The 113,860-nt window shown below is 59.8% G+C and overlaps 6 protein-coding genes across 9 annotated transcripts; 4 read left to right on the top strand and 2 right to left on the bottom strand.

Moving 5' to 3' along the window:
* Positions 1-795: 795 nt before the first annotated feature.
* LOC120763521 (GRAM domain-containing protein 2A-like) lies at positions 796-3,984 on the top strand. Its single transcript, XM_040086937.1, has 12 exons — positions 796-892; positions 1,264-1,388; positions 1,473-1,548; positions 1,751-1,924; positions 2,016-2,114; positions 2,240-2,311; positions 2,387-2,446; positions 2,707-2,770; positions 3,020-3,130; positions 3,234-3,336; positions 3,546-3,653; positions 3,724-3,984. Exons 2-12 carry the CDS (start codon positions 1,282-1,284, stop codon positions 3,737-3,739), a joined length of 990 nt encoding a protein of 329 aa, XP_039942871.1. The 5' UTR covers positions 796-892; positions 1,264-1,281; the 3' UTR covers positions 3,740-3,984.
* A 1,360-nt stretch (positions 3,985-5,344) lies between these two features.
* FZR1 (fizzy and cell division cycle 20 related 1) lies at positions 5,345-29,441 on the bottom strand. Its single transcript, XM_040086927.2, has 14 exons — positions 29,335-29,441; positions 17,739-17,880; positions 17,256-17,381; positions 16,968-17,031; positions 16,093-16,220; positions 15,594-15,676; positions 14,974-15,157; positions 14,712-14,777; positions 14,217-14,319; positions 12,769-12,953; positions 11,234-11,467; positions 10,518-10,622; positions 9,314-9,406; positions 5,345-8,251 (listed from the first exon to the last, which is right to left on the bottom strand). Exons 2-14 carry the CDS (start codon positions 17,805-17,807, stop codon positions 8,210-8,212), a joined length of 1,482 nt encoding a protein of 493 aa, XP_039942861.1. The 5' UTR covers positions 17,808-17,880; positions 29,335-29,441; the 3' UTR covers positions 5,345-8,209.
* A 2,730-nt stretch (positions 29,442-32,171) lies between these two features.
* On the top strand, positions 32,172-34,973 carry LOC120763320 (uncharacterized). The gene is made up of 2 exons (XM_040086500.2): positions 32,172-32,456; positions 33,673-34,973. Exons 1-2 carry the CDS (start codon positions 32,172-32,174, stop codon positions 34,789-34,791), a joined length of 1,404 nt encoding a protein of 467 aa, XP_039942434.1. The 3' UTR covers positions 34,792-34,973.
* A 637-nt stretch (positions 34,974-35,610) lies between these two features.
* DOHH (deoxyhypusine hydroxylase) lies at positions 35,611-39,022 on the top strand. The gene is made up of 5 exons (XM_040086942.2): positions 35,611-35,652; positions 35,951-36,280; positions 36,667-36,743; positions 36,923-37,160; positions 37,945-39,022. Exons 2-5 carry the CDS (start codon positions 36,007-36,009, stop codon positions 38,259-38,261), a joined length of 906 nt encoding a protein of 301 aa, XP_039942876.1. The 5' UTR covers positions 35,611-35,652; positions 35,951-36,006; the 3' UTR covers positions 38,262-39,022.
* A 144-nt stretch (positions 39,023-39,166) lies between these two features.
* On the top strand, positions 39,167-41,623 carry SMIM44 (small integral membrane protein 44). Its single transcript, XM_058423624.1, has 2 exons — positions 39,167-41,126; positions 41,252-41,623. The coding sequence occupies exons 1-2, from the start codon at positions 40,886-40,888 to the stop codon at positions 41,464-41,466; spliced, it is 456 nt and encodes a 151-aa protein (XP_058279607.1). The 5' UTR covers positions 39,167-40,885; the 3' UTR covers positions 41,467-41,623.
* Positions 41,624-50,870: 9,247 nt separating this feature from the next.
* On the bottom strand, positions 50,871-89,971 carry NFIC (nuclear factor I C). Of its 4 annotated transcripts, none has more exons than XM_040086921.2 (11): positions 89,663-89,971; positions 70,693-71,224; positions 60,730-60,801; positions 60,145-60,219; positions 59,924-60,047; positions 59,296-59,420; positions 57,557-57,685; positions 57,259-57,443; positions 55,035-55,194; positions 53,331-53,416; positions 50,871-51,193 (listed from the first exon to the last, which is right to left on the bottom strand). In XM_040086921.2, the coding sequence occupies exons 1-11, from the start codon at positions 89,663-89,665 to the stop codon at positions 51,176-51,178; spliced, it is 1,509 nt and encodes a 502-aa protein (XP_039942855.1). In that variant the 5' UTR covers positions 89,666-89,971; the 3' UTR covers positions 50,871-51,175. The 4 variants fall into 4 exon arrangements, with proteins under 4 accessions (XP_039942855.1, XP_039942854.1, XP_039942856.1 ...); XM_040086920.2 differs by lacking the exon at positions 89,663-89,971 and adding an exon at positions 87,416-87,648; XM_040086922.2 differs by lacking the exons at positions 55,035-55,194; positions 89,663-89,971 and adding an exon at positions 87,416-87,645.
* Between the last annotated feature and the right edge of the window lie 23,889 nt (positions 89,972-113,860).

Raw genomic sequence — 113,860 nt, 5'->3', positions numbered from 1 at the left:
AGGGGGCCGGGGTGTGTGACAGAATGTGGCCAAGGGCAGGTAGTGACACCCCGAGTCTGCCCGGTGTGGGGGAATGGAGCGGGATCCAGGCGGATGGCGTGGGAGCCCGAGTGCGGTGGGCGTTCGGAGCGCAGCCCCCTCGGGCCGCGCCGCGTCCCACCCGGGGCCGGCCCGGGTTTTGGCCGTTCCTCGCTGCGGGAAGGGCGTTATCGGCCTCGGTCCAGAGAGCAGGGGCTGAACCGGGCTGGGTCCGCGGCCTTCGCACTTGCCCCAGGGCCCGCGGGGGGGGCGCGGTCTCGGCACTGCCCAAAGCCCCCGGCCCGTCCGCGCCCCCTCCCCAATTCCCTCTGGGGGTCCCCGTCCCACGGCGGAAACCCCGAGGCGAGGGGCGGACGTGCCCCCAGCAGTGCCTGGCGTTGGGGGGCCAGGGCAGGAGGGAGGGGAGCGGGCACCGGGCGGACGCTGCCGTGCGGTGTCCCGGCACCGCGGAACGCCCCGGGTTTGCGGAACGCCCGTGGGGTGCGGGGTGCCCGTAGAACGGCGAAACGCCACAGGATGGCACAGCGCCGCGGGACTGGCTGCGCCGCTCCGGTTCTCGGCGCTGCTGGGGCTGGAGCGCACTTGCAGCTGTTTTGCAGGGAGCTGGCTGGTCCGGCGTTCCCCCGGGGGCCGGGCTGGGGTTCACCCCACGCAGCCCCCGTGCGTCCTGGGCTGGGGTTGCCCCGGCCGCTCCCTGCGAATCTGCCGCGGCCGCCCGGCCCCGCCCGCTGCCCTTTCTCGGGAGGAGGAGGAAGAGGAGGAGGAGGTAACAGCGGAGCAGGAACGGCGCTGGAAGGAGTGAGAGCGGGACAGCTTCGATGGGACCGGGGGTCCCGGCTGTGCCCCCCAGCAGGTACCTCGCGGGGAGGGCGGGACCTGCCCGGGACGGGGTTCTGGGGCCGCGCGTGGGTCCGGGACAGCAGCCGCGTTCCCGTCCCCTCCGGAGCCAGACCGGCCACGCACTCCCGGACCTAGCACCGGCCGTCACTCGGGCCGGCATCCCCCGGCCCCGGGATCACTTTCCCCCTCACCACTTCCCCCATCACCCCAGCCCCTGCTGCCCACGGCGGGGTCGTAGCCAGCACAGGATACCATGGGACAGACCAAGGGGTCATGAGACAGTCCCGGCGTAGCCTGAGCGCCGTCCCCATGCCCTCCCCGGTGGAAGGATAGGTTGGTGACACTGGGATCTGCTGTCCCCACAACCTGTCCCCTCTCCCTCAGCTGTCGGACTCATCCTTCATGTCGGGGAAACTGAGGCATAGCAGGCAGGAGATGCTGGGGGAGAAGCAGTGGCGGAGCCTGGAGGAGAGGGGAAGTGTCCATCTGAGGCAGCCCAAGCTCACCAGGTGGGTGCTGCATCTCATGGGGACGCATCCCGCACCCCAGCCCCACATACCCCTCGAGTCACCCCCTCCAATGCCTCCTTCCAGATCCAGGACCTATGAGTCCTCCTGCAAGGAGACAGAGCAGGCAGCCACGGGCAGGCAGGGACCCCCATCTCCCTCGGTGAGTCTGGGGGTACCGGAGCTGAGGAGCAGGACCCCAGCACCAGCCCCAGTTCCAGTCCCATGGTCTTGGCTGGACACACTCTTGGGGCAAGGGAGGGCTTGTCCTGGTTGCGTGGCAGACGTGGTGATGGAGCAAGGGGCTGCAGGATGGCCACGGTGCCAGGGCTGGCCCCGAGCACCATCCCCCCGACCTCCCGCAGCTGAGCAAGCAGGACAGCAGCTACCGCCGGGCCTTCAGGGAGCTCGCCGAGCAGGACGTGCTGCTGGGCTGCTTCTCATGCGCCTGGCAGAGAGAGGTGCCCTACCACGGCCGCCTCTACGTGTCCTCCAGCCACATCTGCTTCCACTCCAACCTCCTGCTCAAGGACATCAAGGTGGGCTGGAGTGGGCATGGGGCCGGTGGCACAGGCCAGGGCACAGGTGGCAGCTGGGAACACGGTGACACAGCCTGTCCCCCCGGCACAGGCCGTGGTCCCTGTCGCCTCCATCTCAGCCCTTAAAAAGACCAACACGGCGCTGCTGGTGCCCAACGCAGTCAGCATCCGCACGGCCAAGGGGGAGAAGGTGAGACCGGGGACGGTGCTGGGGGACAGCCTCAGGGGCTGTTTGGAGTGTCCTGGTCCCTGTGGGCTCTGGGCCCTGCCCAAGGAGACAGCTCGGGCACAAATCTCCTTCCTGCTCCCTGGCAGTTCCTCTTTGTGTCCCTGCGCCAGCGAGAGGCCACATACCAGCTCCTGAGGTCGGTCTGCAAACACCTGCAGGTATGCAGGGACTGGATGGGGAGGGGGGCTCCATCATCCATTGCAGGGCACCTCCCTTCATCTCTTCTTGCCCAGGACAGCAGCCAGAGCCCTCGAGACTCCGTGAGCAATGAGGAAACCCGAAGGAAGTCTCAGGTAAGGCCAGGGAACGGAGGGCAGGAGGTTACAGCAGGAGGAGGAGTGGTCCCAGACCCCTGGATGGGGTGGGGTGGGCTGGGTGCAGTGGCCAGATGTGGTGGGGAAACATGAAGAGCCCCAGCCTGAGGCAGTGCAGACCCCAGGACCCTTCCTTCTTGTCTGTGACAAAGGTCCTATCAGACCCCACCCATGTCCCCATGGCAGAGGGGCAGGTGCCTTGAGGACACACATCATGACCGGGGCTTGTCCTCTTCCAGATCCCGAGCCAGTCAGACCTGGAACAGATCACCCCAGCGCCCAACAGCCTCCATGAATCCCGGGGTGAGCGGCCACACTGGTGCACCCCTCGCATGCTCACAGCCCTGCTCGTGTCCCTGCCCACATTCGTGTCCCCACTGGCAGCTCTGGGCTCTGCTCCTCTCCCCAGACACCCATGGTCTGGGAGGGACCACACGGCCCTCACCCCCCACCCCCGACCAGCATCTCCCACAGCTCCAGGGAGTGCAGGATCGGCTCTCTGTGGCCCTGCGTGCTCCCGGGACACCTAGATCCCTCCTGTGTCACCTGCAGATAAGGCAAACCCGCGATCAAGGCAAGCGGAGGACGAGGATGACGGCGTGGCCCTGCTAGTTCCCAGCAGCAGCCAAAGGGTGCCCTCAGCAGAGACACGTAGCCGCTGGGGTGGGTCAGGGTGCTCGGGATGGGGGGATGATCCTGGGGGTTTGCACCCTGGCCAAGCTGGGCGCAGACTCCCAGTGCCACTAACACTGCCTTGTCCTGGCAGGGGGACCCCACACCCTGCTCTGGGCCTGGGCCACTGCATTTTGGTCCCGGATAAACCCCCAGCTGAGCCCTCTCAACATCATCATCATCATCTACCTGCTGCTGTGAGTCCCCAGGAACTGCTCACACCCCCAGTCCCCATCCCTCCTGTGCCTCGACACAGCCTGTCCAGGGTGGCACCGGCAGGCCGGGGTTCCCGCATTTCCCCTCGGCCACCCATCCCCAGGGGCGAACGCACGGGGGCCTGGACGTGGCACTGCTCCTGCCACGTGTCACCACCCTGTGCCCCCGGCTGACGCTGGCCTCTCCTCAGCATGGTGGCCTTGCTGCTGTCCTCGGGGTACATTGGTCTGCGCATTGCGGAGCTGGAGCAGCAGCTGGCCTTCGTGGGGGCTTGGCCAGACCTCAACCTGTCACAGCAGTGAGTGGTGGGGTGTGGGGGGGGCTCTCTCCCCAGCAGAGACTCCCCCTCACCCTGCCTCCCCCCCCAGGTACAAAAAAACGTGAGGCCACTGAGGACCATCACCAGAGGTGCAGCTGGGGGTCAGGGGCTGCTCTGAGCCCTTCCCTGGCCTCTCAGGAGGGGCTCTGTCACCAAATGCCTTCCAGCCCCCACCATGCCTGGGAGCCCACGTGGGCTGTGAGGCTCCATCTCACTGCCCGTCTGCCCACCCTGTGCAGCAGCAGAAGAGACCCAGGGAGCTCTCGGCGGGGCACAGAGCAGGGAAGCGGGGCTGGAGTCAGCACCAACCCCCACCCAGCCCTCCCTGCCAAGGAGGGGGCAGGCAGAGGGGGTCAAGTCCCAGGCAAGGCAGGGACACAGAGAACAGATTATTCTATTAATAAAATCAATAAAATCTGTGTTATATTAATACTTACTATTTGCTGGGCCAGGTGCCACAGGATGAGCATGAACCAGTCCCCCTTCATGCACCCCCTGCTCCCCAGAACAGACCAGGACACGGCAGACAGGGGTTTTGACTGACTGGTGTGGGGAGGCAGCTCTGGGTGTTGATGTCCCAGGAGTCCAGGGAGCAGCAGAAGACCCTGAGCAGTCCCCCAGGGAGCTGAGTGCTGGTGACAATGGGGGACAGAGGGGAAGGGGGCAGTGGGGGTGCACTAGGGAGCCCCAGGGCCCCACAGCTGCCCAGACCCTGGCTCTTACCCTGCTCCTTCCCTAGGACAGGGCTCACCTCCCAAAGGGCGGGCTTCCAGCAGGTGCAGGGTCACAGGTCTACTGTGGGGACACTGGGTTCCCCCAGGTTCTGAGCATAAGCTGGGGGGGGGGAAGCACAGCTGGAGGCACAGCAGAACCTGCACCCCCACAAAGGATCCACCCAGCCCAAAGCCCTGGAGCTTAATCCCATTCTGGGGCTTCCCCCAAGCACCAAGGTGGGGAAACTGACAGCTCCTTTCTCTGTGCCATTTCCTGGGCCAACCCTTCCCCAGACCAGCAGCTCAGCTCTGTGCCTGGGGCAGCAGCAGTGGGTGAAGCCAAGATCAGGGATCCTCCCCCTCCTCATCCTGCTGCTCAGCCCCACGGACCAGCTCTGCCCCATACTACCCAGCCCAGGGCAGTCTTCCAGCAACAGGTCTGGTCCCCACAGCGTAAGACACTAGGCACTCAGGGGAGGGAGCTGCCAGGGTTCCATGTCCCTCCCGAGGGCTGGAACAAAGCACAGCTGTGGTGGCACAGGGCTGTACTCCACAGGGCTCCAGTGCCCAGGGAGGGGGTGCCCCTCCATGTGAGGGTCCCGCCTGCATGGGGACAGCAGGACTCTTGACTCGAGGGTCTGCAGGACTGAGGACCCCCAGCCTCACTGCAGCCATCCCTTGGCAACTGCCCCACACCAAGCAGGGGCTGTGCCCGGCTAGGGGCCCCTTTTCCGCCTTCTTGCCCTGCAGAGGGGCATGGGGCAGGGCAGGGAGGGGAGCTGTGCCCTTTCACCAGCAACAAGAAAGCAAACAGAAGCGGGAAGCTGCGAGCAATAAACCTCAGGTGAGAGCTGTGCCAAGAAAGTTGGTACCTGCAGAGATGGGGTGGGGACCCCGGGGACTTGCTGCGCCCTTCGCTGTGGAGAAGCAAAGCAGAGCCATGGAGACCAATCCCAATAAATTCACAACCTGTTTAATGCCAGTTCAATTGCTTTACATGAAAAAGTTACAGCGTGCTCCATGTTTGTTTTCCATCACATGACACCTGGGATACAACGATGCCGCAGACTCTGTCACCCAGCTCTAGGAGGACCCTGTACCCGAGCCAGTGCCCACAGATCACATGCACTGACACATCACCTCAGCTCTGCCCTTTTCCCTCTTGAGCAGCTGGTGACAGTGACAGTATCACCCTGAGACACTTGCACACACCCACTTCCACACAGACACAACTGGGAGCTCCTGCCTGGCAGCTGAGAGCGGGGCAGAGGTGGCTGGACTGGGCTCTGCCAGCCAGGCCAGGGTGAGCAGCCTGTTCTTGCCATGCTGTCAACAATGTGTGTGGCCACAGAACAGCCCTGGCCTGGGAATCGCCAGCCTCCCTGCCAAGTGCAATAACAGAAGCCATCACAATCTAACCTGCCCCAAGGCAGACAGAAAAGCGAGATGTAGACACAAGATGTAATTTGGGAAAGTCCTTGGCAATCAGAACAACGGTGGGGGATAGAGCAATGAGGAGCTATCCCTGCTCTGCAGCTGGGAGCACTGAGCAGTGGCTGCAGTGCCCACCTGGCACTGCCCACCCCACAGCACTGCCACTCCCCCCCAGCAGCTTCAGGGACTCCTTGATGAAGTTCCCCCGTCACAGAGTGAGAGGCAAATCCACTCCTGTGGGGAGCCCAATCATCACCACACACACCCTGCACTCCAGCTGGGTGCCTGGCTCCCTCCTGCCCCAGAATGGGCTGAGACCTCCTGTGTGCCCCCAACCCAAGCACCTACACCTTCCCAGAGGAAAAAGCAGTGTGTCCTGGGGGTCTGCACAGTGCTATTTAGCAGGAGGCGACCCACAACAGGAAAATCCAGCACAGCCACCAGCCTCCCCAGCCCCCTGAATAGCCCTTTCCACAGGTGATGACACCCACAACAGACCAGGTGACCCTTTGCTTCAAACCCATTCCCCAGCTTAATGATCCAACTAAATTTAACACCTCCTGGGTGCTTCAACCAGCAGTGATGTAAATAGTGCCCACAAGTGGAACAAACAACACACAACGGGCCCGGGGGCAACTTCAAACCATGCCTTGTGTCCCACGGCCAGAGCTACACTAAAGCAGTTGCAGTCAAACAGTGTTTCAGAAACTCCATGGAAATTCCATTTTGGTGGCAAGTGAGACTGTGAGACGACAAAGTGGCCTGTGGGCCTGGGAGACTTGGAGCTGCCAGGGGGCTGCCAGCACACCAGCTCCTCACCAGTGACTCCCAGTATGTGCAACACAGGCACAGCACCACCAGCCTGATCCAGGCACTGGTGTGATGGCACATGTGGTCAAGGCTGTACTGGCCTTCTCACACCTTGGCTCACCCTAAGGATACTGGTGGTACTGGGGACAGACAATCGTATTTTTACCATCTGGTTTTAGGGAAAAAAGGGAGAGAAGACAAAACAACAAAGAAAAAAAAAAGAAAAGAAAGAGGAAGCATTACCTATGCAATCCACAGAGAGAGAACAAATCTAAATACACAGGCAGGGAATTCCACATGAGAACAGGAAGCGATGCTGGGAGAGGGCAGGAGGCAGGCAGAGCCTGGGCAGGGCAGGCACAGGTCAGATGGCACAGGCTGTGCAGCCTCACAGCTTCTCTTAAATTAAAAGCACCACACATACACACAGAGCATTTGTGCTACACCCCATGGGCTCCAAGTCAGAACTCTCGTTCCACACAACCTAAAAACCCCAAACCACACACCAAACCTCAACAGCAGGGCCCTGTCTGGGACTTAGAAATAATGAAAAAGCAACCCCTGCAGCCCTGCTTCAGGAGAACCTTTCTTCCAGACAGAAGAAGCCCTGCTCACCCCAAAAATCAGATCTTCAGGATTTGATTTTGCTCACAAACACATCCCAACTGTTTTTGGCCTCAGGGAGACTCCAGAGCAAGGCACCCACCTGGTGGCACTGAAGGAAGCTCCACGTGCAGAGGTGGTGGGGTGGGTTTCTTTTTTTGTAAAGTCCTTGCTTCTCCTCTCTGGTAACTCCCAGGATCAGCCCAGAATATGAAACAGCAACTACAGAACTTCCCAAACCTGCTCCCTTAGATATGAAGCTTCTTCAAATCTCCTCCAAAGTTTAGAGCCCCACAGTGTATTTGTTCAGAGGCAGCTGTCAAGCATGCCAAAAAAATCAAGCTGTCTTATGGAATGATCATGTCAAGTACTACAGTACCTGTCTGGGGGGAAAAACATAGAAAAAAAACAGAAAACAGGCAGTTCTCCAGTTTCTTCCTGGAATGGGGATGCCAGGCTATGAATAAAGCCCTTAGATGCCCAGCCTGGAGCTGTGCCCCTTGCACCAGCTGTACCGGACCAGTCTGGCTGGCTCCTGCCTCCAGAGATGTCACTCTAGGACACACACCAGCACGTCAAACCCCTTCCCACAGCAGCAAGGACATGCTCCTCTCTCACAGGAGGCACATCATGGCAGTGGGGATGGCCTCGCTCCAGTCTCAATGGTCCATGTCACACGAGTCCTCCCCAGTACCATCCTGACGGCTGGAGGATGCTGGGTTAACATTTCTCTTGTACCCACTTCCTTTTATGAAGGATGAATCCAATAACCTTTGGCAGTTCCCTCCCCTCCCCACCCCATCCCAAATACTGCCCAGTCCTCTGGGTCACAAGCACATATTTAATGAGCTGGGTCCTTCTCCAGTCCCACAGCTCTCCCTCCCCTTGGCTGGGCTCTGGGGGTCCATGCATGCCAAGGGAGTGGTCTGATCCTGGAATGTCAGGCTGTAGGTTCCCGGGGCGCAGGGAGGGGGTTTATCGTATCCTGGTGAAGAGGTTGAGCACAGATACAGACTCCTGACAAGAGAAGACAAAGCAGGGGGTAAATATCTGTTTACTCCACGCGCTTCTGGGTTGGTTTGTTTTTAATCTGGTATCTCTAGCTCAGGGCATGATCCCAGCTCATAAATCAAAGTCCAACACCATAAATATTCCCATGGGTTTCTTCTAAATGGTAACAAGTGTGCAGCTGGCCAGAGTGCCATTCCCAGAGCTCTGCAGGCAGCTGTACCAAGATGGCAAGAACTAGGGAACCCCCAGGAGCAATGCCAGCTCACCCCAGACCCCTCCTCCAAATCCCACTGCCAGACACCCAAGAAAGCTCTCAGAACATCAGGCACAATCTGCTTTTGGTGATGGTGAGCTGTCACTGGCAGAATCCATGATCCCATTTTCATCCAAACCCCCATTTCAAGCAGTTTTGTAAAGAGGTGGGGGATAATCATGGAATCACAGAATGGTTTGGGCTTCAAGGGACCTTGAAGTTAATTTCCTTCCACCCCCTGCCATAGGTTGCTCCAAGCCCTGTCCAGCCTGGTCTTGGACACATCCAGGGATCCAGGGGCAGCCACAGCTGCTCTGGGCACCCTGTGCCAGGACCTCCCCACCCTCACAGGCAAGAATCCCTTCCCGATATCCCATCCATCCCTGTCCTCTGGCAGTGGGAAGCCATTTCCTCTTGTCCTGTCCCTCCAGGCCCTGGTCCAAAGTCCCTCTCCAGTTCTCCTGGAGCCTCTTTAAGCACTAGAAGGGGCTGTAAGGTCTCCCTGCAGCTTTCTCATCTCCAGCTGGACACCCTCAGCTCTCCTAGCCTGCTGTCACCCGAGGGCTCAGCTTGGTGAGGCCCCTGAAATGCTGCTCTGCTCTGCCCAGCAGCCTTGGACCAGCCTGGAGAGGGATGTTGTGTCACACCTGCCTTGGGCACACAGGGCGACCTTTTACCTAAATCTCAGCAAAGTTGAATCCTTCACTGCCCGAGCCCTTGATCTGCAGGAAGGGATTAGAGAGGAGGAAGCAGAGCAGAGCAGAGCTAACGTGGCCTGAGCTCCCCCAGGCAGCTGGCCCCATGCCTGGCATTACCTTTGTCGAGCGAGTTTTACTGAAGACATTCCAGAAGCGCAAGGTTTCGTCTCCAGCTCCTGTGACAATGGCCTCCCCATCAGGGGACATTGCCTAAGGACAAGACAACAACCTTTAGCACCTGTCACATTTCTGAGGCTGAAAACAAGTCTCTGTTGGAATGCAGGAGGAATTTAACTCTCCTTCCTACCCAGTGGTGAGAAGCAAGCTACCTCTGTTTCCAGGTGCCTCATGCAGCCTCAGGTGCAATTTGGGCACTTGCACCTTACAGTGCACATATGGAACACGTGGGGGGAGTGTTGTGGAAGTGTTAAGAAATCCAAGCCATGTGTAACTGAGACTGTTCCTCCCAGGATTATCAATATGCCTGAAGGCAGGAAGATGAAATGACTGGATTTTCTGGCTGTATTGGTTGCTTACATTGGGATCTACCTCCCAAAACATTATCAGCATTTGTCAGCTCTGTCATGAACTGCCAACACCCCCACATAATGGTAACAGCAGATATGAAATGGATCAGGATTACTCACAACAAATGTTTAATTCTTTGGGCAACAGTCATCAGTGACAGTCTTCTGGGAGCAAGGAGAGAAGCTTGTGTTTCATAAAATCACAGAATCCCTCAATGTTTTGGGTTGGAAGGGACCTTAAGGCTCATCTCATTCCACTCCCTTCCACTATCCCAGGTTGCTCCAAGGACCAGCCAACCTGGCCTTGGACACTTCCAGGCATCCAGGGGCAGCCACAGCTGCTCTGGGCAACTGGTGCTGGGGCCTCATCACCCTTACAGGAAGAATTTCTTCCCAATTTTCTATCCAACCCTGCCCTGTGGGAGCTTGAAGACATTCCCCCTTGTACTGTTATTCCAGATCCTTTTCCAAAGTCCCTCTACAGCCCTCCTGAAGCCTCTTTAGGCACTGGAAGGTCTCCCTGGAGCCTTCTCTTCTCCAGGCTTAGAAGTGTTTTCTTAGGAGAAAACTCAGATGTTTCCTCAGGAGAGTTTGGCAAGTTTTGTTATCATTAACAAAGCCTCACATTTCCATAGCAGTAAATCAAAGTGTCCCTTGCAGGTACAGAAATGTGACAGTTTTTCATTGCTCATAGGGAGTATTCACATTCCCATGCACTGGCACTGCTGCTTTGGGTCCCACCTGAGCACACTTATAGCCAGGTGAGCAGCTACAGAGCCATGGCCATCACTCACCAGATACAGGACTCGGTAAGAGTGCCCTGTGAGCTTTGCTACTTGAGTTAATGAGGGGTATTTCCAGACGAGGATCTGGTTCTGGGAGTATCCGTGGGTGCTCACCTGAAAGGGGAGAGGGGAACATGCATCACAGAATCATGGAATTGTTAAGTCTGGAAAAGACCTCCAAGATCATCAAGTGTAACACTCTACAGACTACACCACTGGCCTGGGCAGCCTGTTTCTTCATGACCACCATGAAGAAATTTACCCAATATCTAATCTAAACCTCCCCTGGTGCAACTTCAGGCTGTTTCTTATGTGCTATTGCTTGTTACCTGGAAGAAGAGCTTGAACTTCACATGGGTTCACACTCCTGTCAGAGGGAGTGAAGGTCCCCCCTGAGCCTCCTTTTTCCCAGGCTGGAGCCCCTCAGCTGCTCCTGAACAGACTTACGATCCAGCCCCTACCCCAGCTCTGTTCCCTTCTCCAGACACACTCCAGCCCCTCACTTTCTTCTTGTGAGGGGCCCAAAACTGACCGCAGCAGCTGAGGTGCCTCAGCAGTGCCCAGAACGGGGGGCAGTCACTGCCCTGGTCCTGCTGGCAACACCCTTGCTGGTACAAGCCAGGATGCCCTGGGCCCCCTTGCCCATCTGGACACGCTCGGCTCACGCTCAGCCACGCTTCCCAGCGCAGGGCAGCTCGGCAGCAGCTGCACAGGGAAGGACTCACCAGCTCGTTGGCGTGCTTGGACCAGGCCAGGTTGCACACCTGGGAGCCGGTGTCGATGCACTGCAGGGGCTGCCCCGTGAGCGTGTTCCAGAAGCGGATGCAGCGGTCGGCTGTGCCCCCACCCGAGGCCAGGAGCCCGTGCTGGTGTGGGGACCAGGCGATGGCTTTGACTGCTGCCAGGTGCTCTGTGTATTGTTGGACGGGACTCAGGCTGGAGTGATTCCAGACAAGGAGCTGGCAGAGAGAAGAGATGTGATCAAAATTGTGCCTCAGTCATGTGTCCACTACATCCACGAGCCACAATGGGCGGTTAGGCAACAAGCTGATTTCTCACAGCTCTGCCCAGACATGCACAGCTCCCCTCTGCACTTCATGGAATCATGGAATGGTTTGGTTAAAGCTCATTCAGTTCAAATCCCTGCCACGGGCAGGGACACCTTTTACTAAACCAGGTTGCTACACTCAGCTGAGGAGCTGTCCTACCCCCAAGGCCACATGGCAGGAACAGACCCTAAGCTAAGGGAATAAATCTAAAGAAACAGCATCACTGAAGGGGGCCTCAGATCCTTCTGTTGCCTTTCTGACTGTATCATTCTAGAACACATCTAGAAATCAGCTCAGTTCATCAGGAGTTATTCTCAGCAGGAGGAACTTGGTCCAACCATGCTGTCACACAGGCACTGGGCACATTCCCTACCTAGCAACCCACTCCAAAGGGCTTGGAACACTGCTTTTTTGTGACAGATGCCTCTCCCATATGGTGCTCAGTGAGCTGCAAGCCTGCATTACAGGTATGGGAATTCACAGAGCTCTACCTCAGGTTCCTGCTGCACACAAACATTACAGCAACAAACCTGACCATACAATACCCAAACAAAGCCAGGAAGGGCAGCTGAGCAGTGGCTTTGTTAAACTCAACCCCCAGAGTCAAGCTAGAGATTTAATTAGCCAAATACAGAAGCAAAATTAAATTTGCCTTTTTCATTTTATTAGGAAGGCTGAGTAGAAACTTAGCATGATTTATGTTTGGTCATAGTCCAACAACCAAAACAAGAGTCCTTTTCAGAGAGGCCAAACATCCTTAAAAAATCACTGAACCATTAAGATTGTAGAACACCTTTAAGATCAAGTCCAACCTTTGACCTAATCCCAGTAAACCATACTACAAAGCGCCCTAGCCACTTGTTTTTTTAACACTTCCAGGAATGGCAACTCCCACACTGCCCTGGGCAGCCTGTTCCAATGCTTAACCACGCTTTCAGGGAAGAAAATTTTCCCTAATCATAGAATCATACAATGGTTTGGGTTGGAGGGGACATCAAAGCCCATCTAGTTTCATCCCCTGCAATGGGCAGGGACACCCTCCACTAGACCAGGTTGCTGCAAATCCTGTCCTGCCTGGCCTTGAACACCTCCAGTGATATAATAACATCCAACCTGAACCGCACCTGGTGCAACTTGACAACATTTCCCCTTGCCCTAGAAAGAAAGAAAGGGGGTCTGACGTTTCCCGTGGCCCCTCGGAAGGAAGGTACCTTATTATCGTTCCCTCCAGAGGCCAGGAGCTGGTGGTCCGTGGACCATTTGAGCCCACAGACCTCCTGCCTGTGTCCCTGGAGCCGCCGCTCAGACTGCAGGGGTGGGGTGCGGATGTCCCGCTGCAGGATCATCCTGTCCCGGCTCCCGGACGACAGCTGGTCTGCGTTCCATGCCAAGGCACCTGCAACAGGGGCACAGTTTCAGAGGGTGCTGTAGGAGTCATGCAATCCAAGAATCACTGAGGCTGCAAAAGACCTCTAAGGTCACCAAGTCCAACCGTCAACTCAGAACCACCACCACGTTCACCACCAAACCTTGTCCTCAAGTGCCACATCCACATGTCTTTTAAACACTTTTCAGGCATAGTGACTCCACCACTGCCCTAGGCAGCTTGTTCCAATGATTTATAACCCTTCCTATGAAGAAATTTTCCCAATAACCAATGTAAACCTCCTCTAGCACAGCCTGAGGGCATGCCCTTTCATCCTGCCCCTTGCTCCCTGGGAGAAGAGCTCAATCCCCACCTGGCTCTACCCTTCTGTCAGAGAGTTGTAGAAAGCCTGAATGTCCCCCCCCTGAGCCTACTTTTCTCCAGACTGAGCCCCTCCAGCTCCCTCAGTTGCTTCTCATGCTTCAGCCCCTTCCCCAGCTCTGTTCCCTTCTCTGGACACGCTCCAGCCCCTCAAAGTCTTTCTCGTTGTGAGAGATCTAAAACTGACTCCAGGATCTGAGATGGGACCTCAGCAGTGCTCAGCACAGAGGGATGGTCACTGCCCTGGTCTAGCTGGCCCCACTGTCAAGCCCAGCCCTTCCAGTCCTGCAGCAGTTGATATGCAAAATGCAGCCATCACAGCTGCCAGGGCTTAAAAAAAAAAAAAAAGAAAAAAAAAAAAGCCCTAATAAACCTCAAACCACACTTCTTACAGACCTCCCTTACATCCACTCTCTGGAGTCCTAGATCAGGGCACAAATAGAGGTCCCCCTGAACAAACTGACTGCAGGCATTACCAACCCCACTTCACAGTGCAGTAAAATACAGGAATGGATCTTGGAAGGTGCATGGATTTCCCAGATCTCATCCCAGAGTTTAGATTCACAACATCTCTGAGAAAAAAACAGCCCCCCCAAAAAAAGGGAACTGGAAATCTCAGTGTGAAGCTGCCAGTAGGGCTGAGATCAGAAGCCAGAAGCAGTAAAGAGATGTTGTAATCAAACCAAAAAGCCTCAAGCAAGGAGGAAACACCTGCTGCAACACCCAACCACCATCACACCCAGATCAGAACAGCAGAGTTATGAGATGATAATATTTTGAACCTGCTCAAGACATAGCAGAGGATAAATATCAATCCTGGTACTCAGTTCTCTATTTCCAGCAGATCCCTGGCTAACAAAGTTCAATCAGGAAGGAGAGACCCCTGTGAACCCCTGCTCCCCCACTCCTTACCAACTCTGGCTGTGTGTCCCTCCAGCATGGAGAGCTTCTTTCCTGCAGCTGCATCCCAGATCTGTACAAAGCCCTTGTGTGTACCAACGGCCACCAAGTTTCCCTGGACAAACAGAGAGCTGGGATCAGTACATGCAGAAAACTGCAAGTTGTGGAAAAGACTTGACATAAATCCCACGAGATGGAAAGCATCCAGAGCTCTTTCTTCGTATGTATTTTTTCCCTACAGAAAGGGAAAAAATGAGAGGCCCAAGCAGCCTGTCTGGAATATATTTATTGTAGCATTTTACTGTCAAGAGCTGAAGAAGCAAACCAGCTCCTTCTCCCTCCCACACCTCCTAACAATGCCTTGAGAACCTCAAGATACAAGAGGCTGCTCTCTTTCCCCTCTCTTTTAGCAGCCAAAAAAACAGCTCAAGGAGTTAACTACAGCTATGATGACAGTGACTAAGTGACCCATGTCTCAGCTGTCCTTGCTGACAGCGTCGTACTGACCCGCTCTGACCAGCCCACGGATGTCACAGAATCGCCTTCCACAGAGAGGTCACACAGCCGGGTTACCTTCAGAGAGAAAAATGGGGTAAGAAATGTGTTTTTGTCACACAGCACTACTGGCTGTCTCACAAACCAATGCTGTGTTTGGGATAGAGCGTGACAAGTGCTGAAGCCCTCACACAGCACATTCCACAGCTCTGGAAGGCTGGAAAACCCCTACATCAATGGACAATTCAATCTTCAGACGCTCATGACCATTTACCTGACTTGTACAAGCACTCCACAGGTAAACACAAGTCCCAAGGCCAACGCTGAGGACATTAAGAGAGGACCAGTCCACCAGGTTCAGGTAGAAGTCGTCCTGCAGCTCTGGGGCATCTAGCACTTTGAAAGGAATCTTGGAGATTTTCCGAGTCGGTTTTCGAGGTGATCTTAGCAGCTTCTGACTGTTTACAAAAACAGATTAAAAAAACAACTACAGGAATCTGCACACCACAGCAGATGGGAGGCACAAGTGTAGCCACACTTTACAGATTCTTTCCAGAGCACTCTCAAGTTTCTATAGAAATGTAGAGACAAAAAGGCTGCACAACCGTTTTTCAGCAGCAAGAGTGGAAGGAATTAGGTTCTGCTTCTACAAAGGAGCTATGAAGTAGAAAGGTAAACTGATTATTACTGACAGCTGACCAAGACATTACAAGCACACAGGCAGGTTGGGCACCTGAAGAAATTCTTGGAACTTGACTGTTTTATTTATTATCTCTCCAGATTTCCAAACCCAATTCAAATTGCAATTTTAGAGCTTTAGACAGAAGTCCTAGAGAACCTCACTGAACCCTCCCAGCCCTTCCCTTCTTTTAGTTTGCTGAGGATCAGCGTTACCTTTTGTTGCTGACAGGAGACAGAGAATAGGGTGAGACCTCATTGCCATCATCCGGGCTGGAGCGTTTTGTGCTGAGCGAGTACTGCATAAAGAAACACACCTTGTGAGGACCCTGGCATGCCTGAGGCCTGGGGCATCACTCCCAATGTGCACTGGTGCCAAGCTAATTCCAACACCCAGTCTCTCCTTTTCCAGGTGCTCCAAAACCATATAAAACCCCTCAGCAACGCTCACGTCCAAAAGCCTGATTTGGCCACTCACTACACTGTCCAAAAAGCCTGGCTCCACCCAGCTTTCCTGCCCAGTACAAACACAGGAAGCACATTGCTTGCTGCACACTCAGGTTCCCTTTGCAGGCCACCGCATTTGTTATCAACAGCTTATCTCAGCCAAGACCCAACACCAACTCACTGCATGAGCAGCCTGGCAGAGCCCTGTGCTTTGTTCCTGTGACACACACACAACCTCCGTTGGTGTTAATGCAAGTAAGCAGCTTACAGTGAAGAGAGATTTCTTCTCTGGCGTGGATGGCTGCAGCCTCCTGTCCTCTGTTTGGGGGTCCTGCACCTTCTCGATCCCTGCTCCCAGGAGTTCGTTCTTCAGCAAGGCAGAGTAGGCAAGGCCATCTGTAAAGCCAAACAGGCACTGAGCAGAGAGCTCAAAGCAGCAACAGCAGGGAGTGTCAGGATCACGTGTGCATGACCTGGAGAAGGGAAGGCTCCAGGGAGACCTTACAGCTCCTTCCAGGGCCTAAAGGGGCTCCAGGAGAGCTGGAGAAAGACTTGGGACAAAGAGCCTGGAGGGATGGGACATAGCGAATGGCTTCCCACTGCCAGAGGACAGGGTTAGATGGGATAATTGGGAAGGAATTGTTCCCTGTGAGGGTGGGCAGGCCCTGGCACAGGGTGCCCAGAGCAGCTGTAGCTGTCCCTGGGATCCCTGGCAGTGTCCAAGGCCAGGCTGGATGGGGCTTGGAGCAGCCTGGGACAGTGGAAATTGTCCCTGCCCATGGCAGGGGTGGAAGAAGATGGGCTTTAAGGTCCCTTCCAACCCAAACCAGTCTGGGATTCTACAGAGTCTCTTAATAAGCCTGGGACCTCCATTTAGAACAGAGATTAATAGCAAGTTTCCCCTCCTTCCACATCATCAGGAAAGTGCTTCCATGGCACAATAAATCCAGGGATAGAGATAGCCTCTTGTGTCCAGACACTCATCAAAAGCAGTGACCTGGCAGTCACTCATGATGTGGGCATTTCCCAAAACACCAGCATGAGTTTTGGCATAAGCATGAAAGTGCCAACATGGCCTTAACTCCCCCAGCCACTCACAGTAAGAAGTCTGGACATTGCCAAGCAGTAGAAGGGTGGTCTCACCTTTGCCAGTGTCTGATGTAGCATCCTTTGCTTTTCTGTTTTGGCTTGGTGATTTTTCATTTTCCTGAAATGGAGAAGCATGCCATCATCATACAGAAACCCCAGGGTATATGGTGAAATAGCAAATGCAGGGAGCATAGGGTTTGAGGACACACATTCAATAAAACTCTTCTGGGCAGGAGAAGTGCATGGTGCAGAAGATAAGCAGAGCAATCATGCCAGCCAAAACAAAAGGTACAACTTCCTCAGTTCCAAGGCTGAGCTATAGGAGAAGGGAGCAAAACTTACATTTATTCTGTGGAAGTTGATGCTCCAGTTGGCCCCAGCTCTTGAGGGAATGAATCTGTCACCATGTTTACTAGGCGAAGACATTGGAGAATTGGATGGTGTCAAGGTTCTTCTCATCTCTGCTACCTGAATTAAAGAATAACAATCACGGAACTTACCCTTTTGGTTGGTTTGTTAGCCCTCAGTTTTTTATGTTAATGTGTAGTTGCTGAGATTATGTATTAAAAAAGTATTACTGAACTCCACAAAAATATCTTCACCCCTTTTTGCAACATGAACTGAGGTTAGATAGTCAAAAGCTCTCTTAAAGTCAAACTATTTGGGTATTCAGAGAACAACTGAGGAGCTCACGTCTGCTCAAAACCCAACAAAAGACTGTCGTTTGCTTCGAGGAGGTCCCAGGTTTTCCAAAAGCTCAAGGAAAACAGTCACAAGTGAGACAGACAACAACATAACAGTGAGCCTGAGCCCATCTGTACTCACACAAGGCATTGTGTTCTCATTCTGTATGTTTATCTGCCGTAGGAGACGTCTCTCGTAGTCCTGATCCATAGTGGGAAGCTGGCTGGAGAGATCAGCAGGCTCAGGAATTTATGTTTGTGAAGTTCAAGCAGTAACTAGTGTGCTGCAACAGAAAGGGAAAGAACAACAAAATGTTACACTCTTCCATGTTGAAACAGTCCCTTCAAAGTCTCCCAAGCCTATTCTTTGAACTTGGGACCACTTTTCCTATCCAGAGCATTGGTACCAAAGTGTGTGACACTGAAGAATGCAGGTAGCCAGTATTTTGTGCCTGACAGGACTTCAGCCGGTCCCCACCACACCTGGAGCAGGGACTGACCCCAGGGCAGCAGCAGCAGAGTTTGGCAATCCTTCAGGACATGGGCAAGAAAAATCCAGGCATCTGCAGCCTGTCCTGGCCAGCCCCTGGCACCAATTGCACAGAGAGGTGTGGCTGCCCCCTTCATGAAAATGTTCAAGGCCAGGTTGGTGTTGAAACAACCTAGTGTACTGAAGATGTCCTTGCCCATGGCAGGGGATGGAATGAGATGGGCTTTAAAGTAATTTCCAACCCAAATCATTGTGGGATTCTGTGATCCCATTACAGCCTGTCCACTGCTCAGGTCAGGGGCACAGGAGCAGTGCTGAAGGTGGGATGCTTATAGCCATGTCAGGAGTACTGCAGACTTTTAACACCACCCACTGGAGAAACATACTAGGGATCTAGTAGTCCCCACTGAACATACCATGTCTGATGCCTGCACTGTCCCAAATACTCCTCCTGGCTGGCACAAAGCTTACTCACTCATATAGCTATACAATCTATAAGCAATGTTAACATCATTTAAGCACATATTTTAAGCATATATTTTAGGACAGGGCTGCTTCACAGCTGAGATTTGCCTGGTAAATTAACATGTACATCAGTAAAAAATAAATGAGCTGACAGTTGCGTGAGAATACAGTCACAGCCCCTGCCAGAGAGCAGCACCCCCAGGGTCCAACCTTCCCCATCACACACCTTGTGCACCTTGTCCACAGCTGACGTGAGCACAAAAACACCAGCGCCAGAGGAAACATCAAGTTGGTTTTCAACCCAAGATAAACATGTCCAAAGGCAAAGGCACAATTAACACATAAGCAAATCCCCACAACACACAGGCATCTGGAGGCTGTGCAGAATGGAAAGGGATCTTCATTCCTGTTATTGCATAAACGTTTATGGCACCTGGCCAGAGTCCCAGTTGCATAAATGGAGTTGCCTCAAGATACAAACCTGTGGTAAAATCCAGAAGGCCACTTCACACAAAGGCTGTGCTGGGAGGAGGCTGCCCGGGGAGCAGCTGCACAGTGCCACACTCAGGGACAGCCCTGCACTGCCTCCCACCGGGAAGTGGCTGCCTCCAGGAACCACAGACCTGCCCAGGCTCTTACGGTTAAAAACTCGGGTCAAGCTACCAAGCTAAAAGGGGTCCAGCAGTATGTGCTGCAATTCAGTAAGATGCGATGAAGTTTTACAATATTCTATGAAATAAGCTTGAAAACAAGGTAAAGCACACAAGCACACAGAAACAGCACTGCAGAGCTGATGGCCTTGCACCTCAGAAAGTTACAGGAAATGGGGAGACATCAAGGAGGTGACCACTGGGGTTCCACAGGGCTCCAACTTAGGGCCAGTTCTGTCAAATGTCTTTGTAAATGACAGGTCTGGACTCGAAGGTCCTGAGTGGGTTTGCTGAGGCCACTCACTTGGGAGGAACTGCTGACATGCTCAAGGACAGAGAGGCCCCACTGAGAGACCCTGACAAATGGGAGGATTGGGAAATCCCCAACCATGTGACAAGTGACACGGGCAGGTGTCACACCCTGCCCCTTTGATGGGGCAGCCCTGGATGCAGGGACAGGCTGGGAATGAGAGGGTGCAGAGCAGCGCTGGGGGAAGGGACCTGGGGGTCCTGGTCCATGGCAAGTTGGATCTGAGTCACTGCTGAGTCCTGGCAGCCCAAAGGGCCACCGTGTCCTGGGGGCACCAGGCCCAGGGAGGGATTGTCCTGCTCTGCTCTGCTCTGCACTGGGGCAGCCTCACCTCCAGTGCTGGGGGCACTTTGGGCACCCCAAGATCAGAAGGATCCATAGCTGTTGGAGAGTGCCCAAAGGAGGGACACGGAGCTGGGGAAGGGTCTGAGATGGGGCTGAGGGCACTTGGCTCATTCAGCTGGAGCAGAGGAGACTAAGGGGAGGCTCCTCGGGGGCTGCAGCTCCTCCCGAGGGGAGGCGGAGGGGCAGGGGCTGAGCTCTGCTCTGGGACAGGGACAGGAGCCCAGCAAGGGCTGGAGCTGTGCCAGGCCTTGGGATGGAGCTCAGGGAAAGGTTCTTCCCCCCGAGGGTGCTGGGCACTGCCCAGGCTCCCCAGGGAATGGTCCCAGCCCCGAGGCTGCCAGAGCTGCAGGAGCGTTTGGACAGCGCTCTCAGGGGTGCTCAGGGTGGGATTGTTGGGGTGTCTGTGCAGGGACAGGACTGGGATTCAGTGATCCTTGTGGGTCCCCTTCAGCTCAGGAGATCCTGTGGTTCTTTGAGCTATGCCATATTTCAGTACAAAAACTTGGACTTCTTACAAATACTGAAATGCTTTTCTTCCTTAACATTAAGCATGCCAACACTTTTACAGCAGCATCCCAGAAATAGACAGTGCCAAGCTGGTTCTGATCACACCTGCTTACCTCCACCTCCTCCCCCAAGCTCTTCTCTTTTTTAATTTAACACATTACTCCCATATGTTCTTTCAGCAGCAAAACTGGAGAAAGCTCCCAAATTTAACAGAGATCATCTTCCACCAAATGAAGCAAAGAGTCAGAGACTATATAATTGCAGTGAAAAGTTAGAAAAGTCCATGATGCTATTAATAAAAGAGATTTAAAAAATATGTGCATGCCATATCAAACACACTCCCTCATTTTGAAGTTTACTTACCACCACCCTTACCGACCCACAATCTACCCAAATGTGTGTCTCAAACTAAACAGTTCAACAAAATGTGCCCTCCCCCCTTTTCTTTTTTTGGGTTGTTGTTGTTTTAACACCATGAGTAAGAGAGCTCAGCCTGCAGAACCCACACGAGGAGCGTGATCAGCCAGGGAACACCACACATTTGAAGTGTCCTCCCAAAATGGCTCAGCACAATATTCGTGAAAGATCCAGATCCAGTTACACGGCAAAGAGACATTTTAAATTCTGCATCTGAAACACATTTGACTATCAAGATTTTCAGTTCCCATCTGCCCAAATTTCACCAACAACTTTCACTCAGAAACACAGCACAGATTGCTCAACAGAGAGACTGCAGAGGCAGAACACAGCAGAGAATGTTCAGCACCTGAATAGTGATATGTTTTCACCCTAAGACTTGTGCCACTAACACTGGCCCAGGGAGCAAGCAGCAACTCAGGTTTGTGGTATGCTCTTGCTGTCTCTAAATTTGTGGGATGTGAGTGGAAGTGAGTCTATGTCCCCCAAAGCAAGTAAAAAAGGCTTTGCCAGAAGGACTTGGGGGTGCTGGTGACAGCAGCTGAACATGAACTGGTGTGTGCCCAGATGGGCAAGAAGGCCAATGGTATGTGGCTGCTATCAGCCAGAGCGTGGCCAGCAGGACCAGGGCAGTGACTGTCCCCATGTGCTGGGCACTGCTGAGGCCGCACCTCGAAGCCTGGTGACAGTTCTGAGCCTCTCACAAGAGGGGTGGAGCATGTCTGGAGAACAGAATGGAGCTGGAGCACCCAGAACAGCTGAGGGGAAGCTCAGCCTGAAGAAAGAGATTCAGGGGACACGTTCTCGCTCTCCATGACTCCCTGACAGGAGAGTGCAGCTGGGTGGGGGTCCAGCTCTGCTCCCAGGGAACAAGGGACAGGAAACAGCCTCAAGCTGTGCTAGGGGAGGTTTAGGTGGGGCATCAGAAGGAATTTCTTCATGGAAAGCATGATCCAACACTGGCACAGGCTGCCCAGGGCAGTAGTGGAATCCCCATCCCTGCAGGATTTAACAGCCTTGTGGAAGTGGCACTTGGGGACACAGCTTAGTGGTAACCTTGGGCAGTGCTGGGGGAATGGTTTGATTTGATGGTGGAGGCTTTTCCAGACTGAATGATTCTGTGATTCTATGATATGTAGGCTTCAGGTCCCCTTTAAGTTGAAGAAATAAAAGATCTTGAGGAGCTACACGTGTTACATATTTTTCAGACACTATTTTGTCACTAATTATGCAGTTTACGCTTGAAGAAGAAAGGTGGGATTCAGTGGAAGGGTTTGGATTCCTTGAGAAGAATTTGTATTCTGACTTTATGTTCTTCATGCACCTTCTGTCCTGTCTCTGAATTGGCTGGATTCTCTCACAGCTCATTACCTTCAGAACAATACTTACAGGCACAGTTACGGTGCTGAACAAGTGCCTTTTGTTATTTTTATTAACTCAATCTTCATGTATTCAAACAAAAAAGTGTTTTTTCTTAGTATGGATGTGTTTTTCATAAGCCAGCATGCAGAATGCCAGGCCTGGCAGGGAAACAAGGGCAGTAATTTTGCAAAATGATTTCTGTGGTTTGAGGCAGGCTGTACCTGTTCAGATTCCCTGGCACACACTGAAGGAGGGGTAAGACATGCAAGTTGGTATTGTCAGATCAGACATACTCCATTCAAGCAGTTCAAGAGCTGGATTATTCCTGACGCTTTTTTATTCCAGAGATTGTTGATGTACCTTCTCTTCTGGAAGGTATTTGGGTGGGTGTTTAACATGAGAGGTGCTGACGAAAGTGAGAGACTTGGAATACCAAAGACAGGATGTAAACGTAAAGCTGAATATATTTCCTAATTTACACAAGGCCAAAGGGGAGTAAAGGATGCCTTGGTAACTTAAATACCATTAATGTTATGTTGATGCTTCAAAATGAAGTCTGAGAAAGGTTGCCTGGAGCTTTTCTTACTAGTAAGTCCTCCAAATTTATAGTCAGCAAGAACCTACCCACACCCAGAGATGCTGCCTGCTCTTTGGGCCTGTATTAAATGGCACAGGCTTTAAGACAAAAATATGTCACTATTCAGGTGTTGAATATTTCAAAGCTCTTTGCAATAGCCCCATCACTTGCTAAGGGGGAAAAGTACACAAGTACTTAGTCCTCCAAATCATGACCAGCAGGGTTTGAAATCAAACCTAGATGTCCTGCTTCCTCAAACCCAAAGTTTTGGTCTTCTTTTGATTTGACTAAACCCAATCACAACACCTGCATATCAATAAGGCAAAGCCCTCAGCTGGCAGAAGAAGTGGCAGTTCCTCTGTCCCTAGCAGCTGCAGTGTCCTGCCCCTCCTCATGCCAGCTCCAGGTACTGACCACGTCACACAAAAGCCTAACTCAGCCCCAAGGGGCTGATGGTTTTTGGCTGGTTTAGTAAGCATCATCTCCTTCTCAGCCTGGAGTACTGCAATAATATTACCAGTTACAGATTCTTTTACAGGCTCTTGAACAAACTGTAAGGGAAAAGAGGAAAAAAAAAAAAAATCACACTGACAAAAAAAGCTAAGCCATAGCTTTTAGCTGTGTAATAGTCAAGACTATTAGGAATGCATTCAGAATGCCAAGGCTTCACAGGGCAGTCACTGGGAATGAGCAAGATACTCTGTGCTTGGCCAAGCTCAAGCAGAACTTGTCCACATTTAACCAAACAAGGAACATCACAACAAACAAGCAAACCTTTTCAGGAACTGGGCTCCTTTCAATAGCACAGAAAGTTAGAGTTGTGTGTTTTACTCATATTTATCTTTTTAAAGCTACAAGAATATAATTTGTTACCCAGCAATTTACTAGGGTATAGTGTGAGAAGCTTTTATAAAATCAGCCATTTACCCCTATGCAATAGGAGCGGTTAAAACTTTATTTCAAAACAAACTACAACCTATGCTCATCAGAGAAGCATGCTCACAGCTTTGTAGAACAGAGATCACACTAATGACAACAAAAAAAGTACTCCAGTGTTATGGTGTCAGATGGGATCTTCAACATTAGTACGCACACTCCTGAAGGTTACTCCACCAAAATCCAAGATGCTGGACCATGGCAAGAGCCATCATGCCACAGCAGTGTACTTCAGAGTGTAGGCAACTGCTCTTCACTGAAGGACCTGCAAAATTCCACGTTTTTCTGCCTTTCCAAAGCATCTTGCCAAGCAGCTCCTGCCTTGGGCACTCAGAAACACCGTTATGCACTCACTGCCATCAGCCTTACAATGCCCCTGTTCCAAATGTGCCAACTTTTCGTGGCCAGTAATACACACAAACCAAACTCCAGTTTCATTTGAAGGTAGAGTGGTTCAAGGGCAGAGCCAAAACACTGATTGCATCTCCTGCCTGCACTCAGCTGTCCAATCTGGAACAGGAATACAGAAGCTGGAGATATAAGGGAAATGCACAGTGATCCGTGTCTTCCCTCACTTCCCGTGGCAGAAAACATCTCTCCTTCATCACAGGCAGAAAATATCCCCCTTTCCTCACAGGCAAAGGCCTAACCTGCAATCCAGATTAGAGATGACAAACATTTGAGCTTCTGTACTTCCACCTGCACTCACAGACAAGCTTCAAGACCTCCCACAGCCCTCCATGACTTTACCTGAGCTTCAGCAGCTCAGGTAAAGCTTCACATCCACCATCTCAAAGTGATGCACAATCCTACCACGATGACAGAGAAACGCTGACCAGCAAACCACAAATATTTAGGGCACTCTGATGACGGAGGCTGCAGGAAGCCTGCAGGAGCCAAGGACATAATGCTCATGACACAGAGCTCTGTTTGTGGCCTGGACTATCACGAGGCAGCAGAAACTCAGGGTTGTAAGACCTTCAGGAAACAGCAAAATCACTGCTTTTAGAAGGGCCTTTACCAAAGATAAACACTGCCACCACTAAACACAGAATCCCAAAATGGTTTGGGCTTGAAGGCACCTTAAAGCTCGTCTTGTTTCACCCCCTGCCATGAGCAGGGACACCTTTCACTAGTCCAGGTTGCTCCAAACCCCAGCCAACCTGACCTTGGACACTTCCAGGGATCCAGGGGCAGCCACAGCTGCTCTGGGCACCCTGTGCCAGGGCCTCAACACCCTCACAGGCAGGAATTCCTTCCTAATGTCTAATAAATCTCAGTGCATCATTACAAGCCCAGAACGTTTTCACCAGGATTTTTGTATACACAACAGTTGCTCTTAAATACAAGTGCTCCTCGAAGAGGACACTCCAGGAAGCCTACCAGGAACATCACTCTTGCTGCCTCTCACATAGATGATGCTCAGGTATCACCACTGCTTTCAACATAGATGTTTTTCTTAAATCTCTTTTTTCTCCACAACTAAAGGGAAAAAAAGGGAAGATGACAGTCAAGCTTGTACTCCAAAGACCAGGCTATTTCCAACTGTTCAACTGAAACTCAAATACAAGTGACGGGCAACTACAGAGATCAGAACCAGCAGCCACCCCACCACTGCAGCCACACAGCAGCCAGGCCCCTTGCTGAGGGGTTCCAAATTTGCCTCAGTCAGTTTTTAATAAGTCAGGGGAATTGTAGGGTTGTTATTTTACCTTCAGAGATGATGTTTTCATTCAATACACATCCCACTGCAGCGTACCATTGTCTCTTGGCAGTGCAGAGCTTATCCAAGCAGACAGGACAACCACGCACTCAGCAGGAGATTTCTCAGAAAATCACCACTATTAAGCCCCTTTTTTATTGCTTGTAGGTGGTGATTATTTCACCTTTTCACCACGATGCTCCATAAATAAGAGGGACACACTTGTTCCCAGGGAACACAAAATACGGCACGAAGTCCTCGGCAGCACAGGAAGCCTTGCACTGGGAGCCAAACACAGCACGTGAGGTCACTTTGATGGCACCGCTTGCCCACAGACCAAAGACGCCCCAAATTAACAGGAAGTCTTCTTAAAGAGATCTGTTACAAAAGCAAAACCAACGAGGCAGCAGCAGGAACACTTGAGTTTCAGAGATGCAGTAATCGGCCAAGGCACCTGGGGAAGCAGCACCTGCCCCCCTGGGCTGTGCCGGCTGTCACCTGGCTCACGGACACTCCAAGGGCTGGGGTGAAGAGCAGGTTCAGCTCCAGCAGGTCTTGACTGAGAAACACCAAGTGCTGAGCAAGTTCTGCTGCTCCCATTAGCCAATGGAAGAGGCTCCCTCTGGTCCCCTGTGCTCAGGCAGAACAACAAAGAACCCCATCCCTTCTGCAGCTGCTGGAGGCTGATTCCTGCATTGGGGAAGGCGCTGGGTATGATTTCCCCCAGGTACTTCTTGGCCAGGAGGGGACATGCACTAACCTTGCAACGTTCTGCTTTGAGATTTCATCTCAGTCTGGGACATTACCAGTGCCAAACACACGTGCCTCTCAGGAGGCAGGGCCCAAACAAACCCCACACTTCTCTCCACACTGCCTGGCCTCCAGAACTCCCCTTGGATACAGGAGCTGAGCTCTGGGTAGTCACTGGCCTCCACAGAGGGCAGGTTACAGACACAGCACCTCTGTTCCCACTGTCACCTGGTGGCACCTGTTTCCCTACACAAACACATTTTGTGCAAGTCACTGGACAGACAGGAGAAACAAAGGTTCTGCTTTCAAGCAGCACATGATGGCACCTATTTTGGTAATCACCTAGAAGATATTTACTTGTTTAATTATTCTGTGTAGAATCAAATAATCATTTAGTTTGGAAAAGCCCTCTTAAGATCAGAGTCCATCTGTTCCCCCAGCACTGTCAAGGGCACCACTAACCATGCCCCAGGTGTCAGATCCACATGTCTGTTAAATCCCTGCAGGGATGGGGACTCAACCATTGCCCTGCATATTCCAGTGTTCTTCCTCATGTTCGGGTGGAACTTCCTGGGTATCAGTTCCTGCCCCTTCCTCTTGTCCCATTGCTAGGCCCCATGGAGCAGAGCCAGGTCTCTGCTCTGAGCCTTCCCTACACACACTGAGGGAGGATGAGGGCTGAGGTCGCCTCTCAGCTGCGTCTCCTCTCAAGGCTGAACAGACACAGCTCGGTGAGAGAGAGATGTTCCAGTCCCTTCAGCATCTCCACAGCATCCACTGGACCCACTCCAAGAGCTCCATGTCCCTCCTGTCCAGAACTGGATACAGCACTCCAGATTTACCTCACCAGGGCCAAGCAGAGGAGCAGGATCACTTCCCTCAACCTGCAGGCAATGTTCTTCCTAATGCACACCAGGATCTCACAGGCCCCTTGGAACAGGTCAGGAACAGTCTGTTGTTCACCAGGACACCCAGGGCCCTCTGCAGCTGCTTTCCAGCAGGTCAGCCCCAGGACTCCCCAGGTGGAGGATCCTACCCTTGCTGACAGTTCTTTCCTGCCCACCTCTCCAGCCTGATGAGGCCCTTCTGCAGGGCTGCACAGCCCTGGGGGGGAATCAGCCACTGCTCCTGCTCTGTGTCAGCAGCTGAGGAGGCACCAACCCCTTCATCCAACCACTGATGGATGAATTAAACCACACGGGGCACAGGATTGAACCTGGGGAGTGAATAAAAAGGAAGTGGGGATAGACAGAGTGATGTACTTGGATCTTAGGGACACAGGGTCCTTAGCAGTTTTTTTATAAGTTGTTACATGTTGGTCACTCTAGACTCAAAGAAGATTGACTTAGGAGCAGAAAAAAGGACAGGAAAAGGCTACAGTCTGCATTTTATGACAACTTACAGAACCTTCAGGGCTTTTTGTTTGTTTCTTTTTAGTAGTTTCTATTATCTGAGCACATTTTTTATACGGCTACTGAGTTTAATAATATTCAGCTTCTCTTCAAAAAATCCACAGGAGATGGTTGTCCAATTATCTTGTATTTCCAAGTGTGTAAAGACAGCTAAAAGCACCAGCCTTGTAGATAAATGCTCTGGTAAGGCTTTCAGTAAAGGGGAAGTCAGTGCACTAAAAGCAAAGATTAAAAATTCACCAGCAGCCCTGTCCTCAGAGCTTTACTGAAAGGTCAGGCACCCAAAACTCTGCTTCATCATAACACTTAAGGTCCTGAAGATGCAATGGTGCCCCTGGACAAACTACAAAAGTAAACCATAGAACTCACGAAACATGATAGCCTCAGTCATCAACCCCAGAAAACCCTGCTTCTGTGTGAATTATAATAATCAAAAACCAAAATCAGACTAATACAAGATCATAGAATCCCACAACGGTTTGGGCTTGAAGGCATCTTTAAAGCTCATCTCATTCTACCCCCTGCCACAGCAGGGACACCTTCCACTAGCCCAGGTTACTCCAAGCCCTGTCCAGCCTGGCCTTGGACACTTCCAGGGATCCAGGGGCAGCCACAGCTGCTCTGGGCACCCTGTGCCAGGACCTGCCCACCCTCACAGCCAACAATTCCTTCCCAATATCCCATCTAACCCTGCTTTCTCTAAGTGGGAAGCTATTCCCTCTTCTCCTGTCCCTCCAGATTCTTGTACATAGCCTCTCCATCTCTTTCGTAGGCTTCTTCAGATTCTAGAAGGCTGCAACGAAGTTTTGTTGCTCACAGTAGATCTGCTCTTTGAAGAGCCTTCAGCACAAAATACCGGTGTTATTAAATACATGCAGGAAGAATCAGCACCTCACAAGAAAATGGGCACAAAGCCTTCAAGAAAGCTACAAATCAAGAGAAGACAATCCTCTATGCCACGAATCCAACACCACCTTCCCGAAGTGACTCCAGTGTGACTTGACACACCTCCCCATCCCAGCAGAACCTTCTCACCACCTGGAGGACCTTCAGCTCAGGCTGATCCTGCACACAAATCCCGCGTGCAAAATATCAACAACAGGTTAAAAACACCCTGATGAAACACACAGCGATAACGAGTTCCCTCAGACCCATCGGGTGGGCACAGGCACATCCACCTGTGTTCTATGTAAACAACACACTGCTGGCCAAAGTTTCTGATGCTGGCTGGCAGATCCCTTTAGGAATAAGATCCACACCACTAAAATCTCTGTCACCGTTTGTGTTATCAACTTGATCAAGAACCAAGAGTTGATTCAGGCTCTGCTCTTTGTATCTTTCCCCAGTGGGCGAGGGCACAGGGGCCAAGCGAAGGGGTTGCACCGCTAGCTTCCAGCTGCTCTGCACAGCCCCGGCCCCGGGCGCAGGTGTGGGATGCCCGTTACCAAACACACCGGAGCGTTGGGGCTCACGGGCCGTGCCATGACGGGGCACAGCCCGCCTGGGCCCGCAGGAACCAGCAGAGACTGGGCCCATCCTGCCGGGCCTGACAAGGCACTGCAACGGGCGGGGAGGGAGACGTGGGGCTGCTCGGTGACCGGCTGCCGAGAGAGAGAGGGAGGAAGAAAGGGACTAAAGGAGGCAAGGCAGCCCCAGCCCCGCCCGGCCCGGCCCCTCCGCAACAGCCCGGCCCGGCCCACAGACCCGTGCCCCCCAGGGAAAGTGCGGGGCCCAAGCCTGCCGCAGGCCCCCCGCCTCACCGCGCCGTGTCGTATCGTGCTCCGCACCGTGCCCCGAGCGCTGCCCCGGCCGTACCTGCTCCGGTGCCGGTGCCACCAGCCGGCCCGGCCCGGCCCAGCTCCGCCTCCTCCGTCAGCACCCGCCGGCCCCGCCGCTCCACAACATGGCGGCCGCCCCCGCCCCCGCGCGGGGCACGACGGGAGCGCGCCCCGCCCGCCGCTTCGAACACACACAGGAAACGGCGGCGCGCGGCGCCATGGCAACGGCCGCGTGACGTCACAGCCGGGACATGACGTCATGGCGCGGCTCCGGTGTCTGTGTGTCCCTCCCGGGAGGGCACCGGGGACTGCTGGGTCTCTGGGTCCTTAAGGAGGTCCTTGGGTCCTCCAGAGGGTTCTTTTGGTGCTTGGGGCGGGGCAGAGGGAATTATTGTGTCCTTGCAGAGTTCTTTTGGTCGCTGGGGGGGGAAGTTGGGTGTGTTCTTGGGTCCTTAAGTGAATTATCTTGGTCCTTGAGGGGTTCTTAGGAGGGCGTCTTGATCCCTGGAAGGGACTCATCCCTGAGGAGCTCCCTGAGTCCTTAAGGGGGTCCTTGTGTCTTTGGCGTCTCCTTAGTGGGAGTTTCTTGGTCGCTGTAGGGGTTCTTTGGTCTCTGGGGGAGGTTCTTGGTCCTTTAAGGGTCCTCGGGGTTCTCTTGGGTTCTGGGAGTTGGTCCTGGCCTTTCCAGGAGGGTGTGGGATTCCTGTGCCCCCCACAGAGATGGTCTGTGATTCAGTGCGGGACTCCCACGACCCTGCAGAGTGTCTGTGTCTCCCCCATTCCTGGTCTCTCATCCCCACTACTCTTCCCAGGCAGTTGTAGGGTGGGTGGGGAGAAGCCAGTTTTGTGTCCACCCCCTCTTGGGAGGGCACTGGGCCGGGGGCTGCTGTTCCCACAGAGCTCAACCCCACACGGCCCAGGAGGAGCCAGAGGCAGGTGCTGCAGGAGGACTCGCAGCCCCGTGCCCTTCTCAGTGCTCGTGTGTGCTGGAACCCCCCAGTTCCTGCCCATGCCCACAGAGGGGCTGGTGCAGGGGGCCCGGGGTGCTCATTGCAGGGCAGAGGGGTGCCCGTCTGCAGACTGTCCTTCTGCAATGCTCTGGTCACCCCAGACAGCCATCTCACAGTTAACCTGCCCGGCACAACCACCCATTTGGTCCTAGTGCAGCAATGCAGCAAGCTGCATGCAATTCCCTGATAATAATCTCGGACTCCCTGGTTATCGATCATGCAGCTCAGCCTCACATAATAATCAGATCTCTCTTTAAGGCTCCCTTGTATGTTATTTTCAACAAGAAACAGCTGATAACTACAGTCCTGAGAAGGAACAGAATTATTCATAGATTGCTGGAATATCCTGAGTGGGAAGGAACCCTCAGGGATCATCAGTCCAGCCGCTGTCCCTGCACAGACACCCCAACAATCCCACCCTGAGCATCCCTGAGAGCAGTGTCCAAAGCAGCTCTGGCAGCCTCGGGGCTGGGACCATTCCCTGGGGAGCCTGGGCAGTGCCCAGCACCCTCGGGGGGAAGAACCTTGCCCTGAGCTCCATCCCAAGGTCTGGCACAGCTCCAGCCCTTGCTGGGCTCCTGTCCCTGTCCCAGAGCAGAGCTCAGCCCCTGCCCCTCCGCCTCCCCTTGGGAGGAGCTGCAGCCCCCGAGGAGCCTCCCCTCAGTCTCCTCTGCTCCAGCTGAACGAGCCAAGTGCCCTCAGACCCTCCTCAGACCCTCCCCCAGCTCCGTGTCCCTCCTTTGGACACTCTCCAACAGCTTTGGATCCTTCTGATCCAAAGTGTGTGGAGCTCAAAGTGCCTCCAGAACTTAAGATGATTCCCTCCCACAGATCCTGGGCTCAGGCCATGAGGAACCCAGTAACTTCCCTGCAGGCATCCCGACATTCTTCAGCATCTTAGGAGGCCTATGGGATCTGCCCTGCAATGGCATGTCTGGAAACCCAACACGCTTTGGGAGAGTGGGCACCACTTTTGGGGTACCATCCAGGTCCTGGCATAGCTCCCAACTGTGTGGAAAAAGTCACGATACCAGAGGTTTATGTACAAAAAAGAGACAGAGGAGTCCCGTAACTTTATTCATGAACAAAGAGAGAGGCCATGGCATTTCCCATGTGATCTCTCAAATTTTTGGGGGACACAGCCTCCTTTTTATCCTAATTTTTATGGCCACATCACCCTCTCCCTTTCTCCGCTGGCTGAGGTACTTGGAAGGTGCAAACTTCCTGAATTGCCTACTGTATGTGCCCCTCTAATATGCATCCCCCCTTTGTTTAACATATGATATTCATAGTTCTATTGCCTTTGTTCTTATTCTCCAAGTTCAGGAACTGAGCAGGACCTTGGCTGAGCAGCAGTCCATGTGAATTAATACTTTCTGAAACTGATGGTTTCTCCTGTTACTTCCTTATCTACAAGTCCCTGGCCCTATCTACAAGCAGATTCACACAGTCTGTTTGTAAAGAGAATTTCCTCTATTTCCTTTCACCGGGCAGCATCAGGGCACTGGCACTGCCTGTCTGTGGCTGGGCCTTTTGTCACTCTGGTGCCAGTCCTTGCCCAAGCAGAACCCAGCAAGTTTTGTCCAGCCTTTTCAAGCCTTCCTGCGAATCCAAGGCAGATTTTGGATTTTGTTGTTTTGTTTTTCCTTGTTTCTGTAGTGCCAGTCCTTGCCACAGCGGAGCCCAGTGACCCTTTTCCAGCCCAGCCTGGAGGCGGGAAGGGAGTGGGTTGCGATGGGCATGGTGGTGAGGATGGGGATGATGGGACGGTGTGGTTCGGTGAAAGTTGGGGATGGAAATGGCAGAGCTGTGCAGAACGGAGATGCGGGGATGGGGATGACGGTGCGGTGATCCGCAGGCAGGGATGGGGATATCGGCACCGCCTGAGCGGCACCGCCCCGTCCCGCCCCCCGGTGCCACCGTGACCCCGCCGCCGATCACTTCCAGGGCGGCCCCGGCTCCCGATTTGAAAATGCGGGAGCGGCTGCTGGTGCTCCTGTGCGCGCTGGCGCGGCGGCGGCGGCGGCGCGCTGGGGCCATGGCCGGGAACGGCAGCGGCAGCGGAGCCGGCGCCGGGGGCTGGGACGGGCCGCAGCGGCGCGCCTGGCTCCGGCACTACTACAGCCAGCGGCAGAAGCGGCTCATGACGGTGACCGGGGCGGGGCCGCCATGGGAGGGGACTGGACGGGACGCGGAGACGACGGCGTGCGGGGTCACGGGGGGACGGGGGGTGCGGGGATGAGGGGGACACGTGGAAGTCGCGGAGACACAAAGGATGAGGGCGGTCACGGGGAATGCACTGAAGGCGCGGGGACACAAAGGGTGGAGGATACGGGAGACGCGCGGAGGTCACGGCGATGTGGAGGATGGGGAGATGTGGGGACAGATCACGGGGACACAGGATGGGGGACGTGAGACGGAACGCATGGACGTGGGGGATTTGGGGCACGGGCTACGCGGGTCACAGGGACACAAGAAGTGGACAGTGGGGTTCTAGGATGCAAAGGACAGGGTTGGGAAGGATGGGGAGCACGGGGAAATCACAGGGGGGACATAAAGGGTGGGGGATATGTGAGACCCAAAACACATTGAGGCTGAGAACGAGATGTGGGACTGGAAGGACACATGGACACAGAGATCACAAAGGACAGGGAACGTGGGGGTTCTGTGGGTTGCAAAGACAGGGACACAAAGAATGGGACTTGAAGGACATGGGATGTGATCCTGGACACAAAGGACGGTGGATGCAGAGGACATGGGGATGTGAAGGAGGGGGTGACATCAAAGGTGGGGGGTGCAATGGGAGATACAAGGGATCCCTGGCAGTAAGGATAAGCTGGGGGGGAACATGAGCAACCTGCTGGCCTGGGCAGTGGCTGAACGTGACTAAAGCTTCTTTTTAGTTTAAAGATGCATTGTAGAATTTAATAACAGAAAAACAATTCCCGTGGAGAGGCCAGGAGCTTCTCCTTCTAAATCATGATTCCCACCTTTGAGGGGTGCTTTCTCCCCCATCCAAATCAGGACTTAGCCCACAGTTTCCTCGGCAGCTGGAAATCCAGTAGTGCTCATTAAAATACAAACCCCCAGAGCAAGTGCCCCCCCCCAAAAAGGGGCTTTTCCAGAAAACTCTTATCTGCAACACCTGGGCATCTTGTCTGAAGTCACACTTACTGCCTGGTGGGTTTGCAGTGAGTTTTCCCAGGAACAGGAAGATTTGACCAGTGTTAGATCAGCTGGCACCTGGCACTGGCCATCCTCCTGCCTTGAGCAAGTCTCTCGAGCTGGGTGGTCTTCAGAAGAGGGTCCCAGGGAAGTGCAGGGAAGTGCTGTCTCACACTGCTGCTCTCTCCCCCCCACTGCAGCTCCTCATCGCTCACCGGAGGAGAACCAGCTGCTGCTTCTATCCCCGCGCCTGGCCCAGCTTCAGGAGCACGGACTGGTGGGAGCAGGTGGTCCTGAAGGAGTTTGGGCCCCAGGACTGGTTGGAGAAGTTTCGGATGTCCAAGGAGACTTTCTTCTACATCTGCAACCAGCTGCGGCCCGGGCTGGCCCCGCACAGTGCCCACTTCCACCCCACCCTGCCCCTGGAGAAGAGGGTGGCTGTGGCCCTGTGGCACTTGGCCACCAACGTGGAGTACCAGACTCTGAGCCCGCTCTTTGGCGTGGGGCCCTCCACTGTGCAGAGCTGTGTCCGGGAGGTGAGCTACGCTATCGTCTTGCTGCTGAAGCCGCTTTACCTCCGTCTGCCTGACGAGAAGGAGCTGGAGAACATGGTGCGCATCTTCTGCACACGCTGGGGCTTCCCGCATTGCATCGGGGCACTGGACAGCCTGCACATCCCCATCCACCCCCCCCTGCGCCTCACCGCCGACTACTGCAACGGCCAGGGCTGGCACTCCATCCTCACGCAGGCCACCGTGGATGGGCTGGGGCAGTTCTGGGATGTGTCCACCGCCTTTCCAGGCAGCATGGAAAACAGCGCGGTCCTGGAGAGCTCCAGCCTGTGGGTGCTGGCCAAGGAGGGCCGGCTGTGCCCCAACCCTCCCAAGCATTTCATGGGGAAGGCACAGAAGTACGTGCTGCTGGGCGATGCCACGTACCCCCTGCAAGACTGGATCCTCAAGCCCTACCAGGAGGACGAGAAACTCACCCAGCGCCAGCTGCAGTTCAACTACCGCCTGAAGCGGGCCCACAGCGTGATCGAGAATGCCTTCCTGCGCCTCAAGGCGCGCTGGCAGATCCTCCTCAAGTGTGATGACTGCAGCCTGGAGCTGCTACCCACCCTTGTCCTTGCCTGCTGCATCCTGCACAACGTCTGCGAGGCCCACGACAACCCCTTCAACGAGGAGTGGCTGGAGGGCACTGAGCCCACCGAGCTGCCCAAGCCATCCCAGCCTGCGCCGGCCGCCATGGAGGACAACCGGGCAGAGCAAGTGCGTGAGCTGATGTGCCAGTACTTTGAGAGCTGTGGGGAGGGCTGATGGACCTGGAGAGCAGCTGCCTTGCACATCCCTGCTTGCAGACTCACCGTGGACTCTGGCAAACTGGCCCAGTGCTTCCAGCTGTACCAGGCAGACCCAGGGCAGGGAGGGGCGGCCGTGTCACGCTCGTGCTGGGTTTGCTGTGGAGGTTTCAGGCAGTGGAATGTATTTTGTGCCCATTCTCTCTCCCAGTATCTAAACTGTTTGTTGGTGTGTTGTGTGCTGCGAAAGTACAGTGGGGATTAGGGCTGGGAGGGGGAGGCTGCTGGGATATCCCTTTCCTCTTGTCTCAAAGCCTCTCCATTAGGTCAAAATCAGCAGGAACCTTGAAATAAGGCGGAACTCCTTTGAAGGTTTGAAACTTGCCATGTAAACACACATGGGAAGGAGAGGGAAGGAAGAGGCGGAGCAGTGACTTGCAAAGGCTGACGCCAGCCTGAAATTAAACTGCATCCACAAACTCTGGGATGTGTTGCCCTGAGGGTTTGTCCAGCCCGGCACCTGTCAGCCCCTCTCCAGAGAGGTTTGCTCAGCCTGGCGCCCGTGGCTCTTCTCCAGTGGGATTTTCCCCAGCCTGGCATCCCTGACCCCTCTCCGAAGGGGTCTATGGCTCAGCTCCCGGGTCCCTGTGCCCCTGCCCGGCTCTTGGAGCCCTGAGCGGGCCCGGCTGGGGCCGAACCTGCCCCGGCCATGGCGGGCAGCGGCCCTGCCCCTCCCGCAGCGCCCCCTGGCGGGCGGGAGCAGCAGCGCCCTCAGGCGGAGGGGAGGCAGCGCCCCCTCGTGGGCGGCTCCGCCCGTACGTATTGCGCAGGCGCCGCCGCCGGGCGGTCACGTGGCGGAGCAGCAAGATGGCGGCGCGCGGTGAGTGCGGCGCCGGCACTGCCGGGCCCTCCCCGACCCCCCCCTGCTCTCCCCCGGCCCGGGCAGCTCCTCTCGGGCCCCGTCTTCCGCTGGCCCGCCGGCTCCGTCTGGCGCGGTCGCGGCAGGGAGTCTGTGTCCGTCCCGGGTATCCGGTGTAACCGATTACGGACACGCGCTGTGGGGTCGGCCCCGGGCTCCGGTTCTCGGGCACAGGATGGGTCGCGGCCCTTCCCACCCGCCCTGCCCCCGGCAGCGGGACCCGCTGGCGGCTCACCTTGACTCCCTTCCCCGGACGCAGGAGTGTGACCGAGGAGCCCCCCCAGAGTCCCCAGTGTGCCCGGACCCGCCCGCGCCATGGTAACGGAGCAGGAGGTGGAGGCCATCGGCCGCACGCTGGTGGACGCGGCGCAGCCCCTGCCCGCCCGGTTCCGGGCTCTCTTCACCCTGCGGAACTTGGGCGGCCGCGCGGCCGTGGAGTGGATCAGCCGCGCGTTTGGGGACGGCTCGGCGCTGCTGAAGCACGAGCTGGCCTTTTGCCTGGGTCAGATGCAGGACGAGGCGGCCATTCCGGTGCTCATCCGCGTGCTGGAGGACACGGCCCAGGAGCCCATGGTCAGGCATGAGGCAGGTACGGCAGCAGCTCCTGCGGCTCCGGGGACAGGGCAAGGGGCTGGCTGGCACGTGCGGCTTGGGGGTGCTTCCCTCACTGTACAGAGCAGCTCATGGGGGCCTGATCCGGCTTGGGTGTCAAACCCTGAGTCATATAGCATCTCACCACCTACCCTGGCCAGACCTGACAGGACAGGTTGGCCAGGCCCTGCAGTTCCTGCTGGCCAGGCTTCTCCTGTCGTGTTTGTCCTGTTTGGAATCGGTCAGTCCAACCTGTGTCCACGTTTGCCCCATTTGAGATCAATCAGTTAGGCCTGTGTTCATGCTTTAGGGCAAGGCATTGCCAGAGGACACAGCAGGGTTTTTCTCATAGACACCCTGATAACATCCTGATACATCCTTCAGGTGAGGCCCTGGGCGCTATCGGGAACCCTGACGTGCTGGATATCCTGAAACGCTATTCCCAGGATCCTGTGGTCGAGGTGAGGTTCCTGAGGGGTCATTTCTTCTGGGGTGCTGCACTGCTGGTCTCTGTGGGTGAGGCAGGTCCCACCTGGGCAGGTGGGTGGGGACATCACAGTGACATCCTGCTGCATTCTGGGCTTCTCCTGGCGCTATCCAGTGCTGCTCTGCAGCCAGGGCCATGTCCCTGTACCCACAGGTGGCAGAGACGTGTCAGCTGGCCGTGAGGAGGCTGGAGTGGCTGCAGAACAACAAGGAGAACTCAGGCACCAGCCCGTACCTCTCTGTAGATCCTGCTCCCCCTGCTGAGGAGACGGATGTTGCCAAGCTCCGAGAGATCCTCCTGGATGAGTCCCAGGAACTGTTTGACCGCTACCGGGCCATGTTTGCCCTGCGGAACGTGGGGAGCCAGGCTGCTGTGCTGGCACTGGCAGAAGGTGAGGGCCTGTCCTTGCTGTGGGTCTGTCTAGGCTAATCTGGGATGAACCCTTCCCAGATCCAGGACTGCCAGAGCTACTCTCATGTGTTTGTGTCTAGGGTTGCTGTTCTCTGCCACATTACAGGGTGCTGGGTGGCCTCTGGTGTTCCAGAGCTCTCTTGCCACCCTCCAGACCCTCTTCCCTGAGGGAGGGAGGGCACTGGGTGTGATGGTGATCTGTGACCAGCTGGTCTGACCCATTGTCAGACCTGGCCCAGGGTTTTTGGGGTCCTGCTCTCCTGGCCTGGAAAGTCAGGGACTGCTCATGTTTGGGAGTAGTTCTAGAGAGGGGAATGTCCCCTCAGTGGGAAGGGGGCAGACCACAGGAGCTGTGTGGACCCACCCCCAGCCCGAGGGAAGTGGATCAGGCTCTCCAGCCTTCTGGGACTGTTGAGGTCCATAAGACGGGATCTGTCAGCTCCTGCTCCAGCTGCTTGGTCCTGGATAGCTGGAGTCCCTGGCCACGCTGCCATCCCCTGGAACATCGTGTGGTGGGGCAGAACGTGGGCAGGTGCGGGGCAGCAGCTCTGCTCGGGGCGGGTGCTGCCATCACAGGAGGCACTGGGACGGGGCTGGGATCAGGGAGCAGGATGGGAGCAGGGTGGGACGCGTACATGGGGCTGGAGCGGTGACCCATGGCATCCCCAGCTTTCAGACTGGACCTCCATCCAGGCGTCCCAGTGTATTTTGGGCCATCCTGGTACATTTTGGGGCGTCCCAGCTCACTGTCCCCCCTCCCGCAGGGCTGCGCTGCGGCAGCGCGCTGTTCCGCCACGAGATCGGGTACGTGCTGGGGCAGCTGCAGGACGAGGTGTGCGTCCCTCAGCTGACGGCCGCGCTGCGCAGCCGCGCCGAGAGCCCCATGGTGCGGCACGAGTGCGCTGAGGCGCTGGGCTCCATCGCCCGGCCCTCCTGCCTGCAGGCCCTGCGCGCCTTCGCCGGCGACGAGGAGCGTGTGGTGCGCGAGAGCTGCCAGGTGGCCCTGGACATGTACGAGTACGAGAACGGCGCCCAGTTCCAGTACGCCGACGGGCTCTGCAAGCTGCAGGCCTCCTCCTGAGCCTGGACTGGGAACACCTCTGTTGGCGTGGATCCGTGCCTTGCCACGCAGAGCTGGAGGAGGGACTGGGTTTGCTCTCTGGCACAGTTACAACCACCTTTTCCCTCCAAATCCAGGCTGAGCTGCTACTTGCCTCCCCATCACTCCTTGCCAGCTACCGTTTCCTGGATCTGCCCCTTTTCCCTGCCAGGATCAGCACTGCCTGCCCGCAGCGTGGCTTGGGGCTTGGACCAGGTGGGCTCTGCTTGGCACGTCAGAGCCTGCTGCTGCTCTGCAGGGCTTGGGCCTGCCCTGCGTTGGTGCTGCCACGTCGGCAGCTCCGTTCTCCCCAGCTGAGCTTCGCTGGGGGCTAGGATGGGCTTTGGGCACCCGCTCTTGTGGGCTATGGTGTTGGGATGCTTTGAAATTGCTCTCAGTGCTGGTGCTGAGCTGGGGCCCTCCTCGCCCCCGCAGTGGGTTTGGCTTTTCCTGTTGGGACAGGCTGGAGCTGAGCCTGTGGCAGCCTCTGCCCCAGGATGGAGGTTGTTTCATGGCAGAGTTGGGAAGATGTGGCTGGGGTTTTTTCTGGAGGGAAGAAAAAAAGGGTTTTTTTCTGCTGCCATTAGGGTGGGCAGGGTGAGGTAGAGCCTGCGTGGGCTTTTCCCTGTGTTTAACCAGGCCCAGGAGGGCTGAGGCTGCTGCTGGCACCCAAGTCCCTCAGCCAGCCCAGCCTGGGCACTGGGGTTTGGGGTTTGGCAGGGAATAAAGCACTGGCACGGGAAGCTGCTGTGAGTCAAGCTGTGATTTACCTGTGCCCAGGTGTGGAGTGAACCCAGCGACGTGGGGTCAAGCCCTGGGAGGGAGCCTGGGGGCTGCCAAAATGATGTCATAGAACCATTGAGGTTAGAAAGGACCTTTACAATCGAGTCCAGCCACGCTGGGAGGAGGAGGGAGTGGGGTCCCTGATGGCACAAGGCAAAAACCCCAGCCCTGGGGAGCAGGATGAATCGTCCAAGGTGTCCTGGTAGGTCCCACTGCCCTGCAGGGCCTGGGATCCTGCTGGGCATACCTTTTCCCCTTGTCCTCCCCGTGAGTCACTCCCAGGCTCAATCCTCTTAGTCCCTGAAGCCAGTTCAGCATCCCCAGGGCTCTGGTGCTCAGGGACACAGCCAAGGGGCAGCCCTGGCCATGGCCTAGTCTGACCCAGTTCAGGACCCCATGGAAAGGGATCTTAGTCAAGATGGCACCAGTTTTGTTCAGCTGTACACACTGAGAGTGAGTGACATGTGCCCGAGTGCTGTGGGTAGGGTCACCTTGTGTGTGATGTGCAGGGTGAGGGGCTCCAGACCGCAGTTCCCCAGCGCTGGGGACAAACATCTGACATTTTCTGACACTGTTTGGAGTCAGCAGCTGTTATGGGTTGCTTGTCCCAGTTCCCTCACCCCCTGTAGCCCCTGGGTGATGGGCAGGAGCCAGTTGGCACTTCAGGCTCTGGTGAGTCCCTGTGTCCATATCCATCCCCAGGGCAGTGAGATGGGTGATTTCCCCCAGGTCCTGTTATCACTTCCACTGGTGCCTTCTTGGCATGTGGGCTCCAGCACCCTGGAGTTTGCCAGGCTGTTTGTCCCCATTATCACATCAGCTGCACCTTTGTTCACCACACGTGACTCACTCAGACCTTGCAGGGTTGTTTCCCAATCATTCTGTGCCAACATTTGTCTCTGCTCCCCCAAACACCTTTTAAGACAAAATTAGGATAAAATGCATTTCTGAGGCTGGGATCTGGGCAGGGCTGACCTGGGCAGAGCTGGGAGGTGCTGGAGTGGAGCAGGGCTGAGCCTTGAGCTTTGACTTGACACTGAACCTCACCAGCCCGTTCACCCCTCCCAGTCTAGCCTGTGCTGGGAAGGCTTCGGGGTTTCTCCCAAGCTGCTGCTGGTCTGGGCTAAACCCTGCACCCTTGGTGTAGGGGGGGTTGCTTTTGGGGGAAGCATGGACTCTGCACCCCTCTGCAGTCTGCTCTGCCTTGGGGGGTTGATACTTGGGGTGACACGTGGAAACCATTGGGACACTCTTGCCACGGGCTGCTTCACTGTACAGCAGAGGGGGCCCCGTGGGAGCCCCCAGGGCTGAGGCTGCATCCCCATCCCCTCTGCCCATTGCCTTCAGCTCCAAGGGTGCTGTGTCCTCTGCCACCTCAGCCATCTGCTCCAGGGATCTGGGGCCTGCTGAGGGATTTAACCCAGCCCAGGGGAGGGAGGGAAGACCTCGGGCATCTCTCCCCGTCCCTGTCTTTGGGGGTTCTCCAGCTGCAGGTGACTCCCCACTCCTGGGGGTGCAGGGGTACCAGTGGTACTCCCAGAGGGACAGGATTTGGGGATCCTGACCCACATCAGAGCCCACTGGTCACCCCCCATGCTGAGGCAGCTGGGCTGTGCCTGGATTAGCAGGTGCTAAGCTCCTTCTCAGCAACACAGCTCTGTCCCTGGGTGAGTGGCACTGCCACCAGCCATGGGGACACCACTGTCCCTGTGATCTGCCAGCACTGAGGAACCTTGTGGACCCTGATGCCACTTCCCCCTCCGCAGTCCCCTGCGTGGCAGAGGCTTCGGTGGCTTGGGGTGGGTGTGCAGGGATAGCTGGCCATGGCCCTGGCGGGGCGAGTACCCCTCCCTGGCACCGAGGGGGCCTGGGGACCACGGCACTTGCTGCAGTCCCCCCCCGAGGAGGATGGGGTGCTGTATGTGGACTACAAGCCCCCTGCCCTGGACAGCATCCGCCTGCCCCGCTATGTCCTGTACCTGATGATGGCAGCAACCCTGGTGCTGTTGGTGGCATATGCCATCGTGGGGCACCTCATCAAGGACCTGGTGCATGACTTTGCCGGTGAGTGCTACCCACGAGCAGGGTCGGGCTTTGGGGTGGGCAGGGGGCCGGGGGGATCCCCCCCACCTGAGGCTGTGCTGTGGCGGGGCTGGTGCTGCTGACAGCTCCCATCTCTGCCCCTGCAGACTGGGCATTTGGGCCCAAGCCGGAGGAGAAGGAAGGGATGGCTGAGGGCATCGTGCTGGAGGCAGAGTGGCTGGAGAAGGACGAGGTGCTGGAGGAGCAGAAGGCGGAGGATGAAGGCACCAGCATCCTCCCTGGCACGGACATCCCGCTGGGGCTGCTCGCTCCACGCAGCTCCGTCTCCTTTGCTGACTCCCCTGAGAAGAGGTTCTTCTAGGGCCAGGGGACACCCCTGGCACCAGCAGGACCCTGCAGCCCTGCCTGACCAGCGTGGCCCTGGCCATAGGCACTACCCCGCACAAATAAAACCACCTCCCCCAGCCCTGCGAGCCCCTCGGCCCAGCACAGCACGGGGGGTGGTGGGGCTGGGACATCCCAACCTTTGCCTGGGGCAACAGCACCCCTTGGCACAGCTGTGCCCCCTGGCCATGGGCATGGGGGTGTTTAAAGGTGGGTGCTTGGGGGTGCAGACCCATGGTGTGGGTGCACAGCCAGTGGTGGCAGGGGTCACGGGCACACACATGCACACGGAAACACGGATACACCTCTGGATGGGCCAGGCCAGCATGGACACATGGGTAGGCACAGACGGATGGACAGCTGGATGCAGAGCCTGGCTATGCCCCCACCACCCCCTCAGTGCCTTGGCACTGCCAGACCACGCTCAGTGGCACCCACAGGTGGCCCCAACCAGTCCTGGGAGACAAAGCACCCCAAAGCCTCACTTGGGTTCTGAGTGGGCACTGGGGATGGGGGCTGGTGTATGGACCTGCATCCTCAGCCCAGGCTGAGGCTGGATCACTGCACCACCCGTCTCCTTCTTCACCTTGAGGAATTGCCACAGGCAGGGTGGCCCTGCCAAAGTCCACTGTCCCTCCCTGGGGTGCTGCTGGCTACCCTCTGCCTCAGTTTTCCTTGTGCCCTGGTGGGTGGGCACCCTGCCATGGTCTCCCTGAGCTAACCCTGTCAGTACTTCACTCTGGACAGTATGCAGGCACTCACCCCGAGGACCTGATGGGGTCCCACCTGGGCTTGTCTGGGGGCAGCTGGCTTGTGCCCAGGGGAGGGCAGGGGTGGCCTGGCATTGCCCACCCCTCTGTACTGCCCCATCCCCATGGGATCGGCCCCAGCCCTTGCCAGCAGGGCTGGGTGGAACCAGGCAGGGTGGGTACTTCTCCACCCTATCACCCATCTGTTCTTCCACCTGTGCACCTACCCACCCACCTGTCTGTCTCTCCCTCCATCCACCTGCCTCCCCTGGGGGTGGTCCCCAGTCCTGGGCACGGGGACATGCCTGTTCTTTGCCACTGTGGGCCCTGAGGTGGTGACCACTGGGTGCTCTGGGGTGCTGGTGCCTGAGCCAAGGGTGACAGGAGCCACGTTGTCATGGTGCTTGGTGCCATTTTGTCCTCTTGGGGCCAATAAAAACACCCGTTGTCCTGGGTGCAGAGTGCAGGCATAATAACAGCAGGGGACAGAAGCTCACCTTCAGGAGCAGGATCCAGACGTGCCCCAGCCCTCTATCCAAAAATGCCAAAACCCTTGCAGCCTCTCTCACTCCTGGTCCTGCTCGTCCTCGCTGCCACCGCCCAGGGACAAGCTGGTAGGTGCCCCCATGACCCTCAGTACCACCTGTGTGCCCTGGGGAGGTGGCCAGACCTCCCCCAGGTATCAGATCGGCTCCAGGGAGGCCTTTTCAGTGGGGCCAGTCTGTCTCAGTGCTCCAACAGTAACTTTTGGGGGCAGAGCAGAAAGATCTGGAGACACCCACCCCAGTGCTCCCCACTGTGCTGGGGACAGGTGAGCTGTGTTGGGGGTGGCTGCCTTGGTACGTAAGGGACAGTGGGAAAGGGGAACAGTGAGTGTGTGCCAATGTCCCATCCCCTGAAGGACGGAGCTCCCCTGAAGCTGTCCCCATCCCCATCTTTTGCTTTCCCTGCCCCTGGCCATGCAGCCACGGGCCCCAAGGTGCTACAGCCGTGGCTCGTTGGCCTCACGGCCGTCGTCGTCTTCCTCTTCATCATCTTTGTGATGCTGCTCATTAACCGGTTCTGGAATCTCAGGAAGCACAGGTTGGATTGGTGCGGGGGTCAGGGGAAAACTGCGTGGAAAGTTGCCATGGGCTGGGAGCGGGGTTGTCCCCGGGACCATTCAGCCTCTCTCCCCTTGCAGGAAGGCGAACGACAACCCGGAGACTCTGGAGGCTGACAGGTACCACAGCCCGGGTGCCGCGGGGCGCCACCGGGACCGCCCCCCTCTCCCCGCCCGGGGCTTGGATTCCTTCGAGCGTGGCCACGTTCTGGCTGTGCCACGGTGGCTGCGTGCCCTTGGCATGGCCGGAGGCGGCCGTACCGCGGTGCCCTTCGTGCCCCCGGCACGGCCTCGGGGCCGCTGCGGTGCCCGGCTGACCGACGTTCCCTCCCTCCCGCAGGGTGGGGCGCTCCGGCCACGTCAACGCGGCGGCCGAGCTGGGCGACGACAAGCAGGAGAGCAAGGCCACGTCCCTCTGAGTCCCCCCGCGCCCCTCTGCCCGCGCCGGAGCAGCTCCGCCGGGCGCCGCACCCTTACCCCGTCCGCGGAGGGGAATCCGCGCCGGGTTTCGGCGACAGCCGTGGCCACCGTGGCACCTCTCACCCCGCGGCCGTCCCGGCTGTGACCAAGACCCGGCGCGGATCAGCCGCTCGCCGGAGCGGAGCGGGGAGGGGGGCGGCCGGGGACGGCAGCGGGGCCACCCCGTGTCCCACAGCCCTGGGCCGGCGGGGGGTCCCGGCCCGGGGGACGAGGACAGACCCCTCCCCAGACGTGCTCAGTAAAGGTTTCCTCAGCCTGCCCGGCGTTAAGCGTCTTGTGTCACCGTGCTGGAGAGGGGCTGTCCGGCACCACCGGGTGCCACTGGGGCAGGGGACAATGACAAGTTCCAAGCTGCCAGACCCCAGCGATCTCGGCAGGGCGAGAGCCGGTGTCCAGCGACATCGCTGCCCGACCCCCCCGGACCGAGGGGTTGGCACCGAGGGGGGGTGGGGCCCTCGCCTCCATGGCTGTGCTCGGGGACAGGGACCGTGGGGACCGCGGGGATGAAGTGCAGCTTCGGCCAATGCCGACCTACGGGTTAGGACCGTGACGTCATACCGCCAGGCGATGACGTCACGCTCACGGGGTGGTGACGTCCCGTGGCCAAGGTCTGGAAACAGAGGACGTGGCAGCGGCTCTGAACCCCCGCGTGAAGCACGGCTGTCCCCACCCGTGTCCCGGTGCCACTTGTCCTCTCCCTGCGGCTGGGGGCGCACGCTGCGGGGTCCCAGCTCGGTCACCCTCCTCCTCCGGGCCAAGAGCAGTCATGGGTGGGGGTCCCTCCTCTGGGGTGATGGGTGCCCACTGCCTGGCAGGGCTCTGCTCTCCCCGGTGCCCCCCCAGTGCCCCCCTTCTCCGCTGGGACCCCCGCGTTCTCCCGGGTTGGGCGCCGTGCCTCAGTTTCCCGCGAAGCAGCGAAGGAAAGGCGGAGGCGAGCTGGAGTTGAAGCATAGCTTGTTTAATTTTTATACATTTTTTTTTTGTCTTTTTTTTTTTTTCCTTTTCATTTTTTAATCTTTTTTTTGTGTGTCAGTTTTTTCTTTTTTGTTTTTTTCTTCTTTTTTGTCTCTTTTTTTCTCTTTTTTGCATAGGGGAGGGGGGGAAGAACAACAACAACAACAACAAAAAAAAAAAAAAAAGAGGAGGGGGGGAAAGAAACAGAACAAAACAAAAAACCCCAAAAATCCGTATCAGGGTCAGTAAGTGTATGTAGGCAGGAGCGCTATGGGTAATGGCTGCGTACAATGGTATAATCAAATATCGTGAAGCACCAGGGAGGCGAGCGGGGGCTCGGGGGGGTCATGCGGGGCGCGGGGGGGCACAGCGGGGGGGGCCCGGCCCCGGCTCGCCGCCCTGGTGCGTTCGCGGTGTGTATCGGCTGCGGCAAAGCGAAAGCGAGAATCCGGCGAACGAGTAAAATATAACTGCGGGAGGGGGCGGCCCCGGCGCCCCAGGGGGAGCGGGGACCCCCCGAAAAGGCGGGCGGGGCAGCCGGCGGCGCGGAGGCACTGCGGAGGGATTTTTGGTTTGGGTAAGAGGCGCGGTCCGGCCGGCTGCCGCCTCGGCGCCTTTTTGGGGCGGTTTCTCTCCTTTTGCCGCTCTTTGCCCAAGGTTGGGATTTTTCCCCCAGCCCGGCTCTGCCTCCCGCCTGCCCCCGGGCATCGCACGGGCCCAGCGGGGCACGGAGGGGCCTAGAGCGGCACCCATGGACCGGGGCACCCGTGGGCATCGCTCGGGGCACCCTGCGGGGCACAGCGTGAGCGCCACTCGGGGTACCCGGAGAGGCCCTGGTGGGCATCACCTGGAGCATCCACAGGAGCACCCAGAGGGGCACCCATGGGCATCACCTGGGGGGCCCAAGGGACGCCCAGAGAGGCGCCCAGAGGGACCCCATGGGCACCCGCTGGGGCACCCGCGGGTATCGCCTGGAGCACCCACAGTGACACCCACGGGCACCGCACAGGGGACCCAGAGGGTCACCCATGGGCCTCTCCCGGGGCACCCATCCCAGCCGGTGGCGGGATCCCCGGGGGGGGGGGGGGCAGAAAGCAGCAAATTCCAAACTCCGAGTACAAAAATAAACAATCAAAACAAACAAACAAAAACGAGGAAAAAAAAAAACAACCCACCCCAAAACAAAACAAAACAAAAAACCCAAACCCCACGAAACAAGACATACATATATATATATATATGTATATGTGTGTGTATATATATATATATATGAGATTTTATATATATATATATTCCTTTGCGATTTAAAGTACCTTAACTGTGTGGGGGCCCGCGCCCCCCCTCCGGCCCTGCAGCCCCATATATATATATGTGGATATATATATATATATATATATATATGTACAGGTTATTTGTTTTATTTATAGGTCACAAGGACTATTTTTAATTCATTTTTTAAGCCGACGAGCCCGACTAAAAACCCTCTAGGAGAGACTGTAGTGCATGAAACCCCCGCGGTGATTGTCGAGCGGAGTCCCCTCGTATCCCCATCCTGCAGGGGACCCCCCCGGAGCTTCCCCAGGGATGGGGTGTCCTCCACCCCGGCTTTGCGCTCACCCCGACCGTGGCCATCGAAGCCGCCAGAAGTTTAAAAAGAAAAAAAAAAGAAAAAAAAAGAAAAAAAAAAGAAGGGAGAATGGTTAAAAAAATAGAAATAATAAAAATGAGTGGTGCCCCCCCCCCACCCCGGGGAGGGTGTTGCATATTCCCTTTGGGCAGAGCCGGGGTGCGGCCCCGGGGAGTGTCGGGGGAGCAGTGCAAAGACCCCGCGGGCACGGGGGGCTCCCCGGCCCCGCAAGGGGAAGCCCCCGGCACGCCCCCCGCCCCGAATGCCGCCCTACGGGCTGGGGGGCGTCGAGTCGATTCTTTTTTTTTTGCTTTTTATGAATTTGGTTTAAGGTGCTTTTCTTGCCGAGGGCGGGTTTTGGGGGGCTGCGGCCGCAGCCCGGCCGGACTTGCTGCCGGCCCGGGGGGTGGGGAGGCAGCAAAGAGGGGGCAGGGGACGATCCCGGGGGGTCCCCGCGGGGAGAGGGGGTTCCGGGGCTTCCTCGGGGCGGGGGGGTCCAGGCCCGAGGGGCGCCAGCGCCCCTCGCCTCCGCGGGGCTGGCCGAAGGGGCTGCCCCGGTGCCCCCCGCTCTCTCCCTCAACTGCCACTGTCACCGTTTAAAAACTTTTTTTTTTTTTCTTTTTTTTTAGTTTAATATTTTTTTGCTTTGAGCTGATCCTTTTCCAGCCTCACCCACCCTTCTTTTTTTATTTTCTACTAAAAAAAAATCCCCTGTTTTTTTTTTTTTTTTTTTGATTTTGTCTTTTCTTCCCCCCGCCCCCCCCTTTTTTTTTTTTTAATTCTATTTTTTCATTTCTCCCGCCGGCCGAACACCGACTCCCGTTCCCTCCTTGCATTGTCCTTGCAGAAATCAATACTGCACCTTGCATAAAGAAGCGTCTCCCAGGGCTCCTCCCAAGGGCCTGGGACCCTCAAATCAGCCTGAACTGTGGGCGAAACCCGGCGGGACGCGACCATCCCGTCATTCCCCCACTAATACTTTTGGACACCAAAAAACCCCGAACAAACAAAACAAGCCCCCCCTCCCCCAAACATAAAAAAATCACAAAAAACAAAAAAAACCCAACCAAACTTAAAAAAACCCAAAAAACACCAAACACCCAAAAAACCAACCAACCAAAAATGAAAAACTGTTGACGACGACATTTCTTCATGCCCGAGCAGCAGCGATGCCGGTGCCACAACCCGCGCCAGTACCCAGCCTCAGGGAGCTTGGGGGGTCTCTCCAGCCGGCGGAACGCTGGGGTTTTAAGGCAAATTCTGGGTTTTTAGGGGGTGTCGGGCCCCTACTCGGCAGCGGGCGCAGCAGGGAGAGGCGGCACGAAGGCACCTGCTGCCATTCCCGGCTGCGCCAGCCGCACCCCGGGGGTGAAGCCGATGGGGTGGAGGTTGGGGGGGAAAAGGCTGCGACCCCCCAGACGCCGGCCCGGGGGAGCGCACAGCTACATTCACACGGTTCCATTCCTGTCACGAGAGCAGCTGGGCTCAGCCCTCCTGGCCCCCACTGAACATCAATTTAAAAGCGGGAGTTCCCGAAGGGAGGAGGGCGGGATGCTGCGGCCCCCGCGCGGATCGGCCCTGCGGGTCTCCGTGCCCGCTCCTCCCCGCACGGACCCCAGCACATCCCGCTCGGTTTTGCCGCGCCGGACACCGGGACCCCCCCCGAGTCTAGGGGGGGGTCTCTGGCCCGGGGGTCCCTGCCGCCTCCCGCCTCGCTGCCTTTGGTTGCTGGAAGCAGAAAAAAAAAATAAACACGACCAAAAAACAAAAAAAAAAAAAACAAATCAAAGCCCCCCCAAAAGGGAAAAAAAAACCAAAGAAAAGAGAGGCAAAGCAAAGGGGTGGCCGCCCCCCCGGCCGGCCCCCGCAACAGCTATTGCATATTCCGGTGTGTTGGCGCAGAGGATGCATCGGTATTACCAACTGGAAGACGTTTCTGAGGGGGAAAATCGGTTTGAAAAGAAGAATAGAGAGAAAAAGGGACTTTTCCGGCCGAGAAGAAGCCATGCAGGAGGCGAGGGGGGGGCAGCGGCCCCCGGCCCCCCCGGCCCCCCGGGAGCCCCGGGCATGCAGCGACTCCCTCGCACTGATATCGGGTCCAGTAATACTTAGGCTTCGAAGGCAAGGCACATCATGTGGTATAAAATTTCGTGCAAATTAGGAAAACATGGATTTTTTTTTTTTTCTTGTGTGTTTTTTTTACGGCTTTTTTTTTTTTTAATATATATACAGAATTTTTTTTTTTGTTGGTTTTTTTTCGTCTTTTTTTTTTCTCTTTTGCTGAAGGGGAAGGTAGAGCCGGTTAATAAGAGTCTGCCATGCACAGCATCAGCCAGCCGCGGCTGGGTTGAGCCAGGTCACCAGATCCTGTTAAAGCACCATGCATTTTTTTTTTCTTTTTTTTTTTTTTTTTTTTTTTTTGTCTTTTTTTGTCTTTTTTTTCATGTGTTTCTTTTCTCAGATCTTTTTTTTAAAAAAACAGGTTTTCCTCTCCGCCAAGCGCTTTTCTTGTTGCGTTCTCTCTCTCTTTTTTTTTTTTTTTTTTTAATTTTTTTTTGTGTGTGTGTGTGTGTGTGTTTTCTCCTTTTCTCGTCCTTTTTGATTATTTTTCTGTCTCCCGGGATTTCCTGCGTCAGCCCTTTCCCGGTGCCTCGTTGTGCCGTCCCGGGGGGTGGGAAGCGGGGGGAAGCGGGGCAAGCGGGGGTCACTGGGATGGGGGATGCGATGCCGGTGGTCCTCGAGGCGGCTCTGGGTGCCAGGGAGGGGGCCAGGCGGGTGGCGACGGTGGCCTCGGTGACATTCCCAGCTCCTGGACATCCCACGGTGGCTCCTCTCCATCAACCACCCTCGGGGTGTCCTCTGGGCCGGAGATCCTTTGGGGAGCAGTCTCCTCATCTCGCTGGGGACAACGGGCACCTTCGTCCTCTTCCTCCTCCTCGCCTCGGCCGTCGCGGGGGTCCCTCTGCTCTAAGGCACTGCCACGTCCCTGCGTCCCCTTCCCGGCCACGCTGTCACTGCACGGGACGGGGACGGCCGAGCGCTTCCTCCCGCGCTGCCCCCGGCCGGGGGCTCCTCCGGCAAGGCCGGGACCCCTCCCCGCAGCAGTTCAGGCACTTGACGCGGGGCCAGGGGCTCCTGGGGACACCGGGGGACTTCGAGGGGCCCCGGGGGGCTGGCTCTACCCCTCGCCGTCGCTCGGGCTTCTTTGCTCCATCCTTCTGTATCCCAAAAAAAAAAAAAAAAAAAAAAACCAAAAAACCAAAAAACCAAAAAAACCCCAAAAACCAAAAAAACCCAAACCAAAAAAAAAAAACAAAACCACCAAACCCAAAAACCCCAAACCAGCCGTCCCAGCAAGCCAGTGCCGGGGACGACTCCTCCTCTTCTTCCTCTTCCTTTTTTTTTTTTGTGATTTTGTTTTCTTTTCTTCTTTTTTCCTTTTTTCTTTCTTTCTTCTTCTTCTTTTTTTTTCTTTTTTTCTTTTTTTTTTTTCTGACGTTCCCTCTTAAAAGTGCATTTCCTACAAAATGTGCAACACAAGCGCACCCTCTCCTGCCTCCCCACCTGGTACCTGTCCACAGGAATGCATAGCTCAAACACACGGACGCACGGCTCCCCCAGCCCCACGGACCCCCCGGGCGCGAGGACACGCCACGGGACACAGGGACACGCGTGGGAACACACGGGGGACATCGGGACAAGCGTGGGAACACACGGGGCCCCGGCCGGTGCGGACCTGGGGGAGGAAGGGGACCCGAGAGACGGTGACCGGCAGGGAACCACGGGGGCCGGGCTGCGACGGTGCCCACGCCGTGTCCCCGACGGAACCGAGGTGCCACCGCCGCTGTGACGTTTGGGCCGCGGTGGGACGGTGCCGACACCGTGTCCGCACGGGAACCGAGGTGCCACCGCCGCCGCCACCGTCCCCGGCCGTGCCCATGCACCCTGTGTGGTCACAAGCCCCCTCCTCCCGTGCCAACCCTCGCGACCCACCGTGCCCCCGCGTCTCCGTGCCAGCGCACAGCCGCCACCGCGTCACCGCAGCACGATGTCACCGTCCCCGAGGCGCTCGCACGGCACGGAGCATCGCCCGGTCCGCGGGGCTGCGGCAGCGGCGGGGGTTCCCCACCCCGCCCCGCCGCGCCCCACCCCAGCCCCGGGGCCCCCCGACAGTCTGGGGCCGGGGGGGGATCGGCGCGGGAGGTTTTGATCTTTTTTACTCACACAGAGAACGAGAGAGTCAAAGCCGTTTGCATATTCGGCGAGCGGCCGGCGGGGCTCGGCGCCGCGGCCCTGCAGCCGCTCCGGGAGGCATTGCTGGCACGACTTGTGTCAGCTCTCAGCGCGGCGCCGGCCGACGGGGTAAATAATAGTGTTTTTTTCTTTCTTTCTTTCTTTCTTTCTTTCTTGCTTTCTTTCTTTCTTTCTTTTTTTTTTTTTTTTTTTTTTTTTTGCTCTTTCTTTGTTTTCTGGCGCATCGCCGGGTTGGGGGGAAAGGTCCTCCTGGGATGGGTTGTTGGTTTGTTTTTTGTTTCTTTTTTCTTTTTTTTTTTTTTTTTCTAAATTTTAAAACAGTTTTGACCCTTTTCCTTCTTCTTTTCCCTCGCTCTTTCCTTCGGGTTTGGGTTTTGCTTGTCGTCGTCGTCGTCGTCGTGGTGAGGCCGCGCTCTCCGTCGTCACCGCAAGGCTGGGCCTGGTGCTCGGGGACGGGGATGTTCCTCTGGGGGTGCCTAAAGCAGAGGAGAAGGGAGGCGAAGGGGCGGCACGGCGGCGGTTATCCCAGGTACCAGGACTGCCGGGAGAGAGGAGAGAGGCCGGCGTTAGTGCTCTGCCCCGCGGAGCTGCCTCGTCCCCCGGCCGACCCCCAGAGCCCGGGACAGCTGTCCCCGCGCTGTCCCCCCTGCTCGGCGCACGGGGCTGGCGGCCCCACTCCTGCACCGAGTTTGTCCGTCCTCTGCACCGCGTTCCCCCGGCGGCCGCTCCCTCTGCGCCTTCACGGCAAAGGCGACCGTCCCCAAGCAGCGGTGCCACCTGGGGACAGGTAGGGGGGTGGCACGGCTGGGGACCCCGAGAAGTGGCCCCCTGCCACCCTCCCATTGTATTTCCCCCCCCCAGCCCCAAGTTCAAGTTCATTCCCGATTACCTCATGTCTGGTTTCCGTTGGAAACGAGACAGCTCGGGGCCGCTGCTTCCCTTAACCCTTCCAGGCCCCACCACACATGACCAGAGCGCGGCAGGTCTCAGCTGCCCCTTCCGGGACACCGCCTCCTTCCCCCGTGCCTCAGTTTCCCCAGGCAGAGCATCCTTGAGCCCTGGGGAGCCTCCCTGAGCAGGGCCAGGAACACGCATACACGAGGACCCTGGCGGGCCCGCGACTGCCAGCGCCTGTGACCCCAGCCTCTGGACAAGGACTCGGGCCCCCCGCTCCTCCAAGGTTCTCCTGGTGCTGTCTCTCTTCAGAGACCCAAGGCCCTTGGGGGCCCCACCCCACGTACAGGACTGCAGAAACTGAAGCAGAGTGGGGGTTGTGATCGGAGCCGGGTCCCCTGTGTTTCTCCCCTGGAACGGCACAGCACCCTTGGGTGTCCCAGCTCATGGTTCCCAAATCTGACAGCCTGGTACAGCACAGCACCCCCGGGTACCCTGTGTCACTGCTCACAGCCCCCAGGTGCCCACACCCCGGCACAGCACTCCTGAGCACTCCTCCCCAGCCAGGGCAGCACCCCAGGGTGCCGAAACATGGCACCATCCACACCCCTATCCCTCTGTCCCGTCACCTGTGTCACCTGTGTCACCTGTGTCACCTGCCAGGCAGGACTGCAGCCACTGCAGCTGCCCCTGCAGGGAATGCTGAGGCCAGACCACTCACGTCACAGGTGAGGCCAGGAGCTGCCACCCCTGTCCTGGCACCATGGCACTGCCTGCAGTGCCAGCTCCAGGATCCAGGGCTAACGGAAAGGCCTTGGAAAGGCACACACGACCTCCTGCTGCAGGTGGAGTGGCCACGGGCACAGCCGAGCGAGAGCAGGTGCCTGTGCCCACACAGAGAGGGTCCCACGGCCCTGGTGCCCCTCCTTTGGGGATGTTGTGGGCACCTAGGCAGGGTGGTGCCAGGTGGTTCCAGGCAGGGCGCAGCCAGAGCACGGCAGTGACCTCCCAGTGCCATGGAGGACTTGTGGTGGCCCTGAGGCACCAGCAGTGCCTAAAGACCTGGCACCGGGTGCCTGTAGTGAGGATATCATGGCAGCAGTGCCCGTGAGCCACAGCGGTGATGCCAAGGCAGTGATGCCCAAGCAGCAAAGCTGGCAGTGGCAGTGCCAGAGCTGCAATGCCATGGTGGGGATGCCCGTGGTGGCATTGCACATGGAAATAACCCCACAAAGGTGATGTACACAGCAGCGGAGCCCAAAGTGGCATTGCCCACAGTAGCAAAACCCATGGCAGTGATGCCACGGTGGGAATATCCACAACAGCAGTGTCTGCAGTGGCCACGCCAGCAGTGGCAGTGCCCACAGCAGTGATGCCACTGCTCTGGTGACACTCCTTGCAGCCTTAGACATGGTGGCAAGGCTTGGCAGTGATGGCCATGGAGGTTGAATCCACAGCGGCAATGTCGCACGGCAGCTATGCCACGGTGGCGATACCCATGGCAGTGCCCACAGCAGCAGTGCCCACAGGAGCAATAAACATGGCAGCAATGCCACGGCAGTGATGCCACGGTGGCAATGCCCTCAGCAGCGACGCCACGGCAGTGATGCCGCGGCAGGGGTGCCATGGCGGGGATGCCCACATCAGCAGTGTCACGTCAGCGACAGCCACGACGGCGATGCCAGCACTGGCCATGCCCACGGCGATGCCCACGGTGGTGCCATGGCGAGGGTGCCCGGGCGAGGGCAGGAGGGTCCCCCCAGCAGCATCCCCGCTCTCACCTGTGCCTGATAGATACTCCCAGGATCCCTTGGTCCTAATCCCACGAAGGAACGGTTCGCAGGGGGCGTGCCTGGTGCAGAGTAGGCTGGGGAACAAACGAGAGCTCATTAACGGGGCTGCGGTTGGCACTGCCATTGTCCCCACCGGGGCCAGGCCCGGCCCTCTCCCTGGCACTGCTGGGACAGAGCTCCCTGGCACCCGGCGCTGGCGACCGGGCGATGTCCCTGGCTGTGTCCTGATGGCAGGCGAATGGTGCCCGGGGGTGCTGCACCCAGGGGTGCTGCGCTCGGACGGTACCACCCGTGGTTTCGGGGCGATGGCTGAGGCCAGGGGGGGTTAAGTGCCCCGGGGTGCAGGTGCAGGTGCAGATGGTGCTCCTGGCTGTGCCCGCGCTGCGGCTTCCGGAGCTGAGCTGCCACGGGGAGAACAATGGCAGCCACCAGTTCCACACGGCCACGACACCCTGCTGCCACCTCCATCCCTCAGCTGGGGATCCAGCAGTGGCACCTCCAGCCCTGCTGAGCTTATGGGTTCAGCCCTGCTGGAAGCAGCGTGCTGCCAAGGGGAATGGGCGATTTGGAGCCAGCTGCACCCTTTGGGGACAGCCAGTGTCCTCCTAAGGCATCTTTCCCTGAGCCTGCAGGAACTCGCATTCCTCTGTCCCTCCCCAAGGCTGTGACCCCATTATCGGCCAGGCCACCCCATGCCATCCCATGCTGTCCCCTCCACATCGTCCAGGCTTTGGCTTCTCCACGCCAGAGGATCTCCACGCCTGCTGACCAGCTGTTGACAGTCAGTCACAGCCCACTACCCAGGGACAGGGTAATGGCTCGATCCGGCAGGGCTTGACTGTGTGGGGACACAGCAGCCACTTGGGGTACCACGTCCCATGGGCACAGCAGGATGGGAACAGGAACAACCCCCTTGCAGAGTGTGGTGACGGCACAGTGTCCCACCACTGTGGCATGCACCCCCGTGCCAGTCTGGGGTGACACCAGCTCCCCTCTGGCTGTTGGGCGCAGCACCCAAACCTCTCCTGGCCAAGGCACATATGGTCCCTGAGGTGGAGCAGAGGGCAAAGAGTTTGTCAGAGACGCGTGCTGACCAAGATCCCAGGTGCCACCTGCCAAGGGCTCTGGGGAACCCGCACACAGTCCCTGCTCCGGTGTCACTTCACATCCCCAACAAGACCAGAATCCCCGGCGCCAAGGACCCCATGGCAGCAAGAGTACGACAGCCCACACGACGCACCGGGCACACTGTCCCCAGTCCCAGTGCCACCCGCGTGCCAGCTGGTCCCCGATCCCGGCAGCACGGCCACCGTCATGGTGGGATAAACAGACAGAGGCCACATCCTCCCCCACAGCACTGCCCACACCAAGGGTCTGGGCACACTGGTTTGGGGAGCCCTGCCGTGGCTCCACTCACGCTCAGAGGGACAAGGGGCTCGAGCTGGTCCTTGGGACCAGCACGCAACCCCCTGGCTCAGCGGCCACAGCAGCCACGTGCCCAAACCCTGTCCACTCCGACCTGCCTGAGACCCAGCAAACTCATGGCGTGCCAGCTGCCGCCCTCTCCCCGGCTGCGGGGAGGCCACCTCCGCCAACATCCCCCCAGCACCGGGACAGGGGGACACCCTGGGGGGCTGCCAGAGGAGGGGGCCAGCCGGGCCGGGGAGCAGGGTGGGCGCCGCGGGTGCTTACTGGGTGATGTCGGCGAGGTCGTCCCTCCCTCGGAAGTTGTCGTGGTGGATTTGGTGTCAGGAGAGACGGCCAAGCGGGGCATGCCGGGGGGAGGTGGCGGCGCCAGCATCTGCGTGGGCAGGTAGTGGCTGGGCACTTTCACTTGACCACTTCCATTTAACTGGGGACAACACAGACAAAAAACAAACAGCACAAGCCATTAGGACGCACACGCACACCAGCACGGCCGGGGAGCCCTGGTGACACCCCCGGCTCGGGCACGGGGTGTCCCTCACTGCGGACATGAGTTTGTTGGGTCTCAGAGCAGCCCTGAACGGTCGGCGTTGGCAGCAGGCAGGAAATGACGGCGGGACAGGAGGGATCTGGGGGACTGCGGAGGCCGTGCCCCATGCGGGTCACGACCCACAGTGGCGCATGCTGGAGCCAGGGTGCTGGGACCCCTCTCTACAGTGACAGGGGGGTCTCTGAAGCACTCCCTGGAGGGGTGGGGGCACCCAGAGCCTGCAAAAGCTCCATGCCCAACCTGGCTGTGGGATGCTCCTGATCCGGTGTCCATCAGCCCAGCACTGAGCCACTGCGTAGGGGAGCAGCAGCCATGCCCCTCACCCTGGCACCAGGCCCTGCTGGTGAGGGGAAACAGGCAAGTGGTGGGCAGAGGCCAGGGGCTCGCCAGGAGCTCTGCATCTGGGAGGACAAAGCGGGACACAGGACAGTATGGAAGCAGGAACACCCCCAGGCTCTGGCTTTGGGTACGAAGGGAGCCCTTCATGGGGTGTGTGGGGTGCTGGTGGTGTGGGGCGTGCTGTGTGTTGGAGGTGCTGGGTGTATGGGGTGATGGTTTGGGTGCTGCATGCACTGGCTGCTGCGTGTACATGGTGCTGCTTACAGAGGTTGTTTGGTGATGGGAGCATGGGGTGTGGTCCCACGTCTATGTGGTGTGGGATCCCATGTCTGTGGGGTCCCATGTCTGTGGGGTGTGTGATCCCATGTCTGTGGGGTGTGGGATCCCATGTCTGTGGGGTGTGTGGGGTCCCATGCCTGTGGGGTGTGTGGGATCCCATGCCTGTGGGGTGTGGGATCCCATGTCTGTGGGGTGTGAGGTCCCATGTCTGTGGGGTGTGTGGGATCCCATGTCTGTGGGGTGTGTGGGGTCCCATGTCTGTGGGGTCCCATGTCTGTGGTGTGTGGGGTCCCACATCTATGTGGTGTGGGGTCCTGTGTCTGTGGGGTGTGTGGGATCCCATGTCTGTGGGGTGTGTGGGGTCCCATGTCTGTGGGGCCCATGTCTGTGGTGTGTGGGGTCCCACATCTATGTGGTGTGGGGTCCCGTGTCTGTGGGGTGTGGGGTCCCATGTCCGTGGGGTGTGTGGGATCCCATGTCTGTGGGGTGTGTGGAGTCCCATGTCTGTGGGGTGTGTGGAGTCCCATGTCTGTGGGGTGTGGTGTGGGGTCCCATGTCTGTGTGGTGTGGGGTCCCAAGTCTGTGGGGTGTGTGAGGTCCCATGTCTGTGTGGTGTGGGGTCCCATGTCTGTGGGGTGTGGGGTCCCATGTCTGTGGGGCGTGTGAAGTCCCAGGTCTGTGGGGTGTGGTGTGGGGTCCCATGTTTGTGGGGTGTGTGGTCCCATGTCTGTGGGGTCCCATGTCTGTGGGGTGCACTGGGTACATAGGGGTGCAGGGCACTGTGGCAAGGGAAGGCGCACAGCAGCACAGTGCGGCTGTGCCACCCCTGGGGACACTGGGACACGGGCACAGTGAGGAGCTGACGGGTCACCCGTGGGCTCTGCAGGTGGATGGGGCACGTCAAGCCCATCGCTCTCCTGGACACGCAGATGGGTGATGATTCCAGGAGATGGTCACGCACCCCTGGCAGACACCTCGCTCCCCCAAAACACCAAAACTCCAGCTGACGGCTCAGCCCCAGCACCCCAATGCCCGTGGTGCCCCATGCCGAACCGGGACACGGCGCCTCCATCGCCGCAGACACGAGGCGCCAACACGGAGCAGGGCAGCAGCGCTCCCGAACCAACGCACGGCACGGCTGGAGCTCGGCCCCAGAGAACGCCCCACTGGTGCCACCAGAAGACCCCAACCCCCCGTGCGGCGGCAGAGGCAACGGCGGCGGTGCCAGTCCAGGGGACTCTCCTCGGGCAGCCCGGCTGGCAGCAGCCCCCGGTGCCCACGGCAAGGTGAGCGATGGGTGCGGGGACAGGGCTGCGTCCTTACCGGTCCGGGCTGCTGGTTGGACGGGTCGCAGGCCAGCGAGACGAGATCTTTGAGCGGGTCCTGCGGGTTGAGATGAGGCGGGTACCGGATGGCCGTGTGCGGGAAGTAGGTGGAGGCCGTCTGGGGAAGGATGGAGGTGGTGGGGAAATGCAGCGCAGACGATGGGTGCGGACTTCGGGCGATACCTGCGGGCGACAGCAAAAAGGGACACGCACCTGTGTCACTAGCTAGTGGCTGCTCCGGCCCCTCGATCGCTCAGCACTGCCTCTGTGCCTCGTTTCCCCGGCGGGACACTCACCACTGTGCACAGCGATGACGGGACGGTGGTGCTGTGTGAAGCTGCTCAGCCGGGGCGAGGAGTCCTGGGGTGATGGGCTGTTGAAGGGGGACTTGTCCATCTCTGTCTTCTTCACGGTGGGGGAGATGCCTGGGGAAAGCAGGCACGACGTCAGGACCTGCCCTGGGACCCCAAATCCCGTGGCTGCTGCCATCTCAGTGCAGTGTTGGGGGGGGCTCATTCTGGGGTCACGGTGGCGTGGGGAGGGTGGCAGTGTGAGCGTGTGTGTGTGTGTGCCGGCAGGAGGGTGGGCACCTCTGGGGGCACCTCTGCGTGCATGAATGTGTGTGCACGTGTGTACATGTTGTACCAGCACGGCTCTGTGTAACTGTGTGTTCCTGCAGGTGTGTGCATGTGGGGCACACAGCTCTGTTGCATGCATGTCGCACCCTGGTGACAGAAGTGGGTGCCCTCACGAGGGCCACCGTGACCCTGCAAGCCCCCACATGGCACCCCACCTTCCCTGGTGTGTGGGGCTGGGGGCTACAGGAGCTCCTGGGGAGGCAGAGAGGTGCCAGCACGGGCGTGACCTCCCCAGGGCCCCCTGGAAGCAGCAGCTGCCCAGGTCCCCGAGGCCACCCCGGGGCATGGGGGGTTGGCAGGCACATTAATCCCCCAGCGCCGTGGCTTTAGCTCTGGCCATTTGGCCCGAGCCCGGTAATGGGTTGAGTCCTTTCTCAGCCGGTCGTTAGGAGGATTTCCCAGAACATCCCGTACAGGATTGCCAAGCCCCCCTGCTGCCAAGGCTGAGCCCCCCCGCCAGCCCCCCTCACCCCTGCCCGGGTCAGCACAGCTCCCTCCTGCCTCCGTGCCCCATTTTGGGGAGGGGGCTGAGCCTGCCCCAGGACCCCCCAAGCACCAGCCCCATGGGGCAGGATGGGGCACAGTCGCTGCACACACGGGACAGCGCGTGGGGGCTGGACCTGCATCCTCCAGACCTCCTTCCAACAGGATCGGTGTCCCCAGCCCTCCGGCCAGGCACCACTAGGCTCAGGCAGGGTTAGGGGGCTGGTGTGGAGCCCAGCCCGCTGCTGGGGGAGGCAGGAGAAGAGCCAAGAGAGGAGGAAGAGGAGCAGCTTCTTTGCCTGCACCTCGGGGTGTGGGGGGAGCTGCTGTGCCAGCCCTGCAGCATCGCTTTAATTAGCCCAGCCCCCCCTTTCTTAATGAACAGCTAATTGGGGCTTGTCTAGACAGGAAAGAGAAAAAAAACCACCAAGCCAGAAAACGGTCCACAGTGATGTGGGGCTGGGGGAGCCGACTTGGGGCTGGGACAGGCTGGTGTGGGGCTGCAGGACCAGGCATGCAGGACCAAGCATGGGGCTGGAGGCTGGGTTGGCCCTATAGAGAGAGCCCGTGGTGAACTGGGGGTCCCTGTAGCAACACCGCAGCCCCAACAGAGCCCTGCCCAAAGTGAGGGGCCACAGACACACCTGGGCACCTATGGAGAGCCTAAATCAGGGGGCTTTGACAGCAACCCCACAGACGCCATGGAAAAGCAGCAGGGATGCTCTGGGGAACTTGGGGGTGGCACTGCTGCCCCTCAGCCAGTGTGTCCTGTGACCTGAAGGCCCATAGGGATAGCGGGGCATGGACAATGCCCAGATGGTCACAGGGGGACCTGGCAGTGGTTTGTGGAATGCTGGGAGCAGGACAGGGGCCCCAGGGCACTGGAAGGGCACTGGTGAGGAGATGACACCTACCCCCTTCCATGTCTTCTGTCCAGTTGCGGCTGCTGCTGGTGGGGGAGTTGGAGGAGGTGTAGTACTCGCCCCCAGGGCTGGTGTCAATGTCATCCTCCATGGACCCCGACTTGTGCCGTTTGCTCCTGGGGACAGGGAAGGGTCACTGAATCATGGAATGGTTTGGGTTGGAAAGGACCTTAAAGCTCATCTGCTTCTACTCCCGGCCATGGCAGGGACACCTTCCTCTACCCCAGGGTGCTCCAAGCCCTGTCCAACCTGGCCTTGGACACTTGCCAGTATCCAGGGGCAGCCACAGCTGCTCTGGGCACCCTGTGCCAGGGCCTGCCCGCCCTCACAGGGCAGTGAACCCATCCAGCCCTGCCCTATGGCAGTGGGAGCCATTCCCTGCGTCCTGTCCCTCCAGCCCTTGTCCCCAGTCCCTCTGCAGCTCTCCTGGAGCCCCTTCAGGCCCTGCCAGGGGCTCTGAGCTCTCCCTGGAGCCTTCTCTTCTCCAGGTGAGCACCCCCAGCTCTCCCAGCTTGCCATGGGTCAGTGCCAGCCCGTGGCAGGATCTGGCTGCCCCTCGCCTTCCCCATGGCGTTGCTCAGGCTGGGCACCACTCTGGCACAGCCCTGGTGGCACCTACCCGCTGGAGGAGGTGCTGGGCAGTGTCCTCCTCATGCCGGTGCTGGAGGGGTTCAGGTCATAGGCCAGGTGGCCCTGCAGCTCCCCCAGGGAGAAGTTTGGCCCTGTGCCTGTCACCACCGGTGCTGCGGGGAGAGAGGGGGGTCAGTGGGGAGGGGCTGTTGGGACACTGCGGTGCCCAGGCAGCCGAGGGTCGGGCTGTGGAATCACAGTCACACTCACTTCGGGACACCTGGATGAGCTCGGTGACGCTGAACACCCCCGAGGTGACGAAGCTTTCCTGGAAATCTGTCGAATCTGTGCGGGAGAGAGGAGGGCGTGCTGAGGGGGCAGCAGGACCACTGCTCCCATCCTGCACTGCCTTGTGGCAATGTCTGAGGGCACCCCAAATCCCCATCTGTCCCCCTCCTCAGCCTCCACTCCGCTCCCTGCTCCAGCAAGAGACTACCCCAGCTGGTCCCCTCTGCTGAAGATGCCCCGGACCTGCTCAGTGCCTCAGTTTCTCTGTGGCTGAGAGTGCTGGCAGGGCTTGGGGCTGCACACCCACCATGGGACCTCCATGGCAGCTGCTGTCCCCAAGGGCGGTGGCCTCAGTGGGACTCTGCTGGGTGTAGGATGAGGCTCAGGCTACACCCAGCTCATAGCAGGGGCCAGGCAGTGGCTACCTGGGGCTGGGGGACACCAGAGCTGTAGCTCAGGCAGCTTGACTGTGTGTCATGGGCCCCCTTCCCCCGCCCTGGCAGGGACCCCGGGGACAGGCTGGGGTGTCCCTTGTCCTCTTGCCCCAGCCCTGCCCGCTGCACTCACCCAGCGTGATGGGTTTGCTGTCCTCCTGGTCTGAGCCAATGCCTGTCCGGGGGCTGCTGCTCTGCTCTGCATCTGTAAGAGGAAAACCCACCAGGGTGAGCCCCCTGTGCCAGTGTCAGCCCCTGTGCCAGTGTGAGCTAGGGCTGCCCACCAGCTGACTGACCCCTCCTTGCCCTGCTGGGGGAAACTGAGGCATAGGCTGCCCAGCAGCTCTCACTACACAGTAGGGCCACCACCAAGCTGACATGTCGCCCCCACTGAGGAACAGTCACCAACCAGCCCCCCTTGCCCTCCCTGCCAGTGACAGGAGCAGGGACAGCCCCACACACAGGATCTGGGCACTGCTCCCTGCAGGAGGGGAACCCCAAGTGCTGGGCCAGGTGATGATCACTTGCCCGCCTCCTCTCCTCTCCTCTCCTCTCCTCTCCTCTCCTCTCCTCTCCTCTCCTCTCCTCTCCTCTCCTCTCCTCTCCTCTCCTCTCCTCTCCTCTCCTCTCCTCTCCTCTCCTCTCCTCTCCTCTCCTCTCCTCTCCTCTCCTCTCCTCTCCTCTCCTCTCCCCACATCTGTGACCCCGTGCTGCCCCACCAGGCAGGGGTCACCGCAGCACGGCATACCCTGTGGCACCTTGTCCTGCAGGGCTTGGGGCAGCACCTGCTCTGACCCCTGGAGCCCTGCCCTGCTCCCTCTTGGCTAAAAATACCCTGGTTCAGACTCTGAGCTCAGCGGCCTTGGCACGGCCTGGCACAGCCCAGACGCTGCAATCAGGAGCATGCTTCTTTACCTGGATGCTCCCAAAGCCCTTCCAGAACTTTTGCCGTACTCCCCCCATTCTCCTCCCTCCTCCTGCTTCTCCATTCTCCTCCTCCCACCCCTTGGCCTTCAGCGTTTCTCTCTGGCAGCCTTGGCAGATGTCAGGAAAGGGCTGAGACAATCCAAAAACACCATCAAAACCACGCAGCCGCCACTGCCAGCCCATGCGCCCGCTTTGGGATTTTTTCCTTTCTTGCTGTTCTTCTCCTTTTTCTCCCCTCAAGTCCCTTGCATTCACATGTCACTCCCAAACTGGTTATCCTCGGCTGGGCAAGTTATCCACACAGGATAACTGTGCCCCATGCCATGCCCATGCCACCCCCACGCACCCCTGTGTGCTGCCCACTGGGCACATTATCCATGGGGGCAGTGGGACTGTGCCACCTCCGAGCCTGACACCCCTGCGTGCCCACATCCCCTGGCACTGCTCAGCGCCAATGCCAAATCAGCCATTTTATCTCCCCGCCCAGCTGCCGCGATCCCCTCCAGCCATCCCGTGCCAGCCTGGCACCACGCTGGCAGCTCCATGGCACCTTGCCTCGATGCTGCTCAGCACCACCAGCCCCCACCCCCGGGCCCACACCCCTGGCTCCCTCCAGGCAGCCATTTTAGGGAGCAGAAACTCCCCCTGGAGACAGGCACAGGGTTTTTTTTCCTTCCCTTCTCTCCATTTCTCTTTTTCTAACCCTATTCCCCCATTTTGAAGCATCCGCGTGCCCAAGCATTGGGGCGTGGGCAGCGGGAGAGAGCGGGGCACAAGCCAGCTGGGACGGGGGGAGTGGCAGCGGGGACCCCCCCGCGCATCCACGGCACCGCGTGGCCGGACGTGGCCCCTCCTCGCCTCTAAAAACAACAAATCTGGCGGCAGCTCTGGAAGTGGTTACTGGTGGAGCCCGGCCAAGGCGCGGGACGGAGGCTGGCGGTCACAGCCTGAGGCCGGCCCGGCTCCCCACAGCCCCCCACCGTGGCCTCAGGGCTCCCCGGGACCCCACTTGCCCCCCAGATGGCACCCACTTGCCCAATCCTGGGGTGCTCGGCCGCTGGGTAGCCCCCCCGGGCCGTGCCTTTGCCTGGTACCTCTGAGGTGCCCACACAGCCCTCTGCTCAGCCCAGGGACCTCCACCACTGCTCGTCCTGAGGTGCCCCCATGGACCCTGGCCCACACCAAAGCGCCCCAGCATGGTCCCTGTTCCCCCAGGGCACCCAGCGCTAACCGTGGGCACCCCCCGGGTGGGCCCCATGTCCCTGTACCCCCAGACACCCCACGGCACCGCCGACGACACCTCACCGACCCCTATTCCTAAGGGACTCTTCGGGGACCTGCCCCCAAACCCAGCACTCCGCCGCCACCCACAGCAGCCCGAGCAGCGCCGGGGACTTTGTGGAGCTCGGGGCTTTGGCAGCAGGGCCGGCCCCTCGCAGCACCGCCGGGTCCGGGCTGATGGACGCAGTGGGTGCGAGGCCGGGCCCGCGGGTTCGGCGTCCCGGGCGCTCCCCGTGGCTGGGCGGGCGAGCGAGCCAGCAGATTTCTGGCTGCCTCCTCGGCGTGGGGCGGCCGGGCCAAGCGCTGCTCTCACCGCCATGTGACGGCCGCCTGCGCCGGCTGGCGCGCTAAAATGGCGAAGGGAGCCCTGGCCTCACGGGCCTCGCTCCCCACAAGGGGTGTTTTGGGGAGACTCCAAATCCAGGACCCAACAAGTGACTCGACTGCACCAGAGAGGAGAAAGAAGCCTGTAAATCTCCCCCGTGCCCCCGCTGCTTCAGTGAGCCCGCGCCCTGCACACCCCCTCAGAGGGCCGGGATGGGGCACGGAGGTGGGGGTGGTCCTGCTGCCACACTGCGGGGGCTCACAGGGGAGGGGATCAGTGCCAGGGTCGTCTCCGGCGAGGCGGAGGAGAGTGCTCAGTGCCCGAACAGGTCGATCCAATCTCTTTTAAAAATAGCCAAGTGTGTGCCCGGGGCGGGGGGGGCGCGGGCTGCCTGGGCTCTGGGCCGCGCTGGCAGCCTGGCCCCGTGCCACCCATTGAATTATGGATCCCGCACCCCGGCCCCGCTGGCTGGCACGGTGCCCCCGGGCCCCACGGCGACACCCGCCCGCGGCCTCAGCGCGTGGGAACGACCCCCGGGCAGCAGGGCCGGCCCTGGGGGGTGTCACTGCAGCCCGGGTGCCCCCCGGGGCTGGCGCAGCTGCGGGAGAGCCCTGGCTCGGTGCCCGAGCGCTGACGGTAACAGGGCACGGTGTTACCGGCAACGGCGCGGGCGCAGGCGCAGAGGCTGGAGGATGCCGGGGGCTGGAGGAGCTGCTGGCGCCGGTGTGAGCAGTCCCAGCCCCCCCATCGAGGGCAGCAGCCTTCCTCCTCCTTCGCCAGCTCTGCCAGCCGAGGGCAGGGCGTGGGCAAGGGTTCTGCAGGCTTCTGTCCCGTGCCTCAGTTTCCCTTGGGGCTGGCTGGGGAGGAACTGCCCCCCTGTCCCATGTTCCGTGGCCACACAGCCCCGGCACCTCCTCAGGTGTCGCTGCACTCCTCTGCCTGGCCACAGCGACAGCGTGGACCAGTAGGGCCCAGAGTGTACAGCTTGGTCAGGATGGAAGACCCCTGGAGACCGGAGGAAGCCAATGTGCCGTGGGGTAGATCCCACTGCAAGAGCTGGGGCAAGCGAGGCTGTAGGAGGCTGTGAACTGGGGGCCCTGCCCTGTCACACCCCCCGAACTCCTCGTCCCAGTCTCACTGCGACCCCCAGGTCCGAGCGGCGCTGCCCGTCCCACCGTCCATCCCTCTGCCGCCAGGCTGGGGTGGCCCTTACATAAACCCGGAACAGCCCTGCTTGTGTAACCTCCTTTATATAATACCCTGAACCGCCGCGTGTGCCGGGTAAATCCTGGCTGAGCCGGGCCGCCCGGCGCGCCGGGCCGCGGGACCCCCCCTCCCCGCTCCTCAGAACGCCCCGGCCCCCGGCGCCCCTCGCCACGCCCGGAGCGCTGCGGGGCCGGCGGGGCGAGGCGGCTTTGCTGGGCCCTTAGCCACGAACGCTGCGGGGGCGGCAGCTCCTCCTCCCCCTGCCGAGCGAAGCCCCGGGGAGGTCCTGGCCGGAGGCATCCCCCGAGGTGGCGGGGCGGTGGCGGGGGGAACGGACGCGCCCCGCTGCCACGTACGCCGGCCGCGGCCAGCTGGCCCGGGCGGGAGCCGGGGAGGCGCGAGCACGTTGGCCGGCGGCTGCGAGCGAGCGGCGCTGGGAGCGAGCGGGTTTGTCCTCGGCCGACCCCGGCCGGCACGGGGAGATGGCAGCGGCCGGGGGGAACCCCCCCGGGCGGGCGGCGCGGCCGCCCCCTCGCTCAGCCCTGCCAGGCCTGGGCTCCATCCAGGGCTGCCGGCGCCCGCGGAGGCAAGCGGGGACAGATGGCAGCGGGGAAAGGGATGGGGAGAGCGGGACAGACAAAGGGAAGGCTGAGCCCCCCCCCTTCCCTGGGACTCTCCCCTGCGGGGTGCTGGCATCCAGTCCCTGCGCCCTGGGCTGGGGGCACCTGGGGGTGCAGCTGCAGGGAGGGAGGGGGTGGGAGAGAGGAGAGACGGATGGGGAAGGGAGAGAAAGGAAGGGGGGGGAGGGAGGGAGAAAGGAAGGAAGAAATTAACGTGGAGAGAAAGGGAAAGGAAAAGGGACAGGGAAATATGCTGCCACTATGTTGCTGCCTCACCAATCCCAGCCCAGCCCCACAGCACAGCCAGCTTCCACCCCCCGAGTCTGATGGGCCTCCACCATGGCGCCTCCGATGCTCCCCCAAAACCAGTCCCTACATCACCACTACGCAGGGCTGAGGTGGCAGGTTCGAGCCCTCCCCAGGACTGGTCAAGACTCCAGTGTGGGGGCCAGTGTCACAGGGGACTGTCCTCATGCCCCAGCTGGCAGTGCCAACCCTGATCGGGGGTGTAGGGACACACCGGGGGCTCGCCGGCGTCTGTTCCCCCCCCCTCCCGCGGCCACGGGTAGGAGGGAGCACCGTGGGCATCTGCCTCCCCAGCTGTCCCTTGCCAGCGCAGCACGATGCCGGGCACCCGGCCAGGATGGCAACTGCGGCCCCGGGGAGGGCACGGCGCTTGCCAGCGCGGGGGGACGGCGGGTGGCGAGGGCGGGGGGCGGCAGGTGCTCGTGAGAGGAGCTCGCTCATCTTTTATTCATCGGGTGCCTAACGGTGCGCGGAACCGCTCTGGCCCCTTGTCCCCTCCGGCGGCACAGAACGTGGCACCCTGTGCCAGGTCCCGGGCAGGCACCGCTCACGCTGCCGGGGCCGCCGAGCTGAGCTGAGCACGGCGCAGCTCGCTTCAGCGGTGACGCGAGGCCGGGGCTGGCAGCGGGCACTGCGGGGAAGCCGTCCGACTCCGGCACGCCGCCGGCTCGGCGCACTGCGGGAGAGCCGGGGAAGCCCTGACCTCCCCAAGGTCGCCGGCACATCGATCCGGAGAGCTCGAGCACATGGAAACCGCCCCGGCCGTGCCAGCGCCAGCCTCGCAGCGGGGCCGGGCTCAGGAACGGCGGGACCGCGGGCAGTGACGCTGCAGAAGACAGGGGTGGCGGGGGGGTGGCAGCCTGGGGAGCCCCCTCCCATCCCGCCTCTGCAGCACGCAGCCCTCAGGGCAGGAGCTCAGCCCCTGCGGATTCTCTGCTGTCTCGTACCCCTGTGTCCTTTCTTGGGGGGTCTCCTCCTGGACTTGCTGTTCCCCCTCAACCCTGGCCCCCCGGCTGTTTGGGAGCAGAGATACCAGTAACAGTGGGAGGGGTTTGCCCCCGTTCATCTGTGTGCTGCGGGGTTCTCCAGCCTGTCTGCCCGCCGGTGCCCAGCTCTGCGAATGGCAGATCCCAAATATTGTGAACCCCATCAATCTTCTCATGACCCTGGCGATAAATATTTGCGCGGGGGCTGGCGGAGCGGCGGTGCCCGGGGAAACGCCTGCCCCTCCATCTGGAGGGGCTGAGCAGACGCTTGGCACGGGCGGCCTGGCATGGCCGCAGCGCGCCTGGGAGGAGAGCCCTGGCACGGGCTCCCTGGCAGATTGGTGCCATCTGCCTCGCACCGCACCCAGCGGCGAGGCTGGCGGGGGGAGATAAGGGGCTGCCAGGCGCTGCGAGACGCAGATGCTGCCACAGCGCGGGGGTCCCTGCCTCCCCCCAGGTGCTGTCCGCTGGTGTTGGCGTGGCCGGGGCTGCCAGGAGCTCGATGCCACCCTGGGGCCCACTGCCTGCTTGCCCTGGGCACCCATCTGCTCCTACCCCGCTCGGCCTGGGGGCTCAGCCCAGGGGCACTGCCGGGAAAAGCTCGCTGCAGGGCAGAGCCTCGACCCCCTGCCCCGCTGAGCATGATGGCTGGGGGCGGGGGGCGCGGGCAGAGAACCTCAGAGGGTGTGAGGGGCCAGCAGTGACCCTGCTCTGCCTCCGCCCGGCTACGGGAGCCTGGCGTGGGGGTGGGGTCCAAGGATAGGAACTACCAGCGTGGGGATACAAGGACGGGAGGATGCATAGATGGGGAATGCAGGGATGGAGGCACCACGGTGAGGGTGCAGCAAGGGAGCCCGTGGAGGTGGGGAGCACTGGCGGGAGGATGCGGGGAGGGGGGCACTGTCCCCCCCCTCCCCCGCCCGACTGGCTGCTGCCGACGGGAGCTGCTGGGAGGAATCTCTCCGTAATTCTCCGAAGGTCCTGGCACCATCGGCTGGGGAGATTGATTACCATTTTACTGCAATGCTTTTGACTTTCACCAGCGACCTCCGAGCTCCCCCCAGCCCCCCCGCCCCCCCCACCGCCGCACACCCAGCTCTGGGCTGCAGCGCTGTCCCCTCCCCCACTGCGGTGTGCACAGCCCAGCCCTCACCCAGCCCCGCACCCATCCCGCACCCAGCCCCGCTCCCGTCCTGCATCCAGCCTTGCTCCTATCCCGCACCCACCCTGATCCCGTCCTGCCCCAAAGGTACCGGGGTGCCGGTCGCAGGGCTGGGTGCGGGATGGGAGCGGGGCCGGTGCCGCTCTGGGATACCCGGACCTCCCTGCACCCCACGGCCACCCCCGGGGCCAGCAGGGCAGGGACGGAACCTCCCCCCAGCCCGGCACAGGTCGTGCGTCAGTTTGCCCACGGGGGACACGGAAAGCCGAGGACAGGGGGCAGCGCCGAGGGGCAGATCTCGCCTTTGGGTCTGGGGGATCCGTCCGGGCGCTCAGCCCCTGCCGAGGCTGCCCCAGACCGCGGGTGGGGAGCGCAGGGCCGGGGGCTCCTCCATCCCCCGCCTCCCCGGCGTTGCCAGAGCAGCGGCTGGGAAATTGTGCTGACACCGGCAAAACCGGGCGGCGGGGGCGGGGGAGCGCGGGCGCACGTGCTCGGGCTGATAACGGGGGGCTGCGGGGGCTGCGGGGAGCCCGGACTGCCCGGCCGGGGGGGCCCTGCGCGGGAGACACCCTCCCAGCCCCTGTCTTTGAGGCTGGGGATGCTGCGGGCCGCTCGGAGGAGCGGGCAGGCAGGAGGGAGCAGGAAGGAGGGAGGAGGCAGAATCAGGCAGGAGGGGGCAGGTAAGAACGGGCAGTGTGCCGGGCAGGAGCAAGTAGGAGGGGGCAGGAGGGCAACATGTCGGGCAGGGAGAAGCTCAGTGAGCCCACAAGGCTGTGGTACAGTGATCCCCAGCACGCCTCGAGTGCTGTCACCAGCCCGGCCATGCCATGCGGGGTCCCATCGATGTGGTGGCTTCTTCTCTGCCTCAATTTCCCCACCAAGGTGGGAGGTCGGAGACCCCTCCCATCAGGCACAGCCTGACAGAACATGCCCACTGCGGGCTGGGACTGGGCCATGCCCAGCAGCCAGTGCCAAGCACCCTGCAGCACCCCAGGGGTCCCAGGCTATTGCTCTTGGCCCATCCTGGTCCCCCTTAACCAGGGCCAGAGCGACCTTAACAGTGAAAGTGAGAGGCTGCCAGGCCTTATCGGAGAGTATTTACAGCCGCTGTGTTCCCAATTAGACAGTCAGGTGACTGTGGCTGCTGGGGACCCAGACACCGGGGTCAAGGTCGCCTGTGGAGGGGCGGGGGGTGGCAGAGGGGCAGCCACCTCCCGGGGACAGCAGCTGGACACGGCATGGCCAGGGAACCTGCCGGCACAGCACCCCAGTGAGACGCACCAGGTGGCACGTGGGGACCCCACTGCAGATGCTGTGGGGGTCCTGGTCCCTGCCTTCAGCTTGGCCACTGCAGGGCTCCCAGTCCAGCATCAGAGTGCTCCCAGTTCAGCCCAGTCCAGGGTACTCCAGCCGAGTGTGACGCTACACCTCCCGCTGAGGCAGCACAGGGTGCCCCCAACGCAGCATGCAGCCCCCAGTTCAGCCCAGCATGGCCGTGTCTCAGCCCCGTACAAAACACCCCATTCCCTCCCCAGGTGCCCAGGACACCCACAGCCCCCAGCCTGCACCCCGGGCTCCCCCATTCCCAGCAGTGCACCCACCCTTCCCAGTGCCCCGTTGGGTCCGTTGCTGCCCCGGAGCGGGCGAGTCACATGCACGGGCACGGGTGCGCGGCGCTGGCAGCACACGTGCCCACGCTCCGGGAGACACGGCCGGGCAGGCGGGTCCTGGCTGCACATGCATGGGCAACCACCGCTGTGCCCCACACCAGCCCGGGGTCCCACCTGGGCCCTGGGGCAGGGTCTGGCCCTGGCTATTCCCTGCTGGAGGCTGTGCCTGGCTTTTCCCCAAAGCCACGAGGGCCTGGTAGTCCTGCCAAACCCCTCCTCTGGGTAGTGGGGGGGGTGTCACATGCCCACCCTGCCTCAGTTTCCCCAGTGACACCCAGCATGTCCCACGAATGGCTGGGCAGAGCGTGTGCCCACCGTGATTCACAACACTGGCACCTGATTTGCTGGCACTGCTGACACCACGGTGGCCTCTGAGGTGTCACTGTCTGTCCCTGGGCTCTGGCCAGTACCAGGCAAAGAGCCACCAGTCCCACGTTCCCCCTGCCGTGGTGTTGATGAGGGTGGGCTCACGGGGGTGGGGGACATCACCTGAGGCTATGGGCATGGGCAGGAGGTGCTGCCAGGAGGGGACCCACATCCTGCTACCCCCACACACCGGGGTAACCTGACCTGGCCAGAGACGGCCGTGAGCCCCGTGACTGTCTGTGAACCAGCCCTGTGGAACAGCCCAGCCCTCACCCGGGATCACACAGCTTCTCCCCTGGTTCCTCACACACCTAGGGGTGCTGGGGGAGTGGCAGGGCCTGTGCAGGACCCCAGCTGCTGACAGGGTGTCTGTGCCAGCATGTTACCAGCCACAGACCACAAAGGTCTGTGCCCAGGTAAAATACCTGCTTAGGAGCTTCCCCTTCCCAGCATGCGGGGAGGTGACATGGGCTGGTGGTGAGGACAATGGCTCAGGGACCCAAACTGAGACCAGCTGCCTGCACTGCACATCCTGACTCAGTTCCCCCCTTTTGACTGACAGCTTGGAGAGCATGTTTGACCCTCCTTGCTGCAATGAAAGCAGCCAGTTCTCTCTGCAAATCCTCTCCAGCAATGAAAGCAGCAAGTCCATGGGTTCCCCAGGCAGGTGAAGGGCCAGGACCAGCATCCCCTCAGGGCACAGCAGGAGCTGCCCTCACCAATGTTATTGCTGTGCCCGCCCCAGCCGGCCTCGCTGCCCCGTCCCCGCTCTGGCACCGGGGTTTGCACCGTAGCCCATGGCAAATGGCCACTGCTGGACCTCTCCCAGCTCCAGCCTTTGGGGATGCACCAGGAACAGGCTGCCCCTTCCCTGCCCAGGCTGCCCACCCACTCCTCTCAGGTAGGCGCAGGATGTGGGGTTAGCTCTGGATTCAACCCCCAAAACGCCATGCTGAGAATGCCCAGAGACAGAAGCATCCTCAGGGACATTTGCATCCTCCCGATCCCGGGCAGCTGGGATCAGTTCTGGCTGGGGGAGAGGTGCCAGGGTGGGGGCACCCACCCAAGAAGCAGTTTGGAGAGAGGGAAGCATTGCAAGGTCTGCAATGGGGAAGGTGTTTGGGAGCAGTGTCCCCAGCCGTAGATGAGGATGGGACAGATGGGGAAGGAAAGCTATAACAAACCCCCCCGAGCTGGCTGTGGCAGGGCACAGCCAGGCTCTGCCCTGCAGGCAGACGAGCACCCACCTCTCTCACGGACGAAGTACGCCAGGTAGAGGTCGAGCTCCTTGACAGAGACGCTGATGTGGTGGGGCTGGACGCAGAGGATGGGGTTGGTGCACTGGCCCGACTTGACCAGGCGCTCGCCGTCGGTGCTCTCCAGCGGGATCCCTTTGAAGAGGATGACCATGACCAGGTCCAGCCGCCACACCTTGTCCGCCTGCCGCAGGCAGTCGATGCGGCGCATCTTGCCTTTCTGGTCAGGGTTGGAGAGGACGCAGCACGAGGGCTTCTTGCCCGTGATGGAGAGCACGAAGTCCTCGCGGCACTCGGGCCGGATGTCCTTGCGCAGCTTGGCCAGGAGGCGCGAGGCCCATTTCTGCTTCACCTCCGGCTTCTCGCTCAGCAGCTCGTCCTTCACCGCCCTCTCCTCATCCTTCGTCATCCTCTTCTCATGCTTCTTGAAGTACTTGCGCTTGCGGGCCTGCAGGTTGAACCAGGTGTAGGCAAAGGCCCTGACGTGGGGGAGCAGCGCCTCGATGAAGGGGTGGAACTCATCCTGTGGGAGCAGAGGGACAGGGGGTCACTCCTGGCCAAGTCCCTCCAAGCTCCCTCCCGCTGTGGCTGTGGAGCCCTGGGGACCTGCCAGGCTCATTCCCACTGGGCTGCGTCCCAGTGCAACCAGAAGAAAAAGCTGTGGCAGAGACACATGCCCGCCAGGGATGGGGATCCTCTGACTACACAGTGAGTTGATCCCCACTCCAGCAGACGTCCACAAATCCCACTGGCTGCCATTTTCCCGGGTCAACAACCTGCGGGGAGTGGCTGGGCAATATTGGAGCCAGTGCTGCAGGGGGACAGGCACCTGCACAAGGTTGGCTGCCTCAGCAGCACCTGGACCCTCTCCCCTTTGCAGGATCTGCTCCCACCAGATGCAGAAATCCCACCTGAAATCCCAGCTGACACTGTGCCCACCAGAGCCGCTGTGCCGGCGCTGCCAGACCACAACACCCCAGCATCGGGCCCTCATGCCTGCAGCATGCCGGGTGCTCCTGTGTGAGCTGTGGGTGCCTTGGACCTCTCCACTCCCTCTGGACCAGTGGGAAACTCCCCCAGTTTGCCCCAGTTGCAGCCAGCCCGGCGGCTGGCGCCTGGCCCGGCACACAAGGCGTGCTCTGACTGCCTTTTTCCATTTGGTGAGCGCTGCTGGATGAGTCCGGCCCCAAAAAGAAAACAAGGAAAATGCATCTCCCTCCCTGGCCCCTCCTTCCCGCATCCCATTTTTTTTCCAATTTGGAAAATCAGTGCTTCCTGGCTGGGGGGCCCACAACCCCACCATGGGATGGAAAAGTGTTGGGAGCCTTCCTGGTGAGGAGCAGCACAGCTCGGAAAGCAGCAGGCAGAGGGTTGAACATCCCCCGTGTGTAGCCAGGGCAGCACCAAACTGGTCCCCAAGATCAGGATTTGGCCCTTGGGGTCCCTCATGACTGTGGGGAGGAGGAGGAAGGAGCTCAGCTGGATTCCTGGTGCAGGGTATCAGAGCTGAGAGGGAGGTGGCTGGTGGCAACTGCCACTGCCATGCCACAGGGTCATGCCTGGGGAGGGTGGTGAGGGCAAGTGCTGCTCTGAGGTGGGGAGGCGGCTGCGGGCAGGAGCTGGGAAAGGACAGAGCTGTGCCTGTGGGATGGGGCGAGTGCTCCAGATGTGGCCCCGCTCATCCCAGAGCAGCAATGCCATTCCCTGGCTGAAGCAGCTGTGTCCCAGAGTGACCCTGCCTGGAGGGAACAATGTCCCCTGAAACGGGCTCCCGACAAGGATCGGCCCCATACAGAGCCTGTAACTCCCACTTGTGCCCAAGCCTAGCACAGATCCCATCACCCTAAATCTGCTCCCCCAGCACAAACCCTAACAACAGCCAGTGTGGCACAGCCCTGGGTGCCCCCTGAACCAGTGACCCCAATACAGACTCTGCTGTGATGTGGCACAGACATCCCAGTACAGACCCCACTGTCCCTGAACCCAGCACAGACACCAGTAACTGCCAGCCCCAACTCCCAGCACAGCCCCACTAACCCCCCCAAAAGTCCCTGCAAAGCACAGATCCTTCCTCACGGGACAGATCCTGCCACCTCTGGGGCCACCTGCCCCTGTCTGGACCCAGGGCTGTGGCCCCACAGGTGTCCCTCCCATGCCCAACAAGGGACAAGCGCCTGTCCCCTCACTGGGGAGCCCATTGGACCCACAGGGACCCAAATCTACAAGACAAACCCATCCTAACCTTGGGGGCCCGTCCCAGTTCAGGGGACTCATCCTGCCAGAGGAACCTCTCCTTGCCTGGAGAACCCCTTTCTGCCCGGGGAACCTGTCCCCGCCGGCTGCTCCCGGGGCGGCCACAGGGTCTGGTTCCCGCTTCCCTCCCCAGCAGCAGCCGCTAATTCAGTGCAGCTGGGCAAGGGCTGGGCATGTGTCTTAAATCAGGGAAGAAGGTCAAAGAAAAGTAAGACAGGAGCCGAAAAAAGCAGCAGCGAGTTCCAAAAACAATACTTGGCCGGGGCGGTGGGCGGCTGATCTTCCTTGGTGGCCGGTTATTCAGACGAGCCCGACAAATTGCTGCCATCCCCTGGCCCCGCCACCCTCCCCAGGCAGCCGGCAGCAGGGCTGGCCGCAGGGCCGGGGGGACACCGCGCCATTGTCCTCGTCCCTGCTCTCCGGCTTGGGAAATGCCACCCCAGGCAGCGCTGCAGGGAAGCGTGGCAGGAACCAGGTTATCCGGCTCGGGTGAGGCAGCACCCTAGGGTGCTGTGTGTGCTCGCTGTGCGGCCCGGGGGGTGCTCGGTGCCCTGCCTCGGCACGGCAGCGGCAAACCCCAGTTTCTGTGCCCTCCCCCGCCACGGTGAGGGAGAATTTGCAGAGTTCTCGCTTGCACCCACAGCTGAGACCCTCCAAAAACCCGCTGCGTGCAGGAGCCCCTGCAGCGCTCGGGGCCCCCGAAGCCATCGCAGCCCCCCCACCGCGGCTCCCCGGGATTACGGCAGGCCGGGAGCTGCACCCAAAGCCAATCAGCCCCTGGCCAACTTTCCCTCCCGCCCGGCTTAACCCGCGCCGCGATGCCGCGGTTAAGCCGCTTTAGCGGGGCAGGCGAGGGCGGCTGGGGGGCACCAGGACAACCGCAGCTGCTGGGGGCTCAGGGGACGCGGGGACCGTCCCCAACCGTGCAGCCAGGGAGGCCCTCGGCCGGGCACACCACCCCGGCCGGCAACAGCCAGCTTCACACCGGACCCACTTGGGAAGGCGAAGGCAGGGACACCCCGTCCGTCCATCCCAGTGCCAGATTCCCACCGCGTTCCCCCCATCCGGCAGCCCGAGTGCCGGCAAAGGACTGGTTAAGTGTTTCTCCTGCTGTTTTTCCTTTGCGGGGCTGGGAAGCAGAGACGTGCTGCAATACCCCAGACGAGGCTGCTCCCGGGGCATTTCCGGATGGGAATCTGGCAGCAGAGCCTGCGCTTGGGCCTCATCCAACCCAGGCTTGTAAAGCCCTGCAACCCAGGCAGGAGCACGCCTGCGTCGGGTGCTGCCGGCCCCGCTCCGGGCCCCCCTGCACCCCCTTTCCAGGGGCTGCTGGAGCGCTGGCTTTCCATGCCAGGTGCTGTGAGGGGAAACTGAGGCGCGGGTCAAGCCCGGCTCTGTCTTGCGGTGGAGCGGGGAGAGGAAGGAGGGATGCTCTGCGCGGAGCTGGGCATGCCATGGAGGATTAACTCCGCAGTCCAGGGCTTGGCAGCGCCAGGGATTGGGAAGGGGCACAGCTGAGCTGTGCTTCTGCTGCCGGCTCGGCAGCGCTGGGGCTCTGTGCTCCGGGGACCTCCACCCTGGGGACACGGGGGATGCTCTGTGCCACGCAGGGACACAGCACCTGGCACGGGCACTGCGGCATGGGCTGGCCACCCTCCGAGCGTTCTCCGCTCCAGCGCCTTGTCCAAACAGGTCGGGCTCAGTGAAACAGCCTGAATTTTCCAATGAAAAAAAAAAAAAAAAAAAAAACCCCAAAAAACCACGTTTCCTCAGGAAATTCCGGAGCAGTTTTCACGGGGGAGGCGCTGGGGTGAGGGGCAGAGGAGGAGGAGGAGCGGGACGGGAGGGGTCAGACACCTCGGCAGTTGGTTTTGCTCCTCACCAGCACGGCCCCGGCTGCGGGGAGGAGCGGGATGCGATGCGGGACAAGCTCACATCGCAGCCCCGCAGGGACCACACAGCGTTTACTCTATGAAAGGATGCTCAGCCGCCTCTCCAGGAGCCGCGCAGCCCCGAACCGCTGCCGGCTCCCACGGCCGCCACTCCTGCCAGGTCCTGCTCCCCGAGGCCCTGCGAGCCCGGGCAGGGGCTGGCAAGTCGGGCGCCGGGCTCCGTGCCCCCATGGGAAGCCTTGGCGTGGTGGCAGGGGGGAATGCGACTACAGAGGTTCCGGTAATCCTGAAAATCCCGGTACCTTAAAAAGGCAAAGCGGGGACTTGCTTTCCCCTCCCCAGAGCCCGCAGATGCCCTTAGCACGGACCACAGGGCCTCTGGTAGCCGCTTATAACTGTTCTACGAAGCGGCTCTGGGTAATGAGTTAACCTGGTAATGAGACCTGTTGCCGAGACAGATGCAAATGATTGGGAAGTGCTCATTAGAGGGGATGGAAGGAGGCACTTAGGCCCTGAAAGGCACCCAGCCCTTCCCGGGGCCGCCCTGCACCCTATTAGAGCCCATTTTACAATAATTGCTCCAGAGGAGGAAATCTATTTGGATTCATCATAAAGTATTTATTAACAAGAGCTTATTCATAATTTTTGCTGCTCGCCGCTGTGGCGCGGCCGGGCGTCCCGGCCTGCTCCGCATCGGAACGCGGTTTCCCCGTCTGGGGCGGGGGCAGCGAGGGGGCACGGGGGCAGCTGAGGCTCCCAGGGCAGGTACGAGCTGTGCAGGCCTTACCTGTGCACAGCCGGCCCCACGACATCGCTGCCCGTGGGGCAGAACGCTCTGTCACAGCCACCTTTCCCCCCCCAGCTCCCGGCTGACCCAGCCCCTCAATTGCAAAACGCCTCCCGCAGCCCACGCCGGGGCACAGAGCCTCGGTGCCCAGGGCATCTGGCTGGCACCACTGGCACAGGTGGAGGCCAAGGCAGGACGCTGTGCAGCCTCCTCACAGCTTCTCTCACCAGATCCTGTGGCTTTTTGCTTCCCCCCAGAGCCAAGAGCATACCCCGGCCAACGTCCATACATGGCTGGGGGCTGTGGGTGGGCTGCACTGGTCCCACTATGGCTTCTGGTGGAAGGGTGAGCAGAGGTGGGGCAGAGAGGCGCTCCCGCCCCTCATTTGCTGCCGCGATGCTCAGCCCCACTCGGGATCAGGCGGGGAGGGGATGAGCGGGCTTGTACAGCCCCTGGTGTTCACCACGCACCCGGGACCACGGGCACCCCTCACTGAGCCGCCCGGGGGTCCCCGCACCTGGCGCTGCCCAAAATCCTGGTCCTGCGAGCCCCTGCAGAGCAGGCAGGTCCCTGTCGCCCCGGGGGCCGGGCCGGTGCCCACCTGCCCGTGCCTACGTGCCGGGGCGGGGGCGGTGCCCGCGCTCGCCCTCGCAGGTGCTGCGGCTGCGAGCGGGGGCGCGGGGAGCGCGCCGAGGCCGCGGGTCACAGGAGGCCGCGGCGGCAGAGAACCTGCCAGTTGCTTTGGAAAATAGCAGGAAGAAAAGCAGCTCGCTTGGCAGCCCCGGGCTCCGGTGCCAGCGCTGCCTGGGCCCCCGCCAGCCAGCGCAGCCCGCCCCGCAGACGGCAGCTGGGGGTGGCCCAGGTGGGATGCAGCCCGAGGGGGCTTCTCCGGTGGCATGGTACGTGCCCCGACACCGTGCCCAGCACCGCCTCTGGTGTGCCTGAGTGCACCCCCACCCCGGCAACAACTGGCATTGCCGGTCCCCGGGTTTCCTAAATGCACCCCAAACTAGGGAGCAGCGTGCCCAGCGTGCTGGGAGGGGTACGGATGCCCCAGGGATGTATCCAGTAGCAGCACGGCTAGCACTGGGTGGTGGAGGAGCCAAGAGGGTTCTGCTGAGGGAGACTCGATGGTGTGAGAGCCCAAAGCCACTCGCTGCCTTCCTGGAGACTCACTCGGACTTCCCAGGTGCCTCAGTTTCCCCAGGTGCCGTCTCTAGGCGTCCCCTTCCGGGTTTGGGAGCCGACGGCTCAGCCGCTTTCCCATGGTGACCCCACCTGCCCCCAGGGTGAGGCGCTGCCTTTCCAAAAATAAGGAAACTGAGGCAAGTCACCTGCCAGGCCGGCCCACAGAAGAGGCAGGATGCGGCGGTGACTGCTGAGGTCTGGGTGAGGTCTGGAAGCAGCACAGGGGAGCCCCAGCCCATGGCTAAAGAGATGTCCCCTCGTCCTGGGAAGCATCTCGTGGCCAGCAGCACCAGAGCCACGTGGCTTCCCAGCCGAAACCCCCGCGGGGCTCCAAGGAAGGGAAATGTTTTATGGAACTGGGGAAAAAAAAAAGCTTTGCCAACGGGTCCTGGCGCTGCTAGCTCCTCCGCCCTGCCCTGCGTCAGCGTGGGGCCCTGGCGGTGGCCCGTCCTCACCATCCCTGCTCCTGGCACATGGCGGGGGCTGCGGTGTCCGAGACCCAGCGCTTTGCCCCTCCCAGATGCCGGGCTCTCAGCCTGGGAGCTGCCCGGGTGTGACCCAGGGACAGAGTTTGTTTCCAGGAGCACAGAGGGAAACTGAGGCAGGAGATGTGCTGGGGCTGGCAGCACCGTGTTCACTCTGGGGAGGGGGCAGGTGGGGTCCCTGCAGCTCCCCCCGGGCCAGGGCCAGGGCTCTGAGCCCAGCTTTAGCCCCTGACGCAGGAGGTTTTATTTCCCTCCCAACGTATTTTTAGCCCTTGCCTGCTTTGTCCTGGCCTTTCTGAGGGAGATTAATTCCCCCCATCATGCACCATTAAAGGTGTAGGGGTGCAGAGAGGTGTCCCCAGCTTCCTCCTGGAGGGGACTGGTGCTTGGGGGTGTCTCTGCACCCTATGATGGGCAGTGCTGTGATGGGTTTGCGGGGCTCACTCTGCTGCAAATCCAATCCCTGGAGCAAGTCAGTGGTTAAAAATAGCCCCGGCCTTTTGCCGCGGAACCGGCGACCTTGCAGGAGGATCGGCCACCACAGGGCCCGGGAGGTGAAGAGCTCATGGGACCCCACCACAGCCCCAGGGCCTTTGCTGTGCCACGGATATGCCAAAGGCTCAGCCCCTCCTCCAGCCTCTCATCGGCTCCCTGGGTGCTCAGGACAACCTGCCAGGACCCTCCACAGCGAGATGGAGAAACTGAGGCACACGGTGGTGCCTGCAGATCAAAGGGGCTGGGCGTGTCCCCCACAGGGTCACCTCTGAGCCTGGCCAGGCCCTGCACCCTGAACACTGAAGGATGGGACTGGTTCAGAGAGGTGCGAGGGGGATATTCATCGGCTTTGGGCAGCTCAGCAGAGCCTTCCTGGAGAGATTCAAAGGCTGAGCCCGGCTGGATCCTATTTCGGGAGGGTTTTGGATGCCTCCCAAGCAACAGAAGTGGGTGGGGGCTGACCTGCACAAAGGGACTCTGTTCGGGACGCCGGGCTCCGGCGGTGCCCGGCGCAGAGGCTGGTGGCTGTGGCCGGTCCCCTCGTCCCCCACGTGACGGGTCAGGCCTGGGTTGGGGCAGGGGCGAGTGCCCTCCTCCCGTGCCGGGTGCTGTTCCCCACCTGGATGTAAACTGAGGCCCGGGGCGGGACTGCCCTTGCCTCTTGGGTGCCGCCGTAACCGCTAAGTGACACTGCCATACCGCGGAGACGGCCGTGCCAACCTGCCTCGTGACGTGGGCTCCAACAGCCACCCGCCCTGGGCTACTTGCCCAGGCTGGCCCCGAGCCATCCTCTAGGGGAGTCCAAGGTCCCCCAGTGGGGTCGGGCGCTTTGGGAGCCAATATCCCTGTCACAGCTCCACGATGGAACAGGAAAAACCCCTCGACAGGCCGGATCCCAGCAGCTCGATGCCACCGCAGGGCACACTGGGGTACTGGCACCACCGGCCCTGGGACCGGGGGCCCTCCTGCATCACCTCACTCTCCCCCCACTGGCCACCTCAGGGTCTGGAGGGCTCCAGAAAGCTCGTGGGGCCGCAGTGCCGTCACCAACCCGTGCACATTGCACGCTGCCTGCCGCACGCAGAGCTGCGAGCGCCCACGGGCACTAGGAACAGAGACCTTGGGGTGGGGCCTGAAGTCCTCACCAAGGTGATGCTGGGTGAGTCCCTGTCCCCACATGGGACGCAGCAGTCATGGCTCAGCACCGGCTGCTGCTGGTGACTCCTCTCTCCAACCAATTCCCCACCGCAAGGCGAGGAAGCTGGTGAGCGCGTCCCGGTTCCCTCCGGCGGTACCTCAGGATGCGATGCAGTCATCGTTAATGCATCTGGACTCATTTATGGGGATGAGAAAATGTTTCCAGGTTTCCCACAAAGTCCCATTAAGATCCCAGTCCCACTCTATTTTTAGTGCCCTCATCAACAACGCCTTTCCCAGCCACCCCGGCGCTCCAGAGCCCCATGGGGCTGGCGGAGGCACCCTGGGCACACGCCTGCCTGGCTCTGCGGGGAGCTCAGCTGCACACAGACTGAGCGGCTGGAGGGGACAGACCCTGGCCCTGCGCTCCCCGACCCAGCAGCTTTGCACCCACGGCTGCACCCTGGGGCTTGGGGGTGCCCGAGCCTGGCATTTGCTTGGGAGCAGAGGAAGAAGGAAACATGGTGGGAAGCCGCAGAAAAAGCCACCCCAGGTCACTGCATCAGCGGAGGCTGCAGGACCCCACTCACCACGGAGGATGGAGAGCAGCCGGGTCTGAGCATCCCTGCAGGTGTAGAGTCACACCCTGCAGCACCAGATTGTCACTGGCGATGGGCAGTGGCTGGCCCGGCCAACCTGTCCATCAGCAACCCCCAGCGCCCTGGCAGCGTCTCCTCCCTGGCAGCGGGTGCCCACAGAGCTCTCGGTGCAGCTGGCAAGGGCACGAGGATCCTGCCCTCGGCTCTGCGCCCTCCCGGGCTATCTATAGCCATGACCTCAGCGAGAGCCGGGGCAGGACCCGGCTGCGCATCGTCCCTTCTTGGCAGGGCCACCGCCTCAGCCCCCACCCGGCACAGAACTGCCGCCAAGCCGAGCCTTTTATCCCGTACGTTTGCTAATCCGACAGGATTCGATGTCAGGGGCTGCCCACGGGAGGCTCACAAAGGCCGTTTCCAGGGGTGCTCAGCCAAGCGATGGAGAACGCCAGCCGGGAAGGGCAGACGGCGGTGCCGGGTGTCACCGCGTTAGGCGACAGGGTCTGACCCCGGGGGCCGGACGGGAGGGAGCGCGTGTGACCCGGCCGCGAAGAGGTCGAGCAGGGGACGTCCTTGCGTAGGCAGGGGTGACATGAGGACACCCCGCAGCTGCGCCCCGCAGGCGTCGGGGTCACAGCCTCCCGCAGAGCCGGGGGTCGTGGGGAGGACCTGCTCGCTCTGCGCCAGCTGCCCCGGGGGAAGCGGGGAAGGGGTGGCCCAGAGGAGGGGAATTTCCCCGGCTTTTTTTCTCCAACAAACTCCTCGGCTTGTGCAATTAGAGAAATTTGTTTAACAAACTCCCGGGGGAGCGGAGCGGGAAGGTGGGGTGGCGCGGGGCCAGGGCGCTGCTCACACAGGCCCGGCTCCCTCCCCGCCTGCGCCTTTGATCAGCGGCGCACTGCGCCGGGGACGGGAGCCGTGCCCTGCGGCCGGAGCCACGACGTGCCACGGAAATGCCCCGGACCCGGCGGACACGCTCCCCGTGGCAACCCTTAGCGTCCCCTCAACCGCTGCTTTGGCAGCCCCCTCCTCTCGCCACCCCCATTCCCGTCCCCCTCGCGCTCGCCGGGGTGGCACGACCCTGGCACCCCGCCACGCTCGGCTCCAGCCTCCCGGGCCGCAGGTGCGCGCACGTGTGTGCCCCGCCGTGCCCGTGCGCAGCGCAGGCTCCGGGCGCGCACTCGCCCGCTCGCTCCCGCTCTCGCTCTCATGCGATGCCATTTCCATCAAAAACTCTTTACTCGGCACTTTTCTCCTCATTGGTATTCACGCCGCGCTCTCGCTGTCCTGGCGCACAGGTTACTAAAGGAGATTTTGCGGCGCAGCGTGGCGGGGGTCACATTTCAGCCTGCGCCGTCTCGCTTTCCCAAATCGCTGGGCAGCGGCCAGGGCCGGCGGGAGGGGGTGCGGGATCCGGCACATCGCAGCTCCCGCCAGGCAACCGTGGGACCGAACGGCCTCGTCCGCTGTGGCGGCGGGGCGAGGCGGGCCGGCGGCGGCGGCTCTGCGGCACACGGTGATGGGTGGCGGCTCCCTGGGGACGGCCAGCAGGTCACCGGCGCTCGCCGTCCTCCCGGCAGCCCCACGGGTCTGTGCAATGTGGGAGCACCTGGAAAAGGGGGTCTGAGCGGAGAGGGGGGCGCACGCCAGGCGTTGCCAGCACCCAAATGAGCCCTGGGTGACATCCACCGTGCCCCTGGCGTGACTGTACCCCCGGGATGACACCCCGGGGTATGGACGGTGCAGTGGTGCCTCCCTTTTTGAGGGCTGGTTTGGGGAAAGGGGAAGTGTCTGGGTGGAAAACCAACATTTCTCTCTCATGGGCTTTTTTTTTTTTTTTTTTTTTTTTTTCTTTTTTTCCTTTGAAAGCAAAAATATTTCTTGGTTTTTAGTGATCAGAAACATGTTGGGGGTTTTTTTGGACAACAGCCGGTCAAATACCATTTTCCTGTGAAGGGAATGCAGGGGCCCTTTGCAAGGAGAGCGAAAGCCTTCTTATAAAACAAAATAAAACCCCCGGTTTTAAAAAAAAAACCACCTGGCTATGGACATGATTAAGTTCCCAGGGAAGAAGGGTCAGCAGGAGGGCTGGATCCCGGTGTTCCCGTGCCAGGCAGCGCTGCTGGAGTGGTGGCGGTGGTGGGGAGGGCAACGTCCACGGCAGGCAGCCCGAAACCCAGACCTGGAGATTTCGCCCAAAATGCTGCTCAGCGCTGGCTGCTGGCCGGGAAAGGAGGATTAATGTGCTTTTAGAGCAGCGGTGAGTTAACCGAGAAATCAATCCTTGGCAGTGGCTGGCCCCAGGTCCCCCAGCGCGTGAGCGCTGCCGCACCTGAGCCACGGGATCCTTTCCCAGCTCCTCTCCAGGACTTGGGAAGCTCCGGGTCTTGGCGGCCGGCGCAGGGCGTTGGGTCCCGGCCAAGCTGGCACAGAGAGCCCGGCCGCGGGGGATGCCTGCCCAGGGCCGACGTGACGGATGGCGAGCTCAGCCGCGCGCCCGGGTGCGAGCCAGGCCCCGGGATGCCCGGGGGTACCTCTCCCTGCAGCTGGCACATCCCAGGGGTCTGCATACCCCCCGGCGGCTGAGGTCTCAGGGTGTTAGACTGCCAGGGCAGGGAGGGAGGCTGAGCTCAGGCTTTTGCCTGCACCAATTTTGTGCATCCAAAAGCATCTCGGTGCCGAAAATCCATGAAGATTTGGCACTGGGCACTCCTGGCCTACCGTGAAGGGGTGCCCCACTCAGACTCAGCCCCATCAGCAGCCCTCAGCCGTGCCATGCAGACGTCACTAGTGATGCCACATGATTCTGGCAGGGCTTGGCCCCCACTGATGCCCTGGCTGCTCCCATCGCCTTCGCCACCCTGCCTCGACCTGCCCGGCACACCCCAAGGAGCTGTGGGAGAAATCCTCTCCCTATGGGTCCCTAAGGAGCACATCCCTGCCACCCCAGGGCCCAGCTTGGGTGCAAGGACTGATGGGGACAGCAGCCCCCCAGCCCCCTCCCACAGGCAGCAGCCCCTCGGAGGTGCTGTGTGCCAGCACTGCCATCCCTGAACAGAGGAGCCACGGCACGGCCGGGGGTGGCAGGCAGCGTGCCAGCTTCACAGGGAGGGATTTTACTTCCCCGACAACCTTCCTTCTTCCCCTCCAGTGAGGGACTCTGGGGATGCTCCCCATCACCGTCACCATCCCCATCATGCCACCAAGGGCTTGGCTTGTGGCTAGAACGGGTGCAGGCACAATGGGAGTGATGGGGGCAAATGGGCACCCCTTGGGCTGCAGGGACGTGTCCAGGGGCCAGGCACAGGGATGGCTGGCACAGCCACTGTCGGGCAAGGAAGGTAGATGAGCAGACAGGGCAAGCTGTCCTTGTCCCTGGGGCCATTCCCAGAGATCCCTGCCTGGCAGGGACCTGCCTCCAGCACCTCCAAAGGCAGGAGACGCTGACCCTCCCTTTGCCTGTGACTACCAAATCCCTCTTCAGGCCCTCCTCACCGTGCACAGCCCTGGGTCGGGACGGATCCCTCGGTGCCACCGTGGCAGTTCTCCCTTGGGCCCTCGAGCTCCCCATTCCAGGGCCGCCCAGGGCTCCTGGGGAGCCGCCTTCCTCGCTCTTTGCTGTGCCTTGATAAGGGCTGGCTGGACCGGCCCTTGCCACGGCTCCTCTGCCCAGCGAGCCTTGCCACGCCAGCACTGCCCTGGCCACACTGCCCACGCCACAGCCACCCCTGCAAGGGGGGAAAACCGCCGGGTCAAAACAGGATCGGACTACGGCTCCCAGCACCCAGCCCCAGCCCCACTAGGCTCAGGGGAATAGAAAAGCGCCAAAGGGAGCCATTCCCAACTGCTCCAAGAGCTCCAGGCACTGCTCTGGGCTCCGGCAGCTGGGCTTTGTTCAGCAGTCTGCAAAGGCGTGCGCGCACCCGCAGTGCCGGGCACGCGGTGGGATCACTCCCTGCCCTGGTACGGAGGGAACTGCAGGCATGAGGGACCTGAACTACGGTCAGGGAGGGAACCGTGGGCAGGGCAAAGCTGCCCAGGGAGGAGAGAAATCGGCAGGTACCTCGAAAAAGGGCGGCTGATTTACTGCACGAAGCCCCAGACAAGTTCAAGGTGATGAGGGGGAGAGCGGCACAGCGTGAACGCTGGCCAGCAGCCCCTCATGCAGCTGGCTTCATCGTGCCCGCCTCCCCCCGTGCCCATTCCAGCCCTCTGATCCAGCATCAGAAACCTCACCGAAAACAGGATCTATTTTTCCTGGGTGAGGATTGAAGATGGGATCAGGCAGGAGCAGCGGGGCAGGGCTCGCCAGGGCAGGCGGGCACGGCGTGGCGGGCGCCGCAGGGAAAGCGAGGATCTCCCGAAGGTTGCATTTAAAGAACAGCCTCATTGTTTTTCCCAAACAATACTCAGCAGATGGGAGAATTGAAAGTGTGTTGCAACCTTCCCTCTCTTCCCCCGCCATGCCCGGCTTGCTGCTCCCATCCTTTGGCAGCCGATCTGAGCTCCCGGCTGGAAACCAGTTCTCCGGAGCTACTGGTGGAGGGGGCGAGCACCGGCGCTGAAAAGCCCCGGCGCTTTTGGGAAGGGAGCTTGCCAAAGGATGCCCCATGAGATGCGCCCAGCAGGCAGCTCCCCGCTCCAGCCACGTGCCTGCAGCAGCGGCGGCAGCCCAGTGATGTGCGGAGCCTGGCCGTGGCCGGGGAGAGGTGGGATCCCCTCGGACGCCTGGAGATGTGGCTGTGACCGTGCCACGTGGCCGCAATGCTTGTGGCAGCCCAGCTCCACCCCCCGGGCGCCGAGCTGTGCCCGTTCGCCGGCACCGAGCTTTGTGCCGGGCCAGTTTAGCCAGGCGCTCCCCGACGCCCCTGGGATGCCGAGCTGCTGCCCGTGGCACGCACGGGGTCTGTGCCTGGCCCCTGCTCTCGGTCGGGCTGTGCGGGTGCATCCCCTTTGACACCCCCAAATCAGCTCTGCACCCCTAGCATGGAGCCTGGGGAGAGGGGAGAGGGTCTTTGACCAGACCCTGGCGGGATGCCCGGCTTTCCCCATTGCGGCTGCCTTGGAGGATGGCGCCCATCTCACTTCATTCCCATCCTGCAGCTACCAGGGTGGGGGCTGGGGGTGTGCTGGGGGCACCGCCAGGTACCAGCCACGAGCCAGAGGTGTAGGAGCATCACCAGTCATAAAATTTGCAACATTCCCTCACCAGAAGCGCCCCAAATCTCCCCCCACTGCGGATCCAGGAGCCAAGGATAACCATTACGGCTTTGGAAATCCCTTCGGCTTCTGGGCAGCAGCTCCCAGGGGACACACGTGCAGGTCCCTGGCAGGTGCTGAGCTCCAGCTCCGGGGTTATTTTGGGGCCTGGGCAGCCGGACACCCCCCGCTCCCCGCCCCGCTTCCCCATGGGCAGGGTGAGGCCGCGTGCGTGGCGGCGGTTCCGGCGCCGCTTCCCTGCTAATCTAGGCAGCTCCCTCTTGACTTCCCGGCCCGGCCCCGAGGGGGGACAGAGGTGAGCTGCGGAAGCGGGAGGAAGTCCCCAGGCAGGGACACAGGAGAGCACAAAGCCACCCTCTCGCCTGGCGGGAGGCAGGGCCAGGGCCGAGGCCGCGGCCAGGAGCGTGTCACGGGCGATGCCTTTGCCAGGGCTATTTTGGTGCCGCTGGGTTCTCCGGCTTGGGCCTGTTCCGGCTGGGAAGGGCGCCCGCCCGAGGGGTCCCGGGTGCCAGCGGCCGTGCCGGGCTCCGGCAGCCGAGGTGGCGGGGAGATGCGCAGAGGCTGAGGCAGGGCGGCTCCCGCGCACGTTCCAATGTATCCACATCACCATCCGCAGCTCCCGAGCCCGGGCGAGCCTGCCCGCCGCGCGGGTGGGATGGGAATGGGAATGGCTGGGCTGCGGCTGCGGGACCACGGCTGGTCACATCCGAGCCGGGCTGGATCGGAGCTGAGGCTAGGTCAGGGTGAGGGGGAGGACACCAGAGCCTTCCCCAGGCGGCGGGGCAGAGGATCCGTGGAGGAAAACCCAGCTCCCTTCCGTCGGCCAGGAGGAGTGCTGGGAACAGCACGGATTGGTGAGAAGGGCTCCTGCCAGCCCCGGCCCGGCCAGAGGCCGCACGGCTTCCCACATCACACCAGCACCGTGAGCTGGCAACAACAGGCGCTGCCAACCCAGCACCAGCTGGAGACTGGGAGGGCTGGGAGGTGGTGGGACCCCTGCGAGGGATGGAGTCAGGGTGGGAAAGGCAAGATGGCAAGGAAAGGGAGAAGAAGGAGGAAAAAAAGGGGAAAGGAAAAGAAAAAAAAAAAAAAAAAAAAAAAGGGGGGAAAAAGCAAGGAAGAAAGCAAGCGAGGAAAAAAAAAATAAAAACAGCAAGGGAAAATCAAAAAGAAAAATAAGAAGAGAAAAAAGGTACAAATAAAAAATAGAAAGAGAAAAAGAAAGAAGAGTTAAAAAAAAAGAAAGAAAGAAAGAAAAAGAAAGAGAAGTAAATAAGCCAGATTGAGGTGTGACCCTTGCCAAGTCAACCACACGACAGGGAGCACCACCTCAGGGTCATCTGAGCGGCCCTGGAGCTGCCCACCCTGCCCGTGTCCTCACCAGCCTCACGATGCCGCTGGGGAGAGCCGGGGCTGGACCCCGCACTGTCCCCGCACCTCACAGTGCCACGAGGGGACCCCACGGACCCCCACGGACCCCCACGGGCAGCTGAGCCCAAGCCCCGAGGTAGAGGCAGACCCAGCCCGCAGCTCCGTCCCGAGCGAGGGAGTGTGGCACGGGCGGGGGTCCCGCAGCAGCACCCCCTCCCCACGGCAGAGCTCCCGTGGGCTGCAGCACGAGGCCGGGCCCGGAGCGGGCAGCGGCTGCCAGCAGGGAACAGGTTACGAGGCGGGGAAAGCTGCCTGCTCAATAATTAAATAAATATCAGCGATCAATAAGCACAATGCAAAGGCAGAGCCGCAGTGGTCGTGCCGTGGGCAAGGGGGGGGGGTCCCGAATCCCCCCCCCCACGGTGGCCATCCCGGCTGTTGGGGGGAGATTTCGGGGACGCCCCGCTTGCCTGCACCGTGGGCCCGGGCACAGCCAGCCTACCGCGTGCCATCGCACCACGGCAGCGCGGCCCGGGGTGACACCAGCGTCCCCACGCACAGCTCGGGGCTGCCCCTCGTCACCCCGACACCCCCCCTCACCTCGGGTACTGAGGGGGTGCCCCCCACATCCTGCTGCGCGCAGCCCCCCCTGCCCTCTCGCCCGCCAGCGCGGCGTGGCACGGCCGGGCGCACGTTGTCCCGAAGCTGGAGGATTTCGAGCAAAACGCCTGTGCCCCCCCCACCCCCACCCCTTGCACCCCACCATGTGCAGCTAGACTGGGGAGGGGGAAGGAAAAAGTTTCACGCTACCTAAGAGACGGCACGGCCGAGCCCGAGCCTGCAACGCCGAGCCCCGCTCCAGGCTCCCCGAACCCACCGAGGACCCCCCCGCACCCCACGCTGTCCCCCCCACACCCCCAAAGCCGGCGGCTTCCCCGCACCACACACCTCTGGGCGCAGCAAGCAAAAAATAAAACCCAAACCACAACGCAACCTTCCAACCCCCCCACGCCCCAAGTGAAAGTGAAGGCTGAAAAACCCAAAAAGCACCAGAAACACCATAAAAAAACCCCGCAGAAGGCGAGGGAGGGGGGCAAGAGGGGAACGCGGCTCCTCTGAGCAGCCCTGCACGGCCCCAACCCGCCTTTCTCTGTTATGATTATTTTTAAGGGGGGGGGGGGGTGTTGCCTTTTTTTTTTTTTTTTTTTTAAATTGCAACTGTTAAAGTCTGTTGCAGAGAAAGGAGCAAATTGGGGGTCGGGGGGGGACACGCGGGGGGGTCCCGGTTACCTGGGTCAGGCAGAGAGGAGACGAATACATCCCGAGCCGTGCTGGGAAAGTGCCTAATTGCAGGGCTGAGACTCGAGGCGTAAAAGTTACTGAGTCATTTCGGAGGCTGGAGCAGTCCGGGCGTTTTTTCTCTCTCTCTCCTCCGGAGCGGCTCTGCGGGGCCCGGGGGGGGGCAGCCGGGCACGGGGGGGCGGCCCCGCGGGAGGGGGGGCCGAGGAGGAAATAAAAAGATTCCAACTTCCACCCCCCCCGCCAAAAAAACTACAAAAAAACAAAAACCAAAACCACACCAAAACCAAAACAAACCAACCCTTAAAAATATAAAAATAAAAAGCGAAATCCCCCCCCCCCCCGCTTTGGAAAATAAAGCGCTTTTTTGTAGTTGTTGTTGTTTGTTTGGGGGTTTCGGGGAGGCGGTTTAAAGAGGCAGAAGGGTCATCCTCGCCCCGGGGGGGGGTCGGGGGTCCGCACCCAGCCTGCAGGCACGGGCGGCGGGGAAGTTAGAAGGGAAGCGGCTCCATCCGAGACCCGGGCAGCGGAGAGAGAGAGGAAAGAAAGAATGAGAAAATGAAAAAAAAAAAAAAAAAAAAAAAAAAAAAAAAAAAAAAAAAAAAAAGGCAGCGAGGAATGAAGTGACGTTATGAAAAAAGCCCATCCCAAAATATTACATCCCATTTAAAGATGTAGGAACCCCCTTTGGCTCGCAGGGCCGAGGCGCTGCGGGGCAGGGGTGGGGGGGGGGCGGAGGTGGGCGAATCCCCCCCGGCCCCGGCGCGGCCAGCGCCGAGCGCCCGCCTTTGGGTGTTTAGGGGGTTTTATTTTTTAATTTCTATGTATTTATTTATTTATTTATTTTTAACTAACCGGAGCCAATCCGGCGATGGGAGAGAAAAACCCCTGCAGATTCATGTGCAACTTCTGGGCAGCGGCCCCGGCGCGGGGGGGTTGGGAGCGGTGTTACTGCCCGCACCCAGCCCCGCTGCGGGCCCCGCGCTGCCCCCGCCGCATCCCGCTCATCCCGCGGAGACGCTTCTTCCCTCCCCCCCCGCGTTATTTAACCGCCGACAGCATCACGGTGCCACGGGGGAAGAAAGCGCCACGGGCAGCCCCGCGCCCCCCCCCCCGCCCCGTCCCGGGGAGCCCCGCAAGCAGCCCCGCACAAAGAGCGCAGGGGATGAAAAAAGCGGAGCCTGCGCTCGGCAAACTCCAAACCGCAAGTTCTGACTCCGCAACCCCCCGGCCCTGGCCGATCGCGGGCGCTAATGACGCTAATTAGAGAGCGCGCGGGGAGCGCCACGGGCGGAACACAAAGGGGATCCCCGGGCACCTCCCGGGCCGGGGCCGCTCCCCGCTCCCCTCCCGCACCGGGGGTCGCCGCTCCCTTCAGGGACCTGACCCGCAGCGCGGCCGCTCACGGCGCGGGGCCGCGGCTCCAGCGCCGTCTCCCCCCAAAAATAAGAAAACCGCTTTTTTTTTTTTTTTTTTTTTTTTTTTTTTGTCCCCTCTGCTGCCCTCGCAGCGCCTGTCCTCGCACAACTGATTTTCACTCTCAACTTCTGCCGGCCCCCGCGGCCCATCCCCGCCCGGGCTTGGGGTTCACCCCGCACGGACATCCCGGTCCCCGCGGGATGCGGCGGCTCCGCGCAAACTTGGCCGGGCGGGCCCGCTCCCCGCATCCTCCCGGGCCGTGTGGCCGCGCTCCCCCCGTGGCCTGGCAGGAGGAGGAGCGGGCGAAGCCCCGCACAGCGGGGCCGGGGGCAATGTTTTTATTCTGACATCGAGGACGGTGATTCCCCTCTCCCACCCCGGTACGGGCAGGGCGGCCCCGCGCAGCGCGGATTCGAGCGCGACCCTCCCGGGCGTCACTTCCAAGTTCAAGTCGGTGCGGCTGGCGGCCTCTCCGCCCCTTTTTTAGCGGCCATTTTCAGCTCCATCCAGCCCTCCGCTGGTTGCGGAGGCTCCCCCCGCTCCGCGCCGCGACCTCCCCGCCGGGCGGCTCCCGCCGCCGCCTCCGCCCCCCGGTACCGCGGGGCGGGTGGGCAGGGGAGGAGAGACGGCGGCAGCTTCCCCCCGCCCGCCCCCGCCGCCCCGCGCCCCCCCGCCCCGACACCGTATTAAACTCTCCCCGCCGCCCCCTCCCCGGCAGCAACTTTTGCTCGTGGGGGCACCCGCAAACACGCGCGCACGGGGGGGCGAAGGGGAGAGGGGGGGAAGTAGAAGAGAAAACGAAAGTGTCATGGGACCTACCATCGCCAAGTGCAATTAACGGGCTCCAAGTTGCTGCGAAGCGCAAAGCAAAGAGGATGGATGGGCTGGTTTGGGATTTTGGTCTGAAACGTGTGTTTTCCACCGCGCCGAAGGAGGAGGAAAAAAAAAAAAAAAAAACAAAAACCAAAAAACCAACAAACCGCTGCCCCGCGAAAGAATTAAAAAATTCAAAACCCGATAATAATATCAATGATGGTAATTATAGTGAAAGTCCTCCGAGGCCAGCGGCACAGCACAGTGTCCCCCGCGGGCGGTCACCCTCGCTCCGGCTCCGTGGCGCTGCCGGGGGCCATGCTCCGGGCGGGGGGCCGGGCTGCGGGCGGGGGGCGCGGGGCGGCGGTGACGGGCGGCGGGAGCGCGGAGCCGGCGCCCGGCCCGGCCTTATGCGCTGTGGGGGTGGCGGGGCTGGGGGATGGCGAGGGGGATGCGATGAGTATTTTTGGAAGGCAAGGAAAAAAAAAAAAATTTAAAAAAAAATTTCTTTTTTTTCTAAAAATTAAAAAAAAAAAAAAAATTAAAAATAAATTAAAAATAAAGCCCGGGAGCGGGGCGGGCGGGCGGCGCCTACGGCAGAGCAGCACGGGCATCCCCCCCGCGCCCCCCCGGCGCAGCCCCACTCCGGCCGGGCACGGCTCCTCCTCGCAGCCCGCAGCGCCCCGGCTCCATCGCCGCCGCCCCCGCCTCCTCCTCCTCCTCTGCCTCCTCCCCTCGCCCGGGGCACCGGCGGCGTTGCGGCGGGGCGCTCCCGGTGCGGGGGCGGGGAGGGAGGAGGAGGAGGAGGGAGAGAAGGAGGCGGAGGAGGGAGGAGGAAGGCTCCGGCCCCGCTCGCCCGGCAGCGCGACGGCGGCCCCCGGCTGGTGCGGGTAGGTGGCGGGGGCTGCGGCGCGGCCCCCCCGGGGCCGGCTGGCTGCGGGGCCGCCCCTCCGGCCCTGCCCGGCGCGGGGGGGGGGCGCTGGGGGGCGCGGCCCCGGTGCGGAGCTACCGCAGCGCGGGGAGGAGCCGCGGGCAGCGCCGGGCGCGCCGCCCGCCCCCGCCCCGGGCATCCCCCGGACACCCCCGCTCGGCCCTGGCCGCCGGCCCCCAGCCCGGGCATCCCCCGGGCACGCACGGCCCCGGCTCCGCGCCGCGGGGACTCGCCCTCGCCCTCATCCCCGGCGCACGGACACACCTCACCCACCCACCCACCCCCCCGGTGCGGACACCCCCCTGGTGCCACCCCGCCACCCGTGTTCCCGGAGGCAGAGGCCTCCCCGTGTCACCCCCCCGTCACCCCCACACCCGCCCCGGGCACCCTTCCTGCCACCCCCCTGTCCCTGCGGGCAGGAGCCCCCCGGCCGTGTCCCCCCCCCCGTCTCTCGAGCATTCCCCATCCCTGCCCCTCCATGGGCTCCCCACGAATCCCTGTCCCCCCAGGCTCTCGTGTTGTCCCCGGCGTTCCCTTCACCCCTTTCCCAGGAACACCCCCGGGTTCCCCCCGTCCCTTAAAGCCACAGGCTGCGCTGCGGCCGGGGCCGGGCGGGCTGGGGGCTTTGCCCCCTCCCCAGTGCCACTCAAAAGTTGGCATCGACCCGGGCGCTGGGTTTGGTCCGGGAGTGGTGAAAGGCTTGCGGCGGGGGAAAGCGATTCCCTCATTTCTATCGACCCCTTTTGTGTCTGGACCTGGATTTTTAACCCTTGTTATGGAGTAATCCTTTAATCTCTTAATCCTTTCAAATAACCATATTTTTCTATAGGAGGGCAACAAAAATTAGATATTTTTTTCAGATTGCTGAGGGCCGAAGCATTCATCGTGTGCCTGGATTTTTCGGCACGCTCCGTAGTCCTGAACAAACAGGAACATAATCTCCGTCTGCCTTGAGCTCAAATGGTTTCAGGGTGATAAATAATATGCTAAATAATTTATTATATTTTAAAGAAATAAAATTAAAGCCAACTACTCAGTCTTTTCACTAGTTTTTATTCCATTTTTTTCTCCCTTTTTTATATATATATTTTAGGAGGGTACTCTGAGCCTGATCATTTTTACAAGGGCTCAGCTCAAATTTAGCAGGGATTTTGGATGCATGGGAGGTTTATTTTATCCATCCCCCGTATCTCCTTTGCCTGCTAAACCCACCACATGCATACCAAGGTACTGGACATTAATTTATACATTCACACGGTATTATATTATATATATATTATAAGTATACATATATTTACTGAGTTATTTGTCAGACACAAGTACGGCAATCGGCCTTATGGAAATGAGATCTAATTTTATTCCAGCTGTCTATAAAAAAAAAAAGAAAAAAATTCTTTAAATTTAAAACCTCTAGAACTTTTTTCATGTTGGTTTTTTTAAATTTATTTTTTTAATCACCATCTGCTCCCCCCCAAAAAAGCCACTTCCCCGTTTTAAAGCTGAAAAAAAAAAAGAAAAAAAAAAAAAAAGGCTGAAATGAGCAGTTCCCTCGCCTCGTCCCAGCTCCAGAAGCCTCGAGGAATGTAAACTCGGCGGTAACTCCGCTCGCAGAGCACAGTTTGCATTTTCTGCCCGGCTCTGAGCGCGATACGGCGCAAAAATAAACCCTGGGAAGAATTTGCCAGTTTTTAACCGCTTCCAAGGCCGCCGTGGTGCCCGCTGGCAGCTCCCTCTCTCCTGCCAGGGTTTTATTTTTCTCCAGCGATTCCTCGTCTCCCCTGGCCTGGCGTGTTTTGGGGGGGACGCGAATATTTGGGTTCGGGCTGTGCCAGGCTGGCAGTGCCAGGGTGGGCAAAGAGGGAAAACGGGAGGGAAAGTGCAGAGCTGGGATTTTATTTTCCATTCTGGCAGGCTGCAGGGTGATGGGCTTATTTATTTCTTCGTGATAAAGAAGCTTTTTTTCTCATTGCTGGTAAATAATTGTTTATATTTATTTATAACAAATAAACAGCTGCCGCGGTTATTTATTTTTGCAGTGCTGTTAAAAGTATTTCCTGGGTGATTCAAAGCTGGGGCCGAAGAGCTGCTGGCCTGCGTTTGAGCCACGCCTCTGGGTTTCCAGGGGCACACTTTGTGTCCCCCCAAATTCACCCCCCTGGAACGATCCCATTTCTCCTCTGTCAGTGGGGATTCATCCTGCAGGAGCCACGAGGCGCTGGCCAAGGGTGGGAATGGTTTCAGTGCAGGGAGTGGCACCTGTCCCCTGGCAGGGCTGGGGGCAGAGCGAAGGGCAGCCCAAATCCCCAAATCCCCACCCCGCTGCGGGGTCACTCGGCCCTGGGGTGCTGCAGGGTTTGTGGGGCCGTGGGGCTGGAGAGCTGCCCCAAGCATCCCCCCTGCTCACTGCAGCCCCCTTAGCCTGAACCCCAACTCCTAGTGTAACCCCCGGGCAGGAAAACATTAAAAATACAAAAATCCGAAATTGTTCTCTGTGTTTCCAGGCTGCTTGTAAAACGGCTTTTTGAGGACGGGGGTGGAATCCAAGCCCAATTTAATTTTCCTGTGCAGGCCATCCCTGCTGCCTCAAATAAAACAAGGAGCGTGGGGTGGATTTGGGGTGCAGTTCCGCTTCCCCAAGTGGATTTTTTGGAGGATTAAAGCCCGGAGGTGGAAGCTGAGTTACCCTCGTTCCAGGGAGTGGCTGGATCAGGCCCTTTGTTCGTTCCTTGGGTTTTTATCCCGGCCTGTTTGTGAGCTCACAGCCCCCCCCTCTATAAAACCAGCGCTTGGAACAAGTGGAAATTTGTGGGGGCCCCCCTCAAAGCTGGATTTTATTTCTAAAGGGCATTTCATGGTTGATTTGTGCTGCTAAGACACCTCGATGCCAACTTTTGGGCTCAGCCAAGGGGGTGCAGATACCCACGGAGCGGCACAGGGCTGGATGCCCCCCCATTGCCACGGGAAAACATCCCCCAGCCTCATTAACCCTTTTTTGGGGGCTCATTTTTAGCATTTTTGCAGGTTTTTTTTTTTCCAAGGTCCCATTCTGCTGGGCGCAACGGCACGGCTGAGCCACGTCCCTCTCTGGAAAGAGGGAGAGAAAGGGAAATAATCCATGTTGGGATAGTTTTGTTGCTGCCTTTCTTTGCTTTTAAAATAACTTTTAAGGAGAATATTCTGGTTTTGACCAGAATTTATTTACTTTATTCGTGCATATGGCTCTTGGCCTGGGTCCCAAACAGGCAGAGGTCTGGCCTGGCTCGATTCAAAGCCAAAACGTGCAATGAAAAGATTTTTTTTTTTTTCCCCCCCCCCTTTTCTCTTTCTTTCTAAAGCAGGTTTTTAACTAGTGAAATCGTTGCTGACAAGGGGGGGATTTCAGTTTAAAAATTGCTAGCAGATTTCAGGGAATTATTCTTCAGGAATTTCAAGGGGGTTTTAGGATTTTTGCTGTGGCTTTTTTATTGTTTTTTTGGCTGCAAGTTCGATGTAAAAAAAAATAACATGAATCCCCAATTTTTCTTCCCCCCCCAATTCTGTATTTTTCCATTGGCTCAAACATCACCTTTTTCCCCCAGATTTGTTGGAAGCAAGCCCTCCAAGAGCTCGTGTAGCCTTTTCCCTGCTCTCACACAGCGCGGCACGGGGAGCCTTGAGCTCACCGGAGCAAATCTCCCCCAAAAATGACCCTAAAACTTGGTTTTACATCAAAAAGGGGCTTTGGGAGGGTTGTCAAAGAGCTTCAAACACCATCATGGGCCCACGGTGCTGCTGCTCTCCCTACGCTGGAGGCTTGGGCCAGGACTTTTGCAGCCACGTGTGAATGGAGGCACCAGGAATTCTTGCAAACACCGAAATTTCACTCATTAAAAAAGAAAATTAAAAAAAAAACCCAACCTCCCAACGACAACCAAACCCCAAATGCAACCAGGAAATATTTCCTCACTCGTTTGTGTGGGGTTTTTTTTTGTTTTCTGGTTTGTTTTTTTTTTTTTTTTTCAGTCCTCAAAAAGACATAAATCAAATCTGGCCACTCTCCCAGGGCTGTTTTGTCGTGTTGGTGTTGGGGAATTTGGGGAAATTTCTGGAGTGGGAGGAATGGGGAAGAATATGGCCTCGACTCTTTGTTTGGAGGGAGCGAATCCCAGTTTGGTTCTGGCCTCCTTCCTGCAGACACAGGTGGCACAGCAGGCTCCTGCCATTGTGCCCACGCCACGGTCACGCTGCCATTGCAGCCCCTCGGCCCCTGCAGCTCCGGTTTGGGAGCAGGGGCACCTCGGTGCCACCACCCCGGTGACATCCTCGGCGCAGGGATGTGGCTCTGCGCCGCCACACCGGCCGGGGGGGCCCCCAGAAATGTTCGTGTGCCAAAGGGAGCAGCCCCGAGCGGTGAGGGGAGGACAAAATTCCCCCCAAATCCGGTTTTGCCGGAGGGGAGGGCGGAGGAGCAGGGGAGCTTTGGGGAGCTGAAAGTGAAAGCGGTGGGCAGTGGGTGCAGCGAGTGTTTTGGGGACCCTGTCCCCTGGGGGATTCAGTCCCCAGGAGCTGGGCCTGGGGAGGGCAAAAGCGGCCGGCGGCGGCGTTTCGGAACGCCGACAGAAGCGGGAAGGGATCCTGGGGGAATTTTAATCAGTTGCCAAAGCAAACAGAAGCGCGGGGAGGTAACGAGGTACCTCCTCCCGCCGCCGGATCCAACACCCCCGGCTCGGCCCCCTCCCACGCTGTGTGCCGGGCACGGCGCTCCGGGGCACGGCTGGGGCAAACACCCCGGCAGCGGCCCTGGAAAACCACCGGTGCCCAGCTGCACCGGTTCAACAGCGGGGCCAGCTGTGGGCTTCAACCTCCCAGCACAGCCCTGGAGCCCAGCGCTGCCTCGGACCCTCCAGCGGCCCTTAGATGAGGCCTTTGCTGTGGTAGGAAATGGTTTCTCTGAGGATTTTGTTTGCCAGAGGAGAAAACCGGGCTGGAATTTGCAAGAAGAAAGTTCGAGGGGAACGGCAAAAAAAAAAAAGATTATATTAGTTTTCCAGAAGGAGCTTCCAATTGTGCCGGCACACGGTGACGTGTCCTGGAGCGACACAAACGGGGGGAATACCCAAAAGCGATCTTAGGTGAAGGGTCCCTTCCCCGGGAAAAGTTTGGCAACTCGCAGACTCCGTTGCCAGCCTGTGTCTGCAGCTAAACCAATTACTGCAGACAAATTGGCATGGACGCTCGCCTCGCTGAGCTCTCGGCTGCACAAAGGGCTCGCTTTCCCTCCTCGCCTTCCCTCCTCGCCTTCCCTCCTCGCCATCCCTGCTTGCTTTCCCTCATTTTCCCTCTCTTTCCCCCCTTCCCTGACACGATTTTACGAGAGAGGAAAATTACTCGGATGCTGAGCGTACTGTAAGTAATAAGGGCTTTGAAAATAGGCTCCTAATTAAAAATGATACCACCGCTCGTTTGTTTTTAAGCACATATTAAACTTTTTTTTTCCCCTTTCCTGCTGCATTCAAATGTTGGGGTTGCTGGCTTGGGTCTTTCTTTGTGAAAACTGGCTTTCCATGCCGTGATTCTGGTTTGATTTGATTCCCCCCCTTCTGCCCCCCCCCCCCCCCCCCCCCCCACCCCGGGGTCTGCTTCGAATTAACGAAAGCCAAATCCAAGAAGCTGGAAAGGGATATTATAGAATTTTCCATGTCCTTTTTTTTTTTTTTTTTTTTTTTTTTTTAGCAGGACCAGGCAGCTCAGCAGAGCAGGGAGGGAAAATGGGGTTTGTGATTGGGGGGGCTGTGTGAGGCACTGGTGGGGGGGCAGCAGCCCCCACCTGCAGCTCAAGGACCTCGGGCTTGGGGGGCACATGGCCCGAGCGTTTAGCACAGGGCATTGAGCCGCACCAGGAGATGAGATGTTCTCTCTGAGCGCGGGGTTTGCAGGGTCACCCCCTCTACAGCACCCCAGGCTGGTGGCAGGGGACCCCCAGAGCCGGCGTGGCACCCGTGCCGTGGTGTCCTGGCACCTGGGCTGTGGTGTCCTGGCACCCGTGCCATGGTGTCCTGGCACCTGGGCTGTGGTGTCCTGGCACCTGGGCCATGGCGTCCTGGCACGCATGCCATGGTGTCCTGGCACCCGTGCCATGGTGTCCTGGCACCCATGCCGTGGTGTCCTGGCACCTGGGCCATGGCGTCCTGGCACGCATGCCATGGTGTCCTGGCACCCGTGCCATGGTGTCCTGGCACCCGTGTGGTGGTGTCCTGGCACCCATGCCGTGGTGTCCTGGCACCGGCACCGTGGTGTCCTGGCACCCGGGCTGTGGTGTCCTGGCACCTGGGCCATGGTGTCCTGGCACCCGTGCCATGGCATCCTGGCACCTGGGCCATGGTGTCCTGGCACCCGTTCCGTGGTGTCCTGGCACCCGGGCCGTGGTGTCCTGGCACCTGGGCCATGGTGTCCTGGCACCCAGGCTGTGGTGTCCTGGCACCCGTGCCGTGGTGTCCTGGCACCCAGGCTGTGGTGTCCTGGCACCCGTTCCGTGGTGTCCTGGCACCCATGCCATGGCGTCCTGGCACCCGTGCCGTGGTGTCCTGGCACCCGTGCCGTGGTGTCCTGGCATGCACCAGCCTGGGCACGCGGAGCAGGCACTGAGGGAGGCCGTAACCTGCCGGGGGCTCCCTGGGGGATGCAGTGGCACTCAGGGCTGTGGGTGCTGCTGGCTGTGACAGTGCCCCAAGGCCAGGCATTGCCCCGGGGACAGGTGCCCAGGGGGCACTGGGTGCTGTGAGACGCCGTGGGGTCAGTGCCAGGCACCCTCTGCAGGGTGGGGGACCTTGGGTAGCCCTGGCAAGGGGGCACAGGGGCCGTTTCAGGGTCCTGCTCCAGCCTTGGCTCACAACCCCCAAATGACGGCAGGGCCAGGGGCCGGGGGCATTGACGAGGCGCGTGGGGGCAAACAGCTCGCTTTCCTCACCCCGCCCCGCGCCAGGGCGAGGGAATTCGGTGGGTTTGGATTTGTTCCCCGCCTGTTTCGCGCTCGGGGCGCTCGGAGCAGGGCCTGGAGAGTTAACACCAGCCACGCCAGCTCTTGGCTGCCGGCACATGCTCTGCCCGGCCCTGAACCGCCGCCAGCTCCCGCTCCGGCAACAACAGCCCCCATTGTGTGCCAGGCGCCCTGCGCCAGCACCCAGCTGCCGCCCGGGCCGAGGGTGCAGCGCAGGGCCACAAGTGGACTTTGTATCCCCGCTTTGGGCTGCTGGGTGGTGCTTTTTTAAAAAATTTTTTTTTTTCTTTTTTTTTTTTTCTTTTTTTTTAATAGGAAGCAAGGAAAACAGGGCGGTCGGCTCCCGGCGTTTCGCCCAGCCGTTCTGCAGCAAGCCAGGAGGAAAATATTTTTTTAAAGACAATTGCTTGGCTCTTTTTGCCTTTTATTTTGCCTTCGTTTTATTTTTTTTTTCCCCCTTTCATTTTCCTTTTTTTTTTTGGCCTTTCATTTTGCTTTTTTTGCCTTTCATTTTCCTTTTTTTGCCTTTTGTTGTCCTTTCTTTTAACTTTCCCCCTCTTTTTTTTTTTTTTTTTCACCTTTCCCCCCTTTTTTTCTTCCAGCTTTTATTTCTGCCTATTTTTTTTTTTTTTTAAATTTTTTTTCCCTTTTATTTACCATTTCCTTCTGGTTTCTTGGGTCTCTCCCTACGGTGGCCAGGGGTGCATGGCCTCCGAGGGGCTGTGTTTACCCAAGTGGCACCGTGTTTGTCACCAGGGCTGGCTCGCTCCGGTGTCTAAATATGTGGTGGAGGCACGTGACAGCAGGAGCAAACATCCTCTGCTGGCTGCCAGCGTGGGGCTGTTCCTTCTCCAGCAGGATTGGGGCTGAAGCCTCCCAGCTGCTGCACCCAAACGCTGCCTTGGGGCTCAGCCCAACCCTTCAGCTGTTTTGGGGTAAAGAAGGGGATCTGTGGTCCCCACCCCAGGCTGCCTCCCAGGGCCCAGGGCAGGATCTCTCCCTACTGTCCCGTTCCATCCCTCTGTGTTCCTTACTTGCAGGGGCAGATCAGACCCATGGGGGAGGATTTTCCTGCTGGATCCCCAATCTTTTAAAATCGACATTTTAGAGCCTTTTGGGGTGAAGGCTGTTGCTGTGGCAGAGATAGGGAGTCTCGCACGCTGCTCCTGGTTCCCGTGGCACTTTGGACACGGGTGAACTCTGTGCAAGGAGCTGGCTGAGCAGGGGGGCGGTGGGGAAGGTGCCCAGGTGTGCAGGAGGGCACTTGGCAGCAGGGAGCCAAGAGGACCCGCAGGCTCTCACCGAAATGCCCGCGCTGGCACTCCCCACCTGCCCGGCCATCCTGGCTGTGCTCCCAGAGCGGGGAGGAGGGGGAAGGCAGCGTCACGGGCCAGGAAGCCGAGCCAAATCTCAGTCCAGTGATAATGTTGAACATTGATTTCTGTATTCCCCTTCCTCTGGCCTGGCAGGACTGTGGGGTGTGTGGAGCCAACAGCTCCTGCAGCCGGAGCCTCCATCGTGGGGCATCCTGCATCCCTGTGTGTCCTGCATCCCAGCCAGCTCTGAGGCCCAGGCCTGCCAGGGGGAACTTCAGGGCAGAAAGAGCCTCCAAATAAAGGGTATTTTGGAGGCATGGAGGCACCATTTCTGATCTCAGGGGGGTTTGGCTGTGAGCAGGCCCTCCTGGGTGCTCTGCTGTATCCGGCGTGTGCCAAACTGAGTCCCAAATCTCAGCCCTACCCTGGGCTCCAGATACCCCTGACACCCCAAACACCCCTGACACCCCCTGGACACCCCCATGCTGCTCCTGCATCTGACACTGAGATGGGGGCAGGGCTGTGGGCAGTGCAGTGCCATCCCTGGGCTCCAAAGTGTCTCAGAAATGTGGGTTTCAGGTCACACTCCCAAATCCCTGGAGATGCCCCTCCAGCCCCAGCCTGCTGCACAGAGCGTGGGTCTCTCCAGCCTGGTGCATCCCAGAGCTGCCAAGGTGCTGGTGTCACCCTGCTCCTGCCCCATCCTTCCAGCAGCCATGGAGGGGCCACGGCAGCACCGGCGCCCCGCAGCAGCCCGGCAGCACCATAAACCTCGCTCCAGCCTTGGAACTGGGAAGCCTGTCTCGAAACCAGTCCGACTAGAATAACTGGGAAGGCAACTGTGGTTTCTTTTCAGGAAAAAAGAGATCTTGAAAAAGAACTGAAACTGTTTTCATTTGGACAAAAATATTCCTAGACATTTTTCCACATTTTGCCAGCAAGAAAGAGCATTTGCTTTTCATTTTTCAATGGAAACCCGGAGAAATGTAATTGAAAATGATGTTTTCCCTGAGAAAGAAGAAAAAGGCAATTACTGTTAAAAATCCATTTTGGTAAAAACAAAGCAACTTGGTGAAAGAAAACCCTCCCCAAAAGCAGGCCTGGCCTGTGCTGGCACAGCTCCCCCTGAGCTCTCATCCTGCCGGGTGCCGCGCTCCGGGGCCGCTGGTCATTCCGATTCCCTCCAGTCCAGAACGGCTGGGAGCTGGGAACGGCCTGACAGCGGGAGTGGGACACAGCAGGACACCCCCACCACGTCCCACCACGTCCCCGCAGCCCGCCTGCATTTTGGAGCGGGGTGTGAAGCAAACATGAGACGACCTCAAACACTCAGTCCCATGGTGCTTTTTGGAATAGTGATAATTAAATTCAGACTTTTTTCCTTTCAAAATGCCCTGGAAAAATCCAATCACTTTGCAAATCAAAATAAGCATTTCCAATTAATCCTCTAACTTGAACCACATGGCTTTTAGGGAACGCGGTTGCACTCTGCTGAGACGCTATTTTTAAACCGGTGACGGCTCCGGCGATGTTCCGAGCGTGCTGCAGACAGGCACGGCACGGCCCGGGCGGCCGGGGGCTGCCGGAGGGAGCTCGGGGGAACTTTGTTCCCCTCTCTGTCCCCAAGGTGTGCAGGCAGGGCCCCCTGGCCAGCTCAGGGACAGGTGACAACTCTCGCTGAACACCCGCTGGCTGCAGGGACACAGCTTGAGGTTTCCTGAGTTCAGCTTTCCTCCTCCAACGGTGGTGGCCACTGCTGCAGAGGAGACAGCCACAACCTCCTGCTCCCTCCAGCCGAGGGGTCCGACTCCCAAATTCCTCCCCTGGGGGCTGAAGCTGCACGAGCTCATCTCGGGCTGGCTGGGCACCAGAGCTGTGCCAGGGACAAGGGTGGTTGGGGGGTGTGAGGACAGCATTTGTGTCACAGATGGAGCATGAGGACGTTAAAACATCCCCCAAACTCCCTCCTGGATTACTGCAGAGACTCTGCCAGTGGGGAAAAGCCCTGCTTGCAAGGCCACTATACCTGGCACCGCTCCCAGTCATGCCAGTGGGAGGAACTGGTGGTGTACTGGGTCACCTTTCCCTCTGACACCCCTTTTGTCCCTGGGCAAAGGCACTCAGGTGAAGGACGGGGCCATCTCCTGCCTCCCGGTGCCAGTCCTGCCCCACTCCAGCAGTGGCATCTCCAGGGCCCCTCCATGGCGGTGCCAAGGCAGTGCTGAGCGGTGCCAGCTGCCACCCGCCGGGCCTAGGGGGTTATTTTTAGCCCTGGCTGGGGATTTGGGTGCTAAGCAGCCGGCACCTCACAAGCTGATTTGAGCACTAAGCCGAAAAGCTGGGGATGTGGCCAAGGCGGGCACGGATCCGGCCCTGGCCCCCACCTGCCCCCGGTGCCGGGGAGAGGGGACGCCAGGGGAGGGGGTGATGGTACCCCCCAGCACCCCTGTGCCTGCCACCCCCCCGATGCCCAGGGGTGCCAGGAGCAGTGACATGGGGGGAACGGGGCTGTTGGATCCCCTCCAGGCCGCGGGGACTGGTGCTGGGAAGCGCCGCCGTGGGCTGGGCGAGGCGGGAGCAGGCCCCAGCCAAAGTCAACTCAGCCACCGACATTCCCAGGCTCCGCGTGCTGACGGACGCCCCAGTGCCCGGGGCCTGGGCAAAGGGGGTGCTATCCACCCCCCCAAATCCTCCTCTTCCTCACACGTGTGCTCCTGCACGTGTTTTTCCTCTGGGACTGTTTTGGGAGCAGCCAGGAGCCTGCAGCATCCCCTTTCCTCAGGGGCTGGGGCTGTGGCGGGGCCAAGGCTGGGTTTGGCACTGCTTTGGGCCTGGAGCCAGCACCTGGAGCTGGGGCCACGGATGTGCTTAGAGCCCAGTTCATCCCACTGCGGGGATACTGGGGAGCACCCACATCATCTGTGCAGGGAGAAATTAGAGTGCTGAGCTGCTCGGGGAGCTGTGGCAAAGAGGGACAGCAGGGTGAGACACTGGAGTGCTGAGAGTGCCCCAAACTTCTTGCTGTTGCCCCTAACCAGCTCCTCATCACCTCCATCACCTCCTGCCCATTCCTTGTCCCCACGCTGGGGTCCCCAGCAGCCGGGCTGCTGCTTGGGAAGGAGCCATTCCCCTGGGGACACCCAGCACGGGGACACGCTGTGGGTGGCTCATCGCAGCGAGTGAATGGTAGAAAGCTTGACCCTGGCCTGTCCCTCCATCGCCCCTTAGCAGCTCCAGGGTGGTGCCCACAGCTCGCGGAGCCCGCAGCCTCCCCGGCATGCCAGCTGGCTGCCAGCCCTGCCTGGCACCGGGGCCTGCCCGCTCCTGCCCGCACACGCCAGCGGCAGAGCCGGGCCCAGCCCCGGTGCTCAGCACCTGTGCCAAGGAGCGCAGCCTGACCGTGCCGACACCGAGTCTGGCGCTTCGCTCTCGCACCGTGACGGGTTCGCTGCCCGCAGCGGGGCTCGCAGCCCCCCGTGCCCACCGCCCCTGGGCATGGGCAGTGCGGATCCAGCCAGCTCCGCTCCCCCTCCCGAGGGAGCCGCAGCATCTCCGGCTGTGCCCGGGCTGGTGGGTGTTTGGCAGACGGGCGCGGAGGCGGCTCTCGGCGCTGTACCTGTGCCAAGCAGGCGGCTCCGAAATGCTGCCGGTGCCAGCAGGGCATGGCTTGACCCCAGTGGTGGCCGGGGCTCCCGGGGGAGCTGCTGGGGGGGTGGGAGCAGGGAGCAGCCCCCGTGCTGGGGGAGAAGGGCCCTTCCCTGGTTCTGCCTGGCGGGGTTAGGGCTGTTCTGCGGGAGGAAGGAGGTGGCTGCGAGCAGCGTCCGGCCCTGCCGTGTGGGCTTCCCAAGCTGCTCGCCGTTCATTTCAGAGCTTATTAAGAGCTGGGCTTTGTCAATAAGGCACCATATAAAGCACATTGTTGTCTCTTAGCAACCTTAACTAGTTTAAGAAGAATTTTATTTTGTGTTTTTTTTGGTTTTTTTTTTTTGAATATAGAAGAAATGCACCAGGAAACGGCTGCGCCAGCCGGGTTCATCCGGGAGCACCCGCTCTTCCCGCACGAGTCAGCGGCACAGCACAATGGCTTGGCCCCAGCTCCAGCCCCAGCTCCCGGCGAGCAGCGCCTGCTCCCAGTTACAAAATGGGAGTGCAGGGAGCACTGGGAGGCTGCTGGGGGAAGGACACAGATCCGGGGATGGCAATGCTGGTGATGGGGACATCACCAGGCTCTGCCAGACCCCATCTGGGCAGCCTGCCGGGAGGTGGGGAGGGTGTGAAGCGACCCCGTACCCGGTGTGAGAACAGGAGGGAGCCTTGGCTGTGCCCCTTGATTTCCTGTGTCCCAGCTCTGGCCCTGCACAGGAGCTGGTGGGGTGCCAGGGCCAAGGGCAGCGGGCAGGCAGTGGCAGAACCACAGGTCCTCCACTCCTGCCCTAGTGGGACCAGAATGGATGGAGACAGGGTTCCCACCACATCCCTGCCTGGATTAGACTGGGATAACTGGGCCCCAGCCTCTCACTCTGCATGGTGCTGGAGCTGGTTAATGGCAAACGGCGCCTGGGAGCATTAACCCAAGCGGGAGGGTGGGAAGGGGGGGTACAAACATGCGCTGAGGGTGAATCTGCAACCGCAGGAAGTCAGTTATTAATTCAAGGGAGACGTTTTGCCCCTTGATTTACTGTCATCGGGCTTTTATGTAACGGCAGTGCAAGGGTGGGCGATGCTGTGGGGAGGGGATAGATGAGGCAGGGTGCAGTCCAGCATCCCCCCTGTGCTCCCTTCTGCTGCTTCCTGAGCCCCCCACCAGGTGAAAAGAGAAGGGGATCAGGGTGGGAGCCCACTGGCTCAGTGTGCATGGGGAACGTGGAGGACCCCGAGAGAATCCTGCGCTTTCCCCATGCGACTTCCTCTTCCCTGCCCTCCCCCCAATTCTCAGTCTGGGCCCCGGCAGGCTGTTGACATGGCCGGGGCCTCGTGTCCTCACGTCACCTCCTGGGTCGGGGGACAGGAGCTGGCAGAGCAGCTGCCGCCTGCATGGTGCTGGCGTGCAGACACGGGGGTGTTTGTGCGTGGATGCGCTTGCACATGTGGATGGAGGTGCACGTGTGGCCACGTGGGCACGTGCACACGCCTGTGCTCGTGCAGATGTGCGCGCACCCGCGGGCACGCTTGCAGGTGTGTTTGGATGTGCGTGCACACAGGTGCACCGCCGTCCTCTCAGCACACGCCACGGGCACCGCCACGCACACGCTGAGGAACACGCGTGCGCACGCAGCAGGGGCGGGGGACATGAGGGGCGTGGGAGCCACGGCAGCCCTGTGGCGACGCTGAATGCCGGGGGACACGGCAGCGCGGTGGCAGAGCGCACGGGACGTGTCAGAAGCCCACGGCAGCTCTGTGGCGGGGGGACACGTGAGGTTCCAGGGGACACAGCGGCCCTCGGTGCCGGCTGGCAGGTGGCCCGGGCGGGAGAGGGCCGGGGGATGCAACACTCCCCTGCCTTCAATTGGCTGAGCGATAAATAAATAAAAGGGAATTAAATAAATAGAGGCGAGTCGGTTTATATAATCGCTGGTACAGTTTGTCCTGAACCTCTGCACGGATTAGAAAGCTGGCACCGGCCGTGGGTCATTAGCAGCTGGGCTGAGCCCCCCCAGCGCGACTGCCCTGGACCCAGCCCCCGCAGCGGCCCCCAGCCTTGCCCCCTATTTACCTACCCGGGTACTATTTAACGAGAAACCTTGGGAAGGGCTGTGCATGCGTGTGCACGGGTGTGTGAGCGCTTGCAGGGATGTGCGTGCACGTGTGAGCCCTGCAAACGTGCACAGGAGGACACACAGCTGTGTGCGGGTGTCCAGGTGTGCCAGAGCAGGTTGGTGTGCGTGCAAGGAGCTGTGTGCGTGTGTGCTTGTGTCCACTGGGTGTGCATGTGTGTGTGGGGGTGTGCACGCACATGTGTTTTCATGTTTGTGTGCAAGGGGGCCAGCACACACATGTGCCTCTGCACGTGGTGTGCACGTTCAGACGTGTGAGTGTGTGTGTGTGTGTGTGGGCACCTCACAGCCCTGTGCACAAGCACGTGTGATTTTTCTCTCCTCTGCTCAGGAAAGCACCTTTCTCCCTCCGCTCCAGTTTCTCCTGTGTGCTGGGGTGCTCCTGCGGAACCATTTGGTTTCCTCCCTGCCTTTTGGAGCAGAACCCGGCAGGTGCGTTTGCTGGGGTGTGCGAGGAGCTCCCTCAAAAAGTGTGGCACCCGTGGCAGGAGTGTCAGTGTGCCACAGGACACACTGGGTGCCAGCTGGCCAGGGCGCCCATTTCCCTCCCCAAACACCCTCACACCCCCCCCGGGCCCACTGTCACTCGCAAACCTCGACTCCCCTCCTCGGCTGCTCCAAATTGCTCCGAGTGAGCCACGGCAGAGCGTCCCAGGCCGGGGATGGCCAGCGGGAGCGCCCCATGTCCCCGGGCTCATCCCGGACTGTCCCCGCAGACTGCCCACCTCGGCGTGCCCCGAGCCCCGCAGGATGCGGCTGCGCTGCCGCCAGGCGCCGGGGCTGAGTATGCCCGGGACGTGTCTGTGCCTGTGCCTGTGTTTGTGTCTGTGCCCGTGTTTGTGTCTGTGCCCGTGTCTGTGCCTGTGCCCGTGTTTGTGTCTGTGCCTGTGCCCGTGTTTGTGTCTGTGCCCGTGTTTGTGTCTGTGCCTGTGCCCGTGTTTGTGTCTCTGCCCGTGTCTGTGCCTGTGCCCGTGTCTGTGCCCGTGCCTGTGCCTGTGTTTGTGTCTGTGCCCGTGTTTGTGTCTGTGCCTGTGCCTGTGCCCGTGTTTGTGTCTGTGCCTGTGCCCGTGTCTGTGCCTGTGCCTGTGCCCGTGTTTGTGCCTGTGCCCGTGTCTGTGCCTGTGCCTGTGTCTGTGCCTGTGTCTGTGCCTGTGCCCGTGTTTGTGTCTGTGCCTGTGTCTGTGCCTGTGCCCGTGTCTGTGCCTGTGTTTGTGTCTGTGCCCGTGTTTGTGTCTCTGCCCGTGTCTGTGCCTGTGCCTGTGCCTGTGTCTGTGTCTGTGCCTGTGTTTGTGTCTGTGTCTGTGCCCGTGTTTGTGTCTGTGCCCGTGTCTGTGTCTGTGTCTGTGTCTGTGCCTGTGCCTGTGCCCGTGTTTGTGTCTGTGCCTGTGCCTGTGTCTGTGCCTGTGCCTGTGCCCGTGTTTGTGTCTGTGCCTGTGTCTGTGCCTGTGCCCGTGTCTGTGCCTGTGCCCGTGTCTGTGCCCGTGTCCGTGTCTGTGCCTGTGCCTGTGTCTGTGCCTGTGCCTGTGTCCGTGTCTGTGCCTGTGCCCGTGTCTGTGCCTGTGCCCGTGTTTGTGTCTGTGCCCGTGTTTGTGTCTCTGCCCATGTCTGTGCCTGTGCCTGTGTTTCTGTCTGTCTGTGCCTGTGCCCATGCCTGTGCCACTGTCTATGCCTGTGCCTCTGTCTGTGCCCGTGCCCGTGTCTGTGCCCGTGTCTGTGCCTGTGCCCGTGTCTGTGCCTGTGCCCGTGTCTGTGCCTGTGTTTGTGTCTGTCTGTGCCTGTGCCCATGCCTGTGCCTGTGCCTCTCTCTGTGCCTGTGCCTATGTTTGTGTCTGTCCCTGTGCCTCTGTCTGTGCCCGTGCCTGTCTGTGCCTGTGCCGCTGTCAATGCCTGTGCCACTGTCTGTGCCCGTGTCTGTGCCTGTGCCCGTGCCTGTGCCGCTGCCGGTGCCCCTTCCCCTGCCGGTGCCAGTGCCCGTTCCACCCTCCGTACCCGTTCCCATGCCCGTGCCGGTGCCCTTTCCCGTTCCCATGCCCGTGCCCGTGCCCGTGCCAATTCCCGCGCCCATTCCCGCGCCCATTCCCGTGCCCGTGCCCATTCCCGTGACCGTGCCCATGCCGTTCCCGTTCCAGTGCCGGAGCCCGTTCCCGTGCCCGTTCCGGTGCCCATGCCCGTTCCCGTTCCAGCGCCGGTGCCCGTTCCCGTGCCCGTGCCCGTGCGCGCTCTTCTGCTGCCATCTAGTGCCCACCCCGGCCGAGTCCCCGCAGGGCGCCATTCGCTCGTGGCCTTCCCCGCCTGGGCGGTGCCTGGGCTCGGTCAGCCGCGGAGAAGCCACCCGTACCTTGGGGACACCTTGGGGACCTTGGGGACACCTTGGTGCTCTCTCTGGGGGTGCCGGTGGGCTGGGCCCATGGCTTTGGACCCTGAGGTGCTGGTGGGTCCCTGGCTCTGGGGGGGTGCGAGCAGCATTCCCCCTGCAAACCGGGAGAAACCCGGCGGAACCACGGTGCCCGGGAAAAGGTCCGTGGGTTGCTGTGATGGCACTTGGATGTTTTACCACACCCTTCCCCTCGGCCACCCCCATCTCACCGGGCACAGGCTGTGGTGGAGGAGTGCAGGATCCTGGTTTTACCCACCAGGGACCATCCTGGCCGTGAATGCCCGACCTCGGACCCCACCACAGCCGGCCCTGACGGAGCCATTCTACGCAGGGTGATGGAGAGCAGCTTTCCTGCCTCCCATCCCGAGCTCCCTGAGATGGACGGACGGCCTCGCCCTGCGCTCGATACCTGCTGACTCAGGGATTCGTGCGCCAGCATTGACGGATCAACCTCTGCATCGCTGCCGGGGCTCGGCAGTAAATCGGCTGCGCCGGAGCCAACCGAGCCCACGGAACGCTCGTGTGCGGATGCTGGCCCTGCCCAGCGACGAGGGGTGATCGATGGGGTGTCAGCACCTTGGGGCTTTGCTCAGGGACGTCTCAGCAGGAGATGCCGCAGAGGTATTTTTAGCCATGTAATTCATAGCTACCTCCAGCCTGATTAATTTTTTTCTCCCTTGGTCAATCCGTCACACATTTTCCCCCAGCGGATGGATGTGTGCCGGGAGCCGGGCGTGCTGGGGGTTGAGGCAAAACCTGGACACTGGGTCCATTTCAGAAAGCTTCATGTGGTTCTGTTTTCCGTGGATTAAAACAAAACACCTGTGTGAGGGACCCCAAGTGCTGAGAAAACCCCTGTCTCGGGTGCCCCCCAGCAGGCCAAAGTGGATGCAGCGGTGAGCACCTGTGAGGCAAAATTGATTCTGGGACTGTGTGCTGGCCTGGACCAGCTTCTGGGGTGCTCCAGCCTTTCCCAAGGCGCTTTCCCAGCCATAGATGCCAAAATGGGAGCCAGGGAGAGGCTGCAATATCTCACATCTGTTGTCTCTGATGAAAGCATTTCCACTCAGGCCTGATTCAGCAAAACAGCGTTTTCCCAATTGCTGCTGCACCCAGGATGAGGACACGCAGTCCTGGGGGCTGCCGGCATCTCCCAGGGGTGCAGGCACAGAAGGTGGATCAGACAGCTGATGTTCTTGTCCCTCATTGGGAAATGTGAGCTTAGGGAGCTCTAAGGACAGGTCTGATTTGGGCTTTAGGCTCCCTTTTGCGCTCACACCCACCGCCCTTCTGGACCCTTACAAACTCTGCGAGTGCCACGGCACTGGCTGCCCGGGCGGGAGCCGGCGTTTGCGAGTGCACCGCAGGGCACGCAGCACCCGGGTCACCCCGACACCCCACAGGGGCCCTGGGCTCCTGCCAGTCCCTCTTCCGGCCGGCCGAGCGTCACCCTCCGCCCCCGTGTCCTGGCACGACCCGGCTTCCCTGCGCCACGGCTGCGGGGGCTGCCTCAAAGGCCCAATTTTCTTGCTCTGAAGCGCCGGCTCTGTTCGGCGTCAGGCAGGGCGGTGGGATGCTGGGGCAGCGTGGGTGCTCCCCAGGGAAGGGGCACCGCGGTCCCGCTGGGCACGGGCACTGCCAGTGCCCCCCACCTCCAGCTCTTTGATTCTGGCCCAGCCTCTTGCCCTGGAAACTGGAGCTGCCCACGGCAGGGTTGTGCAGGGCAGGATCCGATCTCCTCTCCCTGTGCTCTGTGCCTGAGCCACTGCGGAGCTGGAATGATGCCAGGCACCATCCCTGTGAGGAGGGGACACACCAGTGTCCCCAGGGATTGTCTCTGACTGGGTTTTCGGGGTTCCCTTGCAAGCCTGATGTGTAGCGGTGGCAGTGGCTTGTGCTTCCTAGCAGGAATCTGCTCAGCCTGCCTGCTTCCCAGTTATCGTGTTCTGGGAGAGCCCTGGGGTCCCTTGCAAAGGGTGGTGGGTTCTTGGGAGCTTGGGGACAGTGTCCTCTGGCTCAAGATTTGCTGTGAAGCTGCAGGGAGGTTCCTCTGCTCCCCAAAACCAGCCCGGGGCTGTGCCTAGAGCAGTCTTAAATCCAGTTTAAGGCAATTCACAGCCCCTGCCTTGGGGCAGTGCAGGTACTGGGGGATGGACAGACAGACAGACACCCAGGCCCCCTTGCTGGCGCTGTCTCAAGGACCGGAGCTGAAGGGATTTGAAGAGGCTGGCAGAGGTGCGATGGGGCTCATACCAGCAGAGACCTTCATTGCCAAGCAGGGAGAAGCTCTTTCTTGGCAGCAGCAAAGATCTCTCCAAAAACATGTGAGTAAAGCACCGGGAGTGAACTGGGGCAAGGACAGTCAGGTTGGGATCCAGGGCAAGGCTGGGATCAGTGGGAAGCAATAGAAATCCAAACCCCTGAAACAGCAGGATGACCACTGAGCACGCGTGGGTCAGCGGGTTCCACCCCGACCCTCCCTCCCTGCCTCGGTCCCAGCCAGGGCCATGGCACAACCTTCCTGTCCCCGGCCCCAAGTCCTTCTTTTGCCCACGATCAGCTTCCCCTCTCCAAAATCAAACAGCCAAGGGCTGCCCCTGCAGCCCCGGCCCGGCCGCCCTCACTCACCATCCACCAGGTCCTGGCTCTCACGTCGTAGCAGAGCTGCCACCTCACCGAGCCCCCGGCCGCCGGTGCCACCGCCGTGCCTGCCGCCTCCATCCCCGCCAGCTACTCCGGGAGGTGACCGGCGTGATGCCCTGCTCCCAGTGCCATCACCGATCCTTTTTCCCCTCAAAAAGCAGCCAGGGCAGCTCCCAGCCCCGGGGAAAAGCAGCTGGATGGAGGCGAGGAATGATCCCAGTCCGGGAGTTCCTGGGCTGCCCCCGGGGAGGCGGGCCGGCTGCTCGGGGCGCGCTGGTGTGCGGTCACTGCCGGGCAGAGGCTGTGCCAGCGGCTGGACATGCCAGAGGGACAGCACCCACGTCAGCGGGACAGAGGGACTCTGGTGGGTGGGACAGCAAAGGGAAGCGCTGGGTTTGGAGCGTTCGGGAGTTGCTTTGGCTTTGTCAGCCCAGGGAAGAGGCAGCTGCAGGTACCACCTACAGCCCGCCAGCCTCTGCTCCAGGGACCCCGACGTGTCCCTGTGGGGGTGATGGGCTCCCATGTCACTTGTTACAGAGCAGTCCTGTGTCCCCCAACACACATGTGCTCAGATGGGGGACCCTCCTTCTCCTTCTCCTTCTCCTTCTCCTTCTCCTTCTCCTTCTCCTTCTCCTTCTCCTTCTCCTTCTCCTTCTCCTTCTCCTTCTCCTTCTCCTTCTCCTTCTCCTTCTCCTTCTCCTTCTCCTTCTCCTTCTCCTTCTCCTTCTCCTTCTCCTTCTCCTTCTCCTTCTCCTTCTCCTTCTCCTTCTCCTTCTCCTCCCCTCTGGCTCTGTAGAAACTCAGGGATGAAAAGGGGATGTGTGAGTGTCACTTGGCTGTGGGGGCTGATCTCTGCTCCCAGTGTTGGGGCAGGATGTGGTCACTGGGGATTCCTGGCCCTGTCACCCTGGTCCCAGCAGGACCTGGCCCAAGGAGGTTGGAGGTGCCTCAGGGGTGACATCCTTCTGGCCCCACTGTTTCCACATGTGCCGTGGGGTTCCCCAAAGATCCCAGTGGGGGTCACATCCGTCCCCTTTCCCTCTGAGACTGCTCCCTGCTCCCCACGAAGGGATGAACCACCCTGGATTTTGGGCTTTGCCACAGGGAATTCTGACCCCAGTGAGTGTTCCACGTCACCATGTCCATTTATCACCTCTTCTCCTGGGAATTGTGATTTGATTTGGAGTTTGGGGGCTGTGGGATGACCACCCCCATGTGTGGCTGAACAGCCAGCTCTGGCTCTGGCTTTGTCATTCTCAGGGACAATCAGATCCTTCCCAGCGCTGCCTGGTGGGACAAACTGGTCCCTGCTGGGTGCTCTGCCTTCCCCCTGTGCCCCCTGTGCCCCCTGTGCCCCCTGCCTTCCTGCCTGTTGCTTGCAGACTTTCCAACCCCAGGGTTTTTCTGCAGGGATTGAGAACGTTTTTGAAGAGGTTTGGGGTTTCTTTTTGGCTTTTAAAGCCCAGGAGTCACGGGAGAAGCTGAGTTTATGCCGAGCCGGAGATTTGATGACATTTGAGGCTATTCAGAGAAGAAGCTTCTGGGGATGGAGCCATCCTGCTGCCTGGGGCCCGGAGGGGTTGGGCACCGCCACAGACACAGTGCCAAAGGATTTGGGGATGGGTGAGATGGCTGTGTGGGAAGAGAGGCAGCACGAGGGGCAGGTTGCAGGAATTCAGCTCCTGGAAAGAATTCATTTCAAGGCATGGAGATTACTTCCTGATTTATCCTTTTTTTTTTCTAAATACCATTTTTTTAATCCTTATTTTTGATCAAAAGCCAGGCCTTTTCTTGGGAAAAGAGCTCTGGAGCTTCTCATGAACACTTTCCTTTCCAATGAGATTTTTTTCATCCAAACAAGGGTTTGGGGCAGGAAATAAACCCAAAGCCATGGCTGAGCCATGGTTGCAGCTCAGAGCTGGGTACCAAGGCAGGAGGGTGGCGCTGGGCAGCAGTGGATGCCGTGGGGGGAGGTCGGACAGATTGAGCTGAATGAGGAAAATCTTCCTGTTTGGAATCTTCCAGAATTGCTGTTTGGCTTGGAAAAGGTGGCTTAAAAGCGGTTTGTGTGACAACATGAGTGTGTGTGCGTGCACTGGTGCGTGTGCACAAGCAGACAAACATGTGTGTGACATGAGTGTGTGTGATATGAATGTGTGTGACATGAGTGTGTGTGTGACATGAGTGTGACATGAGTGTGTGTGATATGAGTGTGTGTGTGACACGAGTGTGTGTGTGATATGAGTGTGTGTGACATGAGTGTGTGTGTGACATGAGTGTGTGTGATATGAGTGTGTGTGACATGAGTGTGAATGTGACATGAGTGTGTGTGTGATATGAGTGTGTGTGTGACATGAGTGTGACATGAGTATGTGTGACATGAGTGTGGATGTGACATGAGTGTGTGTGTGACACGAGTGTGTGTGACGAATGTGTGTGATATGAGTGTGTGTGTGACATGAGTGTGTGTGACACAAGTGTGTGTGTGTGACATGAGTGTGTGTATGATATGAGTGCGTGTGATATGAGTGTGTGTGTGACCTGAGTGTGTGTGACACAAGTGTGCATGTGACATGAGTGTGTGTGATATGAATGTGTGTGTGACATGAGCGTGTGTGTGACGTGTGTGTGACACAAGTGTGTGTGTGACACGAGTGTGTGTGACACAAGTGTGTGTGTGACATGAGTGTGCGTGATATGAGAGTGTGTATGACATGAGTGTGTGTGTGATATGAGTGTGTGTGTGACACAAGTGTGCATGTGACATGAGTGTGTGTGACACGAGTGTGTGTGTGACACGAGTGTGTGTGTGATATGAGTGTGTGTGTGACACGAGTGTGTGTGTGACACGAGTGTGTGTGTCTGTGTCACACGTGTGCCAGCACACGCAGGCGATGCGCTGATGGTGACTGGAGCAGACACGTCCTGCTAGAGGCAGCTCTGCTGCCCCAAGGCTGTGGCTCTGGCAGAAGCAGGGAGGAGATGCCACCCAAAAATACATCGAGAGGCCTTGGTGGGGTTGGGAAGAGCCTCTGGCACATCCCTGGCTGTGGGGAAGGGCTCTGGGGGTGTGTGTGCAGACCCCGAACCTCCTGCCAGGATGGTGGTTTGAGGATGGGCGCTGTGGAAATGCCATTTGCCAGAGCTGGGGGTGCCACACAGTCCTGGCCCATCGCCAAGGGCATCACTCAGATTTCATGTGAGTCTGGAAGTGCTTTGACAGGCAATGGGGTGCAGAAGAGGGTGAGAGCCCCCCCAGAGCGAGGGGTGGGAGGGAGGGAGCCTCAGTGCTGACACCCACCCTGGCATGGGCCCATTCTGCCTTTCCTGGGGCAGGGCTGGTGGGAAGCAGAGAGCCAGGAGAATGGATGTGATGGGGAAGAGGCTGGGGCTGAGCCAGCTGCTCCAGCCTGAGGACCTGGGGGGCCTGCCTTGGCATTTCAGCACTGCCCAGGGTGATCCTGCCTCCTCTGACTTGCAAACCCCAGCTCTCTATGCCTCAGTTTCCCTGGCAGGAAGGGCTCTGCCCGTTGCTGCCCACTGTACCAGATCCTGGGTGTCCCCGCAGTATCCCCAGGGCCTCACCCCTGGAGAAGGGAGGGGGATGGCAGCGGGACTGTGTGCAGCCTGGCTCCATGGGCCTCCCTGCTGCCCAAACTGGGTTACCCTGCCTGGCTGTCACCTCACGGGGCTCTGCGTGCACCTGTGTGGGGGACAGGGGGTGTGCAGGGGTGTGAGGGCACACATGGATGTGCAGCTTCCATGTCTTTGGCCACCAGTGGTTCCAGTACTGTGGTGCCAAGGGGCTGACCCACCCCAGGCCTGGGACTGCTTTGGGAGGGTCAGGCCCTGCTGCTCTTTTGGGACCGCTCATCAATGATGAGGAACCAGTGTGAAGGGTCAGGCCAGTGTGCAGTCACTCGCACAGGCACCCTTGTGTGCACATCTTCCCTTGCTGTTCTGTGCCTCAGTTTCCCTTGGTATCTTTTATCCCCCTGGTGCCCCTGATGCCGCTTTCTGCTGGTCCCTGCAAGATGTCATGATGCAATGATCCCATGGGACACCTTTGCTTGTGCCACAGAGCCACCAGGATCAGCAGGATGGGCTCACCTGGCTCCATGGCAAGAGGAGGCAGATGGGGACAGGATGAAACCCTGTCTGGGTTCATGTCCCCAGTGATGGAGGTG

Source organism: Hirundo rustica, chromosome 26 (genome assembly GCF_015227805.2).
Source record: "Hirundo rustica isolate bHirRus1 chromosome 26, bHirRus1.pri.v3, whole genome shotgun sequence".
NCBI lineage: Eukaryota > Metazoa > Chordata > Aves > Passeriformes > Hirundinidae > Hirundo > Hirundo rustica.
This window is presented reverse-complemented; position numbering and strand designations above follow the sequence as displayed.

Bases quoted from the DNA above. Each gene is read 5' to 3' on its own strand.
- LOC120763521 (XM_040086937.1), top strand. From the start codon at position 1,282: ATGTCGGGGAAACTGAGGCATAGCAGGCAGGAGATGCTGGGGGAGAAG. The intron at 2,447-2,706 runs GTAAGGCCAGGG...GTCCTCTTCCAG, and splicing joins AAACCCGAAGGAAGTCTCAG to ATCCCGAGCCAGTCAGACCT. The intron at 3,337-3,545 runs GTGAGTCCCCAG...GCCTCTCCTCAG, and splicing joins ATCATCATCTACCTGCTGCT to CATGGTGGCCTTGCTGCTGT.
- FZR1 (XM_040086927.2), bottom strand. From the start codon at position 17,807: ATGGATCAGGACTACGAGAGACGTCTCCTACGGCAGATAAACATACAG. The intron at 17,032-17,255 runs GTAAGTTTTGCT...TCTCCATTTCAG, and splicing joins TCAACTTCCACAGAATAAAT to GAAAATGAAAAATCACCAAG. The intron at 11,468-12,768 runs GTACCTTCCTTC...TCTCTCTGCCAG, and splicing joins CTGGAGGGAACGATAATAAG to CTCCTTGTCTGGAATCACTC.
- LOC120763320 (XM_040086500.2), top strand. From the start codon at position 32,172: ATGGGGATATCGGCACCGCCTGAGCGGCACCGCCCCGTCCCGCCCCCC. The intron at 32,457-33,672 runs GTGACCGGGGCG...CCCCCACTGCAG, and splicing joins GGCAGAAGCGGCTCATGACG to CTCCTCATCGCTCACCGGAG.
- DOHH (XM_040086942.2), top strand. From the start codon at position 36,007: ATGGTAACGGAGCAGGAGGTGGAGGCCATCGGCCGCACGCTGGTGGAC. The intron at 36,281-36,666 runs GTACGGCAGCAG...TACATCCTTCAG, and splicing joins CATGGTCAGGCATGAGGCAG to GTGAGGCCCTGGGCGCTATC. The intron at 37,161-37,944 runs GTGAGGGCCTGT...CCCCTCCCGCAG, and splicing joins TGTGCTGGCACTGGCAGAAG to GGCTGCGCTGCGGCAGCGCG.
- SMIM44 (XM_058423624.1), top strand. From the start codon at position 40,886: ATGGCCCTGGCGGGGCGAGTACCCCTCCCTGGCACCGAGGGGGCCTGG. The intron at 41,127-41,251 runs GTGAGTGCTACC...CTGCCCCTGCAG, and splicing joins CCTGGTGCATGACTTTGCCG to ACTGGGCATTTGGGCCCAAG.
- NFIC (XM_040086920.2), bottom strand. From the start codon at position 87,445: ATGTATTCGTCTCCTCTCTGCCTGACCCAG. The intron at 71,225-87,415 runs GTAACCGGGACC...CTGCTCCCACAG, and splicing joins CTCCTCTCTGCCTGACCCAG to GATGAGTTCCACCCCTTCAT. The intron at 57,444-57,556 runs GTGAGTGTCCCG...TGTCGCCCGCAG, and splicing joins CGTCATCGCTGTGCACAGTG to GTATCGCCCGAAGTCCGCAC.